Source organism: Mytilus edulis, chromosome 12, assembly GCF_963676685.1.
Source record: "Mytilus edulis chromosome 12, xbMytEdul2.2, whole genome shotgun sequence".
NCBI classification, from domain to species: Eukaryota; Metazoa; Mollusca; class Bivalvia; order Mytilida; family Mytilidae; genus Mytilus; species Mytilus edulis.
This window is the reverse complement of record NC_092355.1, coordinates 43,095,728-43,216,708: the sequence shown is the minus strand read 5'-3', so window position 1 is coordinate 43,216,708 and position 120,981 is coordinate 43,095,728. Positions and strand designations below refer to the sequence as shown.

At 30.9% G+C, this 120,981-nt stretch overlaps 3 protein-coding genes across 4 annotated transcripts; 1 reads left to right on the top strand and 2 right to left on the bottom strand.

The window, feature by feature from the left end:
- Nucleotides 1-4,609: 4,609 nt before the first annotated feature.
- Nucleotides 4,610-14,535, bottom strand: LOC139497091 (collagen alpha-5(VI) chain-like). The gene is made up of 7 exons (XM_071285144.1): nucleotides 14,391-14,535; nucleotides 12,202-12,319; nucleotides 11,022-11,135; nucleotides 10,068-10,181; nucleotides 9,214-9,497; nucleotides 8,571-8,868; nucleotides 4,610-5,276 (listed from the first exon to the last, which is right to left on the bottom strand). The coding sequence occupies exons 1-7, from the start codon at nucleotides 14,391-14,393 to the stop codon at nucleotides 4,678-4,680; spliced, it is 1,530 nt and encodes a 509-aa protein (XP_071141245.1). The 5' UTR covers nucleotides 14,394-14,535; the 3' UTR covers nucleotides 4,610-4,677.
- Nucleotides 14,536-25,566: 11,031 nt separating this feature from the next.
- LOC139498525 (cartilage matrix protein-like) lies at nucleotides 25,567-102,204 on the bottom strand. 2 transcript variants are annotated; one of them, XM_071286946.1, is made up of 8 exons: nucleotides 102,040-102,204; nucleotides 100,500-100,645; nucleotides 35,626-35,737; nucleotides 33,607-33,720; nucleotides 31,990-32,103; nucleotides 30,774-31,057; nucleotides 27,334-27,631; nucleotides 25,567-26,208 (listed from the first exon to the last, which is right to left on the bottom strand). In XM_071286946.1, exons 1-8 carry the CDS (start codon nucleotides 102,080-102,082, stop codon nucleotides 25,610-25,612), a joined length of 1,710 nt encoding a protein of 569 aa, XP_071143047.1. In that variant the 5' UTR covers nucleotides 102,083-102,204; the 3' UTR covers nucleotides 25,567-25,609. The 2 variants fall into 2 exon arrangements, with proteins under 2 accessions (XP_071143047.1, XP_071143048.1); XM_071286947.1 differs by lacking the exon at nucleotides 31,990-32,103.
- An 8,197-nt stretch (nucleotides 102,205-110,401) lies between these two features.
- On the top strand, nucleotides 110,402-119,302 carry LOC139497638 (uncharacterized). The gene is made up of 3 exons (XM_071285867.1): nucleotides 110,402-111,253; nucleotides 115,864-116,187; nucleotides 118,056-119,302. The coding sequence occupies exons 1-3, from the start codon at nucleotides 110,402-110,404 to the stop codon at nucleotides 119,265-119,267; spliced, it is 2,388 nt and encodes a 795-aa protein (XP_071141968.1). The 3' UTR covers nucleotides 119,268-119,302.
- Nucleotides 119,303-120,981: the final 1,679 nt, after the last annotated feature.

Genomic DNA, 120,981 nt, shown 5'->3' with positions numbered 1-120,981 from the left:
CACATTTATAACAAATGGAATTGCAAAATAAAGTCTCAGATATTAACGCAAACAAAATTAATAAAACTTACGTACATCAAAACCATCAAAACAAACGCTTTCTATAGGATCTGTATAGGCAAAGGTACAGTGTGTCCGGCAAAATGATTTTACTTTCCAAAAAAGGCTTAAATTGAAGATAAAGTCGGTTATTTGAGAAGTAACTACTTTAGTATACATTATCTGGTTTTGTCGTACATCCAGATCAGCTTCACTTGAAATATTAATAAAAGTATGTTGAAGGGGGAGACGGGTGGTTGATGGGGGTTGTTGTACTGTCCATACTTATTAGACCTTTTTTTCCTTATTTCGTATTTTAGATAATGCTACAATTTATTATCTTCTATAACTTCTTTTTGTTGTTTTTGTAAATTTTACAGCTAGCATTGCTAAGGATTTGTACTCTCAAAACTGAGATTTTCAAATCTTTGCAACTTCGTACTTTATTTGGTCATAAACTGTTTTGTTTATCGCCCATCACATATGAATTATCTGTTAACGAAATGCGCGTATGATATACAAAATTATAGTGTGTGTAAGGTATTTTTGATGATTTGTTTGTAATTGAAATCTCCCAGTCTTTATTTAATTACACTTTTATTTCCCATTGGTTCCTTTCTTTTAATTTTGTTATTAAGTTGATTTGATTTTTACATCCTTTGGATTTGCTTCTATTATTTGATTTAGGGGCAATGAAGGAATATTAGCTGCTGAATGTTGAATCTGCCTTCAGCATTGACAATTTTACTTTGTTGACCAAATACAAAGTGAACAGTCATAGTAGAATTATGTTTGTCAGCAGTAACTTATTGGAAATGATTCATCTTATTCTTTTGGAAATCAAATCTCCAGTTGATTCATTAGAAATAAGATGTGGTATGATTGCCAATGAGACAATTCTCTATCCAAGTCTCAATGAATATACAGTTGACAATGATAAAGTACGGTCCTCAGCATGTAGCCCTGGCGTACATGAAGCTTAAAGAGAGCCCTTCGTGACTACTGTAAAACATGTCAAACAGGAAAACCAAAGGATTTAGCTGTATCAAGAAAGAAAAACAGAGAAACCATCAAGAACCACTCCACCAAACCACAACCACTGAAAACAGGCTCAACACCATTTCTTGTTTGATATTTAATTTTAAATATAAATCTAGTGGCGCATTATTTTTATAATAACATCTATAAATAACATGAAGGGTATAAAGACATGGAAATTATGTCTTTACGTGAGTTGATATCATCCTAACTTATTCCATTGGTGAATCTTTAAGATATAATTGGAAACCGTTGAAATATTGAAGCGACCTCTACGTTTCCTTTTCTTTTTCTAATTTCATCGGTAGTCGATTTCGGAGAAAAACACACAGATAGTGAAGGACTATTATCTATGGTATTCGATTTATCCATATCGTTTAAGGGACAATGAATTTCATTGGATGTCGAAACTGTTAGTATATTGTCGCATGTAAAGTAGGATATGGTTACTTTTCCGAGACAACTGAGATCATCTCCAGTTTCGGTAGGGATCGTGTTGCCCAGTCTCTAGTTGTCTATGTTGTGTTTTGTTTACTGTTATTTGTCTTGTGATTGTTTTTCGTTGTTTTTTTTTTTTTTGTAGTCATAGGAATGCAGTTTGTTTTAGAATAGTGAATTTGATGTCTGTCTATTCGAAACTTAAAATGTGGTGCAAGCTTTTGAATAACCCACTACGAAGATTTTTCAGTGTGCACCACATTTTTTTCATAAACATATGGAATATTTCAGTTATTCCCTAAATAAAGTAAGATGAGGCTGGTCATTTGGTATTTATTTGATTTTTTCTTCATTTGCCTGCTTCACTTGATTGGCAATGTTGTCGGTAGATTGCAAATACCTAATTATTGTGAAAAAGATGCGTTTCGGGTGTGATTTTTCTTTAAAAAAAATACATGTACAATGTATACATTAGTATAACACAAAAACCAAAAGTTCGACACTAACGACTTTATATTGTTTTTATTGTTTGATTGTACGAATAAGTGACTTTTTGATGCACACCAAATTTTAATATTCTGGCGTCACAAAAGTTTATTCTCTAAAAAAGATGTAGAAGACAAGCATCAATCTTCAAAATATTACATTACAAATCATACCCCACTAATTGGAATGGTTATTTATTAGGAGACCTTGTTCCAATTCTGCGTCCGTCGTATTGCTCGTGGCAAAAACAAAGTCATAGTAAATCGATAAAGGAAATTCAGAAATTTCATTAGTTTACATTTGAATTTGCAGAATAGTTATGGTTTGTCACTGTAGAAACAAAAAGTATGAACATTTTTTGCCATTTGACATGAGGAGACAACATTTAACCAGTAACTGGCGACATAAAATTAAAAAAAAAACAGAGAAAATAACTGTTTAAAAAATATAGAATCAGATTAACATATAAGTTATACATGATATGTTATACGCAATACAATAGTCATGCAAAGCATACATCTTGACAATATTTTGTCAAAGAAGCATCAACATTATCAAGTCTATTGTTCTACTCTGCGCATCAAATTTACTACAAATAATATTTCAAAAGCACTGGAAAATTTTGAAAGATAATGCATTTTGTAATTGCTCTCCCTGCAGAGGAGTAATGATCTTAGTGTGACATCCATTTTTACTAAACTAGTACACTTGTTTGTTTAGGGACAAGGTGACGCACGCCACCGGATGCAGAATTTTCTTGCTGTTTGGAAGAACCATTGGGGGCTTTGGCTGTTTCTGTTATTTGGTCGGGTTGTTGTCTCTTAGACACATTCCCCCATTTCCATTGCCAATTTTATAGATATAGGAAGATGTGGTGTGAGTGCCAATGAGACAACTCTCCATCCAAATAACAATTTATAAAAGTAAATCATAATAGGTCAATGTACGGCCTTCAACATGGAGCCTTGGCTTACACCGAACAACAAGCTATAAAGGGCCCCAAAATTACTAGTGTAAATAAAGGCAACAGTAGTATACTGCTGTTCATAACTCGTAAATCTATGCACAAAAAACAAAATTGGGGTTACAAACTAAAACTGAGGAAAACGCATTAAATATAAGAGTAGAACAACGACACAACATTAAAATGTAACATACACAGAAACGGACTAAGCATTAGACAAAATCCGATGAGAATAACAAATATAACATCAAAACCAAATACATGAATTTGGGATAGAAAAGTTCCTTGACACGTCTTATAGTAATGTGAATTCACTCTCAAATATAAGAGAAAACAAACGACACAACGGAAACACAACGTTAAAATGTTACACACACGTAAACGAACTATAATATAACAATGTCCATTTTCCTGACTTGGTACAGGACATTTTGAAAGATAAAAATGGTGGGTTGAACCTGGTTTTGTGGCATGCTAAACCTCGCACTTTAATGGCAATATTAAATATAACATTGAAATGACAACATAATATTACAGGACTACAATACAAATAAATAGGAAAACGTATTAGACAAAGAAACACATGATTAATAGATAACAAAAGGCATCAGGTTTAAAATTCAATACGCCAAAAACGCGCCTCGTCCACACAAGACGCACCAGTGACGCCCAGTATAAAAGATCGAAAGTGAAAAAAAGTACAAAGTTGTACAGCACTGAAGATCAAAAGTTGAAAAAGGTTTTGTCCAATACGGCTATGTTTTTATGCTTGGGATAAGAACATCCTTATTATTTAGAACAATTTATGCTATACAAACAGAAAATTTTATCAAATTAATATAAAAGATATACATAATGAAACTGAAGTATTTACTAATTACAGAAAACAAAACCCGAATACATAATGCAAAGACCAACACAGAAAAATAGACACACCCGACTTAGTCCAGGCCTCAACGCAAAAAATCATAAAAATGACGTCACATACGAATGGTGAAAAGGTACAAAAATGACGTCACATGAATTTCTGAAAAATCACAAAAATGACGTCACAATTGAAAAACTATATCTCAAAAGTAAGATAGCATTAGGATTGATTTAAAATTATAATAGAACTAAATAGTGATTTTACATTTAAACACAATGCACATTGAATTACTTATTAATAGCAATTAACTATAATATATATATATGTCCAGTTTGTTTTGAATCTAACTTCAAACGTAAATTATCGTAGATTACGTTGACCAAAATCAAATCTAATAAATGAAGGCGGTGATTCATTTTTTTTACCATAACACATGAATATAATAGAAAAGACGTCAACAAATTTGGCAAAATCCGACGAGAACCACAAATACATCATCAAACTAAACATATGAATTTGGGATAGACGAGTACCGTAATACGTCTTATAGTAATGCGAATTCACACTCAGCAAAACAGTCACAATCGGGAATAAGTCACGTTCAGTAATTAAAAGATAAGACGACGTAATGACAAACCACAATCTACCATGTGGTAAAAATGTCCTTAGCTAATTTGGTCAAAGGAACATCGTATGGATCAACTAATTCGTGATGGTTCGTAAAACCATTCAAACGGGAAAACCATCGGTCTAATCTATATTTCAGGCAATGGACAACGCAAAAATATTTAAGCATTTCGCAAATAACATTTATTCAAATGACATAGATATAAATTGGAAATTATCACTGACGTTTGATAAAAATGTCGTTATCACATTTATAATAGGACGTCATTCCAGCAAACGATTCCAAGCTGGTAAAATCATTTTCAGCCACATAGTACACATGACTAGGATCAAACAAAACGCTTACAAAATTATCATACGAGCAATCCTGACCGGCCACAACACCGACGACCTCGACATGGGATTGTTGCAGCAGAGTTACTTCTCTTTTTATATTAGCAAAATCCAGCCACTTTCCATCGGAAACGATAACTATAATCTTCCTATTTGAACCTCTACCTCCATTTGAAGATAAAAATCCTTTCTGTCGGAGTTGGTTCAAGGCAAAGCTTAAATTAGAAGTCAAATTCCTTTTTCTGTCTACTTGAAGAGCTGCGGCCACCATTTTATCCGTATTGTTCGACCAAAACAAAGAAAACACCTGGGATATGTTATTTGTGTATGAATACAAACCGATATGTGCATCAGCATTATAACGAACTACTTTTTCTATAACACGTCTTATTGCTTCTTGCCTTGATCTGTATCCAGCAGAATTTTGGTTAGTATTTATGTCTTGCAGGATAATTATATCTGTGTCGGTGTGTAGAGTACAATCTAAAAGATAATACCTTACTTTACTATAAACTATCAAGGAATGACACAACAAGATAAGATGAAATAGAAAGAAAAGAGATAACTATGAATAGTTCTATGGAAGTTATCTTTGTATACTCTAATTTCATATAAAAACAACTACCTTTTCATGTTATTTCTACACAAATGTGTGAGACATAAATAATATTTATAAAATTTCTGTATACACATATATCGTGTTGATTCATTTGTTCTTGTGCAAATAAAGTCCCAAGTTACTCTGCTTTCATATTGTGCAACCGAAAAAGTGAATTTTCCTTTTTAGGTGACAGTTTATTTTGGGGTCCTCTTCGTGGTCCGCTATTTGGATCTTAAGAACTAAACCGAAAAATGCCAGGTGTAAAGTGCAGGATATAGCAATAATTGTGTATATGATCGGAAAATGTGAAATATAAAATTGAGAATGGAAATTGGGAATGTGTCAAAGAGACAACAACCCGACCATAGAAAAAAACAACAGCAGAAGGTCACCAACAGGTGTTCAATGTAGCGAAAAATTCCCGCACCCGGAGGCGTCCTTCAACTGGCCCCTAAACAAATATATACTAGTTCAGTGATAATGAACGCCATACTAATTTCCAAATTGTACACAAGAAACTAAAATTAAAATAATACAAGACTAACAAAGGCCAGAGGCTCCTGACTTGGGACAGGCGCAAAACTGCGGCGGGGTTACACATGTTTGTGAGATCTCAACCCTCCCCCTATACCTCTAGCCAATGTAGAAAAGTAAACGCATAAAAATACGCACATTAAAATTCAGTTCAAGAGAAGTCCGAGTCTGATGTCAGAAGATGTAACCAAAGAAAACAAACAAAATGACAATAATACATAAATAACAACAGACTACTAGCAGTTAACTGACATGCCAGCTCCAGACTTCAATTAAACTGACTGAAAGATTATGATTTCATCATATGAACATCAGGCACAATCCTTCCCGTTAGGGGTTTAGTATCATACCATCATAAAAAATAAAATTGAGAATGGAAATGGGGAATGTGTCAAAGAGACAACAACCCGACCAAATAAAAAACAACAGCAGAGGGTCACCAACAGGTCTTCAATGTAGCGAGAAATTCCCGCACCCGGAGGCGTCCTTCAGCTGGCCCCTAAACAAATATATACTAGTCCAGTGATAATGAACGCCATACTAATTTCCAAATTGTACACAAGAAACTAAAATTAAAATAATACAAGACTAACAAAGGCCAGAGGCTCCTGACTTGGGACAGGCGCAAAAATACGGCGGGGTTAAACATGTTTGTGAGATCTCAACCCTCCCCCTATACCTCTAACCAATGTAGAAAAGTAAACGCATAACAATACGCACATTAAAATTCAGTTCAAGAGAAGCCCGAGTCTGATGTCAGAAGATGTAACCAAAGAAAATAAACAAAATGACAATAATACATAAAAAACAACAGACTACTAGCAGTTAACTGACATGCCAGCTCCAGACTTCAATTAAACTGACTGAAAGATTATGATTTCATCATATGAACATCAGGCACAATCCTTCCCGTTAGGGGTTTAGTATCATACCATCATAACATATATGAGAAGAACATAACCCGTGTCATGTCAACAACTGTTTTTAGAATAAATGTGTTTAGTTCTGATGCAAAGACCTTATCAGTGACTCAATATTAACGCCAAAATATGCAATCTTGAATGACTTGACAACAGTATCGTAATTATATCCCTTCTTAATAAGTCAATAACATATATGAGAAGAACATAACACGTGTCATGCCAACAACTGGTTTTTGAATAAATGTGTTTAGTTCCGATGCAAAGACCCTATAAGTGAATCAATATTAACGCTAAAATATTCAATCTTTATTGACCTGACAACAGTATCGTAGCTATATCCCTTCTTAATAAGTCTATTCAAAGGTTTTGTTAGTTTTTGAGGTCAATACTGACACCTTTGTGCTTTATAAAGAATATTTCCATAAAAAATTGGATGTGAAATACATGAACGTATAAGAAGTCTGCATGTTGAGCTATATTTACGAATGATGTCCTTATACCGATGATAAAATTTAGTAAATGTTTTGACTAGTTTGTGATATCGAAAACCCTGGTGTAATAATTTTTCAGTAATACATAAATTTCTCTCGTTAAAATCTAAAACATTGTTACATACACGAGCGAATCGTACAAGTTGAGATATATAAACACCGTAAGATGGTGGCAAGGGAACGTCACCATCTAAAAATGGATAATTAACGATAGGAAATAAAAAATCATCTCTTTTATCATAAATTTTAGTATTCAGCTTTCCGTTAGTGATATAGATATCAAGATCGAGGAAAGGGCAGGGGTCATTGTTAGTATAAGCTTTATTTAAAGTAAGTTCAACAGGATAAATTTCTTTAATATACAAACTGAAGTCGTCATTATTGAGAGCCAAAATATCATCCAAATATCTAAAAGTATTATTAAATTTGTTTATCAGATGTTGTTTCGATGAGTGCTTATTTTTGTCATAAATTGTAAATATATTTGTACTCGCAACGAAACAGGAAAAAGGTAGAAGAGCATCGCCTTTTGTCCAGTTTTTTTAACCTCGTACAAATAAATTTTATGATTTCCGACTACAGAAATATATCGTTTAGTTGTATATGTATCAGGGTTAAAGAAAAGAAGAACAAGAAGAACAAGAATTATACATAAAACAATAAGTTGAATAAGAAGAAAATGATAAAAACTTACATTTGTTTATTCCATGTGCATGCAGTAGCTTATATACATGCAGTAGCTGTTTATACATGCAGTTACTTTGTTATGACTTGGTTGACTCAACATGACATCACACAGTTACAGCTTACCATGCACGAACATGTGCCTTTATTATGACTTTTATATGTAAAATAACTATCAAAACGGAACGGAGACGAGGATATTCCGTGTATGAGATATTTCTTTTTTTTTTTATTATTATTAAAGGGAAGATTGAACGGTTTTATTCATAAATCTAAATATTCGATTGAACATTTTTCATTCGTCTTGGATTCTATTGACTTATTTGATCAGGCAAAAAGAATGTGTGTAAAAGTATTTATGTAAGTGAAAGAAAAAACTAACAGTGTTGTCATGATACAAACTAATTTGAATTCATTTATAAAACTACTGCTAGATTAAAAACCACAACTTGAATGTATTGACACTGAGAATTTCGTGTTTTTGCTAAAATGTCATAAAATCGAAGTTCCCGTAATCGAAACGGGTTCTACTGAACTAAAATACCTGTGCAATCTCTGTGTGAGGTGTCTCTTAGGATTTTGTTGTATACGTCATCAAAATGAAGCAAACCAAACGTATACTCTGGTTTATTTGATATATTTATCATCTCTGAATAATCTATAGAGCTTCCAACTGCAACAGTCATAATTGATCTGATTGTTCGTCTATATACCGGAAGTCGATTTAAAGAATTTACATACTCTTCAGCACCATATCGGTCTGATGACAGCCCATCGTAAAGCAGTATAATGTGGTGTGATGCTTTGCTTAGTCTAGATCCACTTGTCGTGCTCTGTGCTATCTGTAAATAATAGGTATAAAGTTATTAGCATTGAACCGATTTTCTATCTGCGCTTATGTCCTTTTAACAATGTTAAAGCTTTGTCCTGAACTTCTGCTGCTGCAAAAGTCGAATTGATTGTTCTGTTGTTACTAATGGGTCAATAAATTTGTCGGTAGACTTTATTTTTTCTCCGAGTGTATCACTAGCCTAGTAGGCTGTACTTCCATGTTAGCATGAAAATATTGCCGCTGTTTAATTAAAAATTGTTGTAATATTTTGAAACTCATAAAGAATACTAGACAGCTTAAAAAACTGGGTACGCAATACTAGATAGTATACATGATCTTAAAAATATACAAATACCTCAACAGCTTTTGACAAAGCCAGTTTAGTGTACGTTGGCGAATGATTTCCATGAATTTGTTTTAGAGCCTCTTTAATGTCCGTCTTCGATGAAAAGTCGTTAAAATCGAATAAAAGATGTGCCTTGAAACCATATTTGATGACAGAAAACTGATACTCGTTTTTGCCCATCGGAAGTTTATTTACAAGTTTAGATATAAATTCTACTGTACGATTTATATCATTTTCCTGGCTACTTGAGGTGTCCACAATAAATGTTATATCTGCATGCCCTGGTCTACAGTCTGCAAAAGTATCAAACCATGATCTTGTTTATTGTTGCATTAACACACAGTTTTTCTTTATAAGCAATGCGTTTATGAACGTTTCTTCCATCAACTATACTATACGTACAAGGTGATTTTTTTACTTGAATTACGTCGTTTTCTATGCTTTTATACCATTGATAGCGGACAGTAAGTCCCAAATAGTATTACCAACGCATATTAATCTCGTAGCAAATCATAATTAATCCACACTTTAATTTTTGTAGTCCCCTTGTGTACTTCTCTTTCCCAATTTTGTAAATCTTGTAAGAGTTTATGTGATAGAATTTCGTTGATATGCATGTGCATTTAATCATGAGCATAGCCGTGTTATCAGGCTTTTGTATTTTGCCTATTTGAGGTGTTAGTATCATTTCTAAAATGTATATTGGAGCACTCCGTTCATATGTTTATTATAAACTGTGTATGGTCTTCTTGCTAATTGATAATCCCATCTCGAAATGATTTGAGGCCTATTTATTTTATCTTATACATACAAAATTTTATAACTACACCTAAACTAAAATTTCCTTGAATGTGTATGCTTACCCTTTTCGCATGTTGTTCCATTAAACCGTTTAGAACAGTCACAAGAAAAGTCAGCCCATTCATCGTTACAATTTCCTCCGTTTTGACATGGTGTTGCCAAACATTCATTTTTATCTGAGTTCAAAAAAGGAAGTATTTTATAGAGAACATACAGATGGATACAACAGAAGCATTACAAAAATACGGATAGGTCCTTATGGTAGTTCCATATACAATATCATCTTTTCTTAAACCGTTAGTCTTAATAGCTTAGGGATCCTGAATAGCCTGAGGGAACAACTGATTGTTGACTGGAAAACTGAAAGTTTTCGCAACTGTATTCAAAAGCTTATTATTTGATATTTTTACGTATAATTTACAAATATTTATATATTTTTTAATGTAAGGAAACGCATTTTCTGACCAGGTTTATTCAAGGTTCTAAGTGTACTTTGGGGCAAATTTTATAAGGGCCTGGAGCAAACCTGCAAGAAAACATTAATAATTAGAAATCAAAAAATATAACAATATTATTCTCCGTTAAAAATATCATTATAAGTATATCAAAATTCTACATTGATAGGAGAGTCTTCATTCATGTATCTTACTTGAAAGTTAAAACCTATAGTGCCGGAGCTAATGTGAAAGACTGTATTGCTGCTTCTCCGATAAGCACTCGGAATGTAGAAGTAAGAGCCAGTCGGCTCAGAGTCAGAATAATTTGCTTAGGTCAGACACAAATTCTTCTCACAGACTGTCACTTTGTGAACTCTTTAAAAACCGTCTCCTTGTGTCGGTCTAGTACCAAGCAGGTTTCATATTCATTTTACACTAACATGTTATCGTCCTGAATATGCACTTGATTTGTCATTGAATGTTAAACAGTCATCCAAAAAAATGTACTTTTTTTCAAATCTTGTAATTTTTGCAGTTGTATTCCGGATTTTGTCTCTTAAATAATTGATTTGAACTAACCTGTTCTGCAGTCTGTTGCTTCATCCCATCCGGGAGTACAATTACACCTGTGACTTCCGATCAAGTCATGACACGATCCACCGTTGTAACATGGATGGGATAGACACTGGTCATCTACAATGCTTTTCATTTAGTTTTTCTTATAATAAAATAATAATATGCTGATATCGTAAATAGTTTCTTATATGATTCAGCTGTGTCTCCCTATTTAAAGACATCTATTCTATATAGCAAATCATAAATACAAAGGTCACTGTAAGCATTTCTCTGTAAAGTTCTTTTAATAATCTATCATGTCAAAAGAACAATTGTTCCTAATAAATGGCACTTTTTGTTCAACATTTCAAGGTGCATTTAATTGTTTCTATGATTTTTCAAAGGATTTATTTCTAAATTTTCAATTATATTTTATCAGACAGCAACCAAAAAAGAACAATATCGCCAACGGTGATAACACAAAAACGAAAACAACACGTTTAATAATTTGTTACGTCCGGAGCGCTTTTCTAGATCTACCTTTATCAGGAACGCTCAAAGCCAAACATTTGAAATCCGAATTTGTATAAGTACCGAAACCGTTGAAGAGCTATATGTCAAAAATACCTAAAATGAACAGCCACATTCATCCAAAGCCAACTTTGCCTGAGGGTGTTGAAACCTTAGTTTTTTTTAATAATTTCAAAATTTATAAACGGACAATTTAGTAAAGTTTGTTAAATCATGCCAGTATTGTAATGCTGACTTCTAAGTTGATGATACCCTTGAGGACTGATAGACCACCAGCAGAGGTATCGACCTAGTGATGTAAAAAATTGAAAACAACACGTTTAATAATTTCTTGCGTTCGAAGCGCTTTTCTGGATTTATCTTCAAAAAAGATAAACAGAAGACATTTTCATAATTTCAAATGTCCGGTGTCTCCAGAAGTTATGAACAAATCAGAATTATACATTATTACCCATCGATATCCTATTTCAATATTGTCGTGTGGTGCTTGTCTTTACTTTGTTTTTCGTTTCGAGGCAAGGCAATGTAATTTTGATTTTTAGTTTAATTGGTATTTTTCGGATCCCATCCAAAAATATATAATATAAGATTAAAGTAAATTAAGAATGATGAATGAAAGAAAATGATAAAATCTAAAAGGCAAAACTAATTAAAGCATAGACATACTTCATACCTGAGCAACCTGTATTCCAATAATCAGGACATGCCCGTGGAGAAGTCAGATAGCATGTTTGTGTTGGTATGCAGGACGTACTCGTACAGTGGGTCTCTCTTAGATATTCGCTTGGATACTGTAGCAGTAAAGAAAATTTGCTTATTGTTCAATACTTTTTAGCAAAATGAATAACATAAGGCTTAAAATGACGATGAGATTATTTTACACTATCTACGGTATCATGGGTTTTCTATTTGAATTATAATGGGATGGACCATACAATATAAAAACTGATTTCCGCTCGTTTGTTGTTTTTCAGATTCATCCTAGCATACAAACTTGTTATATTGTTTGAAAGCTAAAGCTAATATAACAAAGAACATTTGAATATATTCTGCTTCTATTGTTTTGTTTTCAAAATGAACATTCACAAAATGAAAACAATTCGTTAAAGATACAATACCACTTTATTATCTGCTGGTTTAGTCTTCCTTTGAAAATATAGTTGAACATGTGACACTTTCAAATCGAATAGAATTGGTGAGAATATACACAATAATAACATGAATAAATAGCAGATCCATTTCCTACCTAATTTCAAGAGAGAAACTGAATCTCTACATACATCGATTGAATGTTTGCTACTACAACATACATCATTTATTAACAAGTTAGCAGGCAGTATTCATAGGGACGTCTATATGTAGAAATATGAAGATATGGTATAGTGCTAATGGGCCAACTCTCGATCCGAGTCATTATGTGTTAAAAGTAAACAATTACAAATCCAATTACGGTTTCCAACACGGAGCCTTGGCTCACACCGAACAGCAAGCGATAAAGGCCATCGAGTAGGCTAGAGTAAAACAATAACAATTCAAATTGGAAAACAAACGGTCAAATCTATATAAAAAGAGATACGAGAAACACTACTGAAACCGTCAACAAACAACAAACACTGAACAACATGTTCCTGACAGACACCGTTACCATCACCTAAACCTGAAAGACCAGTCTTACATTAATTACAACATAGATCGACACACTATATTATATCAATTGAAATGGCTTAACTCAATCAAAAAGACATATTATCAAAAATATACATGAAATGTATATTTTGGGTTTTTTATTTGGCCATTGACTAGTTGCTGATTGAAATCGGCACGAGAACACGACAGTACTTAATGATGTATTTTAGATACTGCATATAATGGTATACGTATGGTGTGGATTATCAGTTACACAGTGTGCTAATGACCTAGTACGATAAATATGGTGTCAGTACATTCCATATGGCGTGAGAACAAAGCTTGAATCCCCATATGGACTTGTTTGACCATATATATATATATATGCGAGTCTAAATTGAAAACTACTTTCAAACCTATGATTGCGTTGGATAAAAACCGCAATTTTTATACGTGTGCATGTAAAACAAATTTCGTTGTAGAAGGGTCTAAATACAGCACAAACAACATTTTCCAAAAAGACCAAAAAAGTAAGAAGTATATTTAAACAAAACGCATTTGACTAACAGGTCGAACAACTGATGTTCTTTAACCCTGCTGACTGCCATTGACGATTGCCAAATAAAATTGATCACAAGATGTAACAAAATGGATCTTAATATAAATTTAATACTAAACAGAAAACATGTAACTTGTGGCCACGATGTTATGCCACAAACATATTTTTTTGTACACCAGATCCGGATTTCGACAATAAATGTCTCTTCAGTGAACGAATTTATCTTTCCGACTATCGAAATATGTTGGATTTGCACTAGTGGCCTATAAAAATGATGAAGTCTTTAATACTTAGAACCTACATCCATTGGTTTATACAAAAACAAATGTCAACATTAACAATTTGTTGGCTTTAAATGTTATTATGAATTTATTTCAATCGTTCATCATCAACTTGTTTGTCTATTGAAACCTTTCAGATTTTGACTCAATATCGCGTTGTTGTTACAAAGGAACGTAAAACCACTACTAACCATATATCAAAATAAATACAGCAAACTAACTCAGTGTGAAATAAATATGGTCTCCACGCGTTTGTTTGAACCAATCATATTCATAGAAATGTATAGAAGGTAAGATAATGATTCATAAAATATAGGAAATAGCGTACAAACATGTGCAAGGCTTTGGTAAATTTTTATTCAAATTTAGCCCAAGAAAATTATTATATATTCATACCATGCAGATTGGTATATTTTCAACACAAAACTCGTTATTGTTGTTACCACATCTAAAATCACTTCTTTTATGTCGGCTTATCAGGAATGATTTGGCGACGTTGGCAGGTAAATTCCATGAAACTTTAGACGAGACAACATCTTCCTTCACTGTTAATTCAAAATATAAAAATAAAATTCATTTTAATAGCTAACAGATACATTTTCTATTTGAAAAATAATGTATTGTTAAGCTCGGGTATATTGAATGAAATCAATTTTTTTTTTGCTTTTTTTTTTAAAGGAAAACTTATAATGGTAAATAAATTATTAATGACCTAAAATAAGATGTGTTTCAAAAATGTGAAGATAACTTGCATATGAATATTAAAAGCGCGTACGCTTTTCTTCTGAATATTATTTCATTTTTGTACTTTTTTGTATTGTTGTGTTTTTATATTTTTGTGTTATCAACAAATACATATACATGTTTACATGTACATATACTTCAAATACGATATATCTTGATGATTTTTTTTCGGAAAGTAAACTCCAGTTGTTCATATTTTTGTTAACTTATTCGACCACAAAATTTAATTCACCTTACGAAAAATGAGGAGACGTGGTATGGTGGACTATGTGACAACTATATAATAGGTTTGTATCTGCTTACCCTTCCGGAGCACCTGAGATCACCCCTAGTTTTTGGTGGGGTTCGTGCTGTTTATTCTTTAGTTTTCTATGTTGTGTCATGTGTACTATTGTTTTTCTGTTTTTCTTTTCATTTTTAGCCATGGCGTTGTCAGTTTGTTTTAGATTTATGACTGTCCCTTTGGTATCTTTCGTCCCTCTTTTGTGTATATATCTTGTTTCAGTGGATACAAATTGAATGGTTGGTAAAGCCTATGAAACAGTCATTTCAAATGAACATGTTTCACTAATTAAGACTATTTTGTTATGAATTTGTTTAAGGTGTGGTTTGAAGTTTTGTTGCTGTTAATGTTTGTGAATACGGAATGCTCTTTATCAATTCCAATAAACGTTAAAATTTCAATAAAAAATATTTTTGAATACGACTTATTTTGAGTTATTACCTAAAAGCAGTATAACGTATGTCAAAACTTCATAAAATATCATTTTTCCTGTATCTGAAAAAAAAGAGTACCTGAAAATTAACGCACTGTTGAAAAACAGACAGAGAAAATATCTAAAGGTTGCATTTCTGTAAATATTGACAATGCAATTTCCCATAGAAACTCCTTTTACGGTTAAAACTGTAACACTTTTACTTAGACGTTTTTAGAAAAATTTTATTCTAGAGTTGAAAGTTCATATGTTCTACAGTTTTTTTTTTCAAAGATCAAAATATAGGACTGTGCGGCATATTTTCAATGTGTATATGCCCTGAACATTTCAGGGGTTTAAACTAACACAAGTTTACTTAACTACCCCTACCTCGAATGAAGGGTTACCACAGATTTCAATGTAATCAATATGCACATGTATATTTACTGGTAACATTCCCAAGTTATGTCTCTATGAGATGGAACACAGAGAGCATAACTGGGAACCAGTATGTAAACAAAATTAATTTTCTATGAATATTCTAGATCTCCCCAAAAGAGGCGTGGTTTGAGATACAGCTGTATTTACAAAGTGCAACCTCAAGCAAGTCTTAAAGTAGACATTTATGATTTGGAGGTCACAAATCTCAATGAAACATTAAAAAAAATGTGAAGGAAATTTTGGACATGTTTCTTCAGAATGTTTCAAAGTAAAAACAGGATCTACCATTCTATTGTTTTAATCTGTGGGTTGTTGATAGAGCTCCATTAAGTGGATGAGTTACTGCATTTTACATGTTTTTCATGTATGTGTCCTAAGCCATGTAAATGTATTCGATCAGTTGTCATTGGATACCGTTTTAATTTTGTATTTTAGATCGGATCGTATGGTTTCTTGTTTTAAATGTTGATCATTAAATTCACCTCATCGCCATGCCTTTCATAGAGTTTGGTGCATTGCTGAAGTCCGTACGATTCCTTAATTGCTTATATTTGTGTACTATGTTCTTGAATAGAATGCTGAACATTGCCTCAGCACAAAGCCAGTTAGCTGTACATGTAAGACAATATGTATTGAAAGTCTTAGTCGGTGGAAATTCCCTTAAGGGATACATAGTAAACCTGTAAACTATATACTTTTCGAACGAGGCGACAAGATGAAAAAAAATCTGTAGAAAATATGAATAAAGAAATAAAATATTTAAAAAAACACTATCTAATTATATTTAACAATACATTACCGTAAAAACACTCTGGAAGCTAAAATCATTCAAGATAACAAATGTAGATGGATTTATATATAAAAGGACTTTCTTTTGTTTGCCTATCTAAAGCTTTGGATTACTTGTATATTTCGTTTTATTTACTTTTGTAGCTAAACATAACGAATTCTTTAATAATAAAGGTGAACACTAAGATAGCAAACAAATTTGTCAATCATATATTCCCTCCTATCAGTGGCATTTTCGGATTACTTTTTTCATATACAGATATCAAAAAAAGAATTTATTTATGTTAGATTAATTTTATCATATCTGCAACTAGAATGTACAGAACTTTGTTTGTGCAAAGTATGTTATCATGATCACGACGATGATAGTTCTTACAGTTGATATCTTTTTTAACTTGATATCATTATAGGACAGGCAAAATTTTTATGTACCGTCGTAACGGAAGGGGCATTGATGTTACTAATGTCCTTCCGTACCTTTTACGGTCTTTGACTTAAGTCCGTCTCAACCAAATGTTTTACTACTTATATACATTGCTTATTACCACAAAACAAGTTAATGATCAACTTTGAATTTTGGTCGCATCACTGTTCTTCGGTAATGTCCTTTTATAAGGTTGTGTGCAAGTGGGGGCATCATTTGTGTCCCATGGACACAGTTACCATTAATGTTTTTCTTAAATCTTTTGATTTTATCAGAACATTGCATATATGTTAAATTTAAATTATAAAATAAAAATTGATAACTTTTCTAAAGTTATTTCCGAAGGTATGTCCATTTTACCTGACTACAAAGGAATGAAATTATGTTAAAGTATATCACCTTAGGCCAACGTTTTGTTTTTATTTCTATTGCGTCGGCTCACTGCTAGCTATTGGGTTGTCAATTAGAAGTGAGGTGAGATTTTATTTTTTAGCTAATAAAGGATGCAATCTATCAAGTAATTCAAATGAGTTCTTTATACTCCAAAAGTAATTAATTCCACTATTTTCGAAGGCCTTACTTGAACAATTTATTATCAGGTTTATGATTGTATCAATTTTTATTTTATAGTTTAAATTTTACATATATACAATGTTCTGATAAAATCAAAAGAGAAATTTATGTATTAATGAAAAAATTATTACAACAGGGTTTTCGATATCACAAACTAGTCAAAACATTTTCTAAATTTTATCATCGGTATAAGGACATCATTCGTAATTATAGCTCAACATGCAAACTTCTTATACCTCCAGGTATTTCACATCCAATTTTGTATGGAAATATTCTTTTTAAAGCACAAAAATGTCAGTTTTCACCTCAGAAGCTAACAAAACTTTTAAATAGACTTATTAAGAAGGGACATAGTTACGATACTGTTGTCAGGTCATCAAAGGTTGCATATTTTGGCGCTAATATTGATTCACTTATAGGGTCTTTGCATCGGAAAAAAACACATTTATTTAAAAACCAGTTGTTGGCATGACACGGGTTATGTTCTTCTCATATATGTTATGATGGTATGATACTAAACCCCTAACGGGAAGGATTGTGCCTGATAATCATATGATGCATGATCTTTCTATCAGCTTAATTGAAGTCTGGAGCTGGCATGTCAGTTAATTGCCAGTAGTCTGTTGTAATTTATGTATTATTGTCATTTTCTTTATTTTCTTTGGTTACATCTTCTGACATCAGACTCGGACGTCTCTTGAACTGAATTTAAATGTGCGTATTGTTAAAAAAGTATGCGTTTACTTTTCTACATTGGCTTGAGGTATAGGGGGAGTTGAGATCTCATAAACATGTTTAACCTCGCCGCAGTTTTACGCCTGTCCCAAGTCAGGAGCCTCTGCCCTTTGTCAGTCTTGTACTATTTTTAATTTTAGTTTCTTGTGTACAATTTGGAGTTTAATATGGCGTTCATTATCACTGAATTAGTATATATATTTGTTTAGGGGCCAGCTGAAGGACGGCTCCGGGCGCGGGAGTTTCTCGCTACATTGAAGACCTGTTGGTGACCTTCTGCTGTTTTCTGTTCCATACATGGTCGGGTTGTCTCTTTGACACATTCCCCCATTTTCATTCTCAATTTTAAGAACTTCAACAAATAAACAAAATCAGAAATATTCAATTAAAATGGGGAAAAAGTCTGAAAAAAGATGTTAGATTTAAGTTAGAAAACCTAAGGATAAAATAAAGTATAGAACTTATGTAATTATGAGTTCCTTCCTGAAGCTTTTTCGGATTTTTTTCAAGTTAAAACACCATTTACTGATGTGAAGTGCGCTAATGCATATGTTTTAAGGGAAATAGTACTTGGGTTAGACGAACTGTTTCCTGTCAGAAAGAGGTTCAGCTAGCAATAAACCAGATATAATTCACCATTTACTACACAAGAAAATGCCTGCTGCAAAGTAGGAATATGACAGTTGTTATTCATTCGTTCGATGTGTTTGAGCGCTTTAATTTGTCATTTGCTTCGGAAAAATCCGTTTATAAATTTCCATGGAGTCATGTATTTTAAAAAAAATATATGTCCTGCCAATATCATGAATATATAGTAAATGGAACAAGCATCGTGTACTGTGTGGAGTGTGGGAGCTGAAATAATATTTGATTTGTGTGTGCAAAGCACATTTATAACAAAATGGAATTGCAAAAAAAGTCTCAGATATTAACGCAATCAAAATTAATAAAGCTTACGTACATCAAAACCATCAAAACAAACGCTTTCTATAGGAATTGCATAGGCAAAGGTACAGTGTGTCCGGCAAAATGGTTTTCATTTCCAAAAAAGTCTTAAATTGAAGATAAGTCGGTTATTAGAGAAGTGACTACTTTAATATACATTATCTGGTTTTGTTGTTCATCCAGATAAGCTTCACTTGAAATATTAATAAAAATATGTTGAAGGGGGAGACGGGTGGTTGATGGGGGTTGTTGTACTGTCCATACTTATTAGACCTTTTTTTCCTTATTTCGTATTTTAGATAATGCTACAATTTATCATCTCCTATAACTTCTTTTTGTTGTTTTTGTAAATTTTGCAGCTAGCATTGTTAAGGATTTGTACTCTCAAAACTGAGATTTTCAAATCTTTGCAACTTCGTACTTTATTTTGTCATAAACTGTTTTGTTTATCGCCCATCACATATGAATTTTCTGTTAACGAAATGCGCGTATGATATACAAAATTATAGTGTGTGTAAGGTATTTTTGATGATTTGTTTGTAATTGAAATCTCCCAGTTTCTATTTAATTACACTTTTATTTCCCATTGGTTCCTTTCTTTTAATTTTGTTATTAAGTTGATTTGATTTTTACATCCTTTGGATTTGCTTCTACTATGTGATTTAGGGGCAATGGAGGTATATTTGCTGCTGAATGTTGAATCTGCCTTCAGCATTGACAATTTTACTTTGTTGACCAAATACAAAGTGAACAGTCATATTAGAATCATGTTTATCAGCAGTAACTTATTTGTAATGATTCATCTTATTCTTTTGGAAATCAAATCTTCAGTTGATTCATTATAAATAAGATGTGGTATGATTGCCAATGAGACAATTCACTTTCCAAGTCTCAATGAATATACAGTTGACAATGATAAAGTACGGCCCTCAGCATGTAGCCCTGGTGTACAAGAAGCTTAAAGAGAGCCCGTCATGACTACTGTAAAACAGGAAAACCAAAGGATTTAGCTGTATCAAGAAAGAAACACCGAGAAACCATCAAGAACCATTCCACCAAACCACAACCACTGAAAACAACACCATTTTTTATTTGATCTTTGATTTTAAATATAAATCCAGTGGCACATTATTTTTATAATGACATCTATAAATAACATGAAGGATATAAAGACATGGAAACTATGTCTTTACATGAGTTGATATCATCCTAACGTATTCTATTGGTGAATCTTTAAGATATAATTGGGAAACCGTTATATTCACTGGGGTAAAGCTGATGACCGTAACTGCATTCACGGTCATCCCAAGATGTCGGATGAAAAATTAGGTCAGTTTCTGTATTGTCTGTTAAAGTGTTTCTATATCATTTTCTTTACAAATCATACATTGAAACGATGTAAATTTATAAAAGAATCACTCGGAAATCACTAATTACTTCTGAGAAATGTGCATGAAACGGGAAATTCGATTTGAAAAAATCGCCAAGATGACCGTAAATCACAATCGAGATGACCGTAACAGAATCAGCGATTCATAACAAGGCTGACCGTAACTGCTTTTAAGATGACCGTAATTTGTAAATGATGACCGTAACTTTTAAAGGATAACCCTCAATTCTAAGAAATATCCGTATTTATATAACTATCTTTTTGTATCAAATGATTATTCGTGTTGGTATACACATATTAATATGAGAGTTTTATCCTATAGGTAGAAGAAAATAAGACGTGCTTCAAATGCAAAGATTACCATATGTATCTTTTTTACAGTAGAGGGTTTAATTTTTAAAATGAATTTCCCAAAAGACATGCAAATGAATAGGAAGGGAAAACATGCTACAAAAGCGCGATAAAATGACACCTTACAAGCATAATGAAAAAAATGCGGTGCACAGTTCAACTGCTCGACATAAGATTTTTGTTTGTTTCTGGGATTCCTTTTAATGACATATAATAAATACACATTTTTAAAAATTCCAAAAAATTGCATGTACACCCATTGATATTATATCGTCTTTCATTTTGTCGTGCAAATAAAATAACAGAAATATTTTGAAAATATCATTCAAATAAACTAGTGAAGGTGAGCTCCAGCAAAGTAGATCCTTAAAATAGTATTGTACGAAAAGCGTATCACAAGGCGGAACGTTGTCAATTTGTATATACAATGTATACAGAAATGTTATTCATACAGTCAGGATTCTACTTCTTCAAAATTATCTCCCCATTACGCCAGTTCATGCTCACAATCGTAGAAATGGAAGCCATTGTAGGGATGACGCTCTGCCAATTTTGCTCTTGAAAACTGATAAATTTATCCACATAGCACCATTACGATCGATCGTTATATGTCAGTTATATTTTAAAAGACAAATGTATCTACTAGCTAATGAGCTTTAGTTAATGATCTTGTCTGCATTGATTCAACTTAAAAATATTGTCTGTTAGGATGTCAGATGGAATTTTTGAAAATTCTTAACCATTTAAAAAAATTCTTATTAAATATTTCGTGGAAGGGAAGACTAAATAATTTTAGTGGTTGAAGATTATAAACCCTAGTTATCACACACAAGAAAATCATATTTTTTCGAAGATATCCATTTTCATCATCCAAATTAAAAGACTGTCGTCAAGTACTTTTAGAAAAAAAATAGCTATTCGAACACACCTACTCTGTTCTTGTGATTCATTAGATAGGTATCTCACTTGACCCATATATTTCATCTTTTCGTACTGTCATTTTTTTACGTTATAAAGTCAACCTGTAGCTTTGATATATAATAATGATAGAATCTGAAGCGAGATGCTATATAAATGCTCTTGCTTTGTACGTTTTAAAGACCAAATATACACCCAAACATGCCCTAACATAAAAAGGTGCACTCGATTTTTCTCTTTTCGATACAATCGTTACCTGTTTTTGGGAATTTTTTCTTGATTCACATAATGGAAGGGCAGACACGAAAATTTCTGAACTATAAGATTGATATGCTCTCCGTCCGTGATAAAAAAAAATCGGAGGTTATGCATTTTCTACATCTAACTTATAGATACTATATATAAAAAAAGGAGATGTGGTATTATTGCCAATGAGACACCTATCCAGAAAAGACCAAAATGACACAAACATTAACAATTAAAGGTAACCGTAAGGCCTTCACCAATGAGCAAAGCCCATACCGCATAGTCAGCTATAAAAGGCCCCGATAAGAACCATGTCGTCGACTTGATATCTTATTGTTTTGCATTACTATGTAATAGATACATTGAAAACTTATGCAAATGGTGTTTTTAAAATAAGAAAATTGTCGGTTTTTTTTTTTCTATTAACTTTTTAAAATTTTGTTACTATATCAAACATTACAGTTAACATTTATCGCTTTCTCGATACACACAGAGCTTCGATTCTTTTGTTCTATTTCAAAAGTGTTTCCGCCTGCATATACCAAGACAAATTAAGTTTTTAATCTGCTTCCTCTGGAACCATACACATGGGCTCGATTACCAAATATTCGTATGTATTATTAATGTTTTTAATGCTCCATTTATTGGCATTATGTTTTTCTGGTCTGTGCGTACGTTCGTCTGTTCGTCTGTTTGTTTGTCCAGCTTCAAGTTAAATAAAATTGAAACTTAGTACACATTTTCCCTATAGTATGATCTTTTTAATTCCAATGCCAAATTACAGTTTTATCCCATTTTCATAGTCCACTAAACATAGAAAATGATAGTGTAGATGAGGCATCCGTGTACTAGGGACACATTCATGTTTCTTCAAATTTTCTGTCAATTTGTGTTAAAATTTTAACGTCGATATCAATAAATATTTCATTGTTTACGAGAAATATGCAATTTACTATCATTGTTATAAATCCTAAATATGGCCAATTATATTATAGTTTAAAAAAAGAAATTTATGAAACATATTTATATCCGCTAACCGAGCCCCTATTGAGATCGACAAACTCAACAAAAAAGCTTTGAATACAATACGGATATTTCTTTAAATTGATGATCATCCTATAAAAGTTACGGTCGTCCTATATACTATATAAATTAAAGTCAGTCTTTACAAATTACGGTCATCCTTTACAAGTTACGGTCATCTTTTTACCAATCACGGTCATCCTTGTTTTATGTTACGGTCATCTTGAAAATATTTTGATTATGATTTACGGTCATCTTAACGATTTTTTCAAATCGAATTTCCCGTTTCATGCACATTTCTCGGAAGTAATTAGTGATTTTCGAGTGATTCTTTCATAAATTTACATCGTTTCAATGTATGATTTGTAAAGAAAATGATATAGAAACACTTAAACAGACAATACAGAAACTGACCTAATTTTTCATCCGACATCTTGGGATGACCGTGAATGCAGTTACGGTCATCAGCTTTACCCCAGTGATATTGAAGCGACCTCTGCGTTTCCTTTTCTTTTTCTAATTTCATCGGTAGTCGATTTCGGAGAAAAACACACAGATAGTGAAGGACTATTATCTATGTTATTCGATTTATCCATATCGTTTAAGGGACAATGAATTTCATTGGATGTCAAAACTGTTAGTTTCTTGTCGCATGTAGAGTAGGATATGGTTACTTTTCCGAGACAACTGAGATCATCTCCAGTTTCGGTAGGGATCGTGTTGCCCAGTCTCTAGTTGTCTATGTTGTGTTTTGTTTACTGTTATTTGTCTTGTGATTGTTTTTCGTTTTGTTTTTTTTGTGGTCATAGGAATGCAGTTTGTTTTAGAATAGTGAATTTGATGTCTGTCTATTCGAAACTTAAAATGTGGTGCAAGCTTTTGAATAACCCACTACGAAGATTTTTCAGTGTGCACCACATTTTTTTCATAAACATATGGAATATTACAGTTATTCCCTAAATAAAGTAATATGAGGCTGGTCATTTGGTATTTATTTGAATTTTTCTTCATTTGCCTGCTTCACTTGGTTGGCAATGTTGTCGGTAGATTGCAAATACCTAATTATTGTTGAGATTTAAAAAGATGCGTTTCGGGTGTGATTTTTCTTTTAAAAAAATACATGTATACATTAGTATAACACGAAAACCGAAAGTTCGACACTAACGACTTTATATGGTTTTTATTGTTTGATTGTACGAATAAGTGACTTTTTGATGCACACCAAATTTTAATATTCTGGCGTCACAAAAGTTTATTCTCTAAAAAAGATGTAGAAGATAAGCATCAATCTTCAAAATACTACATTACAAATCATAAACCACTAATTGGAATGGTAATTTATTAGGAGACCTTGTTCCAATTTCTCGTCCGTCGTGTTGCTCGTGGCAAAAACAAAGTCATAGTAAATCGATAAAGGTAATTCAGAAATTTCATTAGTTTACACTTGAATCGGCAGAATAGTTATTGTTTGTTACTATAGAAACAAAAAGTATGAAAAGTTTTGCCATTTGACATGTGGAGACAACATTTGGTAACTGGCGACATAAAATTTTAAAAAAACCAGAGAAATAAGTGTTTAAAAAATTTAGAATCAGATTTACATACAGGTAATACATGATATGTTATACGCAATACAATAGTCATGCAAAGCATATATACATCTTGAAAATATTTTGTCAAAGAAGCATCAACATTATCAAGTCTGTTGTTCTACTCTGCGCATCAAATTTACTACAAATAATATTTCAAAAGCGCAGGAAAATTTTGAAAGATAATGCATTTTGTAATTGCTCTCCCTGCAGAGGAGTAATGAACTTAGTGTGACGTCCAATTTTACTAAACTAGTACACTTGTTTGTTTAGGGACAAGGTGACGCACGCCTCCGGATGCGGGATTTTCTTACTCTTTGGAAGAACCATTGGGGACTTTGGCTGCTTCTGTTATTTGGTCGGGTTGTTGTCTCTTAGACACATTCCCCATTTCCATTCCCAATTTTATAGATATAGGAAGATGTGGTGTAAATGCCAATGGGACAACTCTCCATTCAAAAACACAATTTATAAAAGTAAACTATTATAGGTCAATGTACGGCCTTCAACACGGAGACCTGGCTCACACTGAACAACAAGCTATAAATGACCGCAAAATTACTAGTGTAAAACCATTCAAACGGGAAAACCAACGGTCTAGTCTATATAAAAAACGAGAAACACGTATAAATTACATAGACAAACGACAACTACTGTACATCAGATTTTATGTTTATTTCAGGCCATGGACAACGTAAAAATATTTCGCAAATTACATTTATTCACATGACATAGATATAAATAGGAAATTATCACTGACGTTTGATAAAAATGTCGTTATCACATTTATAATAGGACGTCATTCCAGCAAAAGATTCTAAGCTGGTAAAATCATTTTCAGCCATATAGTACACATGACTAGGATCAAACAAAACGCTTACAAAATTATCATACGAGCAATCCTGACCGGCCACAACACCGACGACCTCGATATGGGATTGTTGCAGCAGAGTTACTTCTCTTTTTATATTAGCAATATCCAGCCACTTTCCATCGGAAACGATAACTATAATCTTCCTATTTGAACCTCTACCTCCATTTGAAGATATAAATCCTTTCTGTCGGAGTTGGTTCAAGGCAAAGCTTAAATTGGAAGTCAAATTCCTTTTTCTGTCTACTTGAAGAGCTGCGGCCACCATTTTATCCGTATTGTTCGACCAAAACAAAGAAAACACCTGGGATATGTTATTTGTGTATGAATACAAACCGATATGTGCATCAGCATTATAACGAACTACTTTTTCTATAACACGTCTTATTGCTTCTTGTCTTGATCTGTATCCAACAGAAGTTTGGTTGATATTTATGTCTTGCAGGATAATTATATCTGTGTCTGTGTGTCGCACACAATCTGAAACACAATACTGGACTTTAATTTAAGCGTTTTTACCGGAATTGCACGACAAACACATTATTTAATAAAAAAAAAAACTAATCTAATAATTTTATTTTATAAAAATTCATTGTAAATGCCCTGATAACATATATTAAATCGTCAATTCTATATAACTTTTGAGCCAATTTTAGGACAAAAGCTAAGTCGTAGCATGGGGAATTATTTTTTTTAATTTCGCTTCAATATATTGTAGAAGTAAATAAACTCATCATAGATACCAGGACTAAATTTTGTATATACGCCATATGCGCGTTTCGTCTACAAAAGACTCATCAGTGACGCTCAAATTCAAAAGATGTAAAGGGCCAAATAAAGTACGAAGTTGAAGAGCATTGAGGACCAAAATTCTTAAAAGTTCTTGATAAATCCAGCTAAGGTAATCTATGGCTGAGGTAGAAAAGCCTTAGTATTTCAAAAATTCTAAATTTTGTAAACAGTTAATATATAAATATAACCATATCAATGATAATTCATGTCAGCACAAAAAGTGCTGACTACTGGGCTGATGATACCCTCAGGGAAATAAATTTCCACCAGCAGTGGTATCTACATAAGTTTTCTTTATTGTTATTATCAGATAATTAAGAAAACAATGACGAGAAAAATTGATTAAAATAAATTGATTTTTTTTGCATATCCTGCTCATGCAATAGCTATTATAAATGTTGAAAAACCGACTAAGACGTCTAAGCATACAATTCCACACTTAACTTATCGATAAATTTCCATGAAAATGTATTGTTTCTGTAATCTACCTAAGATTGAACGGCGGTTAGCAACAATCATTGCATGATATATTGATAGTCTTCCAAAGTAAAACTTATGTGTTACCATTTTGCATTTGGTGGTATTTAAAGCACCTGTTGGATTCAGATTGCAATTAACTGAAGATAACTCGTAAATATAACAGTGTTGATTAATATTCAATATTATCAATTTACAACCCCTACTTGGGGGAAACCCTTATTTTTAGGCACCAATCAACCAGTTGCAATGAATAGACATGTTTATACTAAGTGTAAAGCAGTTTTAAATATAAAGTCGTTAAATGAATTGGATTAAACAGCTATTAAAAAATACCTGTACAATCTTTGTGTGCTGTGTCCTTTAGTATTTTGTTGTATATGTCATCGAAATGCAGCAAATCAAATGTAAATTCTGGTTTGTTTGATAGCATGACCATTTCTGAATGATCGACAGATCTTCCTACTGCAACTGTCATAATAGATCTGATTGGTCGATGATATGCCGAAAGTTGATTCAAAGATAAGGCATAATTTTCAGCGTCATGTCGGTCTGATGACAATCCATCGTAAAGTAGAATAATGTAATGTGATGCGTTGGTAAGCCTAGATCCACTCGTCGTGTTCCTTGCTAGCTAAACATAGTATTATACATATATAAGTTATTATCATTATTGTTTTACAGCCATTTTATAAACTATATTAGTTCTGAACATCGATAACTGAAACAGAACATACAGATATATTCTGAGACAGTTGACATCAAGATAAAAAAAAAATTTAATTATTGAAAGGTTTATAGTAACTTATAAATCTTTGATGCTCATCAATGGCGTATAAAAAGCTAAAAGGTGACATCAGAAATAACAAGGCTTTGGTTTATTACACTATATGTATATGCACTTTACGACATCATGAATAAGAAACATTAGTGTCACAATTCAAAACGGTTGGGTGATTTCAAGAATATGGCTAATAAAGAAATAATACGCTTTAGTCTTGCAATATGACGTGGGTTCAAAATGTTAATATAATAACTTTCTATGGCCTCTATATACTGATGTCTTATTTTTTGGAAACATGTACAATTTGCTATTTTTTTTAACTTTTTTTCTACTAAGGCAAGCCAACCAAATGATCGCCTGAAAGGTTATGAAACAACTTGATTTTTTTTGTTCCATTTAAATTAATCAAAAAGTAAAATCACAAAAATACTGAACTCACAGGAAAATCAATTTGGAAAGTCCATAATCACATGGCAAAATCAAAAAACAAAAAACAAAACGCATCAAAAACGAATGGACAAGAACTGTCATATTCCTGACTTGGTACAGGCATTTTCAAATGTAGAAAATGGTGGATTAAACCTGGTTCTATAGCGCTAACCCTCTCACTTTAATAACAGTCTCATCAAATTCCGTTACATTTACATGATGCGTTAAATAAACAGTCACAATCAATAAAATAGTCAAAATATGGGAACATCAGTCATCATCGTATAACAATTTAACAGGACACAACAACATCTACTATCTACGAACACATGGATTGATTTGAGTGTCTGACGTCAGAAAAATTATATACGTCACATAAATTTGTCGTTCAATGTGCATACAATAGTTATCCAAAGTACCTGGATTATAAACAATTTTAAATTTTACATAGGCAATGAGCGCAGACAGGGTTAAAAAATCAAAACTATGTAAGAATAAATTACAGAAATCAAACTAGTCCAAAAGTTATACATAGAATTTATGAGAATCCAAAACTTTTAAAAGGAACAATTTAACAGGACACAAAAACCTATCCACGAACACATGGATCTACTTGAGTGTCCGACGTATTGACTTTCACAATCCGCAATGTACTCATCTGGTTAATTGTTTATTTCGCTTTCCCTTTTAGTGCAATATTTGCTCATTGACGTTCAACATTAAAAACTAGAGGCTCTCAAGAGCCTGTGTCGCTCACCTTGGTCTATGTGCATATTAAACAATGGACACAAATAAATTCATGACAAAATTGTGTTTTGGTGATCATGATGTGTTTGTAGATCTGACTTTACTGGACATTCTTCTTGCTACAATTATCTCTATCTATAATGAACTTGGCCCAGTAATTACAGCGGAAAATATATACTAAAATTTATGAAAATTGTAAAAAAATTACTATAAAGGGCAATAACACCTTAAGGGGTAAACTGACGATTTTGGTCATGTTGAATTATTTGTAGATCTTACTTTGCGGAACATTATAGCTGTTTACAGTTTATCTCTATCTATTATAATATTCAAGATAATAACCAAAAACTACCAAATTTCCTTAAAATTACTAATTCTGGGGCAGCAACCCAACAACCAGTTGTCTGCTTTGCCTGAAAATTTCAGGGCAGATAGATCTTGTCAAACAATGTAGCCCCTGTCAGATTTGTTCTAAATGCTTTGGTTTCAGAGGTTTAAGCCAAAATCTACATTTCTACCCTATGTACTATTTTTAGCCATGGCGGCCATCTTGGTTGGTTGGCAGGGTCACGACACACATTTTTAAAACTAGATACCCAAATGATGATGGTGGCCAAGTTTGGTTAAATTTTGCCTAGTAGTTTCAGAGGAGAAGATTCTTTAAAAGAATACTAAAATTTAAGAAAAATGGTTAAAAATTGACTTTAAAAGGCAATAACTCCTTTATGGGTCAACTGACAATTTTGGTCATGTTGACTTATTTGTAGATCTTATTTTGCTGAACATTATTGCTGTAACAGTTTATCTCTATCTATAATAATAATCAAGATAATAAGCAAAAACTGCAAAATGTCCTTAAAATTACTTATTCAGGGGCAGCAACCCAACAACGAGTTGTCCTACTTGTCTGAAAATTTCAGGGCAGATAGATCTTGACCTAATAGATTATTTAACCCCCATGTCAGATTTGCTCTAAATGCATTGGTTTTAGAGATATAAGCCAAAATCTACATTTTACCCCTATGTTCTATTTTTAGCTATGGTGGCCATCTTGATTGGTTGGCAGGGTCACGCCACACATTTTTTAAACTAGATACCCCAATGATGATTGTGGCCATGTTTGGAATAATTTGGCCCAGTAGTTTCAGAGGAGAAGATTTTTGTAAAAGATTACTAAGATTTACGAAAGATGGTTAAAAATTGACTATAAAGGGCAATAATTCCTAAAGGGATAAAAAATGACCATTTCGGTCATGTTGACTTATTTGTAAATCTTACTTTGCTGAACATTATTGCTGTTTACAGTTTATCTCTATCTATAATAATATTCAAGATAATAACCAAAAACAGTCAAATTTCCTTAAAATTACCAATTTAGGGGCAGCAACCCAACAACGGGTTGTCCAATTCATCTCAAAATTTCAGCGCAAATAGATCTTGATCCGATAAACAATTTTACCCCACGTCACATTTGCTCTAAATGCTTTGGTTTTTGAGTTATAAGCCAAAAACTGCATTTTACCCCTATGTTCTTTTTTTAGCCATGACGGCCATCTTGGTTGGTTGGCCGGGTCACCGGACTATTTTTTTAAACTAAATACCCCAATGATGATTGTGGCCAAGTTTGGGATAATTTGGCCCAGTAGTTTCAGAGCAGACGACGGCGACGGACGACGGACGACGGACGCCGGACGACGGACGACGGACGACGGACGACGGATGCAAAGTTATTGGAAAAGCTCACTTGGCCTTTTGGGCCAGGTGAGCATAAAATGAATACGATAACATATAATTTAAATATAATTGATTTAGATACCTCAACGGCTTTTGACAAGGCAACTTTGGTGTACGTTGGCGAATGTATTCCGTGGATTTGTTTCAAAGCTTGGAGAATATCGGGTTTCGATGAGAAGTCGTTGAAGTCGAATAAAACCTGTGCTGTGAACCCGTATGTGATGACAGAAAATTGATAGTCATTTGCTCCCATTGGAAGTTTGTTCACAAATTTTGAAATAAATTCTATTGTACGATTAATATCACTTTCCTGGCTACTTGAACTGTCCACAATAAATGTTATATCTGCATGTCCCGGTCTACAGTCTGCAAAAGAGGTCATTCTTTGAACAATTCTGCTATTTATATCGGAGGGATGATTATTTCTATCGTTAAAAGAGAAAGACGGTAGATTTTTCTTTCATCCGTTGCTAGATCTGCTTTATTTTTTGTTTGGTACATATTTATTTCCTAGAGAAATCCTATAAGTGGCATTCTATATATTCAACTTCTTTTTTGGTGTTTATATCTCATTGGTGATGTGTTTTACGAGACCTTGTTGTATATGCATTAAAAACAATGAATATATAATATTGAAAATAATGTGTTATAAGTTTGTTTACTAGTTACTATTCACCTTCTTTCACCAGTACTGACAACTGCAACTGATTTTAAATAGAACTAAGGATAAACATTGTTAATTTTCCAGTTTTGTGAATTAATTTAATTGATATATTCTTGTATTTATAAATTAAATGTTTACAAAATTTTGAATTTTTGGAAATACTAAGGCTTTTCTACCTCAGGCATAGATTACCGTAGCTGTATTTGGCAACACTTTTAGGAATTTTGGATCTCAGTGCTCTTCAACTTCGTACCTTATTTGGCTTTTTTTTTAAACTTTTTTGGATTCGAGCGTCACTGATGAGTCTTTTGTAGACGAAACGCGCGTATGGCGTATATATAAAATTTAGTCCTGGTATCTATGATGAGTTTATTTTCAAAGCTGTACCATATTTAAATGTGCAAATTGACTAATTGAAAGTACTGACATTCCGGTTATGCCAATAATCCCACAATTGCCAAAGGGTCAACTGAATTTATAATTTGTGATAAAGTAAAGTTGTCAAAAGTTTGATAATCTATTTTCGATATTCTATTTTCTGCGGCAGAATTCTTTGGTTTATGTAAACATAGTAAATGAAATAACATAAAAAAAGAAACATTCCTTCGTATATTGAGTTAATATATTTGATCACCTTTTTCACATGTTGTGCCATTAAACCGCTTTGTACAATGACAAGAAAAGTTAGCCCATTTATCTGTACAAGATCCTCCATTCTGACATGGTACTGATAGACATTCGTTCTTATCTGTAAAAAGAATGGTAATAATTTACAAAGCGATGAAAGAAAACATACTATACTCATATCATCCGTTACGCCTGGGAAACATAACTGAACTGAAAGGTATTCTATCTGCATGCCTGTTTTATAACCCTACTTAAAGCTGACGAGGAAAGGAAATAACTCGACTAGCGAAATATAAATTGTATAGCCTAGTTAGCCATGTGAACTAGATGGTTGGAAAAATTGTACACGGTGTTGCTAAAAAATATTATTTTGAGGCAATATTGACTACAGTTGAAAGTTATTTTAAATATTTATCCATTTTATTGATTTGAAATTACATGCAATTATAAAATGACTGGACAAATAATGAAATATGCAAAATGACCAAATTGCGAAAAATGTTGAAACAAGAATGTGTCCAAAGTACACGGATGCCCCACTCGCACTATCATTTTCCATGTTCTATGGACCGTGAAATTGGGTAATTATCTTATTTGGCATTAAAATTGGAAAGATTATATCATAAGCAACAAGTGTACTAAGTTTCAAGTTGATTGGACTTCAGCTTCATCAAAAACTACCTTGACCAAAAACTTTAACCTGAAACTCCCACTTTCATTTTCTATGTTCAGTGGACCGTGAAATTGGGGTCAAAAGTCTAATTTGGCTTAAAAATTAGAAAGATCATCTCATAAGCAACAAGTGCACTAAGTTTCAAGTTGATTGGACTTCAGCTTCATCAAAAACTACCTTGACCAAAAGCTTTAACCTGGACGGACGAACGGAACCACAGACGGACAGACGGACAGACGGACGGACGAACAGAGCCACAGACCAGAAAACATAATGCCCCTCTACTATCGTAGTTGGGGCATAAAAATGCCCCTATGTAAGTTAGAGAAATCCTAGTTTGTACCAATTAACAAACGGATATATTATTGTTTCTTAAACTGCCATTAAAAAGAAGTACTTTTAAATATAATCAATTCACGAATCCGTTAGTATACTTGTTAATGGTACTAATTTTGAGCGTTTGTAAATTCCATTTTGCCAGTAAAGCTATAGCAATGCTTTAAATATATTATGCACGTTCTGGATTACCTTTAATTAGGTTGGCTTGATACAACAAACATGCATACAATATTTTAAAATAGAATTAAGAAAGTACTTCTGAAGAATAAAATGTAAGCAAAGATTAGTAGCAATACCTTAATTGCATTCATGTGTACGGTTTCATCTTTGTTGTTTTATTGTGTGAATATAGAAAAGTTAATTTTGTTCTTGGCTATGAACAGGTCCTTGCATTTGATGCCATTTTTGTTTATAACATGTTTATTTTTACAATATATATGGTGATTCCGGACTATTTTGCATGGTTTTCTCATAGAAAGGCTTTAAAATGTTAGTGTATCCATAAAAGACAACCAATACCAAGAGTTATAAACGCAACTATAAAACAATTTGTTATAGTCTTTTGCAACACTGTTCAATATTATGTCTGTTAATTGAACAATTTTAACTGACCAGTACTGCAGCTTGTTGCTTCGTCCCAGCCGGGAATACAATTACATCTGTAACTTCCGGTTAAGTCATGACACGATCCGCCATTACTACATGGAAAGGATAAACACTGATCATCTACAAAGTAAGATATTTAACATGTTTAATGTCAATAGCTAGCTGTCAAAATTACTGTTGAATCATTTATAAAGAGTAATTGCGCGTAGACTTTTGTGTGGGAACTTTTACATATTATACTTCATATTTTCAACTGAATATTATTAAGGTAGCACAATACAAAGATTTTATACCTCCAATTCCATAGTTTTAAAATGCTGTAACTTTCATTATAATGCTTAAAAATTTATAATAGTGGTATCTATGGATAACTAACAGATTACTCTTCCAAATTAATTCAGTGTTAGTATTATACAACAATTGTGTTATCAATTATAATGATAACTATGTCTACAAAGTTTTACAACAAAATTCCACTTTCAATTGAAAATAGCTTCTTCATGATACCCACGAGAGAGTTGATTTTATTATATACTAGAACACACCCGCGGGCATTCAGAGCGTAGTTTAAAGTATGTAAAGTGTTGTTGGAAGAATTTTGTGAAATATTGAATGACTGGAGAATTTCAGCAAAATTATCATAAATCATAGGTTATTGGGGACAGGAAAATGTTTTTTTTAATCCCTCCTCCTTTTTTTCCAAAATTCCCAATGTGTGGTTTTCTATCAATTTCAATATGAATATACATGTAGTATGTTATGAACATTTAAGTAAGGAGCCTGTACTTCAGTGGTTGTCGTTTGTTTATGCGTTACATATTTTTTTTTTATTCATTTTTTGTACATAAATAAGGCCGCTAGTTTTCTCGTTTGAATTGTTTTACATTTTCATTTCGGTGCCTTTTAAAGCTGAGTATGCGGTATGGTCTTTGTTCGTTGTTGAAGGCCGTACGATGACCTATAGTTGTTAATTTCTGTGTCATTTTGGTCTCTTGTGGAGAGTTGTCAACATGGCAATCATACCACATCTTCTTTTTTTTTGTAATCAATGAATTTTGTAAAAGATTTAATGACTGGAGAATTTCAGAAAAGGTATCAAAAGTGCACATAAATAATTTTAGCGCTTATCTGTATATTATGAGCATTCACTATATAAATGAAGTGTATTTACTTTCAATTCTAAGTTTTCTAATCGTTCAATCATATAAATGGATGACAAATGCGACTATGCACTGTACCTATAGGACACAGAGGCGTGTTGATTAATTTATTGTGGAAAGAAGAGAAGCGACACCCAAAATGAGGTCTTCTCGTTTAATAGTATAGATTGTTCCTTGAGTCATTATCTACAAAAGGTTGTCTTAGATTTTGGATAGAATGTATATATCAAATTTTACACCTAATCATACATTATCTACTTTTATGTGGTAAGGATGTTTACACTAATTACAAATTTATTAGAGAATGGAATACGATAGCGATAATTTGAGACACACTTTTGAAGCTGTGTTGATTAAGATAACGTTGAAATTTCGTGTGTAAGTATAGAGATGAAAGAGTTAAATGCATTAAAGTGAAATTACCAAGCTTTTGCCCTTAATTGCATAATAAATGATTACATAATGATTACATAACAAAAATATTGCATTCATTTAAAAGATTATTATTTTATCTATCAGTATATACCTCTTTTATTAATTTATATGCAGTTTTAAGAAAGTTACAGCATTTTAAAGGTTGTGGATTGGAAGTAAAAAAATCTTTGTATTGTGCTACCTTAAACACCAACGTTAACATAACTATAGTTCATTTAGTGTTAAACGTCACTGACTGTCACGTCAAATCTATGATGCTATTTCGTACCCGTCAATTTTTATATTTGAGGTAATGCATTAGATTGAATGAGTCAGTCAGCACTAACTTAGATTTGATATTTTAAATACGTTTGTAGCTTGTGTATTTTCACTATACATGTGCAATCTATTCAACTCTACGCAAAACTATTTTCAAGTTTTTGCAACATACCTGTGCAACCTATTTGCCAATGACTAGGGCATGGAGTAGCGAGATAGCAAGTTTGTGTCGGTAAACATGACGAAGTTGAACATCGGATCTCTCTTGAATTTTCGTTGTGTTGCTAAAACAATTAAAAATATATATATATAGTTGTTTTTGGTATTTTGCACAATACCAGTTCCAGATATATAATGCGTTGATAACATTTAAGGATTAACTTCTTGAGACATACTTGAATTTCAAAATTCAAGAACGTTTCATAACTTAATAACAGGTCTGACATACTGTTTGGTTTATCTTTAGAGCTGAAGGCTGTCAAATCTATAATGCCGATATACACATCCTAGTAAACTGAAAATAGTTACATAAATTATTTGTTTACACCCAGTGTCCTGTCTTTAAGGTATATATGGAACGATATCATATTTAATATTGTATCAAAAAAATTTAATTCTGCCTGCACAATGGGCCGAGAGGGACAACTAAACACATAAAAAGGTGCTACACATTCTCAGAATGCAATTTCAGATATTCCATTAATGTTCACAATCTGATCAAAGTGAACTGTGCATCAAACGGTCAAACGAACACCGTCCCTACAATGATCTAGTCACGAGACCGGAAATGCCCAGGTGACCACAATGATGTTGCTGCACTTATTAAATCATTTCTTTTATAAAATTATTCGATTGTTGTCTTGTTTATCATTTCTTTTTTCCTTTACATTAAAAATCAATAATGGTAAACATTTGTCTTTCATTTCTGCATTTGTTTACTCTCCTTTTGCAATTTTCAGTCTACTAGGATGTGTGTGTATATCTGCATTATTGATTAAGGTAGCACTACAGTCAGAATTTTCTGACTCCAATCAACAGTCTTTAAAGATTAATTTCTCCAAAACTACTGAATGGATTTTTAAAATCTTTAACTCATTTTCAAGCTGAAATATAACTCTTTCTTAATTTATATATAAGTTAATTTTTGGTTTGATTAATCTCAAAATATAGCTCATTAAATGCCAAAAAAAGTGGTCTTCCAACTTGGATGAAAATGGCACATTCATGTCAAATGGTAGTTAAAATTTGTTTTCATCCCTTTAATCAACTATATACAATCTCCAAAACCGTGTCTCAGATTTTTTATATATGCTTCCAGTAAGAAGATATATTGATTTAACTGCTGGGTGCCAAACCTCATTTCACCTTTCATCTTTGGAGACCTATAAATTCATTTAGAAATAAATTATCCAAAAACTGGGACACGGTATTGTAGAAAATACACCCTTTAATCATATATATCAAAGTCAAGCCAGAGGGGGTACCAATAAAGTTTCTATTTTCATTTTTTCCTTGCAATTTTCATGAAAAATTGTTCTGAGAAATGACCTAAAAACTGAATTTCCCCCCTTAGAACCCCTATAAAATCAATATAAATACAAACTTCCACTGGGAACACCCCAGGAGTGTTCTGATACCATTACTATATCAATAGAACCACACACTTCGTGTCTTTGATGCTCTAATGCTGTAAATTTTGCATTATATGTGAACTGTCCAACACTAACTTGGCATTTGGCGGTAGTTTGACGTCACAGATATGACCAACATCTGTGATGAAGTAATTAATATAGACAAAGCTCCGCCTCTTTCCAGACAGTCTCAGATAAGAGAAAAACATGATTGACCAGCTGCATTTAATCCATGTTTAGCATCATTATTCTCTATATATATAGAATAATTTTCATTTGAATTTTAAAAAAAGGAAATAAACTATGTCTGAAATTAGCTAGAACATTAAAAGTGTGCATAAAAACATGTTCATAAAAAGACCAAGACCACCCTTTCCTTGAAAATACATTTAATTTAAATAGGACTGAAAAAAAATACACATGAACTGAAAATTTGTTAAAATTCATAAAACTATATTTAAATGATGAAGACCAAAGAGAACAAATTTGTACAGGCAGTCAGGGGCTTTCAAAAATGCTTCCCCTCTCTTTTCCATAGTACTTTTTTTCCTTTTTGGTAGATTTTTTCCCTTTTAAGTTTTTTCTTTTTCTTTTTCTTTGTTCACTTCCATGTTATATAAAGAATATTTGTTGCAAAAGATAAGACTACAATATTTATCTTGTGGTCAAGGATTAACAGCTGGACACTGGTATCAACAGATGATTGACATATTAGACCCTCCCAAATGCCTATATATTTAGATTAATTACCATGTGCTGTTATTTACATATATTCATTATCAATTTTCTCCCTGTTGTGATATGATAATGACTTTGGGATTTTTACAAACTGTGCAGAATAATACTTACTTCGAAATTATGTGATAAAAAAAATATGATAAAAAAATCATTGTTAGACTGTAGTGCTACCTTAAGCAGCTTTCGGCTATAAAGATAAACCAAACAGTTGTTGTTCTTTCATTTTTGATGTGTTTTGTCATTTGATTTTGCCAAGATTAGGAACTTTCCGATTTGATTTGAGTTCAGCATTTTTGTGATTTTACTTTTTTTGTCCATAGTACATATTCATTTAGATTTTGCTTATGTTTTGGTTCAAAAGCATTTATCTATAAATAATTCTATCAGGAAAATTCGTTGACTTTGCCTCTTATCTATTTGTGTTTATAAGCAGTGTGAAACATTCCTATTCTATGCAAAATTAAACATCGAACAATGTGCAAGTGCAAGATGCATGTCACCAATTGTGAATTCAAACAAAACTCTTTCTAACGCTTATTATTTTCACTGTAGCACTGGAAAGGATTAAACTTTATATATGCAAAGTATTTCTTTGGTTGAAATAAAGGTAAATACTGAACAATTTTTTTAAAAGTGCCAATTTAACAAAGACTAATAGGGGGAAATCAATGGTGGTATTACACCTATACACTAATCTTTCAAATGTGTGAATATGTCATTAGCATTAGAAAAAAGCATAAATATGTGCAAATATCAATAACTAGGGGTAAACATATATAAGATACGGTATGTATTAATATTTAAGGAAGGACATGACGTTTAGCAGCCGAAAAATCGTAATTGACTGAAGTTGTCATTTTATAAATGCAAGTATGTGGTTGACCTTGACCTTTGCGATTTGTGTGTAAATAAGATAGGTGACCGTTTGTTCGAAGGGAACATGCATTTTTCTTTTTTTTTTTTTTGGGGGGGGGGGTTGATATTTAGGAAGTACACCACTAATTCATGGTCCCATTGCTTTCTATGTTAAATTCCTCCGTTTCAAGTAGGCACACCTCTTTTGTTTTAAGTTCAAATAAAGTGGCAATCATTGCATTTCAAAGCAACACTTTATGGTGTCTTGTACTGAAAAAATCAACATACCTTTAATTGCATATAAGAAAGAACTGGTTCCCGAAACTTTGGATGTACCAAAACAGGTACTTCAGATCTGACAAACAGACAAAATGTACCCTCTTTTTAAAATTTGATGCATTTTTTTTAATATTCAAAATCAAAAGTCCAAAAGTGTTTTACAATGATCACCAGTCCTTCAGCTTTCATTTGATACCAACAATACCTAAATATTCTACATATTTTGAAAGTTACACTCATGCGTAGGAACTATTTTGTGTTAAATATGTACTACTTTCTGGTATGTGCTTTCTGGCCGGGCCTGAATTAGTGGTGTTACACCTATAACAGAACCAAACTTGCTATATTGACTTGAGCATTACTTTATTTCATTCTATGATCTATTTCAAGCAATAAAAAACATATAAAGCTTTAGCTCAAATACTATTTTACTAATTTTAAGCTCAAATTGGACTGGTAGTAACATATGGGTTATTCAAAGAAAACTGCATATGGGTATTACCAATGGCCAATATACTTTTTTTATTCTCAATATCATTGTTTTATTTATTAATTTCTATTAGGAAAGCTATGTGCTTACCAATAGTCATATTTTAATCAGAGGTTCTTCATCAAATAAAAATATATTAGTCCAAACTTAAGACATGAATGAGAAAATTGTCCCCCCTTTTTTCTTTAAATTGGAAAAGGGCTTTTTTTTGTATAAACCATAATTCTGTGGTAAAACATAGATTATTAAGAGCAATTTATATATCTCTCAGCTAGATAACTTGCTAAACTGGTTCAAAATTGCATGTACAGTGAGCTTTTAGAATTCTTATATTAGTGTATACCATTTGCATAGATTGTAAAAGGCTACCATATAAAACACAAAAAACTTGAAAAATCATAAGATTATTTTGACCAAGAGCTATTTTATACCATATACAAGTCATAAAATACATGTTTTATTGATTTCAATCACAAAAAATGCAAAAATAAGAACTTGGAGTCAAGTCTTAACTGCATGCATGTTGTATGACCATAAAAGGCTAAAATACTTGTGTATGCCAATTCAAGAGCTTAAATTTCCCATAAACAGGATGTTTCACCAAAAAAAGATGATTAAACATGATTACTAACATCAAATTTGACTTATTTTCATTGGAATAGGTACAACTTCTAAAAATTGGATTTCTGATGATTCTCTGTAATAGGAAGTACACCACTAATTCATGGTCACATTGCTTTCTATGTTAAATTCCTCCGTTTCAAGTAGGCACACCTCTTTTGTTTTAAGTTCAAATAAAGTGGCAATCATTGCATTTCAAAGCAACACTTTATGGTGTCTTGTACTGAAAAAATCAACATACCTTTAATTGCATATAAGAAAGAACTGGTTCCCGAAACTTTGGATGTACCAAAACAGGTACTTCAGATCTGACAAACAGACAAAATGTACCCTCTTTTTAAAATTTGATGCATTTTTTTTAATATTCAAAATCAAAAGTCCAAAAGTGTTTTACAATGATCACCAGTCCTTCAGCTTTCATTTGATACCAACAATACCTAAATATTCTACATATTTTGAAAGTTACACTCATGCGTAGGAACTATTTTGTGTTAAATATGTACTACTTTCTGGTATGTGCTTTCTGGCCGGGCCTGAATTAGTGGTGTTACACCTATAACAGAACCAAACTTGCTATATTGACTTGAGCATTACTTTATTTCATTCTATGATCTATTTCAAGCAATAAAAAACATATAAAGCTTTAGCTCAAATACTATTTTACTAATTTTAAGCTCAAATTGGACTGGTAGTAACATATGGGTTATTCAAAGAAAACTGCATATGGGTATTACCAATGGCCAATATACTTTTTTTATTCTCAATATCATTGTTTTATTTATTAATTTCTATTAGGAAAGCTATGTGCTTACCAATAGTCATATTTTAATCAGAGGTTCTTCATCAAATAAAAATATATTAGTCCAAACTTAAGACATGAATGAGAAAATTGTCCCCCCTTTTTTCTTTAAATTGGAAAAGGGCTTTTTTTTGTATAAACCATAATTCTGTGGTAAAACATAGATTATTAAGAGCAATTTATATATCTCTCAGCTAGATAACTTGCTAAACTGGTTCAAAATTGCATGTACAGTGAGCTTTTAGAATTCTTATATTAGTGTATACCATTTGCATAGATTGTAAAAGGCTACCATATAAAACACAAAAAACTTGAAAAATCATAAGATTATTTTGACCAAGAGCTATTTTATACCATATACAAGTCATAAAATACATGTTTTATTGATTTCAATCACAAAAAATGCAAAAATAAGAACTTGGAGTCAAGTCTTAACTGCATGCATGTTGTATGACCATAAAAGGCTAAAATACTTGTGTATGCCAATTCAAGAGCTTAAATTTCCCATAAACAGGATGTTTCACCAAAAAAAGATGATTAAACATGATTACTAACATCAAATTTGACTTATTTTCATTGGAATAGGTACAACTTCTAAAAATTGGATTTCTGATGATTCTCTGTAATAGGAAGTACACCACTAATTCATGGTCCCATTGCTTTCTATGTTAAATTCCTCCGTTTCAAGTAGGCACACCTCTTTTGTTTTAAGTTCAAATAAAGTGGCAATCATTGCATTTCAAAGCAACACTTTATGGTGTCTTGTACTGAAAAAATCAACATACCTTTAATTGCATATAAGAAAGAACTGGTTCCCGAAACTTTGGATGTACCAAAACAGGTACTTCAGATCTGACAAACAGACAAAATGTACCCTCTTTTTAAAATTTGATGCATTTTTTTTAATATTCAAAATCAAAAGTCCAAAAGTGTTTTACAATGATCACCAGTCCTTCAGCTTTCATTTGATACCAACAATACCTAAATATTCTACATATTTTGAAAGTTACACTCATGCGTAGGAACTATTTTGTGTTAAATATGTACTACTTTCTGGTATGTGCTTTCTGGCCGGGCCTGAATTAGTGGTGTTACACCTATAACAGAACCAAACTTGCTATATTGACTTGAGCATTACTTTATTTCATTCTATGATCTATTTCAAGCAATAAAAAACATATAAAGCTTTAGCTCAAATACTATTTTACTAATTTTAAGCTCAAATTGGACTGGTAGTAACATATGGGTTATTCAAAGAAAACTGCATATGGGTATTACCAATGGCCAATATACTTTTTTTATTCTCAATATCATTGTTTTATTTATTAATTTCTATTAGGAAAGCTATGTGCTTACCAATAGTCATATTTTAATCAGAGGTTCTTCATCAAATAAAAATATATTAGTCCAAACTTAAGACATGAATGAGAAAATTGTCCCCCCTTTTTTCTTTAAATTGGAAAAGGGCTTTTTTTTGTATAAACCATAATTCTGTGGTAAAACATAGATTATTAAGAGCAATTTATATATCTCTCAGCTAGATAACTTGCTAAACTGGTTCAAAGTTGCATGTACAGTGAGCTTTTAGAATTCTTATATTAGTGTATACCATTTGCATAGATTGTAAAAGGCTACCATATAAAACACAAAAAACTTGAAAAATCATAAGATTATTTTGACCAAGAGCTATTTTATTCCATATACAAGTCATAAAATACATGTTTTATTGATTTCAATCACAAAAAATGCAAAAATAAGAACTTGGAGTCAAGTCTTAACTGCATGCATGTTGTATGACCATAAAAGGCTAAAATACTTGTGTATGCCAATTCAAGAGCTTAAATTTCCCATAAACAGGATGTTTCACCAAAAAAAGATGATTAAACATGATTACTAACATCAAATTTGACTTATTTTCATTGGAATAGGTACAACTTCTAAAAATTGGATTTCTGATGATTCTCTGTAATATATAACAGAACCAAACTTGCTATATTGACTTGAGCATTACTTTATTTCATTCTATGATCTATTTCAAGCAATAAAAAACATATAAAGCTTTAGCTCAAATACTATTTTACTAATTTTAAGCTCAAATTGGACTGGTAGTAACATATGGGTTATTCAAAGAAAACTGCATATGGGTATTACCAATGGCCAATATACTTTTTTTATTCTCAATATCATTGTTTTATTTATTAATTTCTATTAGGAAAGCTATGTGCTTACCAATAGTCATATTTTAATCAGAGGTTCTTCATCAAATAAAAATATATTAGTCCAAACTTAAGACATGAATGAGAAAATTGTCCCCCCTTTTTTCTTTAAATTGGAAAAGGGCTTTTTTTTGTATAAACCATAATTCTGTGGTAAAACATAGATTATTAAGAGCAATTTATATATCTCTCAGCTAGATAACTTGCTAAACTGGTTCAAAATTGCATGTACAGTGAGCTTTTAGAATTCTTATATTAGTGTATACCATTTGCATAGATTGTAAAAGGCTACCATATAAAACACAAAAAACTTGAAAAATCATAAGATTATTTTGACCAAGAGCTATTTTATACCATATACAAGTCATAAAATACATGTTTTATTGATTTCAATCACAAAAAATGCAAAAATAAGAACTTGGAGTCAAGTCTTAACTGCATGCATGTTGTATGACCATAAAAGGCTAAAATACTTGTGCATGCCAATTCAAGAGCTTAAATTTCCCATAAACAGGATGTTTCACCAAAAAAAGATGATTAAACATGATTACTAACATCAAATTTGACTTATTTTCATTGGAATAGGTACAACTTCTAAAAATTGGATTTCTGATGATTCTCTGTTATAACAGAACCAAACTTGCTATATTGACTTGAGCATTACTTTATTTCATTCTATGATCTATTTCAAGCAATAAAAAACATATAAAGCTTTAGCTCAAATACTATTTTACTAATTTTAAGCTCAAATTGGACTGGTAGTAACATATGGGTTATTCAAAGAAAACTGCATATGGGTATTACCAATGGCCAATATACTTTTTTTATTCTCAATATCATTGTTTTATTTATTAATTTCTATTAGGAAAGCTATGTGCTTACCAATAGTCATATTTTAATCAGAGGTTCTTCATCAAATAAAAATATATTAGTCCAAACTTAAGACATGAATGAGAAAATTGTCCCCCCTTTTTTCTTTAAATTGGAAAAGGGCTTTTTTTTGTATAAACCATAATTCTGTGGTAAAACATAGATTATTAAGAGCAATTTATATATCTCTCAGCTAGATAACTTGCTAAACTGGTTCAAAATTGCATGTACAGTGAGCTTTTAGAATTCTTATATTAGTGTATACCATTTGCATAGATTGTAAAAGGCTACCATATAAAACACAAAAAACTTGAAAAATCATAAGATTATTTTGACCAAGAGCTATTCTATACCATATACAAGTCATAAAATACATGTTTTATTGATTTCAATCACAAAAAATGCAAAAATAAGAACTTGGAGTCAAGTCTTAACTGCATGCATGTTGTATGACCATAAAAGGCTAAAATACTTGTGTATGCCAATTCAAGAGCTTAAATTTCCCATAAACAGGATGTTTCACCAAAAAAAGATGATTAAACATGATTACTAACATCAAATTTGACTTATTTTCATTGGAATAGGTACAACTTCTAAAAATTGGATTTCTGATGATTCTCTGTAATAGGAAGTACACCACTAATTCATGGTCCCATTGCTTTCTATGTTAAATTCCTCCGTTTCAAGTAGGCACACCTCTTTTGTTTTAAGTTCAAATAAAGTGGCAATCATTGCATTTCAAAGCAACACTTTATGGTGTCTTGTACTGAAAAAATCAACATACCTTTAATTGCATATAAGAAAGAACTGGTTCCCGAAACTTTGGATGTACCAAAACAGGTACTTCAGATCTGACAAACAGACAAAATGTACCCTCTTTTTAAAATTTGATGCATTTTTTTTAATATTCAAAATCAAAAGTCCAAAAGTGTTTTACAATGATCACCAGTCCTTCAGCTTTCATTTGATACCAACAATACCTAAATATTCTACATATTTTGAAAGTTACACTCATGCGTAGGAACTATTTTGTGTTAAATATGTACTACTTTCTGGTATGTGCTTTCTGGCCGGGCCTGAATTAGTGGTGTTACACCTATAACAGAACCAAACTTGCTATATTGACTTGAGCATTACTTTATTTCATTCTATGATCTATTTCAAGCAATAAAAAACATATAAAGCTTTAGCTCAAATACTATTTTACTAATTTTAAGCTCAAATTGGACTGGTAGTAACATATGGGTTATTCAAAGAAAACTGCATATGGGTATTACCAATGGCCAATATACTTTTTTTATTCTCAATATCATTGTTTTATTTATTAATTTCTATTAGGAAAGCTATGTGCTTACCAATAGTCATATTTTAATCAGAGGTTCTTCATCAAATAAAAATATATTAGTCCAAACTTAAGACATGAATGAGAAAATTGTCCCCCCTTTTTTCTTTAAATTGGAAAAGGGCTTTTTTTTGTATAAACCATAATTCTGTGGTAAAACATAGATTATTAAGAGCAATTTATATATCTCTCAGCTAGATAACTTGCTAAACTGGTTCAAAATTGCATGTACAGTGAGCTTTTAGAATTCTTATATTAGTGTATACCATTTGCATAGATTGTAAAAGGCTACCATATAAAACACAAAAAACTTGAAAAATCATAAGATTATTTTGACCAAGAGCTATTTTATACCATATACAAGTCATAAAATACATGTTTTATTGATTTCAATCACAAAAAATGCAAAAATAAGAACTTGGAGTCAAGTCTTAACTGCATGCATGTTGTATGACCATAAAAGGCTAAAATACTTGTGTATGCCAATTCAAGAGCTTAAATTTCCCATAAACAGGATGTTTCACCAAAAAAAGATGATTAAACATGATTACTAACATCAAATTTGACTTATTTTCATTGGAATAGGTACAACTTCTAAAAATTGGATTTCTGATGATTCTCTGTAATATATAACAGAACCAAACTTGCTATATTGACTTGAGCATTACTTTATTTCATTCTATGATCTATTTCAAGCAATAAAAAACATATAAAGCTTTAGCTCAAATACTATTTTACTAATTTTAAGCTCAAATTGGACTGGTAGTAACATATGGGTTATTCAAAGAAAACTGCATATGGGTATTACCAATGGCCAATATACTTTTTTTATTCTCAATATCATTGTTTTATTTATTAATTTCTATTAGGAAAGCTATGTGCTTACCAATAGTCATATTTTAATCAGAGGTTCTTCATCAAATAAAAATATATTAGTCCAAACTTAAGACATGAATGAGAAAATTGTCCCCCCTTTTTTCTTTAAATTGGAAAAGGGCTTTTTTTTGTATAAACCATAATTCTGTGGTAAAACATAGATTATTAAGAGCAATTTATATATCTCTCAGCTAGATAACTTGCTAAACTGGTTCAAAATTGCATGTACAGTGAGCTTTTAGAATTCTTATATTAGTGTATACCATTTGCATAGATTGTAAAAGGCTACCATATAAAACACAAAAAACTTGAAAAATCATAAGATTATTTTGACCAAGAGCTATTTTATACCATATACAAGTCATAAAATACATGTTTTATTGATTTCAATCACAAAAAATGCAAAAATAAGAACTTGGAGTCAAGTCTTAACTGCATGCATGTTGTATGACCATAAAAGGCTAAAATACTTGTGTATGCCAATTCAAGAGCTTAAATTTCCCATAAACAGGATGTTTCACCAAAAAAAGATGATTAAACATGATTACTAACATCAAATTTGACTTATTTTCATTGGAATAGGTACAACTTCTAAAAATTGGATTTCTGATGATTCTCTGTTATAACAGAACCAAACTTGCTATATTGACTTGAGCATTACTTTATTTCATTCTATGATCTATTTCAAGCAATAAAAAACATATAAAGCTTTAGCTCAAATACTATTTTACTAATTTTAAGCTCAAATTGGACTGGTAGTAACATATGGGTTATTCAAAGAAAACTGCATATGGGTATTACCAATGGCCAATATACTTTTTTTATTCTCAATATCATTGTTTTATTTATTAATTTCTATTAGGAAAGCTATGTGCTTACCAATAGTCATATTTTAATCAGAGGTTCTTCATCAAATAAAAATATATTAGTCCAAACTTAAGACATGAATGAGAAAATTGTCCCCCCTTTTTTCTTTAAATTGGAAAAGGGCTTTTTTTTGTATAAACCATAATTCTGTGGTAAAACATAGATTATTAAGAGCAATTTATATATCTCTCAGCTAGATAACTTGCTAAACTGGTTCAAAATTGCATGTACAGTGAGCTTTTAGAATTCTTATATTAGTGTATACCATTTGCATAGATTGTAAAAGGCTACCATATAAAACACAAAAAACTTGAAAAATCATAAGATTATTTTGACCAAGAGCTATTTTATACCATATACAAGTCATAAAATACATGTTTTATTGATTTCAATCACAAAAAATGCAAAAATAAGAACTTGGAGTCAAGTCTTAACTGCATGCATGTTGTATGACCATAAAAGGCTAAAATACTTGTGTATGCCAATTCAAGAGCTTAAATTTCCCATAAACAGGATGTTTCACCAAAAAAAGATGATTAAACATGATTACTAACATCAAATTTGACTTATTTTCATTGGAATAGGTACAACTTCTAAAAATTGGATTTCTGATGATTCTCTGTAATAGGAAGTACACCACTAATTCATGGTCCCATTGCTTTCTATGTTAAATTCCTCCGTTTCAAGTAGGCACACCTCTTTTGTTTTAAGTTCAAATAAAGTGGCAATCATTGCATTTCAAAGCAACACTTTATGGTGTCTTGTACTGAAAAAATCAACATACCTTTAATTGCATATAAGAAAGAACTGGTTCCCGAAACTTTGGATGTACCAAAACAGGTACTTCAGATCTGACAAACAGACAAAATGTACCCTCTTTTTAAAATTTGATGCATTTTTTTTAATATTCAAAATCAAAAGTCCAAAAGTGTTTTACAATGATCACCAGTCCTTCAGCTTTCATTTGATACCAACAATACCTAAATATTCTACATATTTTGAAAGTTACACTCATGCGTAGGAACTATTTTGTGTTAAATATGTACTACTTTCTGGTATGTGCTTTCTGGCCGGGCCTGAATTAGTGGTGTTACACCTATAACAGAACCAAACTTGCTATATTGACTTGAGCATTACTTTATTTCATTCTATGATCTATTTCAAGCAATAAAAAACATATAAAGCTTTAGCTCAAATACTATTTTACTAATTTTAAGCTCAAATTGGACTGGTAGTAACATATGGGTTATTCAAAGAAAACTGCATATGGGTATTACCAATGGCCAATATACTTTTTTTATTCTCAATATCATTGTTTTATTTATTAATTTCTATTAGGAAAGCTATGTGCTTACCAATAGTCATATTTTAATCAGAGGTTCTTCATCAAATAAAAATATATTAGTCCAAACTTAAGACATGAATGAGAAAATTGTCCCCCCTTTTTTCTTTAAATTGGAAAAGGGCTTTTTTTTGTATAAACCATAATTCTGTGGTAAAACATAGATTATTAAGAGCAATTTATATATCTCTCAGCTAGATAACTTGCTAAACTGGTTCAAAATTGCATGTACAGTGAGCTTTTAGAATTCTTATATTAGTGTATACCATTTGCATAGATTGTAAAAGGCAACCATATAAAACACAAAAAACTTGAAAAATCATAAGATTATTTTGACCAAGAGCTATTTTATACCATATACAAGTCATAAAATACATGTTTTATTGATTTCAATCACAAAAAATGCAAAAATAAGAACTTGGAGTCAAGTCTTAACTGCATGCATGTTGTATGACCATAAAAGGCTAAAATATTTGTGTATGCCAATTCAAGAGCTTAAATTTCCCATAAACAGGATGTTTCACCAAAAAAAGATGATTAAACATGATTACTAACATCAAATTTGACTTATTTTCATTGGAATAGGTACAACTTCTAAAAATTGGATTTCTGATGATTCTCTGTAATAACAGAACCAAACTTGCTATATTGACTTGAGCATTACTTTATTTCATTCTATGATCTATTTCAAGCAATAAAAAACATATAAAGCTTTAGCTCAAATACTATTTTACTAATTTTAAGCTCAAATTGGACTGGTAGTAACATATGGGTTATTCAAAGAAAACTGCATATGGGTATTACCAATGGCCAATATACTTTTTTTATTCTCAATATCATTGTTTTATTTATTAATTTCTATTAGGAAAGCATTGTGCTTACCAATAGTCATATTTTAATCAGAGGTTCTTCATCAAATAAAAATATATTAGTCCAAACTTAAGACATGAATGAGAAAATTGTCCCCCCTTTTTTCTTTAAATTGGAAAAGGGCTTTTTTTTGTATAAACCATAATTCTGTGGTAAAACATAGATTATTAAGAGCAATTTATATATCTCTCAGCTAGATAACTTGCTAAACTGGTTCAAAATTGCATGTACAGTGAGCTTTTAGAATTCTTATATTAGTGTATACCATTTGCATAGATTGTAAAAGGCTACCATATAAAACACAAAAAACTTGAAAAATCATAAGATTATTTTGACCAAGAGCTATTTTATACCATATACAAGTCATAAAATACATGTTTTATTGATTTCAATCACAAAAAATGCAAAAATAAGAACTTGGAGTCAAGTCTTAACTGCATGCATGTTGTATGACCATAAAAGGCTAAAATACTTGTGTATGCCAATTCAAGAGCTTAAATTTCCCATAAACAGGATGTTTCACCAAAAAAAGATGATTAAACATGATTACTAACATCAAATTTGACTTATTTTCATTGGAATAGGTACAACTTCTAAAAATTGGATTTCTGATGATTCTCTGTAATAGGAAGTACACCACTAATTCATGGTCCCATTGCTTTCTATGTTAAATTCCTCCGTTTCAAGTAGGCACACCTCTTTTGTTTTAAGTTCAAATAAAGTGGCAATCATTGCATTTCAAAGCAACACTTTATGGTGTCTTGTACTGAAAAAATCAACATACCTTTAATTGCATATAAGAAAGAACTGGTTCCCGAAACTTTGGATGTACCAAAACAGGTACTTCAGATCTGACAAACAGACAAAATGTACCCTCTTTTTAAAATTTGATGCATTTTTTTTAATATTCAAAATCAAAAGTCCAAAAGTGTTTTACAATGATCACCAGTCCTTCAGCTTTCATTTGATACCAACAATACCTAAATATTCTACATATTTTGAAAGTTACACTCATGCGTAGGAACTATTTTGTGTTAAATATGTACTACTTTCTGGTATGTGCTTTCTGGCCGGGCCTGAATTAGTGGTGTTACACCTATAACAGAACCAAACTTGCTATATTGACTTGAGCATTACTTTATTTCATTCTATGATCTATTTCAAGCAATAAAAAACATATAAAGCTTTAGCTCAAATACTATTTTACTAATTTTAAGCTCAAATTGGACTGGTAGTAACATATGGGTTATTCAAAGAAAACTGCATATGGGTATTACCAATGGCCAATATACTTTTTTTATTCTCAATATCATTGTTTTATTTATTAATTTCTATTAGGAAAGCTATGTGCTTACCAATAGTCATATTTTAATCAGAGGTTCTTCATCAAATAAAAATATATTAGTCCAAACTTAAGACATGAATGAGAAAATTGTCCCCCCTTTTTTCTTTAAATTGGAAAAGGGCTTTTTTTTGTATAAACCATAATTCTGTGGTAAAACATAGATTATTAAGAGCAATTTATATATCTCTCAGCTAGATAACTTGCTAAACTGGTTCAAAATTGCATGTACAGTGAGCTTTTAGAATTCTTATATTAGTGTATACCATTTGCATAGATTGTAAAAGGCTACCATATAAAACACAAAAAACTTGAAAAATCATAAGATTATTTTGACCAAGAGCTATTTTATACCATATACAAGTCATAAAATACATGTTTTATTGATTTCAATCACAAAAAATGCAAAAATAAGAACTTGGAGTCAAGTCTTAACTGCATGCATGTTGTATGACCATAAAAGGCTAAAATACTTGTGTATGCCAATTCAAGAGCTTAAATTTCCCATAAACAGGATGTTTCACCAAAAAAAGATGATTAAACATGATTACTAACATCAAATTTGACTTATTTTCATTGGAATAGGTACAACTTCTAAAAATTGGATTTCTGATGATTCTCTGTAATAACAGAACCAAACTTGCTATATTGACTTGAGCATTACTTTATTTCATTCTATGATCTATTTCAAGCAATAAAAAACATATAAAGCTTTAGCTCAAATACTATTTTACTAATTTTAAGCTCAAATTGGACTGGTAGTAACATATGGGTTATTCAAAGAAAACTGCATATGGGTATTACCAATGGCCAATATACTTTTTTTATTCTCAATATCATTGTTTTATTTATTAATTTCTATTAGGAAAGCTATGTGCTTACCAATAGTCATATTTTAATCAGAGGTTCTTCATCAAATAAAAATATATTAGTCCAAACTTAAGACATGAATGAGAAAATTGTCCCCCCTTTTTTCTTTAAATTGGAAAAGGGCTTTTTTTTGTATAAACCATAATTCTGTGGTAAAACATAGATTATTAAGAGCAATTTATATATCTCTCAGCTAGATAACTTGCTAAACTGGTTCAAAATTGCATGTACAGTGAGCTTTTAGAATTCTTATATTAGTGTATACCATTTGCATAGATTGTAAAAGGCTACCATATAAAACACAAAAAACTTGAAAAATCATAAGATTATTTTGACCAAGAGCTATTTTATACCATATACAAGTCATAAAATACATGTTTTATTGATTTCAATCACAAAAAATGCAAAAATAAGAACTTGGAGTCAAGTCTTAACTGCATGCATGTTGTATGACCATAAAAGGCTAAAATACTTGTGTATGCCAATTCAAGAGCTTAAATTTCCCATAAACAGGATGTTTCACCAAAAAAAGATGATTAAACATGATTACTAACATCAAATTTGACTTATTTTCATTGGAATAGGTACAACTTCTAAAAATTGGATTTCTGATGATTCTCTGTAATACAGAACCAAACTTGCTATATTGACTTGAGCATTACTTTATTTCATTCTATGATCTATTTCAAGCAATAAAAAACATATAAAGCTTTAGCTCAAATACTATTTTACTAATTTTAAGCTCAAATTGGACTGGTAGTAACATATGGGTTATTCAAAGAAAACTGCATATGGGTATTACCAATGGCCAATATCCTTTTTTTATTCTCAATATCATTGTTTTATTTATTAATTTCTATTAGGAAAGCTATGTGCTTACCAATAGTCATATTTTAATCAGAGGTTCTTCATCAAATAAAAATATATTAGTCCAAACTTAAGACATGAATGAGAAAATTGTCCCCCCTTTTTTCTTTAAATTGGAAAAGGGCTTTTTTTTGTATAAACCATAATTCTGTGGTAAAACATAGATTATTAAGAGCAATTTATATATCTCTCAGCTAGATAACTTGCTAAACTGGTTCAAAATTGCATGTACAGTGAGCTTTTAGAATTCTTATATTAGTGTATACCATTTGCATAGATTGTAAAAGGCTACCATATAAAACACAAAAAACTTGAAAAATCATAAGATTATTTTGACCAAGAGCTATTTTATACCATATACAAGTCATAAAATACATGTTTTATTGATTTCAATCACAAAAAATGCAAAAATAAGAACTTGGAGTCAAGTCTTAACTGCATGCATGTTGTATGACCATAAAAGGCTAAAATACTTGTGTATGCCAATTCAAGAGCTTAAATTTCCCATAAACAGGATGTTTCACCAAAAAAAGATGATTAAACATGATTACTAACATCAAATTTGACTTATTTTCATTGGAATAGGTACAACTTCTAAAAATTGGATTTCTGATGATTCTCTGTAATAACAGAACCAAACTTGCTATATTGACTTGAGCATTACTTTATTTCATTCTATGATCTATTTCAAGCAATAAAAAACATATAAAGCTTTAGCTCAAATACTATTTTACTAATTTTAAGCTCAAATTGGACTGGTAGTAACATATGGGTTATTCAAAGAAAACTGCATATGGGTATTACCAATGGCCAATATACTTTTTTTATTCTCAATATCATTGTTTTATTTATTAATTTCTATTAGGAAAGCTATGTGCTTACCAATAGTCATATTTTAATCAGAGGTTCTTCATCAAATAAAAATATATTAGTCCAAACTTAAGACATGAATGAGAAAATTGTCCCCCCTTTTTTCTTTAAATTGGAAAAGGGCTTTTTTTTGTATAAACCATAATTCTGTGGTAAAACATAGATTATTAAGAGCAATTTATATATCTCTCAGCTAGATAACTTGCTAAACTGGTTCAAAATTGCATGTACAGTGAGCTTTTAGAATTCTTATATTAGTGTATACCATTTGCATAGATTGTAAAAGGCTACCATATAAAACACAAAAAACTTGAAAAATCATAAGATTATTTTGACCAAGAGCTATTTTATACCATATACAAGTCATAAAATACATGTTTTATTGATTTCAATCACAAAAAATGCAAAAATAAGAACTTGGAGTCAAGTCTTAACTGCATGCATGTTGTATGACCATAAAAGGCTAAAATACTTGTGTATGCCAATTCAAGAGCTTAAATTTCCCATAAACAGGATGTTTCACCAAAAAAAGATGATTAAACATGATTACTAACATCAAATTTGACTTATTTTCATTGGAATAGGTACAACTTCTAAAAATTGGATTTCTGATGATTCTCTGTAATAGGAAGTACACCACTAATTCATGGTCCCATTGCTTTCTATGTTAAATTCCTCCGTTTCAAGTAGGCACACTTCTTTTGTTTTAAGTTCAAATAAAGTGGCAATCATTGCATTTCAAAGCAACACTTTATGGTGTCTTGTACTGAAAAAATCAACATACCTTTAATTGCATATAAGAAAGAACTGGTTCCCGAAACTTTGGATGTACCAAAACAGGTACTTCAGATCTGACAAACAGACAAAATGTACCCTCTTTTTAAAATTTGATGCATTTTTTTTAATATTCAAAATCAAAAGTCCAAAAGTGTTTTACAATGATCACCAGTCCTTCAGCTTTCATTTGATACCAACTATACCTAAATATTCTACATATTTTGAAAGTTACACTCATGCGTAGGAACTATTTGTGTTAAATATGTACTACTTTCTGGTATGTGCTTTCTGGCCGGGCCTGAATTAGTGGTGTTACACCTATAACAGAACCAAACTTGCTATATTGACTTGAGCATTACTTTATTTCATTCTATGATCTATTTCAAGCAATAAAAAACATATAAAGCTTTAGCTCAAATACTATTTTACTAATTTTAAGCTCAAATTGGACTGGTAGTAACATATGGGTTATTCAAAGAAAACTGCATATGGGTATTACCAATGGCCAATATACTTTTTTTATTCTCAATATCATTGTTTTATTTATTAATTTCTATTAGGAAAGCTATGTGCTTACCAATAGTCATATTTTAATCAGAGGTTCTTCATCAAATAAAAATATATTAGTCCAAACTTAAGACATGAATGAGAAAATTGTCCCCCCTTTTTTCTTTAAATTGGAAAAGGGCTTTTTTTTGTATAAACCATAATTCTGTGGTAAAACATAGATTATTAAGAGCAATTTATATATCTCTCAGCTAGATAACTTGCTAAACTGGTTCAAAATTGCATGTACAGTGAGCTTTTAGAATTCTTATATTAGTGTATACCATTTGCATAGATTGTAAAAGGCTACCATATAAAACACAAAAAACTTGAAAAATCATAAGATTATTTTGACCAAGAGCTATTTTATACCATATACAAGTCATAAAATACATGTTTTATTGATTTCAATCACAAAAAATGCAAAAATAAGAACTTGGAGTCAAGTCTTAACTGCATGCATGTTGTATGACCATAAAAGGCTAAAATACTTGTGTATGCCAATTCAAGAGCTTAAATTTCCCATAAACAGGATGTTTCACCAAAAAAAGATGATTAAACATGATTACTAACATCAAATTTGACTTATTTTCATTGGAATAGGTACAACTTCTAAAAATTGGATTTCTGATGATTCTCTGTATAACAGAACCAAACTTGCTATATTGACTTGAGCATTACTTTATTTCATTCTATGATCTATTTCAAGCAATAAAAAACATATAAAGCTTTAGCTCAAATACTATTTTACTAATTTTAAGCTCAAATTGGACTGGTAGTAACATATGGGTTATTCAAAGAAAACTGCATATGGGTATTACCAATGGCCAATATACTTTTTTTATTCTCAATATCATTGTTTTATTTATTAATTTCTATTAGGAAAGCTATGTGCTTACCAATAGTCATATTTTAATCAGAGGTTCTTCATCAAATAAAAATATATTAGTCCAAACTTAAGACATGAATGAGAAAATTGTCCCCCCTTTTTTCTTTAAATTGGAAAAGGGCTTTTTTTTGTATAAACCATAATTCTGTGGTAAAACATAGATTATTAAGAGCAATTTATATATCTCTCAGCTAGATAACTTGCTAAACTGGTTCAAAATTGCATGTACAGTGAGCTTTTAGAATTCTTATATTAGTGTATACCATTTGCATAGATTGTAAAAGGCTACCATATAAAACACAAAAAACTTGAAAAATCATAAGATTATTTTGACCAAGAGCTATTTTATACCATATACAAGTCATAAAATACATGTTTTATTGATTTCAATCACAAAAAATGCAAAAATAAGAACTTGGAGTCAAGTCTTAACTGCATGCATGTTGTATGACCATAAAAGGCTAAAATACTTGTGTATGCCAATTCAAGAGCTTAAATTTCCCATAAACAGGATGTTTCACCAAAAAAAGATGATTAAACATGATTACTAACATCAAATTTGACTTATTTTCATTGGAATAGGTACAACTTCTAAAAATTGGATTTCTGATGATTCTCTGTAATAACAGAACCAAACTTGCTATATTGACTTGAGCATTACTTTATTTCATTCTATGATCTATTTCAAGCAATAAAAAACATATAAAGCTTTAGCTCAAATACTATTTTACTAATTTTAAGCTCAAATTGGACTGGTAGTAACATATGGGTTATTCAAAGAAAACTGCATATGGGTATTACCAATGGCCAATATACTTTTTTTATTCTCAATATCATTGTTTTATTTATTAATTTCTATTAGGAAAGCTATGTGCTTACCAATAGTCATATTTTAATCAGAGGTTCTTCATCAAATAAAAATATATTAGTCCAAACTTAAGACATGAATGAGAAAATTGTCCCCCCTTTTTTCTTTAAATTGGAAAAGGGCTTTTTTTTGTATAAACCATAATTCTGTGGTAAAACATAGATTATTAAGAGCAATTTATATATCTCTCAGCTAGATAACTTGCTAAACTGGTTCAAAATTGCATGTACAGTGAGCTTTTAGAATTCTTATATTAGTGTATACCATTTGCATAGATTGTAAAAGGCTACCATATAAAACACAAAAAACTTGAAAAATCATAAGATTATTTTGACCAAGAGCTATTTTATACCATATACAAGTCATAAAATACATGTTTTATTGATTTCAATCACAAAAAATGCAAAAATAAGAACTTGGAGTCAAGTCTTAACTGCATGCATGTTGTATGACCATAAAAGGCTAAAATACTTGTGTATGCCAATTCAAGAGCTTAAATTTCCCATAAACAGGATGTTTCACCAAAAAAAGATGATTAAACATGATTACTAACATCAAATTTGACTTATTTTCATTGGAATAGGTACAACTTCTAAAAATTGGATTTCTGATGATTCTCTGTAATAGGAAGTACACCACTAATTCATGGTCCCATTGCTTTCTATGTTAAATTCCTCCGTTTCAAGTAGGCACACCTCTTTTGTTTTAAGTTCAAATAAAGTGGCAATCATTGCATTTCAAAGCAACACTTTATGGTGTCTTGTACTGAAAAAATCAACATACCTTTAATTGCATATAAGAAAGAACTGGTTCCCGAAACTTTGGATGTACCAAAACAGGTACTTCAGATCTGACAAACAGACAAAATGTACCCTCTTTTTAAAATTTGATGCATTTTTTTTAATATTCAAAATCAAAAGTCCAAAAGTGTTTTACAATGATCACCAGTCCTTCAGCTTTCATTTGATACCAACAATACCTAAATATTCTACATATTTTGAAAGTTACACTCATGCGTAGGAACTATTTTGTGTTAAATATGTACTACTTTCTGGTATGTGCTTTCTGGCCGGGCCTGAATTAGTGGTGTTACACCTATAACAGAACCAAACTTGCTATATTGACTTGAGCATTACTTTATTTCATTCTATGATCTATTTCAAGCAATAAAAAACATATAAAGCTTTAGCTCAAATACTATTTTACTAATTTTAAGCTCAAATTGGACTGGTAGTAACATATGGGTTATTCAAAGAAAACTGCATATGGGTATTACCAATGGCCAATATACTTTTTTTATTCTCAATATCATTGTTTTATTTATTAATTTCTATTAGGAAAGCTATGTGCTTACCAATAGTCATATTTTAATCAGAGGTTCTTCATCAAATAAAAATATATTAGTCCAAACTTAAGACATGAATGAGAAAATTGTCCCCCCTTTTTTCTTTAAATTGGAAAAGGGCTTTTTTTTGTATAAACCATAATTCTGTGGTAAAACATAGATTATTAAGAGCAATTTATATATCTCTCAGCTAGATAACTTGCTAAACTGGTTCAAAATTGCATGTACAGTGAGCTTTTAGAATTCTTATATTAGTGTATACCATTTGCATAGATTGTAAAAGGCTACCATATAAAACACAAAAAACTTGAAAAATCATAAGATTATTTTGACCAAGAGCTATTTTATACCATATACAAGTCATAAAATACATGTTTTATTGATTTCAATCACAAAAAATGCAAAAATAAGAACTTGGAGTCAAGTCTTAACTGCATGCATGTTGTATGACCATAAAAGGCTAAAATACTTGTGTATGCCAATTCAAGAGCTTAAATTTCCCATAAACAGGATGTTTCACCAAAAAAAGATGATTAAACATGATTACTAACATCAAATTTGACTTATTTTCATTGGAATAGGTACAACTTCTAAAAATTGGATTTCTGATGATTCTCTGTAATAGGAAGTACACCACTAATTCATGGTCCCATTGCTTTCTATGTTAAATTCCTCCGTTTCAAGTAGGCACACCTCTTTTGTTTTAAGTTCAAATAAAGTGGCAATCATTGCATTTCAAAGCAACACTTTATGGTGTCTTGTACTGAAAAAATCAACATACCTTTAATTGCATATAAGAAAGAACTGGTTCCCGAAACTTTGGATGTACCAAAACAGGTACTTCAGATCTGACAAACAGACAAAATGTACCCTCTTTTTAAAATTTGATGCATTTTTTTTAATATTCAAAATCAAAAGTCCAAAAGTGTTTTACAATGATCACCAGTCCTTCAGCTTTCATTTGATACCAACAATACCTAAATATTCTACATATTTTGAAAGTTACACTCATGCGTAGGAACTATTTTGTGTTAAATATGTACTACTTTCTGGTATGTGCTTTCTGGCCGGGCCTGAATTAGTGGTGTTACACCTATAACAGAACCAAACTTGCTATATTGACTTGAGCATTACTTTATTTCATTCTATGATCTATTTCAAGCAATAAAAAACATATAAAGCTTTAGCTCAAATACTATTTTACTAATTTTAAGCTCAAATTGGACTGGTAGTAACATATGGGTTATTCAAAGAAAACTGCATATGGGTATTACCAATGGCCAATATACTTTTTTTATTCTCAATATCATTGTTTTATTTATTAATTTCTATTAGGAAAGCTATGTGCTTACCAATAGTCATATTTTAATCAGAGGTTCTTCATCAAATAAAAATATATTAGTCCAAACTTAAGACATGAATGAGAAAATTGTCCCCCCTTTTTTCTTTAAATTGGAAAAGGGCTTTTTTTTGTATAAACCATAATTCTGTGGTAAAACATAGATTATTAAGAGCAATTTATATATCTCTCAGCTAGATAACTTGCTAAACTGGTTCAAAATTGCATGTACAGTGAGCTTTTAGAATTCTTATATTAGTGTATACCATTTGCATAGATTGTAAAAGGCTACCATATAAAACACAAAAAACTTGAAAAATCATAAGATTATTTTGACCAAGAGCTATTTTATACCATATACAAGTCATAAAATACATGTTTTATTGATTTCAATCACAAAAAATGCAAAAATAAGAACTTGGAGTCAAGTCTTAACTGCATGCATGTTGTATGACCATAAAAGGCTAAAATACTTGTGTATGCCAATTCAAGAGCTAAAATTTCCCATAAACAGGATGTTTCACCAAAAAAAGATGATTAAACATGATTACTAACATCAAATTTGACTTATTTTCATTGGAATAGGTACAACTTCTAAAAATTGGATTTCTGATGATTCTCTGTAATAACAGAACCAAACTTGCTATATTGACTTGAGCATTACTTTATTTCATTCTATGATCTATTTCAAGCAATAAAAAACATATAAAGCTTTAGCTCAAATACTATTTTACTAATTTTAAGCTCAAATTGGACTGGTAGTAACATATGGGTTATTCAAAGAAAACTGCATATGGGTATTACCAATGGCCAATATACTTTTTTTATTCTCAATATCATTGTTTTATTTATTAATTTCTATTAGGAAAGCTATGTGCTTACCAATAGTCATATTTTAATCAGAGGTTCTTCATCAAATAAAAATATATTAGTCCAAACTTAAGACATGAATGAGAAAATTGTCCCCCCTTTTTTCTTTAAATTGGAAAAGGGCTTTTTTTTGTATAAACCATAATTCTGTGGTAAAACATAGATTATTAAGAGCAATTTATATATCTCTCAGCTAGATAACTTGCTAAACTGGTTCAAAATTGCATGTACAGTGAGCTTTTAGAATTCTTATATTAGTGTATACCATTTGCATAGATTGTAAAAGGCTACCATATAAAACACAAAAAACTTGAAAAATCATAAGATTATTTTGACCAAGAGCTATTTTATACCATATACAAGTCATAAAATACATGTTTTATTGATTTCAATCACAAAAAATGCAAAAATAAGAACTTGGAGTCAAGTCTTAACTGCATGCATGTTGTATGACCATAAAAGGCTAAAATACTTGTGTATGCCAATTCAAGAGCTTAAATTTCCCATAAACAGGATGTTTCACCAAAAAAAGATGATTAAACATGATTACTAACATCAAATTTGACTTATTTTCATTGGAATAGGTACAACTTCTAAAAATTGGATTTCTGATGATTCTCTGTAATAACAGAACCAAACTTGCTATATTGACTTGAGCATTACTTTATTTCATTCTATGATCTATTTCAAGCAATAAAAAACATATAAAGCTTTAGCTCAAATACTATTTTACTAATTTTAAGCTCAAATTGGACTGGTAGTAACATATGGGTTATTCAAAGAAAACTGCATATGGGTATTACCAATGGCCAATATACTTTTTTTATTCTCAATATCATTGTTTTATTTATTAATTTCTATTAGGAAAGCTATGTGCTTACCAATAGTCATATTTTAATCAGAGGTTCTTCATCAAATAAAAATATATTAGTCCAAACTTAAGACATGAATGAGAAAATTGTCCCCCCTTTTTTCTTTAAATTGGAAAAGGGCTTTTTTTTGTATAAACCATAATTCTGTGGTAAAACATAGATTATTAAGAGCAATTTATATATCTCTCAGCTAGATAACTTCCTAAACTGGTTCAAAATTGCATGTACAGTGAGCTTTTAGAATTCTTATATTAGTGTATACCATTTGCATAGATTGTAAAAGGCTACCATATAAAACACAAAAAACTTGAAAAATCATAAGATTATTTTGACCAAGAGCTATTTTATACCATATACAAGTCATAAAATACATGTTTTATTGATTTCAATCACAAAAAATGCAAAAATAAGAACTTGGAGTCAAGTCTTAACTGCATGCATGTTGTATGACCATAAAAGGCTAAAATACTTGTGTATGCCAATTCAAGAGCTTAAATTTCCCATAAACAGGATGTTTCACCAAAAAAAGATGATTAAACATGATTACTAACATCAAATTTGACTTATTTTCATTGGAATAGGTACAACTTCTAAAAATTGGATTTCTGATGATTCTCTGTAATAGGAAGTACACCACTAATTCATGGTCCCATTGCTTTCTATGTTAAATTCCTCCGTTTCAAGTAGGCACACCTCTTTTGTTTTAAGTTCAAATAAAGTGGCAATCATTGCATTTCAAAGCAACACTTTATGGTGTCTTGTACTGAAAAAATCAACATACCTTTAATTGCATATAAGAAAGAACTGGTTCCCGAAACTTTGGATGTACCAAAACAGGTACTTCAGATCTGACAAACAGACAAAATGTACCCTCTTTTTAAAATTTGATGCATTTTTTTTAATATTCAAAATCAAAAGTCCAAAAGTGTTTTACAATGATCACCAGTCCTTCAGCTTTCATTTGATACCAACAATACCTAAATATTCTACATATTTTGAAAGTTACACTCATGCGTAGGAACTATTTTGTGTTAAATATGTACTACTTTCTGGTATGTGCTTTCTGGTCGGGCCTGAATTAGTGGTGTTACACCTATAACAGAACCAAACTTGCTATATTGACTTGAGCATTACTTTATTTCATTCTATGATCTATTTCAAGCAATAAAAAACATATAAAGCTTTAGCTCAAATACTATTTTACTAATTTTAAGCTCAAATTGGACTGGTAGTAACATATGGGTTATTCAAAGAAAACTGCATATGGGTATTACCAATGGCCAATATACTTTTTTTATTCTCAATATCATTGTTTTATTTATTAATTTCTATTAGGAAAGCTATGTGCTTACCAATAGTCATATTTTAATCAGAGGTTCTTCATCAAATAAAAATATATTAGTCCAAACTTAAGACATGAATGAGAAAATTGTCCCCCCTTTTTTCTTTAAATTGGAAAAGGGCTTTTTTTTGTATAAACCATAATTCTGTGGTAAAACATAGATTATTAAGAGCAATTTATATATCTCTCAGCTAGATAACTTGCTAAACTGGTTCAAAATTGCATGTACAGTGAGCTTTTAGAATTCTTATATTAGTGTATACCATTTGCATAGATTGTAAAAGGCTACCATATAAAACACAAAAAACTTGAAAAATCATAAGATTATTTTGACCAAGAGCTATTTTATACCATATACAAGTCATAAAATACATGTTTTATTGATTTCAATCACAAAAAATGCAAAAATAAGAACTTGGAGTCAAGTCTTAACTGCATGCATGTTGTATGACCATAAAAGGCTAAAATACTTGTGTATGCCAATTCAAGAGCTTAAATTTCCCATAAACAGGATGTTTCACCAAAAAAAGATGATTAAACATGATTACTAACATCAAATTTGACTTATTTTCATTGGAATAGGTACAACTTCTAAAAATTGGATTTCTGATGATTCTCTGTAATACAGAACCAAACTTGCTATATTGACTTGAGCATTACTTTATTTCATTCTATGATCTATTTCAAGCAATAAAAAACATATAAAGCTTTAGCTCAAATACTATTTTACTAATTTTAAGCTCAAATTGGACTGGTAGTAACATATGGGTTATTCAAAGAAAACTGCATATGGGTATTACCAATGGCCAATATACTTTTTTTATTCTCAATATCATTGTTTTATTTATTAATTTCTATTAGGAAAGCTATGTGCTTACCAATAGTCATATTTTAATCAGAGGTTCTTCATCAAATAAAAATATATTAGTCCAAACTTAAGACATGAATGAGAAAATTGTCCCCCCTTTTTTCTTTAAATTGGAAAAGGGCTTTTTTTTGTATAAACCATAATTCTGTGGTAAAACATAGATTATTAAGAGCAATTTATATATCTCTCAGCTAGATAACTTGCTAAACTGGTTCAAAATTGCATGTACAGTGAGCTTTTAGAATTCTTATATTAGTGTATACCATTTGCATAGATTGTAAAAGGCTACCATATAAAACACAAAAAACTTGAAAAATCATAAGATTATTTTGACCAAGAGCTATTTTATACCATATACAAGTCATAAAATACATGTTTTATTGATTTCAATCACAAAAAATGCAAAAATAAGAACTTGGAGTCAAGTCTTAACTGCATGCATGTTGTATGACCATAAAAGGCTAAAATACTTGTGTATGCCAATTCAAGAGCTTAAATTTCCCATAAACAGGATGTTTCACCAAAAAAAGATGATTAAACATGATTACTAACATCAAATTTGACTTATTTTCATTGGAATAGGTACAACTTCTAAAAATTGGATTTCTGATGATTCTCTGTAATAGGAAGTACACCACTAATTCATGGTCCCATTGCTTTCTATGTTAAATTCCTCCGTTTCAAGTAGGCACACCTCTTTTGTTTTAAGTTCAAATAAAGTGGCAATCATTGCATTTCAAAGCAACACTTTATGGTGTCTTGTACTGAAAAAATCAACATACCTTTAATTGCATATAAGAAAGAACTGGTTCCCGAAACTTTGGATGTACCAAAACAGGTACTTCAGATCTGACAAACAGACAAAATGTACCCTCTTTTTAAAATTTGATGCATTTTTTTTAATATTCAAAATCAAAAGTCCAAAAGTGTTTTACAATGATCACCAGTCCTTCAGCTTTCATTTGATACCAACAATACCTAAATATTCTACATATTTTGAAAGTTACACTCATGCGTAGGAACTATTTTGTGTTAAATATGTACTACTTTCTGGTATGTGCTTTCTGGCCGGGCCTGAATTAGTGGTGTTACACCTATAACAGAACCAAACTTGCTATATTGACTTGAGCATTACTTTATTTCATTCTATGATCTATTTCAAGCAATAAAAAACATATAAAGCTTTAGCTCAAATACTATTTTACTAATTTTAAGCTCAAATTGGACTGGTAGTAACATATGGGTTATTCAAAGAAAACTGCATATGGGTATTACCAATGGCCAATATACTTTTTTTATTCTCAATATCATTGTTTTATTTATTAATTTCTATTAGGAAAGCTATGTGCTTACCAATAGTCATATTTTAATCAGAGGTTCTTCATCAAATAAAAATATATTAGTCCAAACTTAAGACATGAATGAGAAAATTGTCCCCCCTTTTTTCTTTAAATTGGAAAAGGGCTTTTTTTTGTATAAACCATAATTCTGTGGTAAAACATAGATTATTAAGAGCAATTTATATATCTCTCAGCTAGATAACTTGCTAAACTGGTTCAAAATTGCATGTACAGTGAGCTTTTAGAATTCTTATATTAGTGTATACCATTTGCATAGATTGTAAATTGGAAAAGGGCTTTTTTTTGTATAAACCATAATTCTGTGGTAAAACATAGATTATTAAGAGCAATTTATATATCTCTCAGCTAGATAACTTGCTAAACTGGTTCAAAATTGCATGTACAGTGAGCTTTTAGAATTCTTATATTAGTGTATACCATTTGCATAGATTGTAAAAGGCTACCATATAAAACACAAAAAACTTGAAAAATCATAAGATTATTTTGACCAAGAGCTATTTTATACCATATACAAGTCATAAAATACATGTTTTATTGATTTCAATCACAAAAAATGCAAAAATAAGAACTTGGAGTCAAGTCTTAACTGCATGCATGTTGTATGACCATAAAAGGCTAAAATACTTGTGTATGCCAATTCAAGAGCTTAAATTTCCCATAAACAGGATGTTTCACCAAAAAAAGATGATTAAACATGATTACTAACATCAAATTTGACTTATTTTCATTGGAATAGGTACAACTTCTAAAAATTGGATTTCTGATGATTCTCTGTAATAGGAAGTACACCACTAATTCATGGTCCCATTGCTTTCTATGTTAAATTCCTCCGTTTCAAGTAGGCACACCTCTTTTGTTTTAAGTTCAAATAAAGTGGCAATCATTGCATTTCAAAGCAACACTTTATGGTGTCTTGTACTGAAAAAATCAACATACCTTTAATTGCATATAAGAAAGAACTGGTTCCCGAAACTTTGGATGTACCAAAACAGGTACTTCAGATCTGACAAACAGACAAAATGTACCCTCTTTTTAAAATTTGATGCATTTTTTTTAATATTCAAAATCAAAAGTCCAAAAGTGTTTTACAATGATCACCAGTCCTTCAGCTTTCATTTGATACCAACAATACCTAAATATTCTACATATTTTGAAAGTTACACTCATGCGTAGGAACTATTTTGTGTTAAATATGTACTACTTTCTGGTATGTGCTTTCTGGCCGGGCCTGAATTAGTGGTGTTACACCTATAACAGAACCAAACTTGCTATATTGACTTGAGCATTACTTTATTTCATTCTATGATCTATTTCAAGCAATAAAAAACATATAAAGCTTTAGCTCAAATACTATTTTACTAATTTTAAGCTCAAATTGGACTGGTAGTAACATATGGGTTATTCAAAGAAAACTGCATATGGGTATTACCAATGGCCAATATACTTTTTTTATTCTCAATATCATTGTTTTATTTATTAATTTCTATTAGGAAAGCTATGTGCTTACCAATAGTCATATTTTAATCAGAGGTTCTTCATCAAATAAAAATATATTAGTCCAAACTTAAGACATGAATGAGAAAATTGTCCCCCCTTTTTTCTTTAAATTGGAAAAGGGCTTTTTTTTGTATAAACCATAATTCTGTGGTAAAACATAGATTATTAAGAGCAATTTATATATCTCTCAGCTAGATAACTTGCTAAACTGGTTCAAAATTGCATGTACAGTGAGCTTTTAGAATTCTTATATTAGTGTATACCATTTGCATAGATTGTAAAAGGCTACCATATAAAACACAAAAAACTTGAAAAATCATAAGATTATTTTGACCAAGAGCTATTTTATACCATATACAAGTCATAAAATACATGTTTTATTGATTTCAATCACAAAAAATGCAAAAATAAGAACTTGGAGTCAAGTCTTAACTGCATGCATGTTGTATGACCATAAAAGGCTAAAATACTTGTGTATGCCAATTCAAGAGCTTAAATTTCCCATAAACAGGATGTTTCACCAAAAAAAGATGATTAAACATGATTACTAACATCAAATTTGACTTATTTTCATTGGAATAGGTACAACTTCTAAAAATTGGATTTCTGATGATTCTCTGTAATAGGAAGTACACCACTAATTCATGGTCCCATTGCTTTCTATGTTAAATTCCTCCGTTTCAAGTAGGCACACCTCTTTTGTTTTAAGTTCAAATAAAGTGGCAATCATTGCATTTCAAAGCAACACTTTATGGTGTCTTGTACTGAAAAAATCAACATACCTTTAATTGCATATAAGAAAGAACTGGTTCCCGAAACTTTGGATGTACCAAAACAGGTACTTCAGATCTGACAAACAGACAAAATGTACCCTCTTTTTAAAATTTGATGCATTTTTTTTAATATTCAAAATCAAAAGTCCAAAAGTGTTTTACAATGATCACCAGTCCTTCAGCTTTCATTTGATACCAACAATACCTAAATATTCTACATATTTTGAAAGTTACACTCATGCGTAGGAACTATTTTGTGTTAAATATGTACTACTTTCTGGTATGTGCTTTCTGGCCGGGCCTGAATTAGTGGTGTTACACCTATAACAGAACCAAACTTGCTATATTGACTTGAGCATTACTTTATTTCATTCTATGATCTATTTCAAGCAATAAAAAACATATAAAGCTTTAGCTCAAATACTATTTTACTAATTTTAAGCTCAAATTGGACTGGTAGTAACATATGGGTTATTCAAAGAAAACTGCATATGGGTATTACCAATGGCCAATATACTTTTTTTATTCTCAATATCATTGTTTTATTTATTAATTTCTATTAGGAAAGCTATGTGCTTACCAATAGTCATATTTTAATCAGAGGTTCTTCATCAAATAAAAATATATTAGTCCAAACTTAAGACATGAATGAGAAAATTGTCCCCCCTTTTTTCTTTAAATTGGAAAAGGGCTTTTTTTTGTATAAACCATAATTCTGTGGTAAAACATAGATTATTAAGAGCAATTTATATATCTCTCAGCTAGATAACTTGCTAAACTGGTTCAAAATTGCATGTACAGTGAGCTTTTAGAATTCTTATATTAGTGTATACCATTTGCATAGATTGTAAAAGGCTACCATATAAAACACAAAAAACTTGAAAAATCATAAGATTATTTTGACCAAGAGCTATTTTATACCATATACAAGTCATAAAATACATGTTTTATTGATTTCAATCACAAAAAATGCAAAAATAAGAACTTGGAGTCAAGTCTTAACTGCATGCATGTTGTATGACCATAAAAGGCTAAAATACTTGTGTATGCCAATTCAAGAGCTTAAATTTCCCATAAACAGGATGTTTCACCAAAAAAAGATGATTAAACATGATTACTAACATCAAATTTGACTTATTTTCATTGGAATAGGTACAACTTCTAAAAATTGGATTTCTGATGATTCTCTGTAATAGGAAGTACACCACTAATTCATGGTCCCATTGCTTTCTATGTTAAATTCCTCCGTTTCAAGTAGGCACACCTCTTTTGTTTTAAGTTCAAATAAAGTGGCAATCATTGCATTTCAAAGCAACACTTTATGGTGTCTTGTACTGAAAAAATCAACATACCTTTAATTGCATATAAGAAAGAACTGGTTCCCGAAACTTTGGATGTACCAAAACAGGTACTTCAGATCTGACAAACAGACAAAATGTACCCTCTTTTTAAAATTTGATGCATTTTTTTTAATGTTCAAAATCAAAAGTCCAAAAGTGTTTTACAATGATCACCAGTCCTTCAGCTTTCATTTGATACCAACAATACCTAAATATTCTACATATTTTGAAAGTTACACTCATGCGTAGGAACTATTTTGTGTTAAATATGTACTACTTTCTGGTATGTGCTTTCTGGCCGGGCCTGAATTAGTGGTGTTACACCTATAACAGAACCAAACTTGCTATATTGACTTGAGCATTACTTTATTTCATTCTATGATCTATTTCAAGCAATAAAAAACATATAAAGCTTTAGCTCAAATACTATTTTACTAATTTTAAGCTCAAATTGGACTGGTAGTAACATATGGGTTATTCAAAGAAAACTGCATATGGGTATTACCAATGGCCAATATACTTTTTTTATTCTCAATATCATTGTTTTATTTATTAATTTCTATTAGGAAAGCTATGTGCTTACCAATAGTCATATTTTAATCAGAGGTTCTTCATCAAATAAAAATATATTAGTCCAAACTTAAGACATGAATGAGAAAATTGTCCCCCCTTTTTTCTTTAAATTGGAAAAGGGCTTTTTTTTGTATAAACCATAATTCTGTGGTAAAACATAGATTATTAAGAGCAATTTATATATCTCTCAGCTAGATAACTTGCTAAACTGGTTCAAAATTGCATGTACAGTGAGCTTTTAGAATTCTTATATTAGTGTATACCATTTGCATAGATTGTAAAAGGCTACCATATAAAACACAAAAAACTTGAAAAATCATAAGATTATTTTGACCAAGAGCTATTTTATACCATATACAAGTCATAAAATACATGTTTTATTGATTTCAATCACAAAAAATGCAAAAATAAGAACTTGGAGTCAAGTCTTAACTGCATGCATGTTGTATGACCATAAAAGGCTAAAATACTTGTGTATGCCAATTCAAGAGCTTAAATTTCCCATAAACAGGATGTTTCACCAAAAAAAGATGATTAAACATGATTACTAACATCAAATTTGACTTATTTTCATTGGAATAGGTACAACTTCTAAAAATTGGATTTCTGATGATTCTCTGTAATAGGAAGTACACCACTAATTCATGGTCCCATTGCTTTCTATGTTAAATTCCTCCGTTTCAAGTAGGCACACCTCTTTTGTTTTAAGTTCAAATAAAGTGGCAATCATTGCATTTCAAAGCAACACTTTATGGTGTCTTGTACTGAAAAAATCAACATACCTTTAATTGCATATAAGAAAGAACTGGTTCCCGAAACTTTGGATGTACCAAAACAGGTACTTCAGATCTGACAAACAGACAAAATGTACCCTCTTTTTAAAATTTGATGCATTTTTTTTAATATTCAAAATCAAAAGTCCAAAAGTGTTTTACAATGATCACCAGTCCTTCAGCTTTCATTTGATACCAACAATACCTAAATATTCTACATATTTTGAAAGTTACACTCATGCGTAGGAACTATTTTGTGTTAAATATGTACTACTTTCTGGTATGTGCTTTCTGGCCGGGCCTGAATTAGTGGTGTTACACCTATAACAGAACCAAACTTGCTATATTGACTTGAGCATTACTTTATTTCATTCTATGATCTATTTCAAGCAATAAAAAACATATAAAGCTTTAGCTCAAATACTATTTTACTAATTTTAAGCTCAAATTGGACTGGTAGTAACATATGGGTTATTCAAAGAAAACTGCATATGGGTATTACCAATGGCCAATATACTTTTTTTATTCTCAATATCATTGTTTTATTTATTAATTTCTATTAGGAAAGCTATGTGCTTACCAATAGTCATATTTTAATCAGAGGTTCTTCATCAAATAAAAATATATTAGTCCAAACTTAAGACATGAATGAGAAAATTGTCCCCCCTTTTTTCTTTAAATTGGAAAAGGGCTTTTTTTTGTATAAACCATAATTCTGTGGTAAAACATAGATTATTAAGAGCAATTTATATATCTCTCAGCTAGATAACTTGCTAAACTGGTTCAAAATTGCATGTACAGTGAGCTTTTAGAATTCTTATATTAGTGTATACCATTTGCATAGATTGTAAAAGGCTACCATATAAAACACAAAAAACTTGAAAAATCATAAGATTATTTTGACCAAGAGCTATTTTATACCATATACAAGTCATAAAATACATGTTTTATTGATTTCAATCACAAAAAATGCAAAAATAAGAACTTGGAGTCAAGTCTTAACTGCATGCATGTTGTATGACCATAAAAGGCTAAAATACTTGTGTATGCCAATTCAAGAGCTTAAATTTCCCATAAACAGGATGTTTCACCAAAAAAAGATGATTAAACATGATTACTAACATCAAATTTGACTTATTTTCATTGGAATAGGTACAACTTCTAAAAATTGGATTTCTGATGATTCTCTGTAATAGGAAGTACACCACTAATTCATGGTCCCATTGCTTTCTATGTTAAATTCCTCCGTTTCAAGTAGGCACACCTCTTTTGTTTTAAGTTCAAATAAAGTGGCAATCATTGCATTTCAAAGCAACACTTTATGGTGTCTTGTACTGAAAAAATCAACATACCTTTAATTGCATATAAGAAAGAACTGGTTCCCGAAACTTTGGATGTACCAAAACAGGTACTTCAGATCTGACAAACAGACAAAATGTACCCTCTTTTTAAAATTTGATGCATTTTTTTTAATATTCAAAATCAAAAGTCCAAAAGTGTTTTACAATGATCACCAGTCCTTCAGCTTTCATTTGATACCAACAATACCTAAATATTCTACATATTTTGAAAGTTACACTCATGCGTAGGAACTATTTTGTGTTAAATATGTACTACTTTCTGGTATGTGCTTTCTGGCCGGGCCTGAATTAGTGGTGTTACACCTATAACAGAACCAAACTTGCTATATTGACTTGAGCATTACTTTATTTCATTCTATGATCTATTTCAAGCAATAAAAAACATATAAAGCTTTAGCTCAAATACTATTTTACTAATTTTAAGCTCAAATTGGACTGGTAGTAACATATGGGTTATTCAAAGAAAACTGCATATGGGTATTACCAATGGCCAATATACTTTTTTTATTCTCAATATCATTGTTTTATTTATTAATTTCTATTAGGAAAGCTATGTGCTTACCAATAGTCATATTTTAATCAGAGGTTCTTCATCAAATAAAAATATATTAGTCCAAACTTAAGACATGAATGAGAAAATTGTCCCCCCTTTTTTCTTTAAATTGGAAAAGGGCTTTTTTTTGTATAAACCATAATTCTGTGGTAAAACATAGATTATTAAGAGCAATTTATATATCTCTCAGCTAGATAACTTGCTAAACTGGTTCAAAATTGCATGTACAGTGAGCTTTTAGAATTCTTATATTAGTGTATACCATTTGCATAGATTGTAAAAGGCTACCATATAAAACACAAAAAACTTGAAAAATCATAAGATTATTTTGACCAAGAGCTATTTTATACCATATACAAGTCATAAAATACATGTTTTATTGATTTCAATCACAAAAAATGCAAAAATAAGAACTTGGAGTCAAGTCTTAACTGCATGCATGTTGTATGACCATAAAAGGCTAAAATACTTGTGTATGCCAATTCAAGAGCTTAAATTTCCCATAAACAGGATGTTTCACCAAAAAAAGATGATTAAACATGATTACTAACATCAAATTTGACTTATTTTCATTGGAATAGGTACAACTTCTAAAAATTGGATTTCTGATGATTCTCTGTAATAGGAAGTACACCACTAATTCATGGTCCCATTGCTTTCTATGTTAAATTCCTCCGTTTCAAGTAGGCACACCTCTTTTGTTTTAAGTTCAAATAAAGTGGCAATCATTGCATTTCAAAGCAACACTTTATGGTGTCTTGTACTGAAAAAATCAACATACCTTTAATTGCATATAAGAAAGAACTGGTTCCCGAAACTTTGGATGTACCAAAACAGGTACTTCAGATCTGACAAACAGACAAAATGTACCCTCTTTTTAAAATTTGATGCATTTTTTTTAATATTCAAAATCAAAAGTCCAAAAGTGTTTTACAATGATCACCAGTCCTTCAGCTTTCATTTGATACCAACAATACCTAAATATTCTACATATTTTGAAAGTTACACTCATGCGTAGGAACTATTTTGTGTTAAATATGTACTACTTTCTGGTATGTGCTTTCTGGCCGGGCCTGAATTAGTGGTGTTACACCTATAACAGAACCAAACTTGCTATATTGACTTGAGCATTACTTTATTTCATTCTATGATCTATTTCAAGCAATAAAAAACATATAAAGCTTTAGCTCAAATACTATTTTACTAATTTTAAGCTCAAATTGGACTGGTAGTAACATATGGGTTATTCAAAGAAAACTGCATATGGGTATTACCAATGGCCAATATACTTTTTTTATTCTCAATATCATTGTTTTATTTATTAATTTCTATTAGGAAAGCTATGTGCTTACCAATAGTCATATTTTAATCAGAGGTTCTTCATCAAATAAAAATATATTAGTCCAAACTTAAGACATGAATGAGAAAATTGTCCCCCCTTTTTTCTTTAAATTGGAAAAGGGCTTTTTTTTGTATAAACCATAATTCTGTGGTAAAACATAGATTATTAAGAGCAATTTATATATCTCTCAGCTAGATAACTTGCTAAACTGGTTCAAAATTGCATGTACAGTGAGCTTTTAGAATTCTTATATTAGTGTATACCATTTGCATAGATTGTAAAAGGCTACCATATAAAACACAAAAAACTTGAAAAATCATAAGATTATTTTGACCAAGAGCTATTTTATACCATATACAAGTCATAAAATACATGTTTTATTGATTTCAATCACAAAAAATGCAAAAATAAGAACTTGGAGTCAAGTCTTAACTGCATGCATGTTGTATGACCATAAAAGGCTAAAATACTTGTGTATGCCAATTCAAGAGCTTAAATTTCCCATAAACAGGATGTTTCACCAAAAAAAGATGATTAAACATGATTACTAACATCAAATTTGACTTATTTTCATTGGAATAGGTACAACTTCTAAAAATTGGATTTCTGATGATTCTCTGTAATAGGAAGTACACCACTAATTCATGGTCCCATTGCTTTCTATGTTAAATTCCTCCGTTTCAAGTAGGCACACCTCTTTTGTTTTAAGTTCAAATAAAGTGGCAATCATTGCATTTCAAAGCAACACTTTATGGTGTCTTGTACTGAAAAAATCAACATACCTTTAATTGCATATAAGAAAGAACTGGTTCCCGAAACTTTGGATGTACCAAAACAGGTACTTCAGATCTGACAAACAGACAAAATGTACCCTCTTTTTAAAATTTGATGCATTTTTTTTAATATTCAAAATCAAAAGTCCAAAAGTGTTTTACAATGATCACCAGTCCTTCAGCTTTCATTTGATACCAACAATACCTAAATATTCTACATATTTTGAAAGTTACACTCATGCGTAGGAACTATTTTGTGTTAAATATGTACTACTTTCTGGTATGTGCTTTCTGGCCGGGCCTGAATTAGTGGTGTTACACCTATAACAGAACCAAACTTGCTATATTGACTTGAGCATTACTTTATTTCATTCTATGATCTATTTCAAGCAATAAAAAACATATAAAGCTTTAGCTCAAATACTATTTTACTAATTTTAAGCTCAAATTGGACTGGTAGTAACATATGGGTTATTCAAAGAAAACTGCATATGGGTATTACCAATGGCCAATATACTTTTTTTATTCTCAATATCATTGTTTTATTTATTAATTTCTATTAGGAAAGCTATGTGCTTACCAATAGTCATATTTTAATCAGAGGTTCTTCATCAAATAAAAATATATTAGTCCAAACTTAAGACATGAATGAGAAAATTGTCCCCCCTTTTTTCTTTAAATTGGAAAAGGGCTTTTTTTTGTATAAACCATAATTCTGTGGTAAAACATAGATTATTAAGAGCAATTTATATATCTCTCAGCTAGATAACTTGCTAAACTGGTTCGAAATTGCATGTACAGTGAGCTTTTAGAATTCTTATATTAGTGTATACCATTTGCATAGATTGTAAAAGGCTACCATATAAAACACAAAAAACTTGAAAAATCATAAGATTATTTTGACCAAGAGCTATTTTATACCATATACAAGTCATAAAATACATGTTTTATTGATTTCAATCACAAAAAATGCAAAAATAAGAACTTGGAGTCAAGTCTTAACTGCATGCATGTTGTATGACCATAAAAGGCTAAAATACTTGTGTATGCCAATTCAAGAGCTTAAATTTCCCATAAACAGGATGTTTCACCAAAAAAAGATGATTAAACATGATTACTAACATCAAATTTGACTTATTTTCATTGGAATAGGTACAACTTCTAAAAATTGGATTTCTGATGATTCTCTGTAATAGGAAGTACACCACTAATTCATGGTCCCATTGCTTTCTATGTTAAATTCCTCCGTTTCAAGTAGGCACACCTCTTTTGTTTTAAGTTCAAATAAAGTGGCAATCATTGCATTTCAAAGCAACACTTTATGGTGTCTTGTACTGAAAAAATCAACATACCTTTAATTGCATATAAGAAAGAACTGGTTCCCGAAACTTTGGATGTACCAAAACAGGTACTTCAGATCTGACAAACAGACAAAATGTACCCTCTTTTTAAAATTTGATGCATTTTTTTTAATGTTCAAAATCAAAAGTCCAAAAGTGTTTTACAATGATCACCAGTCCTTCAGCTTTCATTTGATACCAACAATACCTAAATATTCTACATATTTTGAAAGTTACACTCATGCGTAGGAACTATTTTGTGTTAAATATGTACTACTTTCTGGTATGTGCTTTCTGGCCGGGCCTGAATTAGTGGTGTTACACCTATAACAGAACCAAACTTGCTATATTGACTTGAGCATTACTTTATTTCATTCTATGATCTATTTCAAGCAATAAAAAACATATAAAGCTTTAGCTCAAATACTATTTTACTAATTTTAAGCTCAAATTGGACTGGTAGTAACATATGGGTTATTCAAAGAAAACTGCATATGGGTATTACCAATGGCCAATATACTTTTTTTATTCTCAATATCATTGTTTTATTTATTAATTTCTATTAGGAAAGCTATGTGCTTACCAATAGTCATATTTTAATCAGAGGTTCTTCATCAAATAAAAATATATTAGTCCAAACTTAAGACATGAATGAGAAAATTGTCCCCCCTTTTTTCTTTAAATTGGAAAAGGGCTTTTTTTTGTATAAACCATAATTCTGTGGTAAAACATAGATTATTAAGAGCAATTTATATATCTCTCAGCTAGATAACTTGCTAAACTGGTTCAAAATTGCATGTACAGTGAGCTTTTAGAATTCTTATATTAGTGTATACCATTTGCATAGATTGTAAAAGGCTACCATATAAAACACAAAAAACTTGAAAAATCATAAGATTATTTTGACCAAGAGCTATTTTATACCATATACAAGTCATAAAATACATGTTTTATTGATTTCAATCACAAAAAATGCAAAAATAAGAACTTGGAGTCAAGTCTTAACTGCATGCATGTTGTATGACCATAAAAGGCTAAAATACTTGTGTATGCCAATTCAAGAGCTTAAATTTCCCATAAACAGGATGTTTCACCAAAAAAAGATGATTAAACATGATTACTAACATCAAATTTGACTTATTTTCATTGGAATAGGTACAACTTCTAAAAATTGGATTTCTGATGATTCTCTGTAATAGGAAGTACACCACTAATTCATGGTCCCATTGCTTTCTATGTTAAATTCCTCCGTTTCAAGTAGGCACACCTCTTTTGTTTTAAGTTCAAATAAAGTGGCAATCATTGCATTTCAAAGCAACACTTTATGGTGTCTTGTACTGAAAAAATCAACATACCTTTAATTGCATATAAGAAAGAACTGGTTCCCGAAACTTTGGATGTACCAAAACAGGTACTTCAGATCTGACAAACAGACAAAATGTACCCTCTTTTTAAAATTTGATGCATTTTTTTTAATATTCAAAATCAAAAGTCCAAAAGTGTTTTACAATGATCACCAGTCCTTCAGCTTTCATTTGATACCAACAATACCTAAATATTCTACATATTTTGAAAGTTACACTCATGCGTAGGAACTATTTTGTGTTAAATATGTACTACTTTCTGGTATGTGCTTTCTGGCCGGGCCTGAATTAGTGGTGTTACACCTATAACAGAACCAAACTTGCTATATTGACTTGAGCATTACTTTATTTCATTCTATGATCTATTTCAAGCAATAAAAAACATATAAAGCTTTAGCTCAAATACTATTTTACTAATTTTAAGCTCAAATTGGACTGGTAGTAACATATGGGTTATTCAAAGAAAACTGCATATGGGTATTACCAATGGCCAATATACTTTTTTTATTCTCAATATCATTGTTTTATTTATTAATTTCTATTAGGAAAGCTATGTGCTTACCAATAGTCATATTTTAATCAGAGGTTCTTCATCAAATAAAAATATATTAGTCCAAACTTAAGACATGAATGAGAAAATTGTCCCCCCTTTTTTCTTTAAATTGGAAAAGGGCTTTTTTTTGTATAAACCATAATTCTGTGGTAAAACATAGATTATTAAGAGCAATTTATATATCTCTCAGCTAGATAACTTGCTAAACTGGTTCAAAATTGCATGTACAGTGAGCTTTTAGAATTCTTATATTAGTGTATACCATTTGCATAGATTGTAAAAGGCTACCATATAAAACACAAAAAACTTGAAAAATCATAAGATTATTTTGACCAAGAGCTATTTTATACCATATACAAGTCATAAAATACATGTTTTATTGATTTCAATCACAAAAAATGCAAAAATAAGAACTTGGAGTCAAGTCTTAACTGCATGCATGTTGTATGACCATAAAAGGCTAAAATACTTGTGTATGCCAATTCAAGAGCTTAAATTTCCCATAAACAGGATGTTTCACCAAAAAAAGATGATTAAACATGATTACTAACATCAAATTTGACTTATTTTCATTGGAATAGGTACAACTTCTAAAAATTGGATTTCTGATGATTCTCTGTAATAGGAAGTACACCACTAATTCATGGTCCCATTGCTTTCTATGTTAAATTCCTCCGTTTCAAGTAGGCACACCTCTTTTGTTTTAAGTTCAAATAAAGTGGCAATCATTGCATTTCAAAGCAACACTTTATGGTGTCTTGTACTGAAAAAATCAACATACCTTTAATTGCATATAAGAAAGAACTGGTTCCCGAAACTTTGGATGTACCAAAACAGGTACTTCAGATCTGACAAACAGACAAAATGTACCCTCTTTTTAAAATTTGATGCATTTTTTTTAATATTCAAAATCAAAAGTCCAAAAGTGTTTTACAATGATCACCAGTCCTTCAGCTTTCATTTGATACCAACAATACCTAAATATTCTACATATTTTGAAAGTTACACTCATGCGTAGGAACTATTTTGTGTTAAATATGTACTACTTTCTGGTATGTGCTTTCTGGCCGGGCCTGAATTAGTGGTGTTACACCTATAACAGAACCAAACTTGCTATATTGACTTGAGCATTACTTTATTTCATTCTATGATCTATTTCAAGCAATAAAAAACATATAAAGCTTTAGCTCAAATACTATTTTACTAATTTTAAGCTCAAATTGGACTGGTAGTAACATATGGGTTATTCAAAGAAAACTGCATATGGGTATTACCAATGGCCAATATACTTTTTTTATTCTCAATATCATTGTTTTATTTATTAATTTCTATTAGGAAAGCTATGTGCTTACCAATAGTCATATTTTAATCAGAGGTTCTTCATCAAATAAAAATATATTAGTCCAAACTTAAGACATGAATGAGAAAATTGTCCCCCCTTTTTTCTTTAAATTGGAAAAGGGCTTTTTTTTGTATAAACCATAATTCTGTGGTAAAACATAGATTATTAAGAGCAATTTATATATCTCTCAGCTAGATAACTTGCTAAACTGGTTCAAAATTGCATGTACAGTGAGCTTTTAGAATTCTTATATTAGTGTATACCATTTGCATAGATTGTAAAAGGCTACCATATAAAACACAAAAAACTTGAAAAATCATAAGATTATTTTGACCAAGAGCTATTTTATACCATATACAAGTCATAAAATACATGTTTTATTGATTTCAATCACAAAAAATGCAAAAATAAGAACTTGGAGTCAAGTCTTAACTGCATGCATGTTGTATGACCATAAAAGGCTAAAATACTTGTGTATGCCAATTCAAGAGCTTAAATTTCCCATAAACAGGATGTTTCACCAAAAAAAGATGATTAAACATGATTACTAACATCAAATTTGACTTATTTTCATTGGAATAGGTACAACTTCTAAAAATTGGATTTCTGATGATTCTCTGTAATAGGAAGTACACCACTAATTCATGGTCCCATTGCTTTCTATGTTAAATTCCTCCGTTTCAAGTAGGCACACCTCTTTTGTTTTAAGTTCAAATAAAGTGGCAATCATTGCATTTCAAAGCAACACTTTATGGTGTCTTGTACTGAAAAAATCAACATACCTTTAATTGCATATAAGAAAGAACTGGTTCCCGAAACTTTGGATGTACCAAAACAGGTACTTCAGATCTGACAAACAGACAAAATGTACCCTCTTTTTCAAATTTGATGCATTTTTTTTAATATTCAAAATCAAAAGTCCAAAAGTGTTTTACAATGATCACCAGTCCTTCAGCTTTCATTTGATACCAACAATACCTAAATATTCTACATATTTTGAAAGTTACACTCATGCGTAGGAACTATTTTGTGTTAAATATGTACTACTTTCTGGTATGTGCTTTCTGGCCGGGCCTGAATTAGTGGTGTTACACCTATAACAGAACCAAACTTGCTATATTGACTTGAGCATTACTTTATTTCATTCTATGATCTATTTCAAGCAATAAAAAACATATAAAGCTTTAGCTCAAATACTATTTTACTAATTTTAAGCTCAAATTGGACTGGTAGTAACATATGGGTTATTCAAAGAAAACTGCATATGGGTATTACCAATGGCCAATATACTTTTTTTATTCTCAATATCATTGTTTTATTTATTAATTTCTATTAGGAAAGCTATGTGCTTACCAATAGTCATATTTTAATCAGAGGTTCTTCATCAAATAAAAATATATTAGTCCAAACTTAAGACATGAATGAGAAAATTGTCCCCCCTTTTTTCTTTAAATTGGAAAAGGGCTTTTTTTTGTATAAACCATAATTCTGTGGTAAAACATAGATTATTAAGAGCAATTTATATATCTCTCAGCTAGATAACTTGCTAAACTGGTTCAAAATTGCATGTACAGTGAGCTTTTAGAATTCTTATATTAGTGTATACCATTTGCATAGATTGTAAAAGGCTACCATATAAAACACAAAAAACTTGAAAAATCATAAGATTATTTTGACCAAGAGCTATTTTATACCATATACAAGTCATAAAATACATGTTTTATTGATTTCAATCACAAAAAATGCAAAAATAAGAACTTGGAGTCAAGTCTTAACTGCATGCATGTTGTATGACCATAAAAGGCTAAAATACTTGTGTATGCCAATTCAAGAGCTTAAATTTCCCATAAACAGGATGTTTCACCAAAAAAAGATGATTAAACATGATTACTAACATCAAATTTGACTTATTTTCATTGGAATAGGTACAACTTCTAAAAATTGGATTTCTGATGATTCTCTGTAATAGGAAGTACACCACTAATTCATGGTCCCATTGCTTTCTATGTTAAATTCCTCCGTTTCAAGTAGGCACACCTCTTTTGTTTTAAGTTCAAATAAAGTGGCAATCATTGCATTTCAAAGCAACACTTTATGGTGTCTTGTACTGAAAAAATCAACATACCTTTAATTGCATATAAGAAAGAACTGGTTCCCGAAACTTTGGATGTACCAAAACAGGTACTTCAGATCTGACAAACAGACAAAATGTACCCTCTTTTTAAAATTTGATGCATTTTTTTTAATATTCAAAATCAAAAGTCCAAAAGTGTTTTACAATGATCACCAGTCCTTCAGCTTTCATTTGATACCAACAATACCTAAATATTCTACATATTTTGAAAGTTACACTCATGCGTAGGAACTATTTTGTGTTAAATATGTACTACTTTCTGGTATGTGCTTTCTGGCCGGGCCTGAATTAGTGGTGTTACACCTATAACAGAACCAAACTTGCTATATTGACTTGAGCATTACTTTATTTCATTCTATGATCTATTTCAAGCAATAAAAAACATATAAAGCTTTAGCTCAAATACTATTTTACTAATTTTAAGCTCAAATTGGACTGGTAGTAACATATGGGTTATTCAAAGAAAACTGCATATGGGTATTACCAATGGCCAATATACTTTTTTTATTCTCAATATCATTGTTTTATTTATTAATTTCTATTAGGAAAGCTATGTGCTTACCAATAGTCATATTTTAATCAGAGGTTCTTCATCAAATAAAAATATATTAGTCCAAACTTAAGACATGAATGAGAAAATTGTCCCCCCTTTTTTCTTTAAATTGGAAAAGGGCTTTTTTTTGTATAAACCATAATTCTGTGGTAAAACATAGATTATTAAGAGCAATTTATATATCTCTCAGCTAGATAACTTGCTAAACTGGTTCAAAATTGCATGTACAGTGAGCTTTTAGAATTCTTATATTAGTGTATACCATTTGCATAGATTGTAAAAGGCTACCATATAAAACACAAAAAACTTGAAAAATCATAAGATTATTTTGACCAAGAGCTATTTTATACCATATACAAGTCATAAAATACATGTTTTATTGATTTCAATCACAAAAAATGCAAAAATAAGAACTTGGAGTCAAGTCTTAACTGCATGCATGTTGTATGACCATAAAAGGCTAAAATACTTGTGTATGCCAATTCAAGAGCTTAAATTTCCCATAAACAGGATGTTTCACCAAAAAAAGATGATTAAACATGATTACTAACATCAAATTTGACTTATTTTCATTGGAATAGGTACAACTTCTAAAAATTGGATTTCTGATGATTCTCTGTAATAGGAAGTACACCACTAATTCATGGTCCCATTGCTTTCTATGTTAAATTCCTCCGTTTCAAGTAGGCACACCTCTTTTGTTTTAAGTTCAAATAAAGTGGCAATCATTGCATTTCAAAGCAACACTTTATGGTGTCTTGTACTGAAAAAATCAACATACCTTTAATTGCATATAAGAAAGAACTGGTTCCCGAAACTTTGGATGTACCAAAACAGGTACTTCAGATCTGACAAACAGACAAAATGTACCCTCTTTTTAAAATTTGATGCATTTTTTTTAATATTCAAAATCAAAAGTCCAAAAGTGTTTTACAATGATCACCAGTCCTTCAGCTTTCATTTGATACCAACAATACCTAAATATTCTACATATTTTGAAAGTTACACTCATGCGTAGGAACTATTTTGTGTTAAATATGTACTACTTTCTGGTATGTGCTTTCTGGCCGGGCCTGAATTAGTGGTGTTACACCTATAACAGAACCAAACTTGCTATATTGACTTGAGCATTACTTTATTTCATTCTATGATCTATTTCAAGCAATAAAAAACATATAAAGCTTTAGCTCAAATACTATTTTACTAATTTTAAGCTCAAATTGGACTGGTAGTAACATATGGGTTATTCAAAGAAAACTGCATATGGGTATTACCAATGGCCAATATACTTTTTTTATTCTCAATATCATTGTTTTATTTATTAATTTCTATTAGGAAAGCTATGTGCTTACCAATAGTCATATTTTAATCAGAGGTTCTTCATCAAATAAAAATATATTAGTCCAAACTTAAGACATGAATGAGAAAATTGTCCCCCCTTTTTTCTTTAAATTGGAAAAGGGCTTTTTTTTGTATAAACCATAATTCTGTGGTAAAACATAGATTATTAAGAGCAATTTATATATCTCTCAGCTAGATAACTTGCTAAACTGGTTCAAAATTGCATGTACAGTGAGCTTTTAGAATTCTTATATTAGTGTATACCATTTGCATAGATTGTAAAAGGCTACCATATAAAACACAAAAAACTTGAAAAATCATAAGATTATTTTGACCAAGAGCTATTTTATACCATATACAAGTCATAAAATACATGTTTTATTGATTTCAATCACAAAAAATGCAAAAATAAGAACTTGGAGTCAAGTCTTAACTGCATGCATGTTGTATGACCATAAAAGGCTAAAATACTTGTGTATGCCAATTCAAGAGCTTAAATTTCCCATAAACAGGATGTTTCACCAAAAAAAGATGATTAAACATGATTACTAACATCAAATTTGACTTATTTTCATTGGAATAGGTACAACTTCTAAAAATTGGATTTCTGATGATTCTCTGTAATAGGAAGTACACCACTAATTCATGGTCCCATTGCTTTCTATGTTAAATTCCTCCGTTTCAAGTAGGCACACCTCTTTTGTTTTAAGTTCAAATAAAGTGGCAATCATTGCATTTCAAAGCAACACTTTATGGTGTCTTGTACTGAAAAAATCAACATACCTTTAATTGCATATAAGAAAGAACTGGTTCCCGAAACTTTGGATGTACCAAAACAGGTACTTCAGATCTGACAAACAGACAAAATGTACCCTCTTTTTAAAATTTGATGCATTTTTTTTAATATTCAAAATCAAAAGTCCAAAAGTGTTTTACAATGATCACCAGTCCTTCAGCTTTCATTTGATACCAACAATACCTAAATATTCTACATATTTTGAAAGTTACACTCATGCGTAGGAACTATTTTGTGTTAAATATGTACTACTTTCTGGTATGTGCTTTCTGGCCGGGCCTGAATTAGTGGTGTTACACCTATAACAGAACCAAACTTGCTATATTGACTTGAGCATTACTTTATTTCATTCTATGATCTATTTCAAGCAATAAAAAACATATAAAGCTTTAGCTCAAATACTATTTTACTAATTTTAAGCTCAAATTGGACTGGTAGTAACATATGGGTTATTCAAAGAAAACTGCATATGGGTATTACCAATGGCCAATATACTTTTTTTATTCTCAATATCATTGTTTTATTTATTAATTTCTATTAGGAAAGCTATGTGCTTACCAATAGTCATATTTTAATCAGAGGTTCTTCATCAAATAAAAATATATTAGTCCAAACTTAAGACATGAATGAGAAAATTGTCCCCCCTTTTTTCTTTAAATTGGAAAAGGGCTTTTTTTTGTATAAACCATAATTCTGTGGTAAAACATAGATTATTAAGAGCAATTTATATATCTCTCAGCTAGATAACTTGCTAAACTGGTTCAAAATTGCATGTACAGTGAGCTTTTAGAATTCTTATATTAGTGTATACCATTTGCATAGATTGTAAAAGGCTACCATATAAAACACAAAAAACTTGAAAAATCATAAGATTATTTTGACCAAGAGCTATTTTATACCATATACAAGTCATAAAATACATGTTTTATTGATTTCAATCACAAAAAATGCAAAAATAAGAACTTGGAGTCAAGTCTTAACTGCATGCATGTTGTATGACCATAAAAGGCTAAAATACTTGTGTATGCCAATTCAAGAGCTTAAATTTCCCATAAACAGGATGTTTCACCAAAAAAAGATGATTAAACATGATTACTAACATCAAATTTGACTTATTTTCATTGGAATAGGTACAACTTCTAAAAATTGGATTTCTGATGATTCTCTGTAATAGGAAGTACACCACTAATTCATGGTCCCATTGCTTTCTATGTTAAATTCCTCCGTTTCAAGTAGGCACACCTCTTTTGTTTTAAGTTCAAATAAAGTGGCAATCATTGCATTTCAAAGCAACACTTTATGGTGTCTTGTACTGAAAAAATCAACATACCTTTAATTGCATATAAGAAAGAACTGGTTCCCGAAACTTTGGATGTACCAAAACAGGTACTTCAGATCTGACAAACAGACAAAATGTACCCTCTTTTTAAAATTTGATGCATTTTTTTTAATATTCAAAATCAAAAGTCCAAAAGTGTTTTACAATGATCACCAGTCCTTCAGCTTTCATTTGATACCAACAATACCTAAATATTCTACATATTTTGAAAGTTACACTCATGCGTAGGAACTATTTTGTGTTAAATATGTACTACTTTCTGGTATGTGCTTTCTGGCCGGGCCTGAATTAGTGGTGTTACACCTATAACAGAACCAAACTTGCTATATTGACTTGAGCATTACTTTATTTCATTCTATGATCTATTTCAAGCAATAAAAAACATATAAAGCTTTAGCTCAAATACTATTTTACTAATTTTAAGCTCAAATTGGACTGGTAGTAACATATGGGTTATTCAAAGAAAACTGCATATGGGTATTACCAATGGCCAATATACTTTTTTTATTCTCAATATCATTGTTTTATTTATTAATTTCTATTAGGAAAGCTATGTGCTTACCAATAGTCATATTTTAATCAGAGGTTCTTCATCAAATAAAAATATATTAGTCCAAACTTAAGACATGAATGAGAAAATTGTCCCCCCTTTTTTCTTTAAATTGGAAAAGGGCTTTTTTTTGTATAAACCATAATTCTGTGGTAAAACATAGATTATTAAGAGCAATTTATATATCTCTCAGCTAGATAACTTGCTAAACTGGTTCAAAATTGCATGTACAGTGAGCTTTTAGAATTCTTATATTAGTGTATACCATTTGCATAGATTGTAAAAGGCTACCATATAAAACACAAAAAACTTGAAAAATCATAAGATTATTTTTACCAAGAGCTATTTTATACCATATACAAGTCATAAAATACATGTTTTATTGATTTCAATCACAAAAAATGCAAAAATAAGAACTTGGAGTCAAGTCTTAACTGCATGCATGTTGTATGACCATAAAAGGCTAAAATACTTGTGTATGCCAATTCAAGAGCTTAAATTTCCCATAAACAGGATGTTTCACCAAAAAAAGATGATTAAACATGATTACTAACATCAAATTTGACTTATTTTCATTGGAATAGGTACAACTTCTAAAAATTGGATTTCTGATGATTCTCTGTAATAGGAAGTACACCACTAATTCATGGTCCCATTGCTTTCTATGTTAAATTCCTCCGTTTCAAGTAGGCACACCTCTTTTGTTTTAAGTTCAAATAAAGTGGCAATCATTGCATTTCAAAGCAACACTTTATGGTGTCTTGTACTGAAAAAATCAACATACCTTTAATTGCATATAAGAAAGAACTGGTTCCCGAAACTTTGGATGTACCAAAACAGGTACTTCAGATCTGACAAACAGACAAAATGTACCCTCTTTTTAAAATTTGATGCATTTTTTTTAATATTCAAAATCAAAAGTCCAAAAGTGTTTTACAATGATCACCAGTCCTTCAGCTTTCATTTGATACCAACAATACCTAAATATTCTACATATTTTGAAAGTTACACTCATGCGTAGGAACTATTTTGTGTTAAATATGTACTACTTTCTGGTATGTGCTTTCTGGCCGGGCCTGAATTAGTGGTGTTACACCTATAACAGAACCAAACTTGCTATATTGACTTGAGCATTACTTTATTTCATTCTATGATCTATTTCAAGCAATAAAAAACATATAAAGCTTTAGCTCAAATACTATTTTACTAATTTTAAGCTCAAATTGGACTGGTAGTAACATATGGGTTATTCAAAGAAAACTGCATATGGGTATTACCAATGGCCAATATACTTTTTTTATTCTCAATATCATTGTTTTATTTATTAATTTCTATTAGGAAAGCTATGTGCTTACCAATAGTCATATTTTAATCAGAGGTTCTTCATCAAATAAAAATATATTAGTCCAAACTTAAGACATGAATGAGAAAATTGTCCCCCCTTTTTTCTTTAAATTGGAAAAGGGCTTTTTTTTGTATAAACCATAATTCTGTGGTAAAACATAGATTATTAAGAGCAATTTATATATCTCTCAGCTAGATAACTTGCTAAACTGGTTCAAAATTGCATGTACAGTGAGCTTTTAGAATTCTTATATTAGTGTATACCATTTGCATAGATTGTAAAAGGCTACCATATAAAACACAAAAAACTTGAAAAATCATAAGATTATTTTGACCAAGAGCTATTTTATACCATATACAAGTCATAAAATACATGTTTTATTGATTTCAATCACAAAAAATGCAAAAATAAGAACTTGGAGTCAAGTCTTAACTGCATGCATGTTGTATGACCATAAAAGGCTAAAATACTTGTGTATGCCAATTCAAGAGCTTAAATTTCCCATAAACAGGATGTTTCACCAAAAAAAGATGATTAAACATGATTACTAACATCAAATTTGACTTATTTTCATTGGAATAGGTACAACTTCTAAAAATTGGATTTCTGATGATTCTCTGTAATAGGAAGTACACCACTAATTCATGGTCCCATTGCTTTCTATGTTAAATTCCTCCGTTTCAAGTAGGCACACCTCTTTTGTTTTAAGTTCAAATAAAGTGGCAATCATTGCATTTCAAAGCAACACTTTATGGTGTCTTGTACTGAAAAAATCAACATACCTTTAATTGCATATAAGAAAGAACTGGTTCCCGAAACTTTGGATGTACCAAAACAGGTACTTCAGATCTGACAAACAGACAAAATGTACCCTCTTTTTAAAATTTGATGCATTTTTTTTAATATTCAAAATCAAAAGTCCAAAAGTGTTTTACAATGATCACCAGTCCTTCAGCTTTCATTTGATACCAACAATACCTAAATATTCTACATATTTTGAAAGTTACACTCATGCGTAGGAACTATTTTGTGTTAAATATGTACTACTTTCTGGTATGTGCTTTCTGGCCGGGCCTGAATTAGTGGTGTTACACCTATAACAGAACCAAACTTGCTATATTGACTTGAGCATTACTTTATTTCATTCTATGATCTATTTCAAGCAATAAAAAACATATAAAGCTTTAGCTCAAATACTATTTTACTAATTTTAAGCTCAAATTGGACTGGTAGTAACATATGGGTTATTCAAAGAAAACTGCATATGGGTATTACCAATGGCCAATATACTTTTTTTATTCTCAATATCATTGTTTTATTTATTAATTTCTATTAGGAAAGCTATGTGCTTACCAATAGTCATATTTTAATCAGAGGTTCTTCATCAAATAAAAATATATTAGTCCAAACTTAAGACATGAATGAGAAAATTGTCCCCCCTTTTTTCTTTAAATTGGAAAAGGGCTTTTTTTTGTATAAACCATAATTCTGTGGTAAAACATAGATTATTAAGAGCAATTTATATATCTCTCAGCTAGATAACTTGCTAAACTGGTTCAAAATTGCATGTACAGTGAGCTTTTAGAATTCTTATATTAGTGTATACCATTTGCATAGATTGTAAAAGGCTACCATATAAAACACAAAAAACTTGAAAAATCATAAGATTATTTTGACCAAGAGCTATTTTATACCATATACAAGTCATAAAATACATGTTTTATTGATTTCAATCACAAAAAATGCAAAAATAAGAACTTGGAGTCAAGTCTTAACTGCATGCATGTTGTATGACCATAAAAGGCTAAAATACTTGTGTATGCCAATTCAAGAGCTTAAATTTCCCATAAACAGGATGTTTCACCAAAAAAAGATGATTAAACATGATTACTAACATCAAATTTGACTTATTTTCATTGGAATAGGTACAACTTCTAAAAATTGGATTTCTGAAGATTCTCTGTAATAGGAAGTACACCACTAATTCATGGTCCCATTGCTTTCTATGTTAAATTCCTCCGTTTCAAGTAGGCACACCTCTTTTGTTTTAAGTTCAAATAAAGTGGCAATCATTGCATTTCAAAGCAACACTTTATGGTGTCTTGTACTGAAAAAATCAACATACCTTTAATTGCATATAAGAAAGAACTGGTTCCCGAAACTTTGGATGTACCAAAACAGGTACTTCAGATCTGACAAACAGACAAAATGTACCCTCTTTTTAAAATTTGATGCATTTTTTTTAATATTCAAAATCAAAAGTCCAAAAGTGTTTTACAATGATCACCAGTCCTTCAGCTTTCATTTGATACCAACAATACCTAAATATTCTACATATTTTGAAAGTTACACTCATGCGTAGGAACTATTTTGTGTTAAATATGTACTACTTTCTGGTATGTGCTTTCTGGCCGGGCCTGAATTAGTGGTGTTACACCTATAACAGAACCAAACTTGCTATATTGACTTGAGCATTACTTTATTTCATTCTATGATCTATTTCAAGCAATAAAAAACATATAAAGCTTTAGCTCAAATACTATTTTACTAATTTTAAGCTCAAATTGGACTGGTAGTAACATATGGGTTATTCAAAGAAAACTGCATATGGGTATTACCAATGGCCAATATACTTTTTTTATTCTCAATATCATTGTTTTATTTATTAATTTCTATTAGGAAAGCTATGTGCTTACCAATAGTCATATTTTAATCAGAGGTTCTTCATCAAATAAAAATATATTAGTCCAAACTTAAGACATGAATGAGAAAATTGTCCCCCCTTTTTTCTTTAAATTGGAAAAGGGCTTTTTTTTGTATAAACCATAATTCTGTGGTAAAACATAGATTATTAAGAGCAATTTATATATCTCTCAGCTAGATAACTTGCTAAACTGGTTCAAAATTGCATGTACAGTGAGCTTTTAGAATTCTTATATTAGTGTATACCATTTGCATAGATTGTAAAAGGCTACCATATAAAACACAAAAAACTTGAAAAATCATAAGATTATTTTGACCAAGAGCTATTTTATACCATATACAAGTCATAAAATACATGTTTTATTGATTTCAATCACAAAAAATGCAAAAATAAGAACTTGGAGTCAAGTCTTAACTGCATGCATGTTGTATGACCATAAAAGGCTAAAATACTTGTGTATGCCAATTCAAGAGCTTAAATTTCCCATAAACAGGATGTTTCACCAAAAAAAGATGATTAAACATGATTACTAACATCAAATTTGACTTATTTTCATTGGAATAGGTACAACTTCTAAAAATTGGATTTCTGATGATTCTCTGTAATAGGAAGTACACCACTAATTCATGGTCCCATTGCTTTCTATGTTAAATTCCTCCGTTTCAAGTAGGCACACCTCTTTTGTTTTAAGTTCAAATAAAGTGGCAATCATTGCATTTCAAAGCAACACTTTATGGTGTCTTGTACTGAAAAAATCAACATACCTTTAATTGCATATAAGAAAGAACTGGTTCCCGAAACTTTGGATGTACCAAAACAGGTACTTCAGATCTGACAAACAGACAAAATGTACCCTCTTTTTAAAATTTGATGCATTTTTTTTAATATTCAAAATCAAAAGTCCAAAAGTGTTTTACAATGATCACCAGTCCTTCAGCTTTCATTTGATACCAACAATACCTAAATATTCTACATATTTTGAAAGTTACACTCATGCGTAGGAACTATTTTGTGTTAAATATGTACTACTTTCTGGTATGTGCTTTCTGGCCGGGCCTGAATTAGTGGTGTTACACCTATAACAGAACCAAACTTGCTATATTGACTTGAGCATTACTTTATTTCATTCTATGATCTATTTCAAGCAATAAAAAACATATAAAGCTTTAGCTCAAATACTATTTTACTAATTTTAAGCTCAAATTGGACTGGTAGTAACATATGGGTTATTCAAAGAAAACTGCATATGGGTATTACCAATGGCCAATATACTTTTTTTATTCTCAATATCATTGTTTTATTTATTAATTTCTATTAGGAAAGCTATGTGCTTACCAATAGTCATATTTTAATCAGAGGTTCTTCATCAAATAAAAATATATTAGTCCAAACTTAAGACATGAATGAGAAAATTGTCCCCCCTTTTTTCTTTAAATTGGAAAAGGGCTTTTTTTTGTATAAACCATAATTCTGTGGTAAAACATAGATTATTAAGAGCAATTTATATATCTCTCAGCTAGATAACTTGCTAAACTGGTTCAAAATTGCATGTACAGTGAGCTTTTAGAATTCTTATATTAGTGTATACCATTTGCATAGATTGTAAAAGGCTACCATATAAAACACAAAAAACTTGAAAAATCATAAGATTATTTTGACCAAGAGCTATTTTATACCATATACAAGTCATAAAATACATGTTTTATTGATTTCAATCACAAAAAATGCAAAAATAAGAACTTGGAGTCAAGTCTTAACTGCATGCATGTTGTATGACCATAAAAGGCTAAAATACTTGTGTATGCCAATTCAAGAGCTTAAATTTCCCATAAACAGGATGTTTCACCAAAAAAAGATGATTAAACATGATTACTAACATCAAATTTGACTTATTTTCATTGGAATAGGTACAACTTCTAAAAATTGGATTTCTGATGATTCTCTGTAATAGGAAGTACACCACTAATTCATGGTCCCATTGCTTTCTATGTTAAATTCCTCCGTTTCAAGTAGGCACACCTCTTTTGTTTTAAGTTCAAATAAAGTGGCAATCATTGCATTTCAAAGCAACACTTTATGGTGTCTTGTACTGAAAAAATCAACATACCTTTAATTGCATATAAGAAAGAACTGGTTCCCGAAACTTTGGATGTACCAAAACAGGTACTTCAGATCTGACAAACAGACAAAATGTACCCTCTTTTTAAAATTTGATGCATTTTTTTTAATATTCAAAATCAAAAGTCCAAAAGTGTTTTACAATGATCACCAGTCCTTCAGCTTTCATTTGATACCAACAATACCTAAATATTCTACATATTTTGAAAGTTACACTCATGCGTAGGAACTATTTTGTGTTAAATATGTACTACTTTCTGGTATGTGCTTTCTGGCCGGGCCTGAATTAGTGGTGTTACACCTATAACAGAACCAAACTTGCTATATTGACTTGAGCATTACTTTATTTCATTCTATGATCTATTTCAAGCAATAAAAAACATATAAAGCTTTAGCTCAAATACTATTTTACTAATTTTAAGCTCAAATTGGACTGGTAGTAACATATGGGTTATTCAAAGAAAACTGCATATGGGTATTACCAATGGCCAATATACTTTTTTTATTCTCAATATCATTGTTTTATTTATTAATTTCTATTAGGAAAGCTATGTGCTTACCAATAGTCATATTTTAATCAGAGGTTCTTCATCAAATAAAAATATATTAGTCCAAACTTAAGACATGAATGAGAAAATTGTCCCCCCTTTTTTCTTTAAATTGGAAAAGGGCTTTTTTTTGTATAAACCATAATTCTGTGGTAAAACATAGATTATTAAGAGCAATTTATATATCTCTCAGCTAGATAACTTGCTAAACTGGTTCAAAATTGCATGTACAGTGAGCTTTTAGAATTCTTATATTAGTGTATACCATTTGCATAGATTGTAAAAGGCTACCATATAAAACACAAAAAACTTGAAAAATCATAAGATTATTTTGACCAAGAGCTATTTTATACCATATACAAGTCATAAAATACATGTTTTATTGATTTCAATCACAAAAAATGCAAAAATAAGAACTTGGAGTCAAGTCTTAACTGCATGCATGTTGTATGACCATAAAAGGCTAAAATACTTGTGTATGCCAATTCAAGAGCTTAAATTTCCCATAAACAGGATGTTTCACCAAAAAAAGATGATTAAACATGATTACTAACATCAAATTTGACTTATTTTCATTGGAATAGGTACAACTTCTAAAAATTGGATTTCTGATGATTCTCTGTAATAGGAAGTACACCACTAATTCATGGTCCCATTGCTTTCTATGTTAAATTCCTCCGTTTCAAGTAGGCACACCTCTTTTGTTTTAAGTTCAAATAAAGTGGCAATCATTGCATTTCAAAGCAACACTTTATGGTGTCTTGTACTGAAAAAATCAACATACCTTTAATTGCATATAAGAAAGAACTGGTTCCCGAAACTTTGGATGTACCAAAACAGGTACTTCAGATCTGACAAACAGACAAAATGTACCCTCTTTTTAAAATTTGATGCATTTTTTTTAATATTCAAAATCAAAAGTCCAAAAGTGTTTTACAATGATCACCAGTCCTTCAGCTTTCATTTGATACCAACAATACCTAAATATTCTACATATTTTGAAAGTTACACTCATGCGTAGGAACTATTTTGTGTTAAATATGTACTACTTTCTGGTATGTGCTTTCTGGCCGGGCCTGAATTAGTGGTGTCACACCTATAACAGAACCAAACTTGCTATATTGACTTGAGCATTACTTTATTTCATTCTATGATCTATTTCAAGCAATAAAAAACATATAAAGCTTTAGCTCAAATACTATTTTACTAATTTTAAGCTCAAATTGGACTGGTAGTAACATATGGGTTATTCAAAGAAAACTGCATATGGGTATTACCAATGGCCAATATACTTTTTTTATTCTCAATATCATTGTTTTATTTATTAATTTCTATTAGGAAAGCTATGTGCTTACCAATAGTCATATTTTAATCAGAGGTTCTTCATCAAATAAAAATATATTAGTCCAAACTTAAGACATGAATGAGAAAATTGTCCCCCCTTTTTTCTTTAAATTGGAAAAGGGCTTTTTTTTGTATAAACCATAATTCTGTGGTAAAACATAGATTATTAAGAGCAATTTATATATCTCTCAGCTAGATAACTTGCTAAACTGGTTCAAAATTGCATGTACAGTGAGCTTTTAGAATTCTTATATTAGTGTATACCATTTGCATAGATTGTAAAAGGCTACCATATAAAACACAAAAAACTTGAAAAATCATAAGATTATTTTGACCAAGAGCTATTTTATACCATATACAAGTCATAAAATACATGTTTTATTGATTTCAATCACAAAAAATGCAAAAATAAGAACTTGGAGTCAAGTCTTAACTGCATGCATGTTGTATGACCATAAAAGGCTAAAATACTTGTGTATGCCAATTCAAGAGCTTAAATTTCCCATAAACAGGATGTTTCACCAAAAAAAGATGATTAAACATGATTACTAACATCAAATTTGACTTATTTTCATTGGAATAGGTACAACTTCTAAAAATTGGATTTCTGATGATTCTCTGTAATAGGAAGTACACCACTAATTCATGGTCCCATTGCTTTCTATGTTAAATTCCTCCGTTTCAAGTAGGCACACCTCTTTTGTTTTAAGTTCAAATAAAGTGGCAATCATTGCATTTCAAAGCAACACTTTATGGTGTCTTGTACTGAAAAAATCAACATACCTTTAATTGCATATAAGAAAGAACTGGTTCCCGAAACTTTGGATGTACCAAAACAGGTACTTCAGATCTGACAAACAGACAAAATGTACCCTCTTTTTAAAATTTGATGCATTTTTTTTAATATTCAAAATCAAAAGTCCAAAAGTGTTTTACAATGATCACCAGTCCTTCAGCTTTCATTTGATACCAACAATACCTAAATATTCTACATATTTTGAAAGTTACACTCATGCGTAGGAACTATTTTGTGTTAAATATGTACTACTTTCTGGTATGTGCTTTCTGGCCGGGCCTGAATTAGTGGTGTTACACCTATAACAGAACCAAACTTGCTATATTGACTTGAGCATTACTTTATTTCATTCTATGATCTATTTCAAGCAATAAAAAACATATAAAGCTTTAGCTCAAATACTATTTTACTAATTTTAAGCTCAAATTGGACTGGTAGTAACATATGGGTTATTCAAAGAAAACTGCATATGGGTATTACCAATGGCCAATATACTTTTTTTATTCTCAATATCATTGTTTTATTTATTAATTTCTATTAGGAAAGCTATGTGCTTACCAATAGTCATATTTTAATCAGAGGTTCTTCATCAAATAAAAATATATTAGTCCAAACTTAAGACATGAATGAGAAAATTGTCCCCCCTTTTTTCTTTAAATTGGAAAAGGGCTTTTTTTTGTATAAACCATAATTCTGTGGTAAAACATAGATTATTAAGAGCAATTTATATATCTCTCAGCTAGATAACTTGCTAAACTGGTTCAAAATTGCATGTACAGTGAGCTTTTAGAATTCTTATATTAGTGTATACCATTTGCATAGATTGTAAAAGGCTACCATATAAAACACAAAAAACTTGAAAAATCATAAGATTATTTTGACCAAGAGCTATTTTATACCATATACAAGTCATAAAATACATGTTTTATTGATTTCAATCACAAAAAATGCAAAAATAAGAACTTGGAGTCAAGTCTTAACTGCATGCATGTTGTATGACCATAAAAGGCTAAAATACTTGTGTATGCCAATTCAAGAGCTTAAATTTCCCATAAACAGGATGTTTCACCAAAAAAAGATGATTAAACATGATTACTAACATCAAATTTGACTTATTTTCATTGGAATAGGTACAACTTCTAAAAATTGGATTTCTGATGATTCTCTGTAATAGGAAGTACACCACTAATTCATGGTCCCATTGCTTTCTATGTTAAATTCCTCCGTTTCAAGTAGGCACACCTCTTTTGTTTTAAGTTCAAATAAAGTGGCAATCATTGCATTTCAAAGCAACACTTTATGGTGTCTTGTACTGAAAAAATCAACATACCTTTAATTGCATATAAGAAAGAACTGGTTCCCGAAACTTTGGATGTACCAAAACAGGTACTTCAGATCTGACAAACAGACAAAATGTACCCTCTTTTTAAAATTTGATGCATTTTTTTTAATATTCAAAATCAAAAGTCCAAAAGTGTTTTACAATGATCACCAGTCCTTCAGCTTTCATTTGATACCAACAATACCTAAATATTCTACATATTTTGAAAGTTACACTCATGCGTAGGAACTATTTTGTGTTAAATATGTACTACTTTCTGGTATGTGCTTTCTGGCCGGGCCTGAATTAGTGGTGTTACACCTATAACAGAACCAAACTTGCTATATTGACTTGAGCATTACTTTATTTCATTCTATGATCTATTTCAAGCAATAAAAAACATATAAAGCTTTAGCTCAAATACTATTTTACTAATTTTAAGCTCAAATTGGACTGGTAGTAACATATGGGTTATTCAAAGAAAACTGCATATGGGTATTACCAATGGCCAATATACTTTTTTTATTCTCAATATCATTGTTTTATTTATTAATTTCTATTAGGAAAGCTATGTGCTTACCAATAGTCATATTTTAATCAGAGGTTCTTCATCAAATAAAAATATATTAGTCCAAACTTAAGACATGAATGAGAAAATTGTCCCCCCTTTTTTCTTTAAATTGGAAAAGGGCTTTTTTTTGTATAAACCATAATTCTGTGGTAAAACATAGATTATTAAGAGCAATTTATATATCTCTCAGCTAGATAACTTGCTAAACTGGTTCAAAATTGCATGTACAGTGAGCTTTTAGAATTCTTATATTAGTGTATACCATTTGCATAGATTGTAAAAGGCTACCATATAAAACACAAAAAACTTGAAAAATCATAAGATTATTTTGACCAAGAGCTATTTTATACCATATACAAGTCATAAAATACATGTTTTATTGATTTCAATCACAAAAAATGCAAAAATAAGAACTTGGAGTCAAGTCTTAACTGCATGCATGTTGTATGACCATAAAAGGCTAAAATACTTGTGTATGCCAATTCAAGAGCTTAAATTTCCCATAAACAGGATGTTTCACCAAAAAAAGATGATTAAACATGATTACTAACATCAAATTTGACTTATTTTCATTGGAATAGGTACAACTTCTAAAAATTGGATTTCTGATGATTCTCTGTAATAGGAAGTACACCACTAATTCATGGTCCCATTGCTTTCTATGTTAAATTCCTCCGTTTCAAGTAGGCACACCTCTTTTGTTTTAAGTTCAAATAAAGTGGCAATCATTGCATTTCAAAGCAACACTTTATGGTGTCTTGTACTGAAAAAATCAACATACCTTTAATTGCATATAAGAAAGAACTGGTTCCCGAAACTTTGGATGTACCAAAACAGGTACTTCAGATCTGACAAACAGACAAAATGTACCCTCTTTTTAAAATTTGATGCATTTTTTTTAATATTCAAAATCAAAAGTCCAAAAGTGTTTTACAATGATCACCAGTCCTTCAGCTTTCATTTGATACCAACAATACCTAAATATTCTACATATTTTGAAAGTTACACTCATGCGTAGGAACTATTTTGTGTTAAATATGTACTACTTTCTGGTATGTGCTTTCTGGCCGGGCCTGAATTAGTGGTGTTACACCTATAACAGAACCAAACTTGCTATATTGACTTGAGCATTACTTTATTTCATTCTATGATCTATTTCAAGCAATAAAAAACATATAAAGCTTTAGCTCAAATACTATTTTACTAATTTTAAGCTCAAATTGGACTGGTAGTAACATATGGGTTATTCAAAGAAAACTGCATATGGGTATTACCAATGGCCAATATACTTTTTTTATTCTCAATATCATTGTTTTATTTATTAATTTCTATTAGGAAAGCTATGTGCTTACCAATAGTCATATTTTAATCAGAGGTTCTTCATCAAATAAAAATATATTAGTCCAAACTTAAGACATGAATGAGAAAATTGTCCCCCCTTTTTTCTTTAAATTGGAAAAGGGCTTTTTTTTGTATAAACCATAATTCTGTGGTAAAACATAGATTATTAAGAGCAATTTATATATCTCTCAGCTAGATAACTTGCTAAACTGGTTCAAAATTGCATGTACAGTGAGCTTTTAGAATTCTTATATTAGTGTATACCATTTGCATAGATTGTAAAAGGCTACCATATAAAACACAAAAAACTTGAAAAATCATAAGATTATTTTGACCAAGAGCTATTTTATACCATATACAAGTCATAAAATACATGTTTTATTGATTTCAATCACAAAAAATGCAAAAATAAGAACTTGGAGTCAAGTCTTAACTGCATGCATGTTGTATGACCATAAAAGGCTAAAATACTTGTGTATGCCAATTCAAGAGCTTAAATTTCCCATAAACAGGATGTTTCACCAAAAAAAGATGATTAAACATGATTACTAACATCAAATTTGACTTATTTTCATTGGAATAGGTACAACTTCTAAAAATTGGATTTCTGATGATTCTCTGTAATAGGAAGTACACCACTAATTCATGGTCCCATTGCTTTCTATGTTAAATTCCTCCGTTTCAAGTAGGCACACCTCTTTTGTTTTAAGTTCAAATAAAGTGGCAATCATTGCATTTCAAAGCAACACTTTATGGTGTCTTGTACTGAAAAAATCAACATACCTTTAATTGCATATAAGAAAGAACTGGTTCCCGAAACTTTGGATGTACCAAAACAGGTACTTCAGATCTGACAAACAGACAAAATGTACCCTCTTTTTAAAATTTGATGCATTTTTTTTAATATTCAAAATCAAAAGTCCAAAAGTGTTTTACAATGATCACCAGTCCTTCAGCTTTCATTTGATACCAACAATACCTAAATATTCTACATATTTTGAAAGTTACACTCATGCGTAGGAACTATTTTGTGTTAAATATGTACTACTTTCTGGTATGTGCTTTCTGGCCGGGCCTGAATTAGTGGTGTTACACCTATAACAGAACCAAACTTGCTATATTGACTTGAGCATTACTTTATTTCATTCTATGATCTATTTCAAGCAATAAAAAACATATAAAGCTTTAGCTCAAATACTATTTTACTAATTTTAAGCTCAAATTGGACTGGTAGTAACATATGGGTTATTCAAAGAAAACTGCATATGGGTATTACCAATGGCCAATATACTTTTTTTATTCTCAATATCATTGTTTTATTTATTAATTTCTATTAGGAAAGCTATGTGCTTACCAATAGTCATATTTTAATCAGAGGTTCTTCATCAAATAAAAATATATTAGTCCAAACTTAAGACATGAATGAGAAAATTGTCCCCCCTTTTTTCTTTAAATTGGAAAAGGGCTTTTTTTTGTATAAACCATAATTCTGTGGTAAAACATAGATTATTAAGAGCAATTTATATATCTCTCAGCTAGATAACTTGCTAAACTGGTTCAAAATTGCATGTACAGTGAGCTTTTAGAATTCTTATATTAGTGTATACCATTTGCATAGATTGTAAAAGGCTACCATATAAAACACAAAAAACTTGAAAAATCATAAGATTATTTTGACCAAGAGCTATTTTATACCATATACAAGTCATAAAATACATGTTTTATTGATTTCAATCACAAAAAATGCAAAAATAAGAACTTGGAGTCAAGTCTTAACTGCATGCATGTTGTATGACCATAAAAGGCTAAAATACTTGTGTATGCCAATTCAAGAGCTTAAATTTCCCATAAACAGGATGTTTCACCAAAAAAAGATGATTAAACATGATTACTAACATCAAATTTGACTTATTTTCATTGGAATAGGTACAACTTCTAAAAATTGGATTTCTGATGATTCTCTGTAATAGGAAGTACACCACTAATTCATGGTCCCATTGCTTTCTATGTTAAATTCCTCCGTTTCAAGTAGGCACACCTCTTTTGTTTTAAGTTCAAATAAAGTGGCAATCATTGCATTTCAAAGCAACACTTTATGGTGTCTTGTACTGAAAAAATCAACATACCTTTAATTGCATATAAGAAAGAACTGGTTCCCGAAACTTTGGATGTACCAAAACAGGTACTTCAGATCTGACAAACAGACAAAATGTACCCTCTTTTTAAAATTTGATGCATTTTTTTTAATATTCAAAATCAAAAGTCCAAAAGTGTTTTACAATGATCACCAGTCCTTCAGCTTTCATTTGATACCAACAATACCTAAATATTCTACATATTTTGAAAGTTACACTCATGCGTAGGAACTATTTTGTGTTAAATATGTACTACTTTCTGGTATGTGCTTTCTGGCCGGGCCTGAATTAGTGGTGTTACACCTATAACAGAACCAAACTTGCTATATTGACTTGAGCATTACTTTATTTCATTCTATGATCTATTTCAAGCAATAAAAAACATATAAAGCTTTAGCTCAAATACTATTTTACTAATTTTAAGCTCAAATTGGACTGGTAGTAACATATGGGTTATTCAAAGAAAACTGCATATGGGTATTACCAATGGCCAATATACTTTTTTTATTCTCAATATCATTGTTTTATTTATTAATTTCTATTAGGAAAGCTATGTGCTTACCAATAGTCATATTTTAATCAGAGGTTCTTCATCAAATAAAAATATATTAGTCCAAACTTAAGACATGAATGAGAAAATTGTCCCCCCTTTTTTCTTTAAATTGGAAAAGGGCTTTTTTTTGTATAAACCATAATTCTGTGGTAAAACATAGATTATTAAGAGCAATTTATATATCTCTCAGCTAGATAACTTGCTAAACTGGTTCAAAATTGCATGTACAGTGAGCTTTTAGAATTCTTATATTAGTGTATACCATTTGCATAGATTGTAAAAGGCTACCATATAAAACACAAAAAACTTGAAAAATCATAAGATTATTTTGACCAAGAGCTATTTTATACCATATACAAGTCATAAAATACATGTTTTATTGATTTCAATCACAAAAAATGCAAAAATAAGAACTTGGAGTCAAGTCTTAACTGCATGCATGTTGTATGACCATAAAAGGCTAAAATACTTGTGTATGCCAATTCAAGAGCTTAAATTTCCCATAAACAGGATGTTTCACCAAAAAAAGATGATTAAACATGATTACTAACATCAAATTTGACTTATTTTCATTGGAATAGGTACAACTTCTAAAAATTGGATTTCTGATGATTCTCTGTAATAGGAAGTACACCACTAATTCATGGTCCCATTGCTTTCTATGTTAAATTCCTCCGTTTCAAGTAGGCACACCTCTTTTGTTTTAAGTTCAAATAAAGTGGCAATCATTGCATTTCAAAGCAACACTTTATGGTGTCTTGTACTGAAAAAATCAACATACCTTTAATTGCATATAAGAAAGAACTGGTTCCCGAAACTTTGGATGTACCAAAACAGGTACTTCAGATCTGACAAACAGACAAAATGTACCCTCTTTTTAAAATTTGATGCATTTTTTTTAATATTCAAAATCAAAAGTCCAAAAGTGTTTTACAATGATCACCAGTCCTTCAGCTTTCATTTGATACCAACAATACCTAAATATTCTACATATTTTGAAAGTTACACTCATGCGTAGGAACTATTTTGTGTTAAATATGTACTACTTTCTGGTATGTGCTTTCTGGCCGGGCCTGAATTAGTGGTGTTACACCTTTAGCTCCTTTGAAATCATACCACTTATCTTTACATATATATAATTTAAGATATACCATGCATATTTGTTTGTTGTGTTCACAATACCCTTCAACTGCGTCACATCTAGGATCACTTCTTTTGTGTCGACTTGTCAGGAATGATTTAGCAACACGAGCAGGTAAATTCCATGAAACTTTGGACGAAATAACCTCGTCTGTTGCTGGAAATGAGGATAGTTTTAAATGCAAATTCATCCCCTTCCCTTTAATAAATGTGACATACCGAATTAGACTATTTAACTGATTTGTTATCTCATAAGCAACACGAAGGGTGACACATGTGGAGCAATATCTGCTTACCCTTCCAGAGCACCTGATATCCACCCTAGTTTTTGGTGGGGTTCGTGTTGTTTATTCTTTAGTTTTCTATGTTGTGTCATGTGTACTATTGTTTGTCTGTTTGTCCTTTTCATTTTTAGCCGTGGCGTTGTCAGTTTATTTTCTATTTATGAGTTTGACTGTCCCTCTGGTATCTTTCGTCCCTCTTTTATTGAACTGCAAGACATATTTGGCTAATGAACAGATAACCTATATTTGAAGAAAAGGGTACTGCACGAAACTTATCATTAAACAATGTATTTACTTCTTTGTTGTTGTTTGTTATTTTAATTCTACGGAGTAATTACTTGTCATGAAAACATATATCTAGACGATATCTCATAATCCTTTTCAGAAGTTAATTCCTGTTTCTCATATTCTCATTTTCATTCGTGTAAATATATATATATATAAAAACATGTGGTATATTTCTAATGCGACAACAAGTCTTCACTAATTTTGTAAAGTTTAAAGGGTAATGAGAGCATTGGTTAGCAATAATCTGTCATACAAAGAGTTGATTTGAGGTTTTGTGCTTTGGTAACAAAGAAATGAGGATATCTCATAATCCTTTTCATAAGTTAATTTCTTTTTCTCATATTCTCATTTTAATTCGTGTAAATATATAACAAAATAACAAAAAAAACATGTGGTATATTTCTAATGCGACAACAAATCTTCACTAATTTTGTAAAGTTTAAAGGATAATAATTACATTAGATGTATGTTTCATTATAATACGTTATTCTGATTGGCTAACTGCACATCGCGTGCTATTCCTGAAACAATTGTATTGGACAATAACATTTATCATTCATGATGACACGAGGTCCCACAATAAAGTGCACAGGTAAATTAAATGAAAACTTGATAAAAATCGTGTTTTCATGATTCTAGCTAAAAAAATGTAATTATAAGTATTGAATGCTTCTTTTTGTAACTTTATAGGGTTGTAAAAGCGTTGACCGTGCGCACATTTTTAGTATGAAGCGCTTCCGCGCTTCATGCAAAATGTACTTCGGTCAACGCTTTTACACCCCAATAAATTTACAAAAAGCAGCATTTAATTCCTAAATGAGAGTATCGGGTAGCAATAATCTGTAAAACGAAGAGTTGATTTGTACCTATTGATTTAGTAACAAAGAAATGAGGAAGTTTATGTAAGTATTCAAACAAAACGATTTGGTTTTAGTATAATAAATGATACTAATAGTCATATTTGTGAATAAGTACTTACCTAAAAATAGCATTACGTATATCCAAACTCCATTGCAGATCATCTTCTTAATCAGTTAATAATTCGCAATATCTAAAAACATTTTCAAATATGGATTGTTTCATATGGATTCTATCGTCAAGCTTTCACGACAATAATGTAGATAACATTGTAGTTTACTTATATGTAATTATAAGCATTAAGGTTAATCATATAATTATATTATCAAACCTCAAAAATTTGTAAAATCCCGTATATTTTATAATACACTTTTAAAAACCTAAACAGAAAAATTCGAATATCTTAACATACGTTACATCCTCATTTCTTTGTTACCAAAGCCCAAAAATACTAAAAGTTTCAATCATTGAAGATTAAATGAATAGAGAAAACAAATATACCCTCTTATCAGTGACATATTCGATTTCTTTTTTGTCGTATACCGATATGAAAATTTAACTTAGAATTTATTCGTGTTGACAATGGTTGACCTTATCTAAACACTTGACACAAGGAATTGCCGAACCGAAATTTGGCGGGAATTGTAATGAATAATTATTTTGCCAAGTTCAGTTATAGAACAAACAAAAACAAAAGCGACTGGGCTTAACATTTTTTAGTAGGATACCACAACTTTTTTTTCAGAGTATTACGTTTGTAACTTTACATTTCAATTTTTCTTGTTATCAGGAACTTGAATCATTAATAAATTGATATTTAATAGCGGTATATATATACCACCAGGGAACAAATTGTGAAGGTCCAAAATATTCAAATAATAAGGCTGTGATTGGTACTTCTAAGTGCACAACCTTAAAATGACAAAAAGGACATGCATTTCTTAAACGACTTTATTTGTTTGATTCAGTGAAAAAATAGCTTTGTATTTTTGCAGAACTTTTATTGCGTGGTTGTCTTATTATAAAACCTTTTACCTGATTTCTATTATGAGTTTATTAATGTTTACATATTATTTTCAAACATATTGATATTTAAAAATGTGACAGACGATTAATAATCTGATTTTGAAACACCTCGATTAACATTATTTGGATTTGATCCGCACCAAATACAAATGTTTTAATCATATATTGAATAAACGCTACCAAAATCAATTTATCATAATGATAGAAATATTATTGGAGGTTAAGTTCATATATAATGAGTTTTGCCGCCAGATATACACTAGTTCGACATGCACTGTTTGACTTAATAAAATCAATCGGAATTTTCCTCAAAGGATTTTACATGTTAAATTTATCAAATAGATTCATTTATGGTTCATTTTAATTCATTGTTTTATTATAGATATTTTAATTATCAGAACCTTAACAATTAAAAGTATGTCAAGGTCTAATCGGTATGTAGTACCGGAGTTCGTATTTTAGATGGATAATGATAAGAATAATTGATTTTCAAATGTTTTGAACCCGAGCCTCACCGAAGAAACATTTGTTGTCGAAATGCGCAGCTCGTGTAGACAAATTGATACCGTAAACGTTAATATTATAAATACTTTTTCCGATAATGGAATTTTGTGTTTGATAAAACTTTTAGCATAAATAACAGGAAATCGAATAAGTGTCGTGAATTTAGATTTTATAATATAACAAACTATGATTTTAAATATTTCAAACAGTGGGATATTTAATTGGGCTATTCATGTTTTCTTAGCCTAAGGGGGGTTTGGCTGTTAAATATTAGAATAAATCGTTTGCATTAGATAGTTCGTGTAACTTACCAAAGACGTAGTAGATGCGTTTGATTTCAGATTTTTTTTCAAACAAGGACTTGGTTGCTCTGTTTCAGGTCAAGTTGCAATTGTTCACGAAATCAAGGACAATTATGCATCAAATTTAAATAATAAAACTTGGTCCTAGACAAGGGGTCTGTCTTTTTGAAAAGAACTATAAAATTGTTGATAGTGAATAAGAAAATCACTAAAGATATTTTAGCGAGCTTCACATGACCTGTTCCGTCTTACTTTTTTCGGTATTGGTAGTCATATCAATACCAACAGACAGAGATAAAATATTATCTCAGCAACATATATACTTAAAGAAACGTAAACGCAAAAAAGAGATGAAGTTGAAAGTACATGTATAAAAAAAAAATACATGCACACGAAGATGTCAATAAAACAACAAGACACAACAGCTGTAGAAAGTCAGAAACGATAGAAATCATATAAAATTGTTGACCGAATTATCATGTTGATCGTTTTATGACAAAGATTCATTGAAATATTTTGTAACATATTAATTTCTGCACGCTTTCAGATTGTAAAAAACTGGCATAGATTGTCGGGAAATAATGCATATTCGATTTGTCTATAACATTAAAAGGATACATTATACAAGATCACATTTTGGGTTTGTACGTTGTCCAGTTTTGGTGGCTGCAATTTGTATGTTGTTTGTTGTAATTCTGATTGTTTTAGTGTAACTATTTTCTCAAAGGCATTGGCTATTGGGTGTGTCTCTTGCGTGAATATTTATTTGTACTTCCTTTTTATCCTGTATAGATACTGTGTAATGACTTTGTTTCTAATACCATTCTAATTATTTGATGCCTTTGAGTCATTGAGCTTCACGCCGTTGTATGTTTCTCTGAGTCGTCGCTAGCGTTGTATTATTTATTTCGTATCATTTAAGGGGGATTTCGAGTGGTATTGGACACCATTATTTTGCGGTTTTAATAATCATGTTTAAAACGTAAATAAGGCTAAAACCCCTATCATTTTTGTCGAGCCTGCAACGTTTGTTGCAGAAAGCTCGACATAGGGATAGTGATCCGGCGGCGGCGGCGGCGGCGGCGTTAGCTTTCTTCTTAAAAGCTTTATATTTTAGAAGGTAGAAGACCTAGATGCTTCATACTTTGTATATCGATGCCTCATGTTACGAACTTTCCGTCAGTCACATGTCCTTGACCTCATTTTCATGGTTCAGTGACCACTTGAAAAAAAATTTATTATTTTTTGTAATGTTAAATTCTCTCTTATTATAAGTAATTGGATAACTATATTTGGTATGTGCGTACCTTGCAAGGTCCTCATGCCCGTCAGACAGTTTTCACTTGACATTGACCTCATTTCATGGACAAGGTTAAGTTTTGGTGGTCAAGTCCATATCTCAGATACTATAAGCAATAGGTCTAGTATATTCGGTGTATGGAAGGACTGTAAGGTGTACATGTCCAACTTGCATGTGTCATCTGACCTTGACCTCATTTTCATGGTTCAGTGGTTATAGGTAAGTTTTTGTGTTTTGGTCTGTTTTTCTTATGCTATATGCAATAGGTCTACTATCTTTGGTGTATGGAATGATTGGAAGGTGTTCATGTCTAGCTGACAGATGTCATCTGACCTTGACCTCATTTTCATTGTTCAGTGGTCAAAGTTAAGTTTTTGAGTTTTGGTCTATTTTTCTAATAATTTATGCATTAGGTCAACTATATTTGGTGTATGGAAATATTTTATGATCTATATGTCTGTTACGCAGGTTTTATTTGACCTTGACCTCATTTTCACGGTCCATTGCTAAGTGTTAAGTGTTTGTGTTTTGGTCTGTTTTTCTTAATTTATAAGCAATAAGTCAACTATATTTGTTGTATTGAAGAATTGTTAGCTGTACATGTCTGCCTGGCATGGTTCATCTGACATTGACCTCATTTTCAGGGTTCATTGATCAATGTTTCGTTTTCTTGGTTAATGTTGAGTTTATGTGACAGTTGTAATAAAGCTTTATATTTAGGTCTATCAACATAATATCAATGATTAGTAAAGAAGGCGAGACATTTCAGCGTGTGCACTCTTGTCGTTTGTAGGTCCAACTTCTCCCCTTTTTTAAATGTTCTGAATCCTCTCCAGTAGAAGACCCACAATGCTGATGGTGTAACCTTCGTTTCCTTTTATTTAAGTTCATTGGACAAATACAGTGACTAATCTTGTTTAATTTGCAATATTTGAGGCATGTAATGCTTAAAAGAGAGATACCATCTCTTTATGTATTATATTTTTTACTTGATAGGATTAGAAAAGCTTATAACTGTTGGTAATAATATGAGGAATCGTCCTTAAATTCGGTAGTGTGCAGAATCATGTTATCCACTGACATATAATGTTTTCGACATGAATACTTGACGTATAACTATATATTGAATAAAGGTAAATCTTATCCTTTATACAATGAATTTTTACCACGACAAAAACATTTAAATCATGGGTGTGTTTGGATATACGCCTGAGGCGGCCTATGGTTACCCATAGGTACCTATGGTTTGATATTTTGTGTATACGCCTGCGGCGGCCTATGGTTACCCATAGGTACCTATGGTTGGATATTTTGTGTATAAAATATCAAACCATAGGTACCTATTGGTAACCATAGGCCGCCTCAGGCGTATACCCAAACACCCCCCATGTGTGAAAGACTAATTCGTTTTGAAATTTTCATAAATACTCATAATGCATGTTATGGACGTGAGTGATTTTATTAATAAACAGATATAAAAAAAGAAGATGTGGTATGATTGCCAATGAGACAACTGTCCACGAGAGACCAAAATGACACAGACATTAACAACTATATGTCACAGTACGGCCTTCAACAATGAGCCCATACCGCAAAGTCAGCTATAAAAGGCCCCGATATGACAATGTAAAACAATGCAAACGAGAAAACACTTCACTAGCTTTTTGCATCTAATAACAATTCCTAATAAAAGATGAACACGGTACATTCTCCAAAGGTTCTTTTTTTTTATTTTAAACAAGTTAAAGACAGAACTATTTTCTTGCAGTTAATTTGTAAAAGTGGCTATCAGTTGATTTTTCTGGTTTTATTTTGAGTTGCCTGTTTTAACAATCCTTTAAAAATGCGTATTTTTAAAATACGTTTGGATGCATCTAATACAAATTCCAAATAAAATATGAACACTGTACATTCTCCAATGATTTTTTGTTTATTTCAAACAAGTCAAAGACAGAACTTTGTTTTGTTAGGGCAGTTAATTTGTAAAAGAGGGACGAAAGATACCAAAGGGACAGTCAAACTCATAAATCTAAAATAAACTGAAAACGCCATGAACAAGACAAACAGACAAACACATGACACAACATAGAAGACTAAAGTATAAACAACACGAACCCCACCAAAAACTAGGGGTAATCTCAGGTGCTCCGGAAGGGTAAGCAGATTCTGCTCCACATGTGGCACCCGTCGTGTTGCTTATGTGATAACAAATCCGGTAAATAGTCTAATTTAGTAGGTCACATTCAGAAAAGGCAAGGGGATTGTAGAAACGACGTAAGGAACATATCCGACTCGTGATTGGCTGTACTAACAATCCTTTGAAAATATGTAATGTCTTTATGGTTTTTCTTTTAAATACGTTTGAATTTTCAATAATTTCATAAAACTGCGAATTATGAAATGCCTGGGTTTTTTTATATAAAAATGGAACCTATGTAAAATACCTGTTTAACAAATTAATATCGTTCATGATCATTTATGAAAATTTCAAAACAAATAAGGTTTTCCACACATAATCCAGATGATGTACTCATGGCCATTGCGTGATACTAAGATCAGATTTGTATCCATCATTAACTGAACTTAATATATCCCAGTGGATAAAATCATTATCGGATTCAAGGAGAATTCATCATGTTTATTTTCCATTAAGCTTTTCGAATAGTATCAAGTACAAAGTATGATATATAAGGCGATGTTTTATCTCCTTAATGCATAAAATGACTAAATTATTGAAAATCGAAAGAGATGCGTCACTCTATTTTTTAGCATGTTTTTATATCTTCAAATAAACAAAACAAAAAGTTTTATTTATCATAATAAACTAACAGTACGACTAAAAAGCATTGTTTTACTTTGTATATATATCAAAATCTGACGGAAACTAAATAAAAGCAAATGTTTAACAAAATGATGACGTCAAATATCAATTGCAAATTGTCACCAATTGTTCTCCGTGTTTTTCCCCTATTCATGTCAATCTGATACGTCAACTGAATTGTGCAGTTTTGTCATTTTGTACCGTAACACTCTCCGTTCGGTTCATTATTACGTAACTGCCCAAATTATAAGTCAAGAGTATGTAATTAGTCATGACCAGTTGTTGCCATTCTTTTCTGTTTATTATATTCCTTTTCATATATCTCGTATATATATAAATTGTACATGAAAAAGTTATTTAGTTTTCCGTTTAAAATGTTGAACATTTTGTCGTATCGGGACCTTTTACTCCTTACTGTCCTGATGGATTTTGTGCATTGTTGAAGACATGAGTAGCAAGAACGTTTAATCATTATAGGTGAAATCGTCAGTCTACTCCTAACCGGAGTTATTACCATTCCATGACTACACTTTACCAAAACCAAGGGTTTTTAGATATAGGAAGATGTGGTGTGAGTGCCAATGAGACAACTCTCCATCCAAATAACAATATGAAAGTATTCCATTATAGGTCAATTTACGGCCTTCAACACGGAGCATTGGCTCACACCGAACAACAAGCTATGAAGGGCCCCAAAATTACTAGTGTAAAACCATTCAAACGGGAAAACCAACGGTCTAATCTATATAAAAAACGAGAAACGAGAAACACTTATGTATGAATTACATAAACAAACGACAACTACTGTACATCAGATTCCTGACTTAGGACAGGTGCAAACATTTGCCGCGGGATTAAACGTTGTTATGGTACCAAACTTTCTCCCTTTTTCTGAAACAATAGCATAACATCACAACATAGAAAAACACACGATAAAATATCGATTGGCAGGCTTAACTCAATCAAAAAACGCAATTTTTTGTCTATATTTACTTTCCATCAATTGAGAGAAATTTTGAATAGCAATATTTATAGGCATATATTTTTTTACAAATTAGCCAACATAAATTGAAATCAGTTGATAACAAATATAGTTTATTGTTGTTGAAGGAAACAATAGCATAACATCACAACATAGAAAAACACACGACAAAATATCGATTGGCAGTCTTAACTCAATCAAAAAACGCAAATTTTTGTCTATATTTACTTTCCATCAATTGAGAGAAATTTTGAATAGCAATATTTATAGGCATATATTTTTTTACAAATTAGCCAACATAAATTGAAATCAGTTGATAACAAATATAGTTTATTGTTGTTGAAGGAAGATGTTTACACGTTTCCATTCTTCCTATATTTTTTGTTATAAGAAATTACAGCAAACAAAGATTTATTGTATAAACTATACTAGACACAGAGAAAAAAGTAAAACGAAAAAAGAAATGTCAAGAAAATGACATTTACAAATAGGTCGACATGGCCGAAATAGAAAAAGAATATGTAGTAGGATTTCTAATAAGACAACACCCCACACGAGACAAAATGACACAGAAATTAACAATTAGAGGTAACCGTACGGCCTTCAACAATGAACAAAGGCTATACCGCATACTCAGCTATAAAAGTCCCCGAAATGACAATGTAAAACTATTCATGAGAAAACTAAAACGGCCTTATTTAAGTACAAAAAATTAACGAAAAAACAAATGTGTAACAAATATGTTACAAAGAAACAAACGACAACCACTTAATACATGTAATAACAGGCTCCTTAACTTTAAATTTTCTATAGGAATCTGATTTTGTATGAAAATTCATCTTTTTGTTCCTAAACTATGAAAATAGTTAAGGTTACCAAAGACAATTTATGGTTCGGATAGGTCATATTTCAATTTGTTTGTTCTTCCAAAAATATTGTTTGATTTCAAACACATACGAATTTCAATTCTTAAGAACGATACACAAGACAACATGGATAAGCACTCTCAAATCTCAACACATGTATTTCAAAATAATACGACCTTGCTCCCCTTGACTAATTTATCAATCATTACACCAGTCTGACGAAAGAATGGATGCATTACAATTAGCATTCAAATTGGATATCAATATATGTGTATATATATAACTTAAAAGTACATTTCTGATTAAATTAAAAGCATCTAAATGGGTGAAAAATTATCAAAAACATGTGGATACGTGAGAAGGGCGTTGTATTACACCTAATGAATAACTTACACTTATCTCAAATGACCACCTACCGTATTTCTAATTACGTGTGTAACTTTGATGCCACATGCTATATATTTTTAATATCAAGATTGTATAGGGTATACATTTATATGTCTAAATGGAAAACAAGTATTGAAACATGGAACTTCCTTCAATTCGTGTCTTTGTGAGATGTTTTCTACTCATTTGTGTATTTTTGTCGAACGGAATAGTTTCTTTTTCAGCCACCAAAACGAGTTCTAATATTGAAAATGAACCACAAAAAGAACTGCAATCTGTTTCTAGTAACATTAACATGCAAGATGACTTTTCGGTATCCGGATCTTCAAAGGTGATTGAGCTTTCGTCAGTGGAAAATCAAACAGGATCACAAGAATTAAATGCTCTTTTTAGGAATGATCCTTGTGCTAATTTTTCAACTTGTTCATTTATTGCTCAGACAAAAACAAAATTCTGTAATTGTGATGAAGACTGTATAGATTTTAATGATTGCTGTAACGAGGTAATAATTCCAAATGCCACACATGTTGTTAATGACGCTTATTTGAGATACGAATGTCTAAAAAGTAATAGACACTCGCTGTTTGATGGAGTTTACGTAATTACGAAATGTCCGAAGACCACCAACTCAGCAGATAGTTCTTTGTGTGACGTCAGCAGTTTGCTAGAAGTAGGACCATGGGTTGCAGACGAACAGGGTATACTCTACAGAAACCGATACTGCGCCATTTGCAATGGTGTATCAGTATTGACAGTCCTAGATGTTAAGATAACAAACGTAAACAGTGAAATCCTAAGAGTAAAATTTGAAAATTTAACCACACATGAGAAATTGTTTGAATTGTACTATGATAAATATACTACCGTGATATATGTTATACCACCGGAAGTGGAACAAAGATACTGTTTACCTACTGAAATAAGTGCGACGGCATCCTCTCAATGCTATCAATATGGGACCAGTCCAGTAGAAGCCGATATGGTAACCTACAAAAATATGTACTGTGTTCCTATTGATTACACCTATTCGTTTTGTTTAGGACCAGGAATTGATTTCACCCGCGATTATGGTTATGGTTTTGATTCGATGCATCCACTAACAGTCTTGTTTTCATTTAAAGAACCAAAGGATGCTTGCCAAACTCAGGTAAACTGTTATATTCTTAATTGCAAGTATAAGCGGCGTCACAGTTTAGTATGTTTGTAGGGATATATCTTTGGAGCCTATCTTGTACCATCTTAATTATATTCACCAATAGTAAATTCAACAAAAGTTGATATTGATTTATGTTTCCATCTTTATTCTTGTCCTTTCCTGTACATCTCGCATTGTTCGGACATTTAGATTATGAAAATGTATGCACAATTTCAAATTATCGTATGTATACTTAAGGAATAACAGTACTGTAGTTGAAGAGTTGCCACCGTCAATTGTAGATTTGACGGTCGCAAATGCAGTTTTACTGGCGACGCGTAGCGGAGACAGTAAAACGGAGATTTGCGACCGTCAAATCAAAATTGACGGTGTCAACTCTTCAACTACAGTACTGTTATTCCGATTCTAATGCATTTCAGACAAATAAAAAAAAATCCGCGAAACTTTATGAATGATTTTGGCGCAAAGACGTCATGGGTAAACGTGACGTCATACAAATGAAAAGTTACAAACTGGAGGTTATTACGTTACCTGTACACTTCAAATTCGAATAAAATAACATTAAAACGGCGAATTCGAGGTAGGTGTTGTTTTATTTTCGATTATATAGTAGTAATCGAACATTTGTTGATTCAATCATTTCAAAATGGTTGTTCCTCCTTAGTTACACCTGGTCAACTGTGGATTTGACGGCAACTTTTAGCCAATGAAAAAAAATGTTACATACAAATTGCATTAGAATTTGGTACTTATCATCCAGTAAGTCATACTAGGATTAATACATTTTAATTTTGTCGATTAGTCAAGACAACGTAGCAAATGCTTAAAATATAAGACAAAATACAAAATTTATAAATTTTATTGTAATGAAAACAAAGTTTGAAAAAAGTGGCACTTTTAGTTTCTCCATGCTGTATGATTTTTGAATCAAGTATTTGGTGCAATAGTATGTTTACCCTGAAATTCGCGTTTGTGTGAGTGTCAGAATAATATAATCAAAGTACTGAAGTACTGAACATCGGATGACCGCAGGTTCTTGTGGATGGTCAAAAGCGCATGTCACAGAAACAGATCACATCTCTATACCTGAAACTTGGGTTAATTTACAGAGATATTTTTTTCTGATAGAAGTTCATGCTTGGATGATGAATAAATGACAGGAAATTCAACCTCACCGTAATAACTATTATATTGTAGTGCAAGAAATCAGTATACCTTGGACTATTATACTTATATAATAATAGTCGTAGAGAATACACTGGTTTGTTGTTACATATATTATTAATATTACGATTGCATGTATATATAATTTTCATCTATTTGTATATGATAATTCTATTCTACTATTATTATAGTGCAGTGCAAGTGCATGGTGGACACTCTTCTGTAAAAAAAATCAAAGCCTTAAAGGCTGTAAAAGCAATTGCTGCCATGTTAATGTTTTGGGGACTTTTATTTTTCATCTACATGTATATATAAGAATTAAACCTGACAGGACATGGTTGTCTAGTGAAAAGCAAGAAGGTTTTGACTTTATATCAATAAAAGACTTAAGCAGGAAATCATTTTTAATATGTTTTATATTTCACAAGGAGACAACAAGTTTACCAGGCTAAAGTTGGGGGTAATTATGGATTATCCCCTGGTAGTGTTTGTAACTGGGCAATAATTACTTTTATTTATTTAATTTTAACAATTTTCATAATTAATTTAAATTAACCATTCAGTTAAAACATTTCACCTTTCGAGACGCTAATGTTGAAAAATGGAACAGAAATAAAATAACTTACAAGACATAAACATGTAAAAAATAAATATATATTTCAGCTTACTAAAAATATTTTCATAGTGTTACTTTGACATCATTTCTTAAAACTAAGTCCCACACATAATTGTTCATTTGATATGTGTCATCCTCATGCGATACAAGAAGTTTTCATGTCGCTAAATAGTCTTCTTGTCGCTTAATTTATTCTTCTTGTCCGTTCTTGACGATTCTTGTCGCTAAAATTCTTCTTGTCGTTATTAGTGAGACCGCTATTTTTAGATTACAGGTGGTCATTTACACTACACGTATAACCTGTGTAGTGATTTTTATTTTACGATAAATTTATGAATGAACGATAATTTTTGAATGAACAAGAGCACCTGACCTCTTTCTGAAACACCAATTAAACATATAAAATCGTATTTATTAAGATATAATTCAGTCAAATTTTCACCACTAAATCAACAACTGAAATGATTCCATATTTTGTTGAAACATCGTACAACCGGAGAACAGAAATCGCAGGTATGAAAATGCAATTTTTTTTTCACTGGTGTTGAAAACCCAAAACTAATTTGACTATAATTTATGAATGACGGAAATTTAAGCGATAACAATACATCGGAGTGACCTCAAGGTCATCCTCTGTAAAAATCGCATTTTTCTGGATGATAATGTTACTCCTAACAATTCTGCTAAGATTTTCTAAAGTTAATCCCGATTGTGACTGTTTTGCTGAGTGTTAATTCGCATTGCTATAAGACGTGTCACGGTACTTTTCCATCCCAAATTCATTTATTTAGTTTTGATGTTATATTTTTTGTGACCGGATTTTGTCAAATGTCTTAACGTTTGTAGTTATACATCTTATTTTTTTCTGTTGTATTCATGTGTTATGGTTAAGACAATTGATCATCCATAAAATTGAGAATGGAAATGGGGAATGTGTCAAGGAGACAACAATCCGACCATAGAAAAAACAACAGCAGAAGGTCACCAACAGGTCTTCAATGTAGCGAGAAATTCCCGTACCCGGAGGCGTCCCTCAACTGGCCCCTAAACAAATATATACTAGTTCAGTGATAATGAACGCCATACTAATTTCCAAATTGTACACAAGAAACTAAAATTAAAATAATACAAGACAAACAAAGGCCAGAGGATCCCGACTTGGGACAGGCGCAAAAATGCGGCGGGGTTAAACATGTTTATGAGATTCATAATTCCAGTTCATTTATTAGATTTTATTTTGGATCAACGAAATTTACTTTACTTATGTATTTGGTTTAGTGTAACAGTTTGATACAGAAGTACACCGACATAGCTAAATAATACAATTAAGGTAGCTGGCTTGTCATGTTTTAGAATTTTGGTCAGATTTTCGGAATCCTCAGTTTTATCCATTTGAATGCATTAACAAATTCTGCCAGGTGACCCCCATTTTTCATTTTATAATTCTTGTACATGTATAATGATGAGCTGTCTATTAAAGTCCTTTAAAAATTTTAAACATTTTCCCGTCAAAATTTCAATGGCTAATATATCGAAAACGAGCACGGTGACATATATATTTTTTTTGCTCTTTGAATTTCTTTATTAATCCCCTATCAATATAAAATAGTGTTTCGAAAAGTTAACTACTTTGAAACTGAGAAGCGAACTCCCTTTATTATCTATTTACTACTGCAATTTGATATTAATTAGTATTGTTATTTTCACTGTTTATAATCAAATATAATTAACGTTAGAGAAGTCATATAAATCTAATCTTGAACTTCATCTAAATTCTTTCTTCATTTTGGGAACTTCTTTTAGAAATTCAAATGTGACGTCATTTTGAGCGTAATACTGGTTATGACTAACAAGGCTGTGATTTTTTGGAATTTATCCGTTTTTGTTCTGTAGGTAATCACCACTTCAGTTTAATCATGTATAGCTATTATATAGTCATTTTATAAAATTGACTGTTTGCAAAAGTATGTATTATTCTAAATAATAAGGATGTTCTTGTCCTAGGTGGATAAACCTGGCCGTATTGGCTACAACTTTTTGGAACTTCTGGTCCTCAGTTCTTTCAGCTTTATACTTCTTTTGGCTTTCAAACTTTTTTCATCTGGGCGTCGCTGGTCAGTATTGTGTGGACTCGGCGCGCATCTGGTGTATTAAATTTTTAACAAAGTACCTGTTGTTGGCTATTAATCGTTTGTTTCTCTGTCCTATATTTTCTCCCATTTATTTGTATTGTAGTCCTGTAGTCCTGTCGTGTAATATTGTCATTTTAATGTTATAATTAACATTGCCGTTGAAGCGGGAGGATTGACATGCAACAAAACCAGGTGCAACTCACCATTTTTGTCTTAAAATGCCCTGTACCAAGCCAGGAAAAAGACCATTGATATATTATAGATCGTTTCTGTGTGTATTACATTTTAATGTTGTGTTTCTGTTGTGTCATAGTTCTCTTATATTTGATGCGTTTCCCTCAGTTTTAGTTTGTAAATCGGATTTGTTTTTTCTCTATAGATTTATGAATTACGAACAGCAGTACACTACTGTTGCCTTTATTTATTCATGCATATGACACTCGAAATGAAGGATTTTTTGTTAGGGGGAAATTGACACATGTGAAGTGTTTCCAAATTATGACTGAAAATTATGAATTGTTTCACATTGTAATGTTTTAATTACCGTAAAATGCATTATTAGAAATGTTATAATGATTGGTGTAACTATAAGAGGATTTTTTTTGGTATTTTTTTTTTTTTTTTTTTTTCATTAGCTTGAAAGGAAGACGAATAAGTAACACCACATTAAAAAAAATATTTCATTATAGATCAAAGGGTTATGTGAATCTGAAGAAACCTACACCAATGCCAGAGTAGAATTAAGATTTTCAATCGAAGCAAATGACACCATAGAACCAGATGCTTTTATACAGATTGCTATTGGTATGGTATTATCGACCATAGTGCCAAACATAACATACTTGGATTACTTAAATGTACCTAAGAACCGCGAAAATTCATCGACACTTCCCCTGGTCAATGTCATATTATTTATAAAGTCGGAGATGACTCTAGAAGAGTACATCACTTACCCGCAGATACTGCAAAATTTGAAATGGAAAATGATCATGAAATCGGAAAAATCAGGCAAGGTAAACATATAGTCAATAATATAAGAAGACACACAGATGATAGTGGGGTTAAGGAATGATTATATCTAGAAAGGCAAAAAAAAATAACATGGGGAAAAATACCAAAGAGAAAAGGTATTACAACGCAAAGAATGAAACACGAAGAACTGCGGTATGATTGCATATGAAACAACTCTCTATTAGATTTACACGTTTACAATTTCAGACACGTTTGTTATTTTGGAGTATTTAGAGTAACCATGTGTTTCCGTTTATAAGACCCGATGTGAAAACATGTTCATATCATATCGAAAACGTTAAGCATTCTTTTCTGTTTAATTTTGTATCAAGGTCTAGATGGGGTGTGGGATGCTTAATTTTCTTTATTTACAAGTTTTTTTTATACGAATAACGTTCAACCCTTGTAAAAACCTCATGTGAATGATTTTACTATAAAAAAAAAATCTGGGCATTATTTTCTATTTTGTATGCCCAATCCAGACACTTTTGTGTTGACTCTTATTTTGTTATTGTTTTTTTCATTGTTTGTTCCTATTGCATTCACTATATATATAGGTAGCATTAAGAGGGTGTCCATGGAAAAACCAGGCAGTGGATGGCACATGACATATTTTGTTTTCAGAATTTTTTCATCTATTTCATATCACAAATTCATTCTTTCTCAAAGTTAAATTTTGTTTTTTTATTAACTGCAACAAATAAAGAGAAAAAAATACATAAACAGCACTGAAAATTCATTGAAAAGGGGAGATAACTCTTCATTTTGTACGAAATTTTGTTGCATTGTTAGTGAACTTTAAAATCATTTTCTGAGCCATCCACTGTTGATTCAAAAATATCTTTGACATATATATCCTTTGTATGATATAAACATTGCATTGGGACCAAAAATTCAGTGGGAAAAAAATTCTGTTGTGCCACCCATATCATAGGATTTGCCTGATATTTACTTGGACAGCCTCTTAATTGCAAAATACATGTATTCTAAAGGAAATGTCTTGTACAAAAATATACTATGTTGCTATTTCATTCATTCTTAAAGGAACACTTCATATTTATGATGTAAAATGACAACATTTGAAATTATTAAAAGTCATATCTATGGTTCTTCATTATTTTTTTTACTTCTTATTGTTTCGTTTTTGTTGATTTTCATTTGAAAGTCTTTTAAATAAGATAGAATAATATATTCTTTATTCCGTTTTCTTAGTACACCAAAACAAGCACATAATTAATGCTGTATTTTAGCTTTTAACCGACTTGCCTTCAATGTAAAAGACTTCGACTTTTGTAGGGCATTTGAAAAGTACCATATACCATTACTTTTGTTCTTTGCACAGTCTAAAATCGGAAGAGATGATCACTTCAAAATACCAAATGCCCCAATAATAATTAATCTTAACCCGTCATATACAGTACTTCATTGTAACATTCTAGATTCAGTAAGTAGAAACTAGTTGTCTCTTAAATGTAACAATGATCATACTTTCAGTTTTCCATTAATATCCAATTATAGTGCCTGTTACTAAAAATTATCTGTTAACTTTAAAGTTGATGTCCTAAGTCAGGTATTTTAATAATATTCTTTGGTTGTTGTCATAAATGATTTTTGTTAATAGTTTGTAGCTTAAATCAGGTCAACCGAAGATCGTTCATTGTATGCTTATGGGTATAGTTCTAATCGCACCGCATCTACTACTTCTAATAAGTACTTAATATGAATACCTACCAGAAAAATAAACGTCCATTATATGTGTATTTAAATTTCCGTGTGTATTTTAAAGATAAAAACAAGTTTCCTAAAACATTGATATTTTTTAAACTCACATTTTCTCTACTTATTTTGTCTGTTTGAATTCTTTTTGTAGGTTATTGAAATGATCACCGATGTGAATGCGCAACAGAGTAGTGTCTTCAATTATTTATATGAAATCTACGATACAGACGTTAGCTCAATCATACAAGAGTACAGTTTACAGTCCCACATATTCTTGGAAAACTTTCCTTGTACAAATATTAGCATCGATAGCTTTCTTAATGATAGTAGACATCCACATATTCTGAGTATAAATACCGTTGCATGTGAAGATGAACAGAATGAGATGCAACAAAATCACGAACCAAATCTCATGAACGAGAAAGATGAATATATTACTTATATTACCTATACCGGAACATGTTTGTCTGTCATAAGCCTAATTTGTTCTGTCGTTGTATGCAGGCGTTCTGGTCTGTCGACTTCTATTCCAGGTTCAAATTTAGAAAATCTTTCACTTGCCCTTATTCTAGCTAATCTGTTATTCTTGACTGGCATAGGAGCTAAAAAGTATCAAAATGTTTGCACAGTGATAGGCATTGTCTTACATTATCTGTGGTTGCTAGTTTTCTCCTTTATGTCTATATCAGTTATTTACTTGGTCTATGACGTCAGGAGGATTAGCATAAGCACAACAAACAAAATGTGTTGTGTCTGTGCTAAGCACTTTCTAACTATTGCCGGTCTGTTGTTACCATTCGTTTTCGTCATTCCTGCTTTATTTTTAGAATTTATTTTCCCGACCACACAATTTTCGCCTAACTATGGCGGAGCAATCTGTTTTCCAACAGCCTACCCTGCCAATTTACTCTTTGTTTCTGGCCCTTTAATGATATCTGTCGGTTTAAACTTAATCTGTATTACAATTTTAACTATATATTTCAATATTAAAGAAGGAGAGGCAAGTAAAATAAGAGAAGGAAATTACAGTCAACAAATTGGTATTTTCTTACGTTTGAGTGTAATTTCGGGACTATTTTGGATAACGGGAACCTTGAGTTCAGTTCTCCAGAGTGAGGTTTTAGATTACATCTTTGTTGTGACTTGTAGTCTACAAGGGTTTCTCATTGCTGTAGCTAATCTTACTACAAAACGTGTATTCAGAAACAAAAACAAGTCATTATTCAGGACATCAACTCGAACATTAAGTCGATCTAGTAGAATTCTAACTAGAAAACCCACAGGTTATCCCCGCAAAACGCTTGAAAAAAGGAGGCTAAGCCAAAATTCCTCCAACAGCCTTGTTGTTGCCAGTTTGTCCTAATTTCGGTCAATATATTATGTAGTTGTTTGATGTGATACTGAAAACACATTGTTCAAGTTTTTGTTATGAGCGAACGAATTCTTTTAAAAAGTTTTTGGCTGTTCTGGTTACACCTATTGGTTATCATGCTTTCAACTTTTTTTTGTCACACGTTTATCTGATGATTAATTATCCAGAAGCGTATGGTTTACACATGGATGTAAAATCGTAAATGGTTCTTTTTTATTGTTTTTTTTGGGGTTTTCTTGCAACCCAATACAAAGTCCTGTGGTAACTTAAAAATCGTAATACGCCTCCAAATTTCCTTGATACTCACCCCAAGCCCGGAGCATCTTGTGCAGTGTTTGTCTTTGGTTGTTGTCTGTTATAATTGTTTACTAGCATATTAAATGAAGGTAACTGAAGCCGATAGTTTTTTTTCTTTTTTGATTTGAATCATATTTTGTTATTGAATAGGTATATACAAAATTATTTTTTGGCCCTTTTTTTCCTTTGTCTACTTTAAGCTTTAAATGTCACATTGTTCTTTATATTAGTAGCATGCATTGCTATCGGCAAACTTTTTTTTTTCTTTCCCTTTTTTTTACATAAATAAGACCGTTAGTTTTCTTTTTTGAATTGTTTTACATTTGTAATTCCCAGTGCATTTAAAGCTGACTATGCGGTATGGGCTTTCCTAATTGTTGAAGGCCTATAGTGACCTATAAGTGTTAATGTATGTGTCATTTGGTCTCTTGCGAAGAATTGTCTCCTTTGCAACCACATCTTATTTCTTTATCTTATAGAATGTTAGAACATTTTACGTCAACATGTGCATGATCTGACGAGAATCCGGATGTGTAGCGAAATTTGGAATAGTTTGTACTGGAAATTAAACCTGACTTACCATTATGTTGTTCGTGATTTAAGATGTAAAATAAAACTTCTAGCTTATTCATTTGTTGCTTTAAAATAATAAGTGTATTAATTTGTCAAAGAGACTACGCTTAAACATTATTATCATAACAAAAATGCATACATATACAGTGTTTGAACCCGGATTTGTTTTTGTCTTTATCGATTTATACCGGTATACCACTGTTGCCTTTAGTTGACAATTGATAAATGTAAAAAAGTACAATATCAAAAATACCTCAATTCCAGGATATTATAAACGGAAAGTTCCTACGCAAATGGCAAAGTCCAAAGCTCAAACACATCAAACAAATTGATAACAACTGTCATATTCCAGACTTGGTACATGCATTCTCTTATTTAGACAATTTTGGATTATACCTACTTTTTTTAGCTAGCTTAACCTCTCACTTGTATCAGCAATGCCGGGTATCAAACTATAAACCTTCCAGGGTCTACACAGGTTGTAAATAAAAATTCCAGATTATCATATATCCTTGTTTTAGTTTATCCCGGGGTTGAAGGGAAATTCTATTATTTAATTTTATTTCTTCCATTGTTTGTGAAAATCTGTAGCAAAAGGGAGGTTAACAACACGAGTTTATTGATGTAGACATCTAAGTCTATTTGGTTGATATCAATATTAAAATCATTTACTGATAAAAAAAAAAACCAAACGCTTAAGTCATAAAGAAGTCAATATACATTCTGTCATCATATAAAGTTCATAGGTGGATCAAGAGAGTGAGTTCCGGGGATATAAACACCCTCTTTATTCTTGATTCTTTTGGGTGACTTAATCTTATAAGTTTGTTTAATT

What these genes read in the sequence shown, in the direction of transcription:
- LOC139497091 (XM_071285144.1), bottom strand. An exon ending in TGGAACAACATGCGAAAAGG is followed by an intron (nt 9,498 to 10,067) that starts GTAAGCATACAC and finishes ATACTTTTGCAG; the next exon opens with ACTGTAGACCAGGGCATGCA. An exon ending in CTCACACAGAGATTGCACAG is followed by an intron (nt 5,277 to 8,570) that starts GTATTTTAGTTC and finishes ATTATCTTTTAG; the next exon opens with ATTGTACTCTACACACCGAC.
- LOC139498525 (XM_071286946.1), bottom strand. Translation starts at nt 102,082, where the DNA reads ATGATCTGCAATGGAGTTTGGATATACGTAATGCTATTTTTAG. An exon ending in AGCAACAAGCTGCAGTACTG is followed by an intron (nt 32,104 to 33,606) that starts GTCAGTTAAAAT and finishes TTCTTTTTACAG; the next exon opens with ATAAGAACGAATGTCTATCA. An exon ending in TGGCACAACATGTGAAAAAG is followed by an intron (nt 31,058 to 31,989) that starts GTGATCAAATAT and finishes CCTCTTTTGCAG; the next exon opens with ACTGTAGACCGGGACATGCA.
- LOC139497638 (XM_071285867.1), top strand. Translation starts at nt 110,402, where the DNA reads ATGCAAGATGACTTTTCGGTATCCGGATCTTCAAAGGTGATTGAGCTT. An exon ending in AGGATGCTTGCCAAACTCAG is followed by an intron (nt 111,254 to 115,863) that starts GTAAACTGTTAT and finishes ATTTCATTATAG; the next exon opens with ATCAAAGGGTTATGTGAATC. An exon ending in AATCGGAAAAATCAGGCAAG is followed by an intron (nt 116,188 to 118,055) that starts GTAAACATATAG and finishes TTCTTTTTGTAG; the next exon opens with GTTATTGAAATGATCACCGA.